We start from the raw sequence: 144179 nt of genomic DNA, 5'->3' as shown, positions 1-144179 counted from the left end.
AATTTATTTATTTTTTAACATGAAATTTATTGTCAAATTGGTTTCCATAAAACACACAGTGCTCCTCCTAACAGGTGCCCTCTTCAATACCCATCACCCACTCTTCCCTCCCTCCACTCCCCATCAACCCTCAGTTTATTCTCAGTTTTTAAGAGTCTCTTACGGTTTGGCTCTCTCCCTAACTTTTTTTTCCTTCCCCTCTCCCATGGTCTTCTGGTAAGTTTCTGAGGATCCACATAAGAGTGAAAATGGTATCTATACCATAGATATGGTATATATGGTATCTATCTTTCTCTGTATAACTTATTTCACTTAGCATAACACTTTCCAGTTCCATCCACGTTGCTACAAATGGCCATTATTTCATTCTTTCTCATTGCCAGGTAGTATTCCATTGTGTATATAAACCACAATTTCTTTATCCATTCATCAGTTGATGGACATTTAGGCTCTTTCCATAATTTGGCTATTGCTGAAAGTGCTGCTATAAACACTGAGGTACAAGTGCCCCTATGCATCAGTACTCCTGTATCCCTTGGGTAAATTCCTAGCAGTGCTATTGCTGGGTCATAGGGTAGATCTATTTTTAATTTTTTGAGGAACCTCCACACTGTTTTCCAGAGTGGCTGCACCAGTTTGCATTCCCACCAACAGTGCAAGAGGGTTCCCGTTTCTCCACATCCTCTCCAGCATCTATAGTCTCCTGATTTGTTCATTTTATCCACTATGACCGGCGTGAGGTGATATCTGAGTGTGGTTTTGATTTGTATTTCCCTGATGAGGAGCGACGTTGAGCATCTTTTCATGTGCCTGTTGGCCATCTGGATGTCTTCTTCAGAGAAGTGTCTATTCATGTTTTCTGCCAATTTCTTCACTGGATTCTTTGTTTTTCAGGTGTGGAGTTTGGTGAGTTCTTTATAGATCTTGGATACTAGACCTTTGTCCGATATGTCATTTGCAAATATCTTTTCCCATTCCGTTGGTTGCCTTTTAGTTTTGTTGATTGTTTCCTCTGCAGTGCAGAAGCTTTGTATCTTCACGAAGTCCCAGTAGTTCATTTTTGCTTTTAATTCCCTTGCCTTTAGAGACGTGTCAAGTAAGAAATTGCTGCGGCTGAGGTCAGAGAGGTTTTTTCCTGCTTTCTCCTCTAGGGTTTTGATAATTTCCTGTGTCACATTCAGGTCCTTTATCCATTTTGGGTTTATTTTTGTGAATGGTGTAAGAAAGTGGTCTAGTTTCATTGTTCTGCATGTTGCTGTCTAGTTCTCCCAGCACCATTTGTTAAAGAGACTGTCTTTTTTCCATTGGATATTCTTTCCTGCTTTGTCAAAGATTAGTTGGCCATAGTTTTGTGGGTCTCTATTCTATTCCATTCTGGAGTCTCTATTCTATTCCATTGGTCTATGTGTCTGTTTCTGTGCCAATACCATGCTGTCTTGACGATTACAGCTTTGTAGTAGAGGCTAAAGTCTGGGATTGTGATGCCTCCCACTTTGGTCTTCTTCAAAATTACTTTGGCTATTCGGGGTCTATTGTGGTTCCATATGAATTTTAGGATTGCTTGTTCTAGTTTTGAGAAGAATGCTGGTGCAATTTTGACTGGGATTGCATTGAATGTGTAGATAGCTTTGGGTAGTATTGACATTTTAACAAATTTATTCTTCCAATCCATGAGCACGGAATGTTTTTCCATTTCTTTGTATCTTCTTCAATATCCTTCCTAAGCTTTCTATAGTTTTCAGCATACAGATGTTTTACATCTTTGGTTAGGTTATTCCTAGGTAATTCATTTTCTTCTTTTGATAAGGGGTCTCCTTTAAGAATATTGATCCCTTTCTACAAAAGTTTCTATTTACCTTTTTTTTTTGCCAGTTTGTCATTTTTTTAAAAAAAAGATTGTTAATGTTTATTTATTTTTGAGGCGGGGGGAGGGGTAGAGAGAGAGGGAGACAAAGAATCCGAAGCAGGCTCCAGGGCTGAGCTGTCAGCATAGAGCCCAACGTGGGGCTCAAACTCACAGACTATGAGATCATGACCTGAGCCGAAGTTGGATGCTTTATTGACTGAGTCATCCAGGCGCCCCACCAGTTTGTCATTTTTTTTAATTTTTGTCTTTGGTAAACCTGGTTTTTAAAAACAAATTTAAAAATATATAATTACTACTTGAAAGAACTACACAATTACTGTAAAATATTCACATTTTTGTGCATATATATTTTTTTCTTAGTGCAAAAGCCGAGTTTTATTTTCAGGATATAATTTCTTGGAAGCACAAGACTAGGGATGAGATATTCACACAATCCCTGGAGACTTGTGTGAGGCTGCACAAGGTTGCTCATTTTACCTCAAATGAAACCATCCAAAGTTTGCCTCTTCTCTTTTCTCAGTGTTTGGGTGACACACCTCTCCAGATATTTCATACAATCTTTTTTGAATTTGGAATTTGAATATCAATATTTCTTTAGTTCATATGACTCTATTCTAAATAAGGCAAATAACAATATTACATGTTTTCATACTCATTATGGTTTGCAAAACACTTTTACAGGCATCATTCATTTATTCAAATTCATTCCAGACCTAGTTTTGAGGACCTATCATATGGTTAAAATTAAACTTCAGAGCAGTTAGTAACTCCATGAACAGAACACCTTTAGGTTGAATACTTGAGCCACAACCGCAGGTTGATGACTCATTTTTTTTCCCTAATTAGCATTCTTATATTTATTTTTGAAGAATAAATATAGCTACAAAACTCAAAAGTATGTGTAAAGAAAAGTAATTGTCCCTCTCTCCCTTGTTTCCCAGCTACCCAGATTCCTACCCTGGAGGGATCGACTGGTACCAATCCCTTGTGTACCCACCTACATGTTTTTACAAACACATCTATACCTACTAATTTTCCTTTTCATACAATTAATACTCTGTATACACACTGGCTTGCATTTTGCATTTGTCACTTAAAAATATAGCCTGGAGGGGAGCCTGGGTGGCTCAGTCAGTTAAGCTTGATTTCAGCTCAGCTCATGATCTCACGGTTTGTGAGTTTGAGCCCCCATATCGGGCTCTGTACTGACAGTGTGGAGCCTGCTTGGGATTCTCTCCCTCTCTCCCTCTCTCTCTTCCCCTTCCCTGTTTGCACACACTCTCTCTCTCAAAAATAAATAAACTTAAATATATATATATATAATTATATATATATAAATATATATATAAATATAAAATATATATATATATATATATATATATATATATATATATAACCTGGAACTATTTCTGTATTAATATGTAGAGAGCCACCATGTCTTTTTACAACAGTTTCATAAATTCCATTTGCATAGATAGGACAAAATTATTTAGCCATTCTTCCTTGAGGAACATTTCTGTTTTTTCCCAAAGCCACAATGATTATCTCCTCATACATAGTTTCACAGTATGAAATTATATTTGTGAGATAAATACCTGAGAGCAAAATCTCTGGGTCATAATTATATCTGCATTTATAATTTGGACAAGATAATATTGCCAAATTACTTTTCATAGAGGTTCTACCAATTTATGCTCCCCAAAACAATATGTCAGGGATTGCCTGCACACATCCTCAACACAGAGTTGTATAAACCTTTTTTCATCTTTGCTATCTTAAGAGGTGGGAAATGATAACTTCCTATTGTTTCAGTTTGCATTTTTTCTTATGAGAAAGGTTGGGGATCTTTTCAGATCCTTAAAATGTGCTTCATTTCTGTGAACTCCTTGTACGCAGTCTTCATCCATTTTTATAACGAGCTATTATTCTGTTCTTATTAATTTAGGAATTCTTAATATAATAATAAAATAAGCTGTTTTCTGTAGAATAAGATGCAAATATTTGCATCAGTTTTTTGTTTTTCATTTCTTTTGCATCAGTCTTTTGTCTTTCATTTCATTTTTTTCATTTCTTCACTTCTTTTTCTTTTCATTTCTTTTCATTTCTTTTGAAGCATTTACTATTTTGTTAAAGTGAATTCACCAATTCTTTCTGTAATGGCTATTGTGTTTTTACATTACTTTAGAAAAAAAGTTCTATTGTAAAATTAAAAAAATTCTACCTGTTTTCTTCTAGTAACATTTCTTTTTCTTTGTGATTTGTATTTTATATTTTAAATATTTTATTCATCTAATATGTATATTGGGTTAAGCTGTGAAGTAGCGATTTGAATTCATCTTTATTCCCATTGCTTTCCAGTTTTCCCAATGACACTTATTAATTAATATTTCCTCCCACCTTTTTGAGATGCTATTTATAATTCTCATACATAATTATGTCTATTTCTGGATATTACATTTTATTCCACTGTGCTATGTATTTTACCAAAACCACACCATTTTAATTATTCTAATTTTATAAGGTAATTTAATGTTTAATGGGGTTAGTCTGAGTAGATATTACTGTGTCCTGTGTATATTGTCCCAGATAACTTGACTCACATTATCTAATTTCAGAATTCTTATTTTTATTTTCATTGGAATTGCAGTAAATTTATAAGTTAACTTAAAAAGAACTGCTATCTTGGATGCCTGGGTGGTTCAGTCAGTTAGGTATCCAACTCTTGACTTCAGCTCAGGTCATGAGCTCATGGCTCATTTGTGACTTCGAGGCTCATATCGGGCTCTGTGCACTGACAGTCAAGAACCTGCTTGGCATTCTCTTTCTCCCTCTCTCTCTGTCCCTTCCCAACTCACATGCGCATGCTTTCTCTCTATCTCAAATAAATAAAACTTTAAAAAACAAAAAAAAAGATTATTGTCAATGATTGTCGGCATATCTAAAATGGTTAGTGGGAATATTCATGTAGTTCCATCTACACATGATGTATGAAGAAAAGAAGGAAAATATTTCTTAGCCCATATTAAATCTTCTCTAGTAGTCAGAATTAAACCTTTTCTGAGAGCACGAACCATCACTGATGTATATAACCTCTGAGGTCACTAAAGTATGGCTACAAAAGAGATTGTACACCTTTTTATAAAGTGTTCTATACAGAGTGCATTTCCACTCTTTGATAATGCATGTATCCACCTCACCCAAAACATTAACATGGTTTAGGAGAAAGGACATAATAGCTTTGGTGCCAGGCTGATTTAGGTTTGAATTCCATGATTGTAAGACCTAGGTAGCTCTGTGGCATTATGCAAATTCCTCATAAATGAACCAGAGAAAATACCCATCTAACAAGGTCATTAGGTAGAACAGAAACACTTTCTATGCCTACCACAGTGCCTAGGCTAAATAAATATTAGTAATATTATCATCTCTCCCTATATATACTGCAATTTTAAAATGATAAACCATGAATCAGTGGTTAAAAGTAAAACCTCATTGAAATCTTACAGGAAGAAGGGCACCTGGGTGGCTGAGTCAGTTAAGTGTCTGACTTTGGCTCAGGTCATGATCTCACAGTTGTTGAGTTCGAGTCCCACGTCGGGCTCTGTGCTGATAGCTCGGACCCTGGAGCCTGCTTTGGATTGTGTGTCTCCCTCTCTCTCTGCCCCTCCCTCACTCATGCTCTGTCTCTGTCTCTCAAAAACAAATAAATGTTTACAAAAATAAAAACAAATAAAAAAATAAAATCTTAAGGGAAGAATATTTGCTGCTTATGTTGTATTTCATTTTCCTATGTTTGTGGCTTTAATCTAAAATCTAGATCTGCAGTAAAATAGGAAGACAGAATAATAGAGTTGTTAATTTTGTGGCTCCATAATGAGAGAGGCCTGGGTTCAAATCTCATCTCTTTTACTTACTAACTTGTGTTTTGGGCAAGTTAATTAACCTCTGGAAAGCTTGGTTTCTGCATCATAAATTAACAGAACTAAAAATGATTATCCTATAAGGGCATTTTATGGGAAAAAAATGAAACACTGCCTTTTAATCATTAAGCACATTTCCTGGTACACGTTAAGCGTATAATACATTCTAACCATTATTATTAATGATTTTTATCAACTTCCTTACAAATTGATTTTGCATACCTAATGTTCTTAAGAAAGGAGAACAAATTTGGTGACTTCATAATAGATAAAGTTTTGTATTACACATACAGAACCTTTTCTTCTTAATGATATTTATTTCTAGAGTTTTAAACAAGAGAACTATACTCATTGCAAAAGTAGAACTGCACTACTCTCTACCAACAGATGGCGATATATATCGCACACAGCCATTCAGTTCCTACCAACATAAAGCTCCTAAGTCCATGCAGTGGATGCAGAATGTGGGCATTGTTCTTAAGCAGTAATGAAAATTATTAAATCCATCAGGCTTGTTCAATTCCAATATACTGAGAGTGTTGTAATATTTGAAACCAAAGTAGAAATGATAAAAGAGATGAAACTGTGAGAAAATAAGGAATATGGCAAATTCATAAAAGAGTAACCATCTGATAGTAGAAATGATTCTTTAGGACTGAGCAGGATCATGTGATGGTTAAAAGTGCTGAGCTTAGGTAATACCGAGCAAGATATGAGGAAATATTACTTTAAAAAACAAAAAGAGAATATGCTTTAGTAGGAACCAAAGGATTTTCTTCATCCAGAACTTAAAAATAAAGCAAGAGAAAGCTAGGTATTCATTTAAGAAGGCAAAATCTGAGCACAGTGACAGATTTTGATGAAATATTCCTGGAAGCCTAGGAATGGTTCAATAACGAAAGGTCCTTTAATTCAATATCAACAAGTGAGTTAAGTAGCATGCATACCAATCTACATATAAGATTTTTGTTGTAGACATTCTTTTAGAATGTATATCAGCAGGGGAAGGAGCTTAAGAAACAACTTATTTAGTGGCAATTCATTCTAGGTATGGTGAAGTATTATGGAATAAATAACATAAACTTACAAAAAAAGCCTTTTGAAAACTCATGTTCACCAACTCATGTTCCGTGTTTCATACTTCAGGGAGCCAAAGGCTAAAAATATGGTAAGGCAGTTAGTGGCCCTAAACTTAATCTGGGAATATGATGAAATACATATAATAATGTGTAAAATGTATTCTCTTTTGATGTTGTTATTGTTGAAAGATAGAAGATGAAGGGTATGGCTATTTTTTTAAAAGGCGTTAGTTAAATGTATGATAGCATTTCTTACTCTCACCATTCTGAGACACATTTTTCAAAATTCTACAATACATATCAACAGACTTAGAATAGTGGATAAAATTCCAGATTAGATAGCAGCCACAGAGTAACAAGTGAATTGGAAGAAAATAATTCCTATCCTTCCTCAAATTTAAATTCCAATAGATATCCGACCAGGATTCTCAGATAAGGGGAGTGTTGAGGCAAAAAGAGTCTAAAACAATTCAATGGTAAAGGTACTTAATTTTTATTTACAGGCTTTACTACTTTTCTTGTTCTAATTAATGCATGGAACTGTTTGTAAGCAAAAAAGATGTTCATATATCATATTTTCATGACAATGTAAACCACACTCAGTGACCTTGAATTTCCATAAATAGTCTCCATTTTTTTATGTGCTGGTAGCTACACAAGGGGAAAGGTACTGCCTACGGGATTTAACCACCACAAGAGCTCTCTGATGGAACAAAAGATATTTGTGGTATAAATTCTAACCTTCAAACATCAGTTCTCAGTGGCAAACTTCTAAAAACACTTTTAGCAAAACTGATTGAAAAATTAGTGTCCTCATAAGAATTAAGGGATAGATGAAAGGAGAGTTTTAAACTTGTTTTATTAAAATGAATCTAAGATTCTAAAACAAAGAAGTCATTGATTTACTAAACACTTAAGAAAATAAGACAGTCTTTCTTTTTCATTCATTAGTCATGTGCTTACTCACTCAAGTATTATTTAATACTCACTTTGTGTAAAACATTGTTCTAGTTTAATCAGAGGAGATTAAACTGCAGCAAGACAGAATTCTCGCTCTACTTAATCATATCATCTAATGCCTCAGATTGGAATATAAATAGTTCCTGAATCTATTAACTATATAGCAAGGAATCAGAATTCCTAGACTACATAGGAAGGGATGAAACCCAAATATTTTTTCAATAATAGGATTGGTCAAAAGGATAAATAAACCCAATCAGACAGCAAGAAAATATTATATTCTTTCCATATCAGCAATCTCCCTAAGTTGCTGGCATACTCTTCCAATAATTAAAGGATTTTAATCATAGAATACAAGAAAAAAAAAAAGAAAGGAAGAGTAAATATTTCTTACTCTGAATATTTACCTTACTTTCAGTAAGGACTGAGTAAGGATATTTGAGCTAAACACACACACAACAACAACAACAACAACAACAATAACAACAAAAAATAAAGCAGACCTCTGGGAAAGAAGGATGAAGGGGATGAAGAGAAGTTGGAGACTCTTAGACTCCATAACATCTACAGGAATTGAAAAAAAAAAAATGAATCCAATGGATCACAGACCTAAACGTAAGAGCTAAAACTATAACACTATAATAAGAAAACATAGGAGAAAATCTTTAAAACATTGGATTTGGCAACATTTTCTTGGATATGGCACCAAAAGCACAGGCAACAACAACAACAAAAAACAGATACAATGGATTTCATCAAAATTGAAATCGTGCATATCAAAGGATACTATCAGATAGTGAAAAGGTAACTCTGAGAATGGATAAAATATTTGCGAATCATATATCTGATAAGAAATTAATAACCACAAGATATAAAGGACTCCTAAAACTTAACAACAAAAGCAAACAAAAAATCAGCAAAGAACTTGAATAGACATTTCTTTAAAGAAAATGTACAAGTGGTCAATAAGCACACAAAAAGATATTCAAACTTCAGTAATCATGATAGAAATGGAAATAAAAACCACAATGAGATATCACTTCACATTCATTAGAATGGCTATTATTTAAAAAGAGGAATAATAAATGAAACCTTGTGCATGGCTGGTGGGAATGTAAAATAGTGAAGCTGATGTGAAAATGGTATGTTAGTTCTTCAAAATATTACACATAGAATTATTACATGATTCAACAACTCCACTTGGGGAGTTAACTCCCCAAATTAAAAAGCAGGTAAGCAATCAGATAGTTATCCATCAATGTTCACAACATTATTATTCATAATAACCAAAATGTAAAAGCAACCCAAATGTCCACCAACTGATGAATGGATCAACAAAATGTGATATACACACACAATGAAATACTATGTAGCCTTCAAAAGGAAGGACATTCTGACATATGCTCAATATCTATGAGCCTTAAAAATATTGTTCTAGGTGAAATGAGCCAGACCCAAAAGGACAAATATTAAAGATTCCACTTATATGAGTTACCTAGAACAATCAAATTCACAGATAAAGAGAGTAGAATGGTGATTATCAGGGGCAGGGGAGGGAGGAGGCAAGTAATGAGTTATTGTTTAATGGGTACAGAGTTTCAGATTGGGAAGATGAACAAGTTCTGGAGATGGATGGTGGTGATGGATACACAACAATGGGAATGTACTTAATGCTCTTGAATTGTACACCTAATAATGATTAAAGTGGTAATTTTTATGTTATGTATATTTTATCACAATTTTAAAAAACTTAAATTCACAAGAATTTGCTGAAAACTTAGAGAAGAGAGAGTCAGTAGAATCCCAAAGTCACAGCAGTGAGCAGTGGGTCAGGCATGACAGGACACAAATATGCTTCCCTGCTGTCTATGTTGCCAGATGGTACTCCTTGATGTCTATGCAGTGCCACTATTTCATAAGAAGAAACTGTACAACAGATACAAGAATTAAACAAAATATGAATGCACTCTCACCCTGTTTTAGTTTCCTGCATTTAAACATTTAGAGATACTCTCAGTTGTAACCTCTGTCACGTTAGCTCTTTTATCCTCCATTGCAGATAGGGAGATAATATAAAACATTTACACATAAATCTCAAAAAAAAGATCAAAAAGATTTCATAGTATATGGCAATTAGGAGCTTCTCAAACATTTACTTGGATTGTGGGGTACCTATGTTCAGAATGGGATCCATTTAAAAAAAAAGGCAGAATTCACCTTCTTCCAAAGTTTGCCCCATGCTGGTCACCGCAGCATTGGCCCCTCATACAGACTTCTAGGCAGATGTAGTAATCTTTCCCAAGTTAGGAAGAGGCACACATCTTCTACTACTTTCTACCTTCTCTCTGCACTTAGTCGCACTGACTTCCTTGCTGTTCCATGAACACCTCAAATATGCCTTCAGGCTGGTGCAATTGCTACTCCTCGTGACTGGAATGATTTTCCTGTTGCTTCCCCGGCTCTCTCACTTCCCTACCTCCCTCAGGTCTCTGCTCAAATATCACCTCTAAAAGGCTTTCTAACCACGCTTACTTATTAAATAATGCCTCCTGCCCTCCATTCTCTCTGTCCTGCTATATGTTTCCCCACAGCATACACGTAGTGGTTTGTTTATTTACTCGTTATCTGCCTCCAAACTAGCATGAGACCCCCATGTTTTATTCACTGCTATTACCGCACCACAATCATGTCTGAGTAGCTACTCGATCAGTACTTGCTGAAGGAAGAGAGTGAATAAAGGAAGAAGGAAGGAAGAAGGAAGGAAGGAAGGAAGGAAGGAAGGAAGGAAGGAAGGAAGGAATTACTATTCAACTGCAGAAACATAAATGCTGAGAACAGTGATGCTGAGTTTTAAGAGCTGACCTGAATCTGTTCAGCCTCCCTTTACCGCTACCCTTAGGATCTCTGCCAGGCTCTCCCTCCCCACAACCTCAATGGCACTGATACCAATTTGGATGCCAACTCCTGATCTACACATTTTGGAGGGCCACCAGATAGGGCTTAATGACTGATCACCAGTTCAAGACAAATGGGTTTGGAAATTTTAGTTTTAACATTATTATTATCATTATTTTTTAATGTTTGACTGCAGACCACCTCTTAAGCAAATCCTCTGACAGATAACTCTTTTAGGAAAGGATCTGGGCATCAGTCTTTGTAATGCATCAAACTGAGTACATGTTAAGATATTTTGGCTCTTTTATGTTAATAAGACTAAATACTGTCGTCTAGAATTGATGAACCCAAACTGTGGCAAAAAAAAAAACAAAACAAGCAGGAGTGTTGTTCCTTTCCTGAGTCAGAATAAGAAATAGGACTGTTTCGTCGGGACTTTGTAATGATGAAAAGTTGGGTTTAAGAAGTCTCAATTACTAACCTCTTCTTATTTCTCCCACATACTTAGAAAGTAAGTTTCAGTGAAAAGGAACTATTGTAAATGAGTTAAGTATATGCCTGTAATAAATATGATTCATTTCTTCAGCAAATCTGTACTAAGAATGACTGCATACAAGGCACCGTGCAGGGCCACCAATATGAACAAACTACAGTCTCTGCCCTTAAAACCTTAACAGTCTAGTGGACAAGCTGCCAATAGACACCCATTAGAACTCAGACACATCATAGAATTCAAGAATTTTCAGGTTTCTATACCCCACTCAAACAGTATCTAAGTAGATACCAGAAATTTAAAGAAAATAATCTGCACTAGGAAATTATAGATATAATGCAAAATAAACTAATGTCCAAAAATGTTTTAAAACCCTTAAGAGTGAACACCTTGAATCATTAATGTTACATACTTTAATTGACACAAATAAGTCTCTTTGCGATAATAAATTCTAAAATTCAGGTTACGTTGAGTATATGAACTTGGGACACTAAAAATATTTGTACTCCTCTCATTAAAAATGTCTATAAGGGCGACTGGGCGGCTCAGTCTGTTGAGCTTCCAACTTCTGCTCAGGTCATGATCTCACAATCCGTGAGTTTGAGCCCCAAGTCGGGCTCTGTGTTGACAGCTCAGAGCCTGGAGCCTGCTTCAGATTCTGTGTCTCCCTCTCTCTCTGCCCCTCTCCTGCTTATGCTGTGTCTCTTTCGCTCTCAAAATAAATAAATATTTAAAAATTTTTTTGAATGTCTGTATTCTTTTTTTTTTTTTTTTTTCTTAAGCGAGAGAGCACGAGCAGGGGAGAGGAGCAGAGGGAGAAATAGAAAGAGAATCCCAAGCAGGCTCCACACTCAGCATCGGGCCCAATGTGGGACTCAATCCCAAAACCCTGGGATCATGACCTGAACTGAACTCAAGAGTCATAGGCTCAACCGACTGAGCCACCCAGGTGCCCCCAAAATGTCTGTATTTGTAATTTCTAGGACACAAGAACTTTACACGGATGCTGTCTTCTTCTTTCCTTACCCTGTACAAGGTCACTTTGCTTCCTCTACTTTTCCGTCCCCCTAACACCCAGAATCTCATGCCTGGCTTCATTCCCTCTTTTCATCACTGAGTGGAATGAACTTCACCCAGACATTTCACACACACACTCCTTTTAATGTTACCATTCCTTTTCTTTCAAACTCTTGTCTATATTGGGAAAGTTCCTTTGATTTCCTTAAAATAAAACAAGCAAAATATTCTAATTGTGGCCAAATCAAGTCAAAGTAATACAATGACACCCCTAGACCAGGAACACAAAGTCACTCAACCTTTAAAACAACCTCAAAAGCACTTTTAAAGTATTGATACATTTCACAACATCATAATATCTCCAAATGTCCATCTAAATCTCAACTTCAGTTTGACACAAATACACCGCCACCCAAGAATCAGTATCCAAGAAGAACATTTAAACAATCTTCAATCTTTCTTTCTCTTATTCTCTGGTATTGTAATTTGATAGTTCGCTTTGTTTAATTGCAAATGTAGTTTATTTCGGCTCCATTCTGGGTGTTTGGAAATGACTTTTATAGAATCCTTGGTAACCTAACCACTAGGCATATTTGGGTGGAATATGTACAAGTGCATTCACAGGATAAATACAATCTTCTTTCCTCTAAAAAGAATTTGTACATTACTCAGGTTAGTGATCACTGCAAGTATTTTGGAAGGTTAGCAAACTTCTGAGTTTAGCATGCTCACCTCAAAAGGTGGCTGTAGGGATTTAAAAGGAGTATTTGAAGATCCCTTAATGAACTGCTTGACAAAAATGAGACCTCCACATTTGAGTCTGTTAAATTAATGCTATTACCAGTAATCTTAACAATATATGTAAATGGTGCTGTGATCCATATTTTCCCTTATGGCAGTATACCTGTTCATATATTCATTTTCTGTCCTCATCATGTTGCCCTAACCCACCTCTTGGAACACATAGTCTGTTATTCTCTGTAACTGAGGAAGAATTGTGGATTGCTAAAGAAGATAAATAAAAACAATTCAGTTGTTACCCTTAATTTGATGATTTCCTTTACAAGATTCTGGTTTTGTTAACGATCACGAGTGAAATAAAGTAAGTGAATGGACATATTGGCAAATATTTCTCTCAGGCTCAGACATCTAATTTGCTGATTTAAAAATTCAGAGTTACGTTCCTGATGACTGAAGTACTAGAGTAAGTTTGATTTCACACATAAGTGAAAAATTTTATGATACGTGCTTACAAAAATCTTATCAAAGTAGATAGTTTTGAGATGCATTATTAGGAGATCTGGCAGGTCACCTCTACTGAATTGCTCTCTATTAATGAAAAATTCTGATGGACCAGGTTCAAAAACAGAAAGACAATTTATCTGGATAGTTAACAAACTATTGATTTTTAGATACCTCTCCCATATTTTCCTACTTATAAATTTTTAGATACTTCACATAAACAATTTGTAATAGCCTATACCTGACAACTTTACTAATAGAGAGTTCAAAATGGGATGATCCTACATTGGAGATGTACAATTATAACTGTCCTTAAAAATAGGATTAAGAGTAAACGCAACAACAGAGTACTTTAAATGCTGTACCATTTGTATTCAAAACAGAATACATTTTGATTATATACACTAAGCTACCAAATGTCTATCCACCATTATTGAACGCCTCCTTATCATGTGTGAGACACTAAAATGCCTTTTTAAAATATATGTATTTAACCTAATTTGTACAGAAACCCTTAGAAGGGTTAGTGACCAACTCTACAAATAATGAAGCTGCATTTGAAAAAAAGTGTTTGACTAAGATCACATGTTGAGCAAGAGAAATATCTAGGAAAACACATTTTCACTACATTGATGTGAATACAAATTTATCCCTCTATGTTTTTAACCCTTTATAAAAATATTTTGTAAATATTCTGAAATATAGTACAAATGTAATATGAATTTCCAAAAGAGCATCTCTGCATAACAATTCTGCAAACATTCATTCCTGAAAGTATGTCAGATGATCTCATGATATTATAAGAACATTGTTCCCACTTGACCCTTGATGATGCCATTTCTCTTTTCCCTACATGAATTACCATGAGCCAGTTTGTCCAGGGTAACAAGAATATGTATCATGTTAAGAGGGACAAAACACCATTTAAACTTGGAAATTTTATTCCATGAAAGGATCATCTAAAAAGATTAGTCTCATAATATTTATCTATATTGAATATTAATTTTATATCATTACCCAGAAAAAGTGATGGCATAATTTACCAATAAAATATCTTATTCAAAATGTACATACAGTTAATAAGCTATCCTTTCTCTAAACCTTAAAAGAAGCGTTGTCCATTAGACTTGAAACAATAATCATGTAGTGGAGTTATATCAATAAATAAGGGGACACATCCTTACCATATAACAATTCTTTCATTTCCCCCGTTTTATTTTTCTGTATGGATTTTAATATCTACATTTACTTCTTTTTTTAATTTCTAATTATGGGTTCTCAGGAAAATGACATATTTTTAAATAATTACTTAGATTCTAAGATACACGGTTTATGAGCAACTAGTATAGTTGACAGTTACTACATCTAGTGAAATCACCCCTATTTCTTAAAAACAATCAAATGACAGAGGATGTCTAGTTTGGCATACAACACATAGAAAATTTCATTAAAAATCTTTACCAAGGGGCGCCTGGGTGGCTCAGTTGGTAAAGCATCTGACTTCAGCTCAGGTCATGATCTCACAGCTTGTGAGTTCAAGCCCCATGTCGGGCTCTGTGTGGACAGCTCAGAATCAGCCTGCTTCTGATTCTGTATTCCTCTCTCACTCTGTCCCTCCCCTGCTCGTGCTCGTGCTCTTTTAATGAAACATTAAAAAAAAAATCTTTACACAAACGTTTCTGTGCTTATATTTTAATGCATCTGTCTAATCTTATTAATTCTTTAGGAGCTTGATTTTCCAATTATTAGTATTAATAATTTTGCCCAAAATGGAGCAAAACTTGTAGTCCTGGCATATCAAATGTTCAGAAGATGATATGTACAGAAGAAGAGAAAAAAGGAAAGAAAAAAGACATACATTGCAGGGCAGAGATGGTAGGTCAATGACATTGTAAATGTACTTACTCCCTCCAAATTTCCAAGTGAACAACATAGGTGCAATCAGTTTTATTGTATTTTGATAAATGATTTAGAAAGCTTTGTAAAAAGTCCAAGGAGCCATTTTAAAGAAATTTATAATCAATAATAGCAGTCTCTCAAACACCTGACACAACAAAAGGAAATCATAAAATGAATAGCAATAAAATTACAATTAAAGAAATGGTATATTTTAATAATAATATATGGCATTTTTGACTCCCTGTTATATCACTTTAAAAATCCAAAGGTAATCCATTTCCTCTATAAATGAAGCAATAACAGCATGTTTTCACTTAAAATATAGTTGTTATTTTAAAGAAAAAAGAAGAAAGAACTCTTCTCAGTGTGGCTAAAAAGATATCAAATGATTTCACTGTATATATATTGCCAACTCAAATTTGTCTGTGGCAAATAATGTTTACTGGCACTGTTCAAGGCATTCCCTCCTCCTGTCCCTCTTGATCTTGGTCTGGCATTTATCCGCACCACCCAGAAGAGTTTTGTTTCCCCAAAGTTTACTCTACCTTTAGCTGCCAAGGGCTGATGGCTTTCCTTGTTGCCTAAAGCCATTTCCTTCCAGCTATGGGGGGGGGGGGGGGGAGGGGGGAGGGGGAAGAGTCAGTTAAACCTTCAAAGAAGAAATTTCATTTTGCAGGATGGCATGAAACCAAAACCGTTCTCTTATAGTCTACAAAAGTAGTCTACCCACATTCTGTGAATGCTCTTTCATAAATCTTCAAATGAAAATTATTTTCATACTATCTTACAATATCCATTTTATTATGACCTGGCCATCTTTTTTAAAATTTTATTTTCTGATGTTTATTTATTTTTTGAGAGAGAGAGACAGAGCATGAGCTGGGGAGGAACAGAGAGAGTGGGAGACACAGAATCCAAAGCGGGCTCCCAGGCTCCAAGCTGTCAGCACAGAGCCTAACGCGGGGCTCGAACCCACAAACCATGAAATCATGACCTGAGCCGAAGTTGGACGCTTACCCAACTGAGCGGCCCAGGTGCCCCTATGACCTTGCTATCTTAAGTGGTATTCTAACTTGTATGCTCTGAAGAAGAAAGCTCTAATACCTCTGTATAAGAATAATTAGCTAATTTGTGACATATAAAACAGAGAGCCATCTGCAATTAGTACAGAGGCACTCCAACACATTACCACCACGATGTGCCACCTCGGTAGCAATTTTAACGAAATCCCTGGTGACAATTCATGAAATAGGTTAGTCCTTCAAGAAAAAACATGATTGCCAAATTCTTTACAAGAACAAAACAAGACAAAACAACACAACAGTATGGCTGGTCACTTGCTAGATAAAAGATATTAACCAAAACTGGTTGCCTAACAATAAGCTAGCTTTTCATCCTCATGTTAATAACAAAAGTGCTTACTATTTTTAAATACATTCTGAAAAAAAATTATGGGTGGATTTATTGCCATACAAAGTGTATATATGTATACATTCTAGTAAAAATATGACACTGTCATTAACCAGCATGAATTTTGAAACCCCCTCGCCCCTGAACCCAATAACAGTGATAAATCTTCACTCTTTAGCCCATAGTGTCTCTGAACCTTCCTGAGTGAACACTTTGGATTTGTAAGATAATCTGCCCCTTTAACCTGGAGCAAACACCAACTTGAGTCATGTTGGCATTGGATCTATGGCCTCAGCCTCATTTGATAATACTTGCATCAACTGAGTTCATTCAAGTATCTGTATTTATTATAAAACAATAGTTTAAATTAAATGATTAGTGAGAGACCCTCAAATTCTTGGCAAAAGATACAGATTTAAACCTAATAAGGGCATCATTGTATGTTAGGAGTCACGCATACTAAAGTCATACTGGCTTATGCGCTCCAATTTTCCTTCAAAATATATTTTAATCTAGTTGTGGTCACTGCTTTCCTAAGAATATGCTAGAATCTACTTACCTTTGAACACACTATTGCTTACATGCTACAAGATGGGAATACATCTCAGGATATTTTAATTTTACCTCCTTAAAATCATAGTATAGGGTTGTAAATGTACCAGATGCTCAACAAATAAAAAAGAAATTGAATCATAAAATGTATGAATTGACTGGCTTGATGTGCTCTGTGGTGAAATAAGTCATATCTTTGTACTTTATCATTTACATAAATATTTAGGAACCCCCCCCCCCACTACTTCATGCCAGGCACTGTGCTCTTTTGGGCCAACAAGAGATTTGGTCTCTGTTTCTTTGGAGCATTCAACATTCAAATCCACAAAGTATCTGCATGCCATAATAAGCACTGTGAAGGAAACAAACAAGGTACCAAGACAGAGATTAACAGAGGACAGGGTACTTTTGACAGGTGATGAAGAATGATCACCTGAGGAAGAGACTTTTCAGCTGAGATTTAAAGTTTGGGAAGGAGCTAGCCATTCAAAGAGTGAAAGGAATAGTCCAGGCACTGGGAACAGCATTTTAAAAGGTCGTAGGGAGTGAAATCAGTCCATGTGTTCCAGGTACTAAAAGACCAATGTGACTGGAGCATATAAAATGAGGGGGATAGGTTCAGTGAGGTTTTACAACCAGATCAGAGTGAGCTGTATGCTAACGGAAACCATTTGTTGTTGACTGGTATCTATGTTTCTGCATTTATTCCTTTTTTCTATGCAGTCAGCTATCCAGTTTTTAAGGAGAGGCATGATGGTATTGCTTTGTATACAATGCAAAGGCTGTAGCAGGAGTCCAGGTAAATTATGATGGGGGCTTGAACTAATTTAGTAGCAGGGTAGATGTAGAAAACAAAGTGAAAGAGGCATATCTGAGAAGTATAATTGAATAGAGAGATGTTTGGAAGATAAAACGGATAGATCTAAATACGGACTAGTTATGGATGAAATGCTGTCAAGGGGAAGAGAGAGAGTAATCAACACTTGGATGGTGAAGGCATTTATTCAGAAGTTAAAGATGGGGGGAAAGGATCTGGGACAGTTTTAGCGAAAATCATAATCATACCATTATGACATTTCGAATGATCCATTTACATTAATAAACTTTAAGCTCCTCCACAAGGTCTTGCCTTGGATTAGAAAAATACCAAATAAATCTTTCCAGCATATCACATTCTTTCATATATTTACTAGGAATAGAAATGAGATAAAAGTTAAGTTTCTATTATTCATACAAAATGCAAGAGTTTTATTTTTTTTTTCTTGTCATAGAGAAAGTGGTTTGGTCATACTGAATAAAGTGAATAGCCTTCCAATGACTCCACCTCTGAATTTCTTACTTTTTCTTTGCTGCCAAAACTCACCTCAGCAACAGGTAGCAAAAACACAGAAGCACTATCACAGGAGGGCTCCCATGATCATTTCCAGGTCCTAGGGGACACAGTGAGGCATAAGGATGCTCTTGGCAAAGAGCCAGACCTGACTCATCTTTCTTCTGTAGATTCTTCAAGGTACCCAGTTAGCCCTGCCCTGAACCATAGGAATCATGGCATATTGTATACTGAGCCTCTGTAAAAATACATCACTGTGTCCCATGATTGCACAATGGTTCACTTCCAAAAGGGAATTTCCAATAGACTGGCATTTTAAATATACACACAGTGCAAAAACTTATCTTAGGTAAAACTATTACCAGTAGCCTAAATAGAGGGCAGTGTTCATTACATCAAATGTCATATTTTGTCTGACATTTTATTGTGAATAAGCTATTTTAATAATCATAACTCTATACATAAGGATCAGAGAAGTCTAGCTTTAAAATAATAAAATATTTTTAAATTCTATTCACCATAGTTTCTAAGAAAGTGAATTCTAGTTTAATTATTTTTTAAATAATGGTAAAAGAATTTGAAAACTTCAATAAAATGGACTATTTAATAATTTTGTTTGGTTTACAGATGATATATAGTTAGATTTTATTGATGTTAAAGCAAAAATCATGAAAATATATTTTAAATTATCAAAAGAGAGAAAGAAAAGCAATGTCTTTCTCCTGCCCACAGGGAAGGAGGGCAAACAGAAAAGAACATTAATTGTGTTTCTGAAAAGAAATGAACCTGCCAACATTGACACATAGAAACTGAAAATCCACCATTCTTTGAAAACCTTATGTTGATTTGGTTTTAATCTTATTGAAAGGAGTTTTTAAAAAAAACTCCTCTAAGCTTCTCATGTAAAAAAAATTGCTCTTAGCTGAAGAGGAAATAAAAATTACTAAGAAGGTTGCAACTATAATATAAAAAGAAAATAAAATAAGGAATAAAATGTTATAATCACAAAAGTTGGCATGACATTGTTTAGTTTGGTAATATTGTTTTGATCTTTTGTCTTTAATACAAGTGAGGAAAATACCTATTTGTTTTTCCTTGAAAGTAAATGACCGTTTCGGTTGAGGGCGATAAAAAGTTAAAATGACACCGAATCTTTTCTGCATTTCACTCTCAAATGCTTATTCGTTTAAAAAAACGAAAGTGTGTCGAGAACCGGGGCTAAGCAGGCTGGTCAATCAGTCCTGTTTGTGAGCTGGGAAGGGGTGCGGCGCTGCCGGGCTATCCCTACAGGTAGGATCCGCTGTGCTGCTTCCGCACGCTCACCTCTGCAGATGGGGACTAGAACACAGGCTATTTGTTCTACCTGCCCCTGGAACTGAAACCCATCCAACAATTCTGCTAGCGTAAAGAAATTACGGACGTAAACCATCAGGTATAGATAGCTGCCTTTCCTTTCCACGATTTCGGAACCTGCTAGCAAACCCACACGGTCACAATCCGCAAAGGGTCGGCCTTGCAATGGCAAGGTGCCTCTCCAGCTCCTCTTTATCCAGTTGCTTGGACTTCTCCGTTCAGTGTCTCCCCTCTCTACCTCCCAGGTGGCATAACACCAAGTAGCCAAAACCCAGAGATGGGAAAATGGATACAGGTGGGTGTGGCGGTTGAGGCTAGCACTGGAGACAGACCGAGGGCTTCCCGGCCCGCCACACGAGAGGAGCAACAGAAAAGGCACTTACTTGCAACCTTGCCCGCCGAGGATGCCCATCCAGTGCACCCGCACAGTCTGGCCTGTGAGGAGGGCGCGGGCTTCAGGGACCCCTTCCTCGCTCCTGCTCTCTCCCCGCGGCGTTCTCTCTGCTGCCGCTTCTCCCTCTTTCTTTGGGCTCCTGTTGCTCAGCAGGCGCCTGCCACAAGCCGCTGGCACCCAGGCTAGTCCAGCCCCAGCCCGGCGAAAGGATGGAATTGGAAACCAGACACCCGCCACCAGATCGCTGGCGAGGGCCAGCGCCGAGACTGCGCCCCTCCTTCCGGGGCGCGCCCTGCCAGCGGCAGCCCCGCCCCCACGCCCCCTGGGGCAGCAGCGCGGCCGGTTCACCTCACTCCTCCCTCCCCGCCCTTTCCCCGGCCCGCGCCGCCGGCTCTCCACGCGCGCACCCAGTGCAGGGCAGGACCCGCTGCGAGTACCGCGGCGCCGGGCTGCACCTTCTCCGCATGTGCTGTGGGAGAAGGCACAGGAGGGGTCGCGACCTCACATCCACCGCCACTCCTTCGGGTGGGGCGCGCGGACGTGCGCGCTCGTGTGTGTGTGTGTGTGTGTGTGTGTGTGTGTGTGTGTGAGTGCGCGCGCGCGCGCGTGTTTGTGTGTGTGTGTATGGTGGGGAGGTCCGTCCAGCATTCTCCAGAGTCCTTCCCTTCCCTCACCCCCGCCCCCTCACCCGTTCCTCCCTCCTGCTCAGCAGAATCTGCTAACGTTTCCGAGAAGTCACTAAGTGTGGTTTGGTGGGAGCCGGAGGAGAACTCCGTGGGGACCAATGGCCAGTCTCCTGCGTCCTGGGCTTTGAGGATTCGGGACTGGGAATCGGTTCCTTCTCTGCGGTTTTGCGCGGGGAGACCCGAGCAGTGTCGTGCAAGACCTTTCTCTAGGCTGCGATTTTTCTTTTCTTTCTTATAACAGATCGATCGGGTTGCCTAATCTAAGGCAGGCAAAGAAAGCGTTTTCTTTCGAAGGTGGAGTGAGGGGTAAAAGGTTGTGTGGGTGGAGAGGGAGACGTAGGGTAGGTGCTGCTTTCCCAGACCTGGCCCCGCTCATCTGGATACATCATCAGTCATACAGGTTCTGGGTTTAGAGCTGAGTAGGAAAGGCTATGAAAATAAAAGGATGAAAAGGATTTATAAAAATCCTTTTGTGTAGGGTGTGTGTGTGTGTGTGTGTGTGTGTGTGTGTGTGTGTGTGTTCTACAGCCGCCGGCTGGGAGGAACAGTAATGAAAACAGGATTGAATTATTTTTCTCAAAGAGAAACAGGAAATTTCCATCGGGAGAAAAAAATGAGGGATTATGTTGGGGAAGGGTGGATTTCTGGATTCAGGCCTTACAAGAGGACAGATCACTTTGCAGTATAAGCATAAGCATAAGTAGTGGGCATTTGCAGCTATAGTGTTATTCGCTTCCACACCTTCCACTGTGGAAATGGTACTTAGTGCTAAATACACAGGATTGTTAGGTCCCGGGGTTTACCTATCTGCTGCTTACTGAGTTTGCCCTGGGGCTTTGGACCTTATATTCTTGACTTGCAAAATGTGCTATTGAAAGAAGGAAGCTTTCAGTTTCACAGGTGCTCCACTGAAGGATGAACTTGGTCGCCTGGGGATAATTCTCAATGCCACATCACAGCCAAGTCATTGTCTCTTCCTTGATAAGTCGCAGACATTGGAAGAAGAGTTGAATGTACTGCAAGTGATAACCTTTTTTATTAGATTTAATCGATGCCATTTTCTTTTTTTTTTTTTGCCATTTTCAAGTCCCCCCTCAACTAAATTGTCCCATGCACAGTCACAGAGTGTAAAATGAGCTCCATCAATCCCCTTAGAACTCTCTGACATCTGATCTCATTTCTATCAGGGAATAATCCATATGACATTAGGAATAATTCAAAATCACAAGATCTCAAATCATGTGTTTTTTTTCCTTAAGAGGATAAATTAGAACACAAACACCTTAGCTGAATGAGACAACTGAAAAAATGATCAATGTTTCTAACAATGATAAAATTTATTAATATAATTAACACAGATTTGATCAGCAAATTTCAAAATACTCAAAGCTTTAGAGAAGCAAATCAAGAACAAACGAAAGTACTGTAATATAAAATATAGTGAGCTTTTTGGAATTCGTTATTCCCAGAGATGGTGCAAAATGAAGATAAAAATAGTTTCAAGATGAATTGATAAATAATGGTACCATATGGAACAAATTATTTTAAAAAATTAAAGTCACCCTTGGTGGTTGTCATGTAGCACTACCCAGAAAATATAATGTGGGATGTTGATGGAATACTAGGCTGGGTGATCCATTGGTTTAATGAAGTGCAGCAATTTTTGATAGTGGACAAAAAAGTACTTTCCATCTGTGAGGTAGGAAAGACATTTAGTGTTCCTGTCTCCCTGCCACTAAGAAAATAACAAATAACACACACCATGCTTTGTCAATGACTACACACACACACACACACACACACACACATATATATAGTTGACCTTGACATCACAGGTTCAAACTACATAAGTCTACTCATATTCAAATATATATATATATATATATATATATATATATATATATATAAAATTTTTTTGGAGACTTGCAACAATTTGAAAAAAACTTTCAGGTGAACTACATAGCCTAGAAATATTGAATGTTAATATTTCAATGCTGTATTATGAATATGGTGATAATACTGTATGCCATAAAAGTTTTATAATGATTGATTCATTAACATATAGACTAGGCTACCATTAAGTAGTCATACCAATTACACTAGACTACCATAAAGCAATCATATTGCTGCTCCTTTGTTATCAATGCATGAATCGTTACACCTGTAACTAAAAATGCAATTACTTTTCACAGTATCTTTTTGTTTTTGATGTCTAGTGTTAGTAATACATAATCTATTTTAAGAGTTCATTTACAAGTACATATTATTCTCAATATACCTAGGTTCTTGTTAGGGATCGTCAAAAATAAAACCTCCTTGGTCTGTCTGAAGGATCCTTGGAAAGATTTTGCCTATGAGCTCATTGGAAAAGTGTGGTGTGTGTTGTTCATCATCCTCCCAATTCTCTTTTATCTTTCAACCATTTACCCCGTATCTATTTATTTTATATATTTATATATATATATATTTATATATATATATATTTATATATATATTTATATATATATATTTATATATATTTATATATATTTATATATTTTCAGTGTCCCAAGCATTTTGTAATCTGTTGCTTTTAGTCTATGCTGTGTGTTTACTGTTTTTTTGTTTTTGTTTTTGTTTTGTTTTGTTTTGTTTTGTTTTGTTTTGTTTGCAGCTCTGGGATTTTTGCCTCTGTTTAAATCCAGAAAAGAACTATCTGAAACTCTTATTAAATATTTTACTAAACATACCTACAGTTCATCAAACATTAAGTGATAATGTCACCTGTGCCTTTTAGAAGGTTAGAGGGTAGGCTTGAACTATGGGAGGCAGAGAAGATAATCTGATTGAATTAGCTAACAACCAATAGATTCCTAAGGCTATTCACAAATGATGTTCTATAATTTAAGTACACAAAGTAGGGATGTTAATATGTTGAAATTAACCAATATTATATTTCAAAACCAAAACAGAAATAAATAATTTATTTTACTTGGTGGTACCATGGAAATCCACACTTTTATCTTGTCCACAATTACCATTCCAATTTTTAAACCTTCAGTAAAGTTTCTGAAGGAGAGAGAAATAGACAGTTAAATGAAGACAGTAAATTAAACAATACAGTGCTGGCGGAGTTTGTTTTTTCTCATTAAATAAGATTAGAAATCCATATGTATCTTATAATATCTGCTACGTGGCAATATTCTAATTTGAGTAAAATAATCATGCTGTTGTGAAAATGGAAGCATAAAATGACAAATCTTTTTGTGAGTACATAGCTAAAAAGCAGATTTCAAAAGTCTGGTTTCAAAGTAGGATTAAAAAGCAGTAGAACTATAATTAAAACAGTGCAATATACAAGGAAGATTATCAGTCATAGGTTGGAATAATAAGAAAGAGGGGCAAATGAAACAATGAAAAAGTGGTTTCCTAAATGTATCAGCCTCAGAGTACTTGCTTTTCGAATTTGACATGGTGTGAGATTTTGTGCCAGTAAACTCATGTGAAGAAAAATAAACGTGTTTTGTCTTGCACATAGTAGAATTCTGAGTAGTATATTGATTGGTCAGTTATTCAAGAAGCATTCCCACTAAGTCAAACAGTCCACCAATGAGTCCTTTACCAGAACAATGCTTTTGCTGATCAGATGCTATTTGTGGAATGCCTTTTGATCAAAACCACTCTTCGCAAAGTTCTCTTCTTGAAGAAGGCTTAAAGCAGACGAGGTTACCCAAATATGAAACATTTATTTTTAGACATTGGGCAACATGATGCACAAGACTGTGATCCCTGAGAGAACGAACATAGACAAGGAGAGTCCTATGATGGTCTCAACTTAATACATGAAATTAGTTTCCAGGCTGTAGCACAGGAAGGGGGAAATACAAAAAGAGCCCCACAATCTCCCTGAATTGAGAAGATGGAAACTGGAGTTTTGGAGGCTGAAGCAGCTAGAATTTGTGGGACAGAGAACCATTAATATATTTCAATACATTTGCCTAACATATTATATTTATGCTATATTAAGTTCATCCTCAAGGATCAGAAATTTTCTTCCATTGAAGATATACAAAACAGATCCTGAAGGTAGTTCCAAAAGAGAAGTTTAGAAATATTTCAGCAATACTGTTAGTGAAATCAAGATGTAACTTCCCGACCTGTTACTTTAAATGGAATAACAGCTATTTAAATGTATTAATTTCAGTATCTTTACTAAATTGAAACTTCTGTTATGTGACATGAAATGTAATTTGGAAATATAGGTGTCTTTTTTAGTTATTTTGATTGCTGTCAGGTGTAGAGTGTTAACTAATTTCCATGTATAGCCTAGTCTGAGTTTTGTCAGAGTAGCAGATGTGAAAACAAAGATGTGGATGGAACATTTGAGAAAGAATAAAGTTAGAGAGAGAGAAAAAATAGGTCCTAAATGGAGTCACTTGTGATAAGTCACAGGTCAGCAAACCAAGACTTTATACCTAACTTAATTGCAGTTTCAAGTTCTCCCAGAAATATAAGATTAAATTAGTAAATCTGGAATTTCCCGGTTTCCACCTGACTGACCCAAAAATAGACGAAGTAATCATCTCTTTCCTTGTCCTTCCCTTTTCAGCCTATAACAGTTTTCCATTTTGTTTAGCGTTGCGCTTAACCAACAAGCTATATGATGTCTATGAGGAAGCAGCTATTCTATGTCTCACAAAATACACCTTTAGAAAATATTGGCCGGTCTACATTACAATTATGCATTAAAAATTAAATTTGGTAAATGTAGATGAACAATATAAGGTAAGTAAAATTCTCAGTAGTTCATTTATTCACAATTAAACCTGTTGACTGAAATCAAGCATGTTAGAGAAATTAAACCACTTCATAGTATAGTAAAAAGAGGACAGAAGCCATTTCCTAATCTATCAATTACAACAGTGTCTTTCCATGGGCATGTCTCCTAATCTCTGTGTGTTCTAGTCTTCTCCTCCATAAATGAGAAGGTTTGTACTAAATTATTTTTAAGTCAGTTTCTTCTGTAAGCTTTTAGATTTCTTTTACATGAATAGGTACAATTTTCTAAGTCAAATTTAAATTGAAAACTCTTTCATTGAAACATATGGCCAGGAAAACTGTTATTTGTGAGCAACATGTATTTATATTTTTTCTGACTCCCACTTCTGGAAGGTGTTGCCGAAATGACTAATTAATGTATTTTTAATACAAGTTAAGAGAAATAATCAAATGAGACTTAACTGAATAGAAGCCATAGGCTCAAATATGAAGGTATCTTTATAGCATTGGATTATGACTTTCCTTCAGAGGTACCCCAATACAAATTCTAGCACAAGCATACAGTGGACGCTCTGTACATATTATTAATGTGCATACACAAAGTTCAAAATCATTTTCCTCCTTCCTCATTCATTTTTGATAAATGTTACATCTACTGCCACCTGGCGTCCATAATGTCAAATATTTTAGAAAGTCATCTGAAAACTTTTTACACTCTTTTTTTTTCTTTCTTTTCTTTTCTTTTTTTTTTAAAGAGCAGTTTCAGATTTACAACAAAATGGAGAGGGAAGTACAGAAATTTCTCCTATACCCCCTGACCCCACTCATGTATAGCCTTTCCCGTTATCAGCATGACTCACCAGAGTGGTACTTTTTTTTTTTTTTTTTTTTACCAAAAGATGAACCTACATTGTCACATTACAGTCACCAGAAATCCATAGTTTACCTTAGAGTTCACTCTTGGTGCTGTACATTCTGTGAGTTTGGACAAATGTGTAATGACATATATCCACCATTATAATATCATACAGAATATTTTCACTGCCCTAAAACCATATGCTCTGCTTATTTATCTCTTCCCTCTTCCCCTCTACCCCTGGTAACCATTGACCTTTTTAATGTCTCCATTAAAAAGTGTCTAGATGCACCATTGTTGATTTATCCATTCACTGAAGAACATCTTGGTCGTTTCTAAGTTTTAGCAATATGAATAAAGGTACTATAAATATCTATGTGCAGGTTTTGTGTGGACATAAGGTATCAACTTCTTTGGGTAAATACCAAGAAGTGTGATTGCTGGATCACATGCTAAGAATGTGTTTAGTTTTGTAAGAAACTACCAAACTATCTTCCAAAGTGACTGTACCATTTTGCGTTCCCACCAGCAATGAATGATTTCCTGTTGCTTCACATACTCGTTAGCATTTGGTGTTGTAAATATTCCACATTTTAGCCATTCTAATAGGTGTGTAGGCATATCTCATTGTTTTTATTTGCATTTCACTGATAACATCTTTTCATACCCTTATTTGCTATCTGTATATCTTCTTTGGTGAGGTGTCTGTTAAGGTCTTTGTCTCATTGTTTTTAACAAGGTTGTTTGTTTTCTTATTGTTGAGTTTCAAGAGTTCTTTGTATATTTTGGATAGCAGTCTGTTATCAGGTGTATCAATTGCAAATATTTTCTCCCAGTCCATGGCTCATATTCTAATTCTCTTGATGCTGCCTTTTACAGACTTTTAAAAAAAAAATTAATGAAGTTTAGCTTATCAATTCTTTCTTTTACAGATTAGGTCTTTGGTGTTGTATCTAAAAAGTCATCACCACATTCAAAGTCATCTAGGTTTGCTCTTATGTTATCTTCTAGGAGTTTTATAGTTTTACATTGTACAACTAGGTCTTGATCAATTCAGAATAAATATTTGTGAAGGGTTTGAGATTTGTCTAGATTCATATTTTTGCATGTGGATGTCCAGTTGTTCTAGCAGCATGTTGAAGAGACTACTTTTTTTTCCCCATTGTATTACTTTTGTTCCTATGTCAAAGACTAGTTGACTATATTTATGAGGGTCTATTTCTGCGCTCTCTATTCTATTCCATTAATCTATTTGTGTTTCCTTTTACCAATGTCCCACTATCTTGATTACTGTAGGTTTTTAGTAAATTTTGAAGTCAAGTAATATCAGTCCTCCAACTTTGTTCTCCTTCAATATTGTGTTGGCTATTCTGGGTTTTTTGCCTTTCCACATCAACTTTAGAATCAGTTTGTTAATATCCATAGAATAACTAGATAGGATTTTGATGGGAGTGCATTCAATCTATGGATCAAGTTGGGAAGAACTGACATTTTGACAATATTGAATCTTCCTATCCATGAATAGGAAATATCTCTCCATTGATATAGTTCTTTGATTTTATTCATCAGTTTGGTAGTTTTTCTATTTATCTTTTTATAATTTTCTTTTTAATGAGAAGCAAAAGGAAAAGTATGTTTTGTTGATGTTTAAATTTAAGGTCCATCTCTAGATGAGCTGAACAGGGAACAACTTCTGAGTATTTGTAAAAGTGATTTGCGAAGAGGTCATTTCAGCTAGTAAATATGACAGGTTTATTTTAGATTTATTTTCTTTTTTGAGATATATTTTTAACAGTTTGTAATTGTTTTATGCAAAAACTTTTCTTTCTGTACTTGTGATTTTATCACAAACATTCATTTAACTTATTTTCAAGAGGATCACACCTGATACAGAAAAGCCTTCCTTGAATCACATAATCTTGTATTACATTCTCTGGATTTATGACAAAGCAAAACAAAACAAAAAGCTCTCAATAAAACAAAAGAGAGGGACAGTATAAATAGGTTATTTAGGAAGTTAGGGTATTTAAATTTTTTTGAAAATTTAAATGTAATTAACATTTCATAAAGCACAATTTACTTTTAAAGTATATCTGAAATAAAATTTGTTTAAATTTATGAACAAGGTGTTTTTACTTCTTCCATTACAATAAAATAGGGTGGAGGAAATTCAAGGTATGGTGGTTAGAGGTACCAGGTAGAATCACTGTCTAGACAGGAAACCAAGGAGAGAAACAGGGAAATCTCTATAAAATAAGAGCGCTGTTTAAATAGCATTCAGTGAAGAAGCTAAGTGATAGTATCCATGAGCCACACATACTTTTTAAAAGAGATGTACATATAGCTCTTCAGGAAAGTCTATTTAATTCCAGGGTCTTGGTTGTCTTCTAAGACCTGACCCATCTTAAAAGTAGGTTACTTCTGGGTGTGGCAAGGCTTTGAATATTTACCAAAACCGTTCCAAACAGATACCAAGCTTGAACATTGCCCCCAATTTCTCCTCTCACTTTTCCTCCTTGCACTAGTCTATGCTCTTGAAGGAGAGCAGAAAAGAAAAATGGCAAATAAAGTCATATGTGGGGAAGCATCTGATGATGATCTTTGTCCTTTTTGATGAAGGCAAAAACATTAATAACCAAAGTACTATTTTAGAACTTTGTGTCTTTGCTTCTGGGTCGGCCTTGAATGGCTTTTGTTCACAAATAAATGATCAAAGAAGTCCTAGTACATGTTGACAAAAGGAGAGGTCAATGGCAGATGTTGGAGCATTGGTGGTCTCTAGAAAAATAGAGGCTTTTTGTTTTATCTAAGCAAAAGAGAGAGGAAAGAAGCATAGAGCAAGTGTTTTTCTTTTTTCCCCTGAGATTTCTTTCTTTCTTGCTTTCTTTCTAGCTTTCTTTCTTGCTTTTCTTCCTTCCTTCTTCCTTTTTCCTCTCTTTTTTGGAAAAATTTACACCAAAATCTCTCAAAGTTATTAATTTCCATCACTATTCCCACTATCCTAGCTTGACTGGCATGAACTTTTATTTGAGTTACAGAAACAGTCTCCATACCTGCTCGGTCACCCTTCAGCATTACCAACTGTAACCAGTTCTCCATGCTCCCTTTTTAATGGGTGGCCTTCAGGATGAAGGTCAAACTCTTTAATGTATGCACTGTTATCTCTAGCAGGAAGACTTTGCTTTCCTTTTCTGGAGCACCGTGCCCCAACACCTGTACTTAATCCACTTCTACCATCCTGCAGATCTTAGATATCACATTCTCTAAACCCTGTTTGATGAGCTAAGTATGGGTTAAATTCTACTTCTCTATGCTTTCATTACATCCTGAACTTACCCTTATCAAAACTTTACCACATTTTATTATAATTTTTTGTGTGGGTGCCAGAAAATCCCCACAAGGTAATGTTACAGCTGGACCTGGGTGGTTGTTCATGACTTAGTCAGGTGGGTGAGGTTGGAGGAAGAAGACACTCTAGGCAGAGGGAATATCATATGCAAAAATAGGAATCTTTGCACACTGCAGCTAATTTCAGTTTTTACATAGATGAAGTTTAGGAGGCACTTGAGAGAATGAGAGAAGATTAGCCAAGAGAAAAGGAGACATGAAAAGTCTTGAATACATCCTGCTACATTGTCTGGCATTAATCTGAAAGGGAGACATTCTAAAAGTTTTGTAAATATGAATTGTCATCATTGTATTTGACTTTTAGAAGCATTATTCTTCTTTAAAAAATATGTATTTCTTCAACAACACTAGGAAGGATGATTTGAAAAATAATACAGGAGAGAAAAAAATAAACACCTAGGGAAACTAGTGAAGTAAAAATGGAACAGAATGGCCAAAACTGATAGTTTTGTTTTAAGTAAATTGAGAGGAAGTAAGTATTTATTGGATTCAGGTAGGAAGATAGATGGAAGTATGTAGGATAAATCAAAAGGTTTTGGCATGGGTAACAACAAATGACAATGATGATTTTATTAACCATCGTCTTCCCCCTCAAAAAGTAGCATTGTAAGAAAAATAGATTTGATGGTAGAAGATGATGAATAAAGTTATGCGCATATTGAGTTTGAGATGCTGTGAGACATGCAAGTGAAAGTTTTTAGTAAGAAAGTTTGATATGTGGACATCAACAGTGTTGTCATTAAAAAAATTCCAAATATGATACTTAAAATCTATAATATTTGTATTTTAATTACATTTTAACACTGAAGGAGTGCACACAATATAATCTAAGAATAACATAGTAGCTTTAAGAGGAAAAAAAACTTTTGTCAAGCTGTATATCTATATAGATACATAATTTTATATATATTGCTAATTTTCTAAATTAAAAAGTTACAACTTAATATTATTTACAAATCACATTGCATGTCATTATTTTCTTGACTTATGCTTGTTACTTTAGAGATTCATATTTGGTAGCAAAACACAGAGAACAGAACAGCGTATCACAGTTAGTAACGTGTAGCAGACGCTGTGGTCTGTTACCCATCCCCCTTCAGGAAAAATTGATTCATTCTTTAGGTTAGAGGAAGTTGGGGCAGGACTGCTGATGGCTTATAGCTGTGATCCTATACAGAAATTATCCTTGACTAAGAGGACTAACCTCATTCAAGGTATGGCCTTTCCCCAGAGGCAGCCTGCATCCAATGACTGGTTAATGTGAGGAAATATATTTCCAAATATTTCCAAATATTTTCCCTTTATTTGGATATGGGTTAAGCTTCCATAAGTTGACTGAGGCTGTTTTGTAATTGTACTGCAGTTCAATGTCTTCTGCCCAACTCTGCTTCCCTTGCTTCTGCTCAGCTGTAATTCCAGGGAGGACTTCCCACAGAGCTTCCATACAAATCTTCAACTCTGATTCCTCTATCTAAGAAGAAAGTCCATATTGCATAGGAATATTGAAGAAAGTGGAGTCCGTTGCTCTATGTTATATTGTTCTGGGGAAACTATAGGAATTTGAAGCAGTATTTCTGACTTTGCCTTGCAAGTTTGAGAATAAAAGGGTTAGAGGCCAGGGAATAATTGGGCTACATGTTAGAGCTGTGAGGACTATGGAAAGTACAGAGCCCTCCAGGCCAGCTAGAGTGCTGTTTGCAGTGAGGCTATGGGCTGGCTGCATTGATTCCAGACAAAGGAACATCAGCGGTCAAGGACAGGTGAAAACTCCTCTTGGACTTGTACCAAACATGGCCAGCAGTGACCGCCTCTTGTCTGAAGATAGTCTGTAGTATGATAAAAACCTGGAGTGCACCCCAGCTCAAGTGAAGCACAAAAGACCTGGATTTAATAAGCCCAGATAACTTGCACTATAGGTTCTTATAAGAGAATGTACTACATTCTTTGCTTCAATACCATTGTTGAATAAAAGGAGATATTGTCTGAAGATTCAGTCATCCGTGGGTATTTCTGATTTAGGGACACCCCCAAAAATATACATACCTGAACCAGGGCACCAGTGAACTGTAAACTGGCACCCAAGTGATGCAAGTTTTTTCCTGACGTCTTAGGCCATTAACCCACATTAAGTGATATTATCATAAGCATCAGCCTCATGGGACCTGGGGAAGGAAGAGGATGGCGACAGAAGGCTGAAATGATGGCCACTGGCTAATTGTAGCTTTTAATGATCTACCCCACAGGTTTTTGGAAGTCTTCCATATTACATATATTTGGAAAATGATCTATATCATCAAGCTGGGTTGGCAAGGACATTGTAGTTCTCAGGAATTAAAAACATAATGACTCCATTTGACTGATTTATTTATTTCTTTTAACTTTCTTCTATCAATCACTTTGCTTTCCATCTTTTCCCCTAGGGATTTAACTTTGTGGTATCACAAGTAATGAGCTGTAGAAAAATGCAATCTTGTTTCTCTCTTACATAGAAGTTCAAAATTTCTCCATAGAAACAAAGCTAAACAAATACATTTAATGTCATTATTAAAGAACATCTTTCCATTTTTAAAAAGAAGATGAAACAACTATGAAAGGATGAACCATGCTATTGTGTCTAAAAGGCTGGGCTTTCAAGGCAGGGGAACCTTGTTAATGTGTTGAACGTTCTAGGTTCTGGTTATTTCATCATCAGGAGGACAATCACGCCTGCTTTGTATGAGTCTGTGAGGATTACATAAGACAGAATCTATAAAAATACCTTAAGGCTGGGCTTGGCCCATAAGACCCACGGTTAATGCTCAATGGTAAACACACAAATAGAGTGATAGATAGTTAAGGTTTTTGAGTGTTCATGACATCCCAGGGATTGGCACACAATCACATTATATTCTCATCACAAACCAGGGGTTAGGCATATTTACTACTCCTATTTAACAGACAAGGACACTGGAGATTATCTTAAATAAATAACTTTATACACAAATGATAAATGAAGCTACATCACTTCTGAGTAGAAACAAAAATCAACGACTGAAGAATGGGGGGAAGAGAAAGAGGGAAGCAATGAGGGAGGTGGAGAAGACACAGAGAGAGAAGGAGGCAGAGACAGCAACGAGAGACACAGAGAGAAGAGAACAGAATCTGAAGCAGGCTGCAGGCTCTTAGCTGTCAGCACAGAGCCCGAGGTGGGGCTGGAACCCATGAACCGTAAGATGGTGACCTGAGCCGAAGTTGGACGCTTAACCGACTGAGCCACCCTAGCGCCCCTATATCTCAGTTTTAAAGCCAATTTTCAACACCTAAGACTGAGTCACGTTCTCCTTGACATGCTTTGAAATTTTCTTTCCTCATGCTTGACACAATCATAATTGTCTATTTTTTAGCCTAAAAGGGGGACTATAAAGCTCTGTAAAAGGGGGACTATATCTACTTTACTTATTACCATATCTTAATGCTAAAGGATGCCTGGTAAAGAGAAGAAGCTCAATTATTAAATGAAAGAATGAAATAATAAAGAAGAAGACAAGTGAATGTGGAACACATGGTGGTGATACATTCCACCAAACAGCGTGTGCAGATATGGAAGTGAGAAATACAACAAATACATTAAAGAATTATAATCTAGGGGCGCCTGGGTGGCGCAGTCGGTTAAGCGTCCGACTTCAGCCAGGTCACGATCTCGCGGTCCGTGAGTTCGAGCCCCGCGTCGGGCTCTGGGCTGATGGCTCAGAGCCTGGAGCCTGTTTCCGATTCTGTCTCTCCCTCTCTCTCTGCCCCTCCCCCGTTCATGCTCTGTCTCTCTCTGTCCCAAAAATAAATAAACGTTGAAAAAAAAATTAAAAAAAAAAGAATTATAATCTATTGGATGACTTTTACATGTGAGGCAGGGAGTGAATGAAAATGAAATTGAAGAGATAAACAAAAACAAGTCGTAGAGGGACTTGTATGACAAACCAAGGAGCTTAGACTTTATCTTGTCAGTGATTGGGTAATAGTTAGCTGTTAACTTACGAGCGCTTTGATTCATGTGCTTCTCTCTGAACAGGATGATAAAGGATTCATAATCTAATTCTAACAAGCACAAGGGAACCCATGACATCAATACTTGCCTACTTAAATTTATTCCTGATTTCATTATATCTTTCCTTCCCTTTTTTATTTTTAATTCTTAAAAAAGTTTATTTATTTTGAGAGGGGTAAGGGGCAAAGAGGGGAAGAGAGGAAGTCCCAAGCAGGCTCTGCACCTGCAGCATAGAGCCCCACACAAAGGCTCAAACTCAAGAACCACGAGATCATGACTTGAGCTGAAATCAAGTGCCGGTTGCTCAGCCGACTGAGCTGCTCAAGGGCCCCATGCCCTTCCCCTATTTTCTTTTAGCTTCATTTCCTTCTTTTCTCATTTTCAAAACCAAACCATAGCCTATTCCCCTGAATAATGTGGCCTCTGCCTTTCTCTTCCCCTTCGTCTTTTGCTCTCCCACTCACTCGCCTTACTCAAGCTCACAAGTCTTCTTCCAGATCTTAGAACCCACTAAGTCTATTCTGAGCTGTATTCTTTTCTAGGGCTGCTGAAACAAAGTAGCACAAATCGGTCACCTTAAAACAACAGAAATTTATTCTCACATTTCTGGAGGCCAGAAGCCTAAAATCAAGGTGCTAAGCAGGATAGACTGAGAGGATTCTGGAGGTTCTTGAGGGAGAATCCTGTTGGTCCAAGCCTTTCTCTTGGCTTCTGGGGGTTGCTAACAACTGCTGGTGTTCCTTGGCCAGTAAATGTGTCACCAAGTCTCTGTCTTCATGTGGCATTCTCCCTGCATGTGTGTCTATATCTCTGTGTGGTGTGCAAATTTCTCTCTTCTTATAAGGGCACCTCCTGGTATATGCCCACCCTAATCCATCATCTCATCATCTCAACTTGATGGCATCTACAAAGACCCTATTCCTGATCAAACCCCATTTCTCATTCACAGATAGTAGGATTTGAACATGTCTTTTTTGTAGAATACAATTCAACCAACAACACCAGCCTAGAGTTTTCCTTAGCCCTTCAAATCCTAGCATGGCTGTCTCCTTGTTTGTCGAGTACCAGCCCAAAGGTCACCTTCGTAGGTCGAAAATGACACTACACTGAAATGTCACCTTTCCCTAACCCCACACTTCATGCCTCACATCTTCTATTTACCAGTTGGTCTTGATTATACCATCCAGCTTGATTTTCTTCATGCAGTTTTTACTATCTGAAAGTATGTAAAAATATATTTATTTTTTTGTCTGTGTCTCCCTGTAGAATTTAATCTCTGCAAAGAGCAGAGACCACACCTCCCTTGATTGCTACTATAGCCTAGAACAGTGTCTGGAGTAGAGTGAGCTGTTAAAGTCTTGCTAAATGAAACTTATTCTATATTTTTTCAGTTGTTTATGGCCATGACAGTAATGTATAACACACAGTCAAAAATCTCACTGTCATACAACAATCAGCATTCGTTGTCACAGGCAGGAATTTACTGGGGGTTGTATAGATGGCTCTGCTTTCTGAGCTGGGCTTATATGTCTGGAGGTTGGCTGGCTGTTACTAATCTAGATCAATCTGAACTGGCCTCAGTTGGGGCACTTGGGACAGCTCAGTTCTACTGGACAGATCTTTCACCATCCAGCACCCAGCTAATCTAGACATATTTTCACAAGAAGACAGCAAGTGGAAACATACAAGATCTCTTGTGACTTAGGCCCAGACTAGTTTGGAGAACATTTGTCACCTTCTAATGAGCAAAGCGAGTCACATGGCCAAGCTCAGATTCAAGGGTGAAGAAATAAACTTGTCTCGCTCTTTAATGAGATAAACTATAAAACCACATAGCAAAGGGAAGAGCAAAGAATTAGGACCATACATATAATCTACTATAAGTATATTTTTGAATGTTACCTTAACCCCATTCTAGAACACGATGGGGTAAAAATAAGTATGTATACAAATAAAAGTGTTTTTCTGATTTAAGAAAACCAAATAGATTGACACTCCCAAAGTTTTTACTCAGAAGTACTAAAGTATAATAGTCTGAGGACATAAACTTGATTCTTATCTCTACCACATACTAGCCTAAGAGTTATCTATAAAATGGAGACAATAATAATACCCATCCAATGGATTTTTTTATAAGGCGGTAATGCTATATATAGTGCTTGGGTTATGTTAAGCATTCAATAAACAATAACCACTATTATTAGGTACTATCACTCATTACCATTAAGTGCAGGAGTAGAAGATATAAAATGACTTTTATAAATGCTTCATTACTTTCAGCTCTAACAATGTTCAGTATGGATTTATTTAAAACACTTTTTTTCTTAAAATTTGCATGTAACTGATTTGATTATAAAAATTTCCCCCAAGGGGCAGGTGCCTGGGTGGCTCATTCAGCTAAGCATCTGACTCCGGCTCAGGTCTTGATCTAGTGGTTCATGAGTTGGAGCCTCGCATCCAGCGGGCTCCGTGCAGACAGCTCAGAGCCTGGAGCCTGCTTCGGATTCTGTGTCTCCCTCTCTCTGCTCTTCCCCCACTCATGCTCTGTCTCTGTCTCTCTCTCTTAAAAATAAATAAATGTTAAAAAAAAAAAAGCTTTAAAATGTTCCCCCAAGAATCAGTTGCCCCTGGTATATCTATCATTTACACTGTAGACTACACAAAAGAAAGCCATAATCATAATGAAGAATAAGACTACACATACTAACGTGCTCTAATAAAGTGAGATATCCTGTGATTTATTAAAATTATATATAAATTATTAATCTATAATAATCCTGTGATTGGTACTCTGATTCATGAAATCACTAATTCTACTAGAGTCCAACTTGGCACCCACCTTGTTATTTGAAAAGCATTATTAGTTCAAAGGCATGCCTTCATTTGGATATATTTGGCTCAGGAAAAGAATATTGACTACTTCTGAAGAGAAAGCGTTCCTGAAATTATAATGTAAGTCAGTGGGAATGGTGAGAAGTCACTAGTCAGAACATTGTATTCCAATACTTTGGCTGAAGTTGCTCTTTTCCATTATGGGATTACGTTACATAAGTAAGTAGAAAGGGCAGAAAGGAAGAAGGGAGGAAGAAACAAGGAGAGAAGGAGGAATTGAAGGAAGCTAGAAATGAAAGAAAGTAGGAAAGGAAGGAAGGAAGGAAGGAAGGAAGGAAGGAGCAAGGGAGGAAGGAAGGAAGGAGGGAAGGGAGGAGGGAAGGGAGGGAGGAAGGAGGGAAGGAAGGAAGGGAGGAAGGAAGGAAGGGAGGAAGGAAGACAGAAGGAGGGAGAAAGGAAGGGAGGAAGAAAATTGTGCTACTTTTTATATCTGGAAATGGGCTTGTCCCTTTTATGTATGTATGTATGTATGTATGTATGTAGGTAGGTATATATGTACGTATATATATATTATTCATAATTATATTTGCTGTGTTTGGACAATTCCTCTTCCATGTGAATTTTAGGATCATCAGCTTGCCTGGTACCAACAATAGCAACTATATTAAAAAAAATTATTTGGAATTAATTTCAGGAGAATGTATATCTTTTTGATTTTGAGGCTTTTCATCAGCATGCCTATCCGTTTATTACTTTTCAAAAAACAACTCAATAGCTACTAGCCATTTCTCCAAAATGATCTTGTTCATTTTTAAAATAAACAATTTTAATTTTGTAAAGGTTTATGTGCTTTTGGAAAAATTGTATATTCTTTTTTTTGTGGTGTGCAGGTTAGACCAAACTCATTAATAGTGTTCTTCAAGTGTTCTAAATCTTACTAATTTTTTTGCATAATGTTTCTCAAAGAATTATATTTAAATATTACTTTCTATGATTATATAATTTTTGTTAAAATTTCATTGCTTTTTGCACCACCTATTTTATTTCATTTTTCTTTGCTTTAATTTACTTTTATTTTACTTTTTAATTTAATTTAATTTAATTTAATTTAATTTAATTTGAGTGCAAGCAGGGAAAAGGGGCAGAGAGAGCATCTCAAGCAGGCTTCACGCTCAGCACAGCTGAACCCAATGTGGGGTTTGATCCCACAATCCTGGGATTATGACCTGAGCAGAAATCAAGAGTCAGATGTTATACCAGCTGAGTCACCCGGATGTCCCTGCACCACCTATTTTAATGCCGCCTTACTAGGTTATGTTTTTTCTTTTATTATTAGGTACCGTCATTCTTCACCCTGTTTAATACTTTTATTGTATATTTTATACGTGTGATGTTAACATTGTTTGACTCCATTTTTAAATTATGTTTGTTATTGTTTCTGTTTCTCTACTGTCAATTTTACTCCATGATTTCCTTTTATGTGTATATCCTTTGAGGAATACATATCTGGTAATTGTTTCATTTATTTATGTAGTGTTAAAACTGTACTTTTTCTTAAAGTTCATTTTGTTTTTGAGAGAGAAAGAAAGAGGCAGAGAGAGAAGGAGAGAAAGAATTCCAAGCAGGCTCTACACTGTCAGTGCAGAGCTCCACACAGGGCTCGAACTCATGAACTGTGAGATGACTAAGCCACCAAGGTACCCCAAAACTGTATTTTAAGAACAAATTTTATGGAATTATTTTTGTTCTTGTGTATACTTTTGTGATTGTATATCTATTTTTTAAAGATTTGTCTTTATTTTGTTATTTAATTTTTGCCTTTTGAACTAAATACAAAACACACTAATTTGTCATATATACACCTGGAAGTATGTATATAGAATTATAATACATTTTTCAATTAAAACTTTTTTGAACAGTTTTAGATTTACAGAAAAAAAATAAGACAGTACAGAATCCTATATATGCCATATCCAGTTTCCCCCATTATTAACATCTTAATTTAATATGGTACATTTGTTATAATTAAAATGAACTAATATTTATATATAATTACTAACTAAATCCATGGTTTATTCAGATTTCCTTAGCTTTTACCTCATGTTCTGTTTCTGTGCCAAAAGTCCACATAGGATAGTATGCAACATTTACCTGTCCTGTTTCCTTAGGCTCCTCTTGCCTGTGACAGCTTCTCAGGCTTTCCTTGTTTTGGATGACCTTGACAATTTTGAAGAGTGCTAATTAGCATTCTACAGAATGCTCCTCTTTTGGAATTTATCTGATAGCCACCCTTGCTCCCGCCCCACCCTGTGATTAGATTGATATGGAATTTTTGGAGGAAGATCACAGAGATAAAATACTTTTTTGTTACATCATATCAAGGCTATGTACTATCAATATGATTAATGACTGTAGATCTTGACCATATTCTGACTGATAGAGCTGGTCATGTTTCTCCACTATGATGTCATCCTTTCTCTCCCTTTCCACACTAGGCAAAACTATATTCTAATAGGTGTTTGTATTTAATTTACTTATGTATTTGAATTTATTTCTGGCATCTTATTTTTTTCTGTTTATTCTCTTGATTTTCTTGTTTTTATTCTATTCTTGCTTTCTATTATTGATATCTTCTATTTCCTTTACTTTCTTGTGATAATTATTATTTTTTTTAAATTTTTTTTTCAACGTTTATTTTTGGGACAGAGAGAGACAGAGCATGAATGGGGGAGGGGCAGAGAGAGAGGGAGACACAGAATCGGAAACAGGCTCCAGGCTCTGAGCCATCAGCCTAGAGCCCGACGCGGGACTCGAACTCACGGACCGCGAGATGGTGACCTGGCTGAAGTCGGACGCTTAACCGACTGCGCCACCCAGGCGCCCCGATATAGCTGAATTTAAATCTACCATCTTGCTATCTTACTATTTGTCTTAACGGTTCTTTTTTGTTTTTGTTTCTTAAGTTTACCTCCTTTTTAAAAATTATTTTAGTAATTTTTAAGATTCTATTATATCCCCTGTATTAGCTTATTAGCCTTCTTTTTGTGATATATATATATAAATATATATATATTTGTGTGCATGTATTTGTGATATATATTTTTAATTGCAATATTGTTAAATATATTATAATATTAATTTCAGGTATACCACGTAATTATTTGACATTTATATCCATTATGAAATGCTCACCATGGTAAGTTAATTACCATCTTTTCTCCATACAAAGCTACTGCAATATTGTTAACTATATCCCTGTGCTATACTTTACATACATGTGACTTACTTATTTTATATCTAGAAGTTTGTACCTCTTGCTTTCCATCATCTATTTTGCTCATCCCCCCACCTCTCTCTCCTCTGTCAACAACCAGTTTGTTCTCTGTATTTATAAGTTTCTGTTTTGTTTTTCTTTGTTTGCTTGTTTTGTTTTTTAGTCTCCACATACAAGTGAAATCATGTTATTTGTCTTTGTTTATTTCACTTGGTATAATACTTTCTAGGTCTATGTTGTCACAAATGATAAGATTTCATTTTTTATGGCCAAGTAATATTGCATTGTATATCTTCTTGTTGGGAATGTAGGTTGGTGCAACCATTATGGAAAACATAAGGAGGTTCCTCAAAAAATTAAAAATAGCATATGATCCAGTAGTTCTACTTCTGGGTATTTGCCTGAATAAAACAAAAATAGTAATTCAAAAAGATATTTGCATTCCTATATTTATGGCAACATAATTCACAATAGCCAAAATATAGAAGCAACCTAAGTGTCCATTGATAAATGTTTTATATTTTTAATGGTTATTTTATTATTTAGAATGTGCTTCTTTAACTTATTACAGTCTAACTTCAAATAATATTAGACCACTTCATGTGCATTGCACAGAACTTTATTTCAATATACTACCATTTCCTTGATCTCTTCCTTTGTGCAGTGTTCTTAGGAATTTTCCATTTTATATATATATATATATATATATATATATATACATACACACACACATATATATACATATATATACATATATATAGATATATACATATACATATACATATACATATATACATATACATATATATACATATATACATATACATATATATATACATATATACATATACATATATATATTTAACACATTATAGACAATACACATTATTATCCTTGTCTTATGCTGTCAGTTTTTAAAAAGATATTAAAATGAGAAAATATGTATATTTGTCCACATGTTTACAATTTCTAGTGTTCTTTATTCTAAGGTTTAAATCCACTTTTCAATTTGATATCATTTACTTTCTACCTGAAGAACTTCCTTTGACCTTTTCTATAGTGCAGTAGTACTGTTCATAAGTTTTCTTATCCTTTGTTTGTCTTGAAAAGTACTTATCCTAATTCTGGAAAGATTGCACATATGTAAAATAGGTAGACATTCATCACCAAGGTTCTGGTTTTTGTTTTTTGTGTGTTTTTCCTCAGTTTTTCTCTCTCTCTGTTAAATTTGGATAGTTTTTATTCCTACATATTCCAGTTCACAAATCTCTTCTGCAGTTTCTAATTTTCAGTTAAACCCATCCAGTTTGTTCTTCATTTCAGATGTTTTTATTTTAAACTCTAGAATTCTACTTTCATTAGAATATTGCTTATATTTTCAAATTTTCTTCTAATTAACTCATGTTCCTTTACATTCTTGTTTATAGCTATAGTATTTAAAATGGCTGTTTTGGGGTGCCTAGGTGGCTTATGGGTTAAGTGTTGGACTCTTGATTTCTGCTCAGGTCATGATCTCACAGTTAGTAAAATCAAGCCCCACATCGGGCTCTGCACTGACAGTGCGGAGCCTTCCTGGGATTCTCTCTCTCTCTCCGCCTCTCTCCCTGCCCCCCCCCCCCCGCTCTCGCTCTCTCTGTCTCAAAATAAACTTTAAGAAAAAATAAAGTAGCTATTTTAATATTACAGTCTGCTTATTTCATAATTTATATCATAACTGAAACTGTTTTTTTTATTTCTTCTTGAGAGTCATATTTTCCTGCTTCTTTCTTTATCTGACAGTTTTGATTGGAGACTGAAAATTGTGGATTTTACATTATTGATTGCTGCATTTTATTATATTCCTTAAATATGGCACACACTTAAATTACTTTCAAATTAGTTTAGAAATTTGAGGCTTGTACTGAAGTGTATTTAAATCAGGTCTGAAGCAGCCTTTAATATAGGGCAGGATCCTGGAACTTAGTTGCCTTAGGACCCCTTCTGTCAGATTTCACAGTCCCGTGCTGCCTATTGCCAACTGTCTAAAAATATTTCCCTCATTAATTTCATCAAGTTTTCTTGTTGTTTACAGTGAGATGACAATTCCCACAGTAGTTAATCTTTCATAAATGAAAGCAGAAGATCCTGACTTTAAATAACCTAAGTAAATCCCTCTCCCCAATGCTTGCACCTCACACTAATGACGGCTTGAAATTTCATTTTTTTCTCTTCCACATTTACATACTTAATTTTCATGCACTAAAGAAACAAAGACAAGTAGGAATAACTAAGATATGGAGAACATAGCCATAACAGAGTAATGATATAAATAAAGCTTTCTACAGACAATCAGCAACACAGAATCTCCAGAGGACCTAAATAAATAGCTCTACTTTATAATCCAGAAAGAAAAAGTTACTCAGATACAGTTAGTATTTTGTAGGACCTATTTATAACATAATGGCCACTGAGGTAAAACAATATAAAATGAAACAAAAATCAGAAATCAATGTAATGCTGTCTTACAAATGCCCATAAATGCTTACTGTCATAATAATTAATCCTACAGATAGGATAGTGTAGCACATTTCAATCTTCTTGTTAAAGAAGATTGGTGTAAGTCAAGAGGCTTGTGTCTGTCATATATAACTTGGCCATGAGGTCGATCCACCTACCCCTTCCCCCAAAGAGCAAAAATTAACTTTAGCTGATTGTGTTGATAATTCTGGCTAACTGATGTGGAATGCCCCCCAAACTCCTATATTGTAGGTTTAACACACAGTCTGTGATGGGGTGGGGGGTGCGGGAAGTGCCACTATTTCTTTTTTTTTTTAATCTAAAAGAATAAAAAAGTGATGCGATCATACTGGAGATTAATGGTGGCTGTTCCAGGAAGGTGCTTGGAGCCTCCTGACATTTCTTGTCACTGGTATTAAGAAAATGGACTAGAGTGGATTCATACTTTATAATCTGTTCCTTTGGTAGCACATCAGCACTTGACACTGCCTCACAAGCACTTAACCTAATCATAAGGTGGCCTCGTGATAAGCTGCTTCTGTTTCTTACCTTCTCTGCAGTAGAAGAATGGCTCTGGAGTTTCATACTTGTGGCTTTAAAATATTTTATATTTCTGTGGAGCATTACAATTCTGGTCACTGCTATGATGTATGTCGGTTTTCAGGAGAAAATTAATGCAAGTCAGTGCAAGCTAATGCACATGCAATCGATGCCTTGCAAAGCTTTTAATCACACTTTCTTCCTGTACTGATCAATTGCTAATGAAGGTATCCAATTACTTTCCTCAGAGTGTGTTTGGGAATAGCATTAAGTGAAGAGATCTTGATATGGCCACCTGTTTATAACTGTGCATTATTCATGAGACCTTTCCTGTGCGCCTCAAATGCTGCAGCATCAGAGATCCCCCTTAAAGTGTGTCTGGGTTGGCATGGGTCACACTGAAGAAGAGAATCTGTGTGTGCAATGGAAGAATGCAGTGTCTTCTGCAAAAGGCAATGTGAGGACATAGAAATATATTTAATAATTTAAGATCCAGGAGAAAAGCAGACATTTAGAGATAATTCTTAGTAACTTTCGGTGTAGATGAAAGAAAAGAAATCAACACATCTACTTTCATCAAGCTATTGCAAGAGTCTAGCTTGACATAAATGTGTCAGTGCTTCACCTTGATCTAACGAAGTTTCAGTCAGTTGAGAAAACAAATACTTTTGTTCACCAGAACTACTTAGCATGATTGATGGGGCTATTAAAAAGAAATATGTATTTAGCAAACAAAGATAGCTCTTCCAAATACCGAAAGATCATGATACACCCATTGATCAAAACGGCACTCTTACTTCACAGTGCACTATTTTATGAGTTTATAGTAGTTTCCTTCCAAATCAATTGTTGTTTAGGATTCAGGAGAGATTTGTACTGAGCAAAAGTGCAAGTTAATGCAGAGTTGGAAACTACTGCCCATAATATCCCTATGGCTAACAAAGAGTCAATGATGCCATTATAATGGGATATTATATTAGACTGCTCTTCCCTTGATTGCACCGCTGTATAACAATACTTCCAGGTCTAAATGCTAGAGAATGTGATCTTGCTATAATGACATGGATATTTTATTTTTTATTTTTTTAAGATATGGACCACTGCATAGGAATGTAGGGAAGAAGTTTGGGACATCACTTCAGTGTAACACAAAGGTTCTTATTTTTCTTAGTTAAAGAAGACAAAATATGATCTGACTAATCCTTACTACTTTATGACTATCTGAACCAGCCTCTTCTATCTTGTTGCTTATCATTCATTGATTATTGGCCTTACTTGTTTTGTTACAGATGGCCCATCTCCTTCTTCACCCGTGTTCCAATTGATGGAAAGAAGTTAAAAAGAATAGAATTTAGTTACATGACCAGCCTTCACTGGAAAAAGAGGTTGTAGATGTAATATTTATTTGAGAAGTCCATGTGTTTAGCTAAGAACAGGAAGGCTATAACCATCGAAGAAGGGGAGATAAATGTTGGGGAGCTAACAGTCACTTTTTACATACTTAGAGTCCTCTTAACAATGAGAAAAGAAAGCTTTATCTCATCTAAAGCTTACACTTTGCAGTAATTTTATGCATAGTTATCATTGCCATGCCTTGAGCTGTCTCCAGTTTTGGTCCGCAGAATGACAGTGCAGGGACGATTCAGAAGGGAGGCTCTTCCTCGGGCTGGGCTGTGCCAGCAAAAAACGAATTTTCTGAACAGAGGATTCAAACAATTAGGAGTTGAAGCAAGAGGGAGGAACTGGGCTGAAACTAGTGAAAATGTTGTTTCCTAATCACATGCATACTGTTAGTGTGAGGTCAAAGGCCAGGTCCTATGATTGTATCACATTATCACCTGTCGTAACATTACGTCTAATAATCTGAGTTACAGTATACACTAACTCTAATTATTTTATGTCTTTTTTCATGATCTGTTGAGCTAGATGATAACTTTTAGAGGTCAAACAGTCTGTATTTTACTTTGTATCTAAGTATTTTTTTGTACCGAATTACACAACCTGGTAACCTGGCTTTTGGCATGTATAAGACAAGCTATGCTGTAAGAAATTTAACACAAAGAGAAGATTAGACTCTATTTTGCATATTTTAAGGTATTATTTGCTATTAATTCAAGTATTTTTTGCCCTGAATTGTGCCCTTTTCCTCATCTTACCTCTGACTTTCCATTCAGGTAGAAAACTGATTTCTTCTTTCATTTTGTGAAAAAGTATGATTTATTGGTTGTTATTTTTTTATTTATTTATTTACTTACTTACTTTTATTTAAGTATAGTAAACATACAGTGTTATATTGGTTTCAGGTGTAAAATATAATGATTCAACAATTCTATACTTCTCTCTGATTTCTTTCTAAATTCAAGAAAATTATGTGTCAACACCAAAAAGAGAAATGGTTTCTAAATAATCTAGATTTTTTTTCAAAATCTTAAATCCTTTGGAAAACTTATAGGTTTTAGGTAAAGTTTCAAGATATAAACACAATTATCTTGAAAAAGCAGGAGAGGGTGGTGACTTTTCTTCCTTCAGATTAGAAAAAAATAATCTTTGTACGCCAAAGGGAAAGTTTGTTTTGTGGCAGGGCCAAGAGAGATGGAAAAACTTGAAAAGTTCATTTCAAAATCTCCACCATATATGCCACTTCTCTCTAAACTTTTCTTAACTGCCCTTCTATATCCAAGCTTTCCTCCCTATTTCCCGTGTCCTCAGAGCTGTATGTTCTCTGTTGTTCTAAGCCATCAGTCCAACTGTGGTTCCAAGCTTGTGTAACACACTCAGCAAAACACAAGTATCATAGCATGTATTCTATAATAAGCAATTTATTTTTCCTTTCCTTTTCTTTTCTTTCCTTTTCTTTTCTTTCCTTTTCTTTCCTTTTCTTTTCTTTCCTTTTCTTTCCTTTTCTTTTCTTTTCTTCTTTCTCTCTTCTCTCTCTCTCTCTCTCTCTCTCTTTCTCGGTTTGAAGAGAAATGAGATGTAAGCTTTCTCTGGAAGAAATTATTACAGGAGCTAGGATTTGAATTCTTTCAGTTTCAAAAACTATACAAGGCCAAAAGTTTAGTTGGCATGTGGATCAGGGATAAGCTCTTATTATGGAAAAATGTCATAGTACAAAGGGATAATTTGTAGAGAGTTTAGCAAATAGGCTTATAACAGGTGTGGGCAAGGTTTAAGGAGAAATCTAGGAATTCTGCTTCTAGGTCTGAAGTGGGTGGTGGAGGCAGCATACTTAGTGGAAATTTCTAGAAATTTTTTATAAGGAAAGGTCCTTTATGGAAGTTGTGGTTATAGGTAAAGAATGAAAAGTAAACCCAGTAATCTTTCAGGGAGAAAGCACTTATTCCAGTGCTTCTTACTGGCCAAGCCTAAGCAGAAGCCAGAGGACAAGAGAATACACTGAAACAGCTGTTGTGAGTGAGCCTCTAGGAGCAGAGCAAGGACAAGGATGGAGAGTGGTTTTGGCAGGGCACAGGGAAGATATCCAGGACAGCTCACAAATGATGGTTATAAATACATTAATTTCTGATAAATTTCATGTAGAGTCACCTGGAGGGCTTATTAGAACACAGATGTCTGAGCCCCACCCCATAACTTCTGACTCCGTGGTTAGGTCATTGAATTTGTATTTCTGAGAAGTTTCCATGTGATCCTGATACTTCTATTCTGAGGAATACATCTTGAGATCAGGATTTATCCATGTAAAAAATTGATTATAATTTTTGATGGCCTAATTAAATTTTTATTACTATTTCTTATTCTTTGTGTTAATTTGTGATGCTTTACTAATAATGATAATTTTAAGCAGCCTGATTAGTTGCAACATAATTTTATGCTACTTATAATATTTAGTATGTAGTGCTAATTTCATAGTATTTTAGTAATTCTTAGTATTTTTTTGAATACAATATTTACATAATTGTCCAATCAAAGTGATGCCTCCTTTATGTGATACTGGAAAATGAGATCTTTTACATTAACTAAAGTTTCCTTTAGCAATTTTAACAGAGTTTAAAAAATATATTATGAGACTTTTGGTTGAAACCTGATGTAATAGACGATATTTTCCCTGTTCTTTTCTGCTAAATAAAACTGGAAATGGCACAAAACACAACCAAACAAGGATCCTGAGGATGGTAAGAAGAAGGTAAGCTGGTTTGAGACCCAGAACTGGACACACAGCACAGTGAAAGGCATCTTGCATTCCCAACACGCAACAGCAGAAAGCCACCCAATCTTTTTATTAAGTTTTTTAAAAGTTTATTTATTTATTTTGAGATAGAGAGTGAGCAAGCAGCGTAGGGGCAGAGAGAGAGAGAGACAGAGAGAGAGAGACTTCCAAGCAGGCTCCACACTGACCTAGCACAAAGCTAGATGCGGGACTTGAACTCACGAACCATGAGGTCATGACCTGAGCCAAAATCAAGAGCTGGACACTTAACCAACTAAGCCACCCAGGCACCCTAAATCCACTCTTGATCTAAAAACAGATGATAGTCAGGGCACCTGAGTGGCTCAGTTGGTTAAGTGTCTGACTTTGTCTCAGGTCATGATCTTGCAGTTTGTGAGCTTGAGTCCCATGTCAGGCTCTGCACTGACAGCTCGGAGCCTGGAGCCTGCTTTGGATTCTGTGTCTCCCTCTGTCTCTGTCCCTCCCTCCTCATGCTCTCTCTCTTTCAAAAACAGTCATTAAAAACAGAAGATAGTCCAGATTGGCTTATTCATCCCCTGAATCTAAAGGGAGCCCTTCTGCCAACATTAGACAAGCTTGCATTACTGACAAGAGTTTATTGAGGGCCCTACCAAAAATAAGGTGACTGGGGAAGAACCCTGCTTTTCTGCTGGACCTGAAATGTCCCTTTTCTGGTGAAGCAGGTGAATGGAACTGGCTGAGAGAGACCAAGCTGAAGCAGGTGTCCTGATCCAGAAATACTTTTTGATCCAGAAAGTCTCTCTTGGATCCACAGGCCTGCCTGAGACTTTCCTTCCCCCTCCAGAAACACTGGAGGGGTGGGTGGAGCCATTAAAGAGGAAGTAGCCACAGGTAGCCAAGTTCAGAGAGCATCTTTGTTCTCAGGAGCTATAATACCCTCCTCAAAAAAAAATACCCCCCCCCAAAAAAAAACAGACAAATAAACAGATTGCCTGACCTGTGGATATCACCCAGTCCTTCATGCAATACCAACAGAAACCAGTGGGAGTCCAAGCCACAGCAGATAAAGCAAGAAGGTCAAAATAACACTACAACGCCTCTGAAAAACTAAGCTACCGGGGAACCAGAGCTCACGAAACTAGAACAAGACCTCTGTGCTAAACCTAAACAGTGTGACTACCTGCCAAAATAAAAGATTTAAATGGGATCCAGTATTTCCTACCATAGTAGACAAAATTCCCTGAGTATAATGAAAAATAATCACTTAGCATACTAAGAACTAAGAAAATCACACCTTGAAAGAGAAAAGACAATTAGTTGACACAATACTGAGATGAATCAGATGGTGGAATTATCGGAGAAATACTTTAAAGCATTCACTACAACAATGCTTCAGCAATCAATTAAAAATTATCCTGAAGCAAATTAAAAAAATAGAAAATCTCTGAAGAAATAGGTTTTAGAAGAAAAAAATTAAATGGATCACAGAACTGGAAAATACAAGAACAGAAATAAAAAACTCAGTCGATGGGCTCAATAGAGTAGAGTGAAGATAACAGGAGAAAATTCATGAACTGGAGTATAGAACAATAGAATTCACCCAATCTGAACAACAGAGAGGGGGGGAAAATTGACTGGAAAAAGTATGAACAGCGCCTCAGAGACTTATGAGACAACAACAAAAGAACCACCATTCACATCAGCACAGTCCCAGGAGGAAAGTAAAAAAAAGAGAGGGGCTGAAAAGTTGTTGGAAGAAGTATTGGCTGAAAATGTCCTAAATTTGATAAAATGCACAAGGCTATAATTTCAAGTAGCTGAGCAAATTCCAAACAGGATAAACACAAAGAAATCCATGTCAAAGACACACCAGTTAAAATTTTGAAAAATAAACACAAAGAAAAAAATCTAGAGGGAAATTAGTGTTACCTGCAGGGGAATACCAATTCAACTGATCATGGATTTCTAATCTGAAGTCATAGAAACCAGAAGAGAGTGGTACCATATTTCTCAAGTGCTGAAATGAAAGAACTGTCAGCCACAAATTCTGTATTCTATGAATCCAAACTTGATGAATGAAAGAGAAATAAAAAGATGCTCAGAAAAAGAAAAGCTAAAAGAATTTACTACTAGTAGGCATATTCTTTTTTTAAAATTTAATAATAACGGTAGCTGGTTGGCTCAGTTGGTTAAGCCTCCAATTCTTAGTTTAGGTTTAGGTCATGACCTCACAGTTGGTGGGTTCAAGACCCATGTTGGGCTCTGTGCTGACAGAGTGGAGCTTGCTTGGGATTCTCTCTCTCCCTCACTCTCTATCTGCCCCTCCCCACTCACTCTTCCACTCTCTCTCTCTCTAAAAAGAAATAAGCATTTCTAATGAAATAAAAAAGTGTTATTTCAACATATGAAAACTATAGAAATATTAAAGTGAAATAAAATATCTTATTCTTAAAGATTGGCTGAACAAAATTCTTCAAACGGAGGAATGGATAAAAGAAAGAATGCTAGAGTATTAGGAAGGAAGAAGGAATAATGCAAAGAGCAGAAATATGGGTACATTCAAAGAATCATTCATTTCCTGGGTTTTAAAACCATATTTGATGGAACATCAATCCAGTTTTTGTTTGGAACAAAAATGATCTGATTCCCATGACAATGATACTTAAAAATGAGGAGACAAAGAGATATAAATGAGAGTGAGGTTTCTACACTTCCCTCAAAGTGGTAAAATGTTGATGCTAGCGAATGGTATAATTCATATATACATAGATATAGTAATATTCAGAATGACTACTACCAAAAACATACAAGAGATACACTCAAAAACACTCTACGTAAATCATGATGGAATCCTAAAATGTGTTGAAGTTTTGTGCAGGAAGGCCAGAGAGAAGAAACAGAGAAATGACACCAGACGAAACAAATGGAAAACAAATGATAAATGGAATATAAGTGCTAACATATCAATAATTACCTTGAATGTAAATGTTGTAAATACATCAATAAAAAGCAAATTAAAAAATGTGACCCAGCTATATACTGCTTACAAGAAAGTTGCTTCAAATCCAATGACATCGGTTTGTTAAAAGTAAAAGGATGAAAAAAAGGACTAGCCTCACCAATGTAGTTAAGCACCATCTAATTCATTAGGGGACTGAATGGAACAAAAAGATGGAACAAGGGTGAATTCTCTCTCTCTGTCCTTGAGCTAGGACATTTATCTTTTCCTGCCCTTAGACATTGAAGTTTCTGGTTCTTGGGTCTTAAGATTGATTCCAGGTCTTAAACACCAGTGCTCTCTCCACATTCTTTGGCCTTGGCCTTGGACCAAGAGCTACACCATGCTCCCTTGGTTCTCAAGCCTTAGGATTTGGACTGACTTTCCTGATCCTTCTGTTTGCACATGGTATAGTGTCACATCCTCAGCTTCTTGTAATCATGTGAACCATTTCTCATAATAATAAATCTCCTCCTATAAATCTATATACAGGTATCCCTCACTTTTCGAAAGTTTGATGTGCATCACTTTGCTTTTACAAAAGACCTACATTAGTACATGTGTTTGCCAACCAAAAGAAATCCAAATGGGATTTTCACTTTTATTAAAAAAGAAAAGAAAAAAATTAACATAAAAGTGAAAATAGCATTTGTCATCCAGGCAGTGAGAGCGGCCCCACTGAGCTCCTTCCCCAGAACTACATTCAGCATCTCAGCATCAAACCATCAAACCACCATACCTTTCTTTTTATTTTTTTTAAATTTTTTTTCAACGTTTATTTATTTTTTGGGACACAGAGAGACAGAGCATGAACGGGGGAGGGGCAGAGAGAGAGAGAGACACAGAATCGGAAACAGGCTCCAGGCTCTGAGCCATCAGCCCAGAGCCTGACGCGGGGCTCGAACTCACGACTGCAAGATCGTGACCTGGCTGAAGTCGGACGCTTAACCGACTGCGCCACCCAGGCGCCCCCCACCATACCTTTCAACCGTGTTTGTGAGTATGCATACTTTCTTTGTCTTGATATATTTTATGTATCCATTAGCCAGTTGTGTCCTAAGGTGTCATAAAAGCCTAAGAGGTTATTTTTTAGTTTTGGGAATCATAATTTTTTTTCATAAAAATTAGTGGTAGTTGTTTCTTTAGTTCATGTAAGCTTATAAAAGGTTTCATAGGAACACTCTACTTTTGGATAGTGGGTGATACCTGTGCATGCTGTTAGTTTTGTTTTTCTGGAAAGCTCTGATTATTATTCTTTTAAGGATAAAGAGAATCTTGTTTATTTCTAAATTGTTGTGTCCAATACCTAGGGGTGCTCAGCAGAATGTTCTGAAAGGAAAATGGGAGGGAGAAAAGATGGAGAGAATGATGAAATTTTGCATGATTGGGGAGTCTGAACTCCTGGATCATTTGAAGAAGTTAATCTCATGTGATCCAGACTAGAATCCAGGACTTAGGGGTATTGTGCCACCGGGGTGGTTAATAAACTAGCTGGAATTGAAAGAAAATCCTTTAAGCTCATATGTGATTTTGGAGTCTATGAAGATAAGAGGTTCACTTACAGACGAGGAGATGAGTAAGTGTCCCACCCTGACAGTATTAGATTCTCTAACATGAAAGATGAAAATCCCCACCTCGAGAGTAAAGACTCAGTCATTCACTGGAGCTCTTCATTGACTGCTAGAATTGAGAATGTGGACCTGGAGTCTATGGAAAGAACAGTTGAGGAGAGAGTTCAAGAACCAAAGGACAAGGGGCACTTGGGTGGCTCATAGGTTAAGTGTCCGACTTCAGCTCAGGTCATGATCTCATGGTTTGTGGGTTTGGGCCCAGCGTCTGGCTCTGTGCTGACAGCTCAGAGCCTGGAGCTTGTGTCTCCCTCTCTCTCGACCCCTCCCCAGCTCATGCTCTGTCTCTCTCTGTCTCTCTTTCTCTCTCAAAAGTAAATAAACATTAACACAAAAATTAAAGCAAACAAACAAACAAAAAAGAACCAAAGGACAAAATAAAGCCTGTCTGGCAAGGGATCAGGATGCCCAGATAATTCTCTTCCAATGTTCTATCCAGATTCAGATTTTGAATCAGCACAGAGCCTGAAGTGGGGCTTGAACTCATAGACCGCGAGATCATGACCTGAGCTGAAGTCTGACACTCAACTGACTGAGCCACCCAGGCTCCCCAATGGACTCCTTTTCTTAAAGATGTCTGTGCTGATTACAGTTACCTTCTTCTCTAATTGATAAAATCTTTCTTTTTCATTAGGGGCCCACTTTACCAACTCATCTTTACTAAGTAAGAACCCACCATTATTTCCTGAATACATATTGCAATTTACAATAGTATAAAAATTACCATATATTATAATTAGCTGTGTAGTTATGCTTTCCCCTTCTAGTAAGTTCTCTAGTCTCATATTTGTCTTTGTATGTATGTACGTACATATGAGTATCTATCTAGACTCTGGGCTTACCTCTAATATCTAGCATATAATAAATGTTAAATGAAAACACTTCTATAGTAGTTTTATCTCTTGTGTCTTTCATTTTTCCAGAGGTTGTCCCTTTACCACAGAAGAGAGAGAAGGTGAGAGAAAGAGAGAGACAGATGGCAAGAGAGAGGGAGAGAGAGAGTGAACTTATCTCTCTACAACAACTTAATTCATCTTAAACTTCTGTCTATAGCTAGGTCATTTATTATAAGACAGTTATTAACCATAGTGTTTACATATTAATGCTCAGAAACTAGACCTGGTTTGGGGTTCTGGCCTTGTCATTTACAAGTTCTGTGCCATACAGAAGCTCTTACAACCCTTCTAAGTCTATTTTGTTTATCTATAAAAATAAAATTATTACTTAATGAGTTATTGTGAATGCTCAGTTCATGCATGATAAATACTTAGCACAAGCTGGGCATGAAATAGTCTGCTCAATAAATGGTAGTAGCTATTTCCAGTATCTTTAAAATCATGTTAAAGTGCATTATATTTATTAAGGAAGCAGAAAGAAAAGTTTAAAGAAGCACACATTGATAAATCATAGCACACTAAGCAATTTAATTTCAGCATTATCCTCCATAAAGAAAATTCTAGTTAATACTGAGATATATCTGACTTATTTTATGACTTTGACAGAAGGAATGTCAATGTGTAAAGGTCTCTGCTAAGCTTACTAAAATTTATTTTACAAATTTTTGTGAATCCAAAAGAAGCACAAGTTCTGCCAGTTTTAAATTTTGAACCTAAATGAATAAGCTTTAATGTTAGGCTCATTTTAAAAGTTGGTGTTATACACACTAGACAACCTGACTTACCAGAGGAAAAAAAACAAAGTTTAGTGTGGTTAACATGTTGTATTTATTATTTTGTATATTACCTAAAAAGTAGAATATATTGTAAGACTTATTTAAAAAATAATTCTTTACACAATTTTTGGAAGGTTAGTAGCAAACATGGTTTACAAGTAAAAGATCTAATTTTCAAACCAAAATCAATTAATGGTCTTGCATTTACAGAAGCAAATTAAGATTCAGCTTAAATATCTGAAGCAGTTTTTACATAAAGCATTTCCAAGAAATAGAAAACTAAGAAATTTAGATAAAGCACCAGCTGTCACCATGTCACCAAGTTAATGCTAATTCCTCACTAGTCACCATCCGATGATGAAGAGCAGAGGACAAAGGGAAGGAACACTTCTAGAAAGAAAGAGAACCCTGAAATTACATTTACTTAGGGGTTCCTCCAAAGGCATCTTGGTCAAGTTAATACATTTCTGAGGAGCAGAAATAGATTATAAAGTTAAGGCTCAAGATCATGCATTCATAATAAAATACAATTACTGATATTTAAGTGATATTGAATGTCATACAACATATTTAAAGTTTGTCACTTACATCAACAGTATGCATATTTTCTTTCTGAATCCTTTGGGATTTTGTGGGTACACTGTAATCAATCTTAATACAAATGGAACAAATATCAGAATCTTGAACTACATGGATATGAGTGGCTGCATTTTTATGATTATGTCAAAGACCAACTATTTGTGTCTATCTTTTAAAGATAATTTCAACTGTGAAAATTAATACTTAGGATTTTCAAGCTTTTCAAATATAAAAACATTTTACAGAATGTGTGATAAGATTAAAAACAGCAAAAAAAAAAAACTTGGAAAGATAAATGACAAAGTAAAAACTAATCTGCGTACGCTAATGTTATACAACACCACCAACAACAAACTTACACTTTAATCTATTCAGAGTCCTCACAGTTTCAGTGATTGCTGTCTTTCTCTAAGTTATAGAGAACCATAAAGTCAGTGAAAAGTATTTCAAAGTGGTCACAGTTTCCCAATTAAAGATCAAGACACTGAAAAAATCCTTACACATAATGGTAACCCCGACTCTTCGAATTCATATTATGACTTTCATTTGCCAGCTCTTACTACTCAATGTTGCATTATAGCTAAATGGTAAAAATACATCAGTGTTATGATAGATATGAATCTACTAACAGTTTCTATATCGTATCGTTTTAGTAAATGTATACTTTTTAAAAAAGCATAAATGAGAAAAAAATGAGAAAAATGTAGGCCGTAACTATAGTTCCCTTTGCACTTCTTATTCTATGAATCCATTCTGTTGAAGAACTAGAGCTTAGGTAGAAGTAGCCAAAAAGATGAAAAACCAGGAATCCAAAAACAAGCAATATTAATTCCTAGTACCGAAAGAAAGAAAGAAAGAAAGAAAGAAAGAAAGAAAGAAAGAAAGAAAGGAAACAACAAAAACAAAAACAAAAACAAAAACAAAAACAAAAACCAAGGCTCCAGTTAACCAAAGTGGCTTGAATCAGCCCAAGACTATCTGTGGTTGATCTCAAAGGCACTTTCTAAGACCTGTCCTTTCTCTTCCCCAGTAGACATCTGTCTGACAAGTTTATGATTTAACAGCTTGCAGCACTGTGTTTTTATTAACACTACCCGACATTAAGAAAGTAATTGTTTATTTGTAACTAAGTCCTCTTAATGATGATTTGAATCCCATCAAGTTAAAGTAGACATAAAGTATACAAGAAAGCTACTCATCTCTACCATCACCTCTTCAGTCCTCTAGATGAAACACACACCACAAAAGCCAGATAGAGAAAACAAGCATTGGATTATCAAATGGCAAATTTAACCCATTTAACTCACTAAAGTGATTCTAAGGGCTTATCTTGGTTAGACTCAGTATACAAAGGTGAAAGTCAACTTGACATGGAGTCTTGTGAGCACAAGCTTAACTTCCATGGGTTGTAAACAATTGATTATTAAGTAAATCTTTACTTCTCTGATCTTCATTTTTATTTCTGATTCAAACTTCTAACATTTTTAGAATATGTGAAAAAGGTGAAAAAAGGTGGCAAGTGGGATTAGATTTGGCTTTGAATAGTTAACTTTTCTTCAGCTTTGTCAAAATAAGCATTTTCTGTGGTAGCTTGAACTTCCTTGTCATCATCTATCATATGAATGTCTGATGTATTTTTGTCATTTCGCCTTAAGCGGTAATTTTTATAAGCACGCTGAATTATGGTTGCTGAGACTGCCTCTTGTTTTCGTTTCAGAGTAGTTGTAATTGGTTCATACATGATCTTAAAAGGGTTGGCTAATGCAAACCCTGATTCCATCTCTGAAATAACTTTCTCCATCCTCACATCTGTACCCATAACTCGTTTAGTTAAAGCAAGTAAGATGTCAAGGCAATGAATTCTGTCCCCAGCAGCCATGGGAAGATCCATGGCAACGAGCTGGCCCTTGTTTGGTTTTGCCATAAAAAGAGGAGGGTCAAGAGCAGCTGCAAGATCTGAAAGCTTGCTAGAGTCTATGTACTGGGTCCTATCAGGGTCAAACCTCTTCCATACCTGAAAGAATTTCTTAAAATCATCTTCACTTAATGTCTTGGCTTTTTTCTTAGAAGCAATATTTAAAAATTCCATGACAGCAATAATGTACATGTTTACAATGATCATCCATGATATGAAGATGTAACTGACAAAATAAATAATCCCAACAAAGGGATTACCACAATCTCCTCTAACCTGAGTCCCGGGGTTAATTTTATCAGGATCACAGTCTGACCATTTACTGTTGAAAATTGCATTGAGCATCCCATCCCAGCCAGCAAATATTGTAACTTGGAAAAGACAGAGCATACTGCTGCCAAAGGTTTCAAAGTTGGCCACATCATTAATTCCAAATTCCTTTTTAACATAGGCAAAATTGTACATTCCAAAGATGGCGTAGACGAACATGACCAGAAAGATGAGAAGACTGATGTTCAACAATGCTGGGAAAGACAGCATCAAAGGAAGCAGCAGGTCACGGAACACCTTTGGTCCTTTCCCAGGACGTAGGATGTGGATGATCCGTGAGAGTAGTATCAGTTGCACAACAGAAGGAGGCACAAGGTAGTATCCTACCATCAGAGGCAGAAATAGTCCTTGGTGTGGGAGAAGATAAAACAGGTAATAAAACTATTTAAATATGATTGTATTTAGAGGAATATAAATTATTTTATATTCCATTTTTTTCTATATGTTAAGATCATTTTATTAATCCTTCCCATATAACAGAATATATTGAAAGTGGGGATTAGCCAAATACTCATTGTGGCAATTTTCAGGGTATCTAGCAAAATTTGGAAGATAATTATTTGAATCATCATCTTATTATGCCATTATAGATCAACTAATTCTGGAATCACAGATGGCATGTTTCCATAATACAAAATAGTAGTCATATTCTTTTTTTTCTGATTGCAGTTGGATAAATAAATTTAGCTAAATCCAGCCTTTATTGGACATCCAGTATAAAGGTGTCAATGCAAAATGCAAAGATGAATGACCTGACTTCTGTCCTCAAAGGCCTTATATTCTAGAGAGTAGAGGTAGACATTTAAAGTAATTATAATGTAAGGCAGAAAGACCTAGTTGATAAATATAATTACAAAAATGTCTGGCATTCAGTGATTCACAGATTATAATTTATTTATTTCATAAATAGTCTTTGGGTTCTTAGCAGCTTTAAATTGAATTAAATAAATGAGTCTTGGCCTAGAACTATTTTGTAGCAGTTGTGGGTAGATGAGGGAGTGAGAGCTAGAACTATAAAATTACAATTACCATAAAAGTATAGGGGATGTCCTCTGCAAGTACTGGAGAGACTGTGGTTCATTTTTTTTTTTTTAAGGTTTCAACGTTTTTTATTTATTTTTGGGACAGAGAGAGACAGAGGATGAATGGGTGAGGGGCAGAGAGAGAGGGAGACACAGAATCGGAAACAGGCTCCAGGCTCCGAGCCATCAGCCCAGAGCCCGACGCGGGGCTCGAACTCACAGACCGCGAGATCGTGACCTGGCTGAAGTCGGACGTTCAACCGACTGCGCCACCCAGGCGCCCCAAGTGGTTCATTTTGAGTTGAGAAGATGGGGAGGGGAGAATTCCATGAAGTTTCTAAATGATATGGTATATTTGTTGAATCTGGAATGATCATGTCTCATATTTCCGTTCAACTTGATCACTGTCCATAACCTTCTCTCTGACATTCTACCTTATCTATACCTTCATTTCCACAGTGTATTAGTGAATCTTCTGCTCTGACTCAGATTTTCATTTTTCCCTACAATCTTCCAAATTCCTCCATTTTGCCAGAGGTATCCCCATTTAATTGTAGATAATTTTTTCTACATCCTCATCTTAGATTTTGTTCACCTCCTTTCTTATCTAAAATCTGACTCTATCTTGAAGACAGTATCTCCCTTGGAATGTTCTCAAGTGTAAAGAGCTCTTTCTTCCCCACTCCATATTTCTCAGAGTAGAAAAATGGAATGACCAAGCATCTTTCATTTTTTTCCAATGCGATTTCCAGATGCTTCAAGTCAATTTTATAAAGAAAAAAAAAAAATTTCTGTCCTGACACATTGTGGATCATGCCAATGAACTATGATACTATTTGCCGACCATTTCTTGGTTCTATGATATTCCTCCCCCCTTATTCATATTCAATGGAGACTTTAGTACTTGGCTCACTGTCACCCTTTCCACCCCAACACTTACCATCCACAATTCATTGAAAGGCCAGTCTCTCGGTCTTTGACTTTCTTAACTGTAATCTCCATCACTTTACTTTAGTCACATGCAGCTATAGCTACATTCTGGACCCAGGATATTTCGCCTTCTGAGATTTCATATTCAAACAGCTTTCTCTCTGACTGTGATTTCCTCTCCTTTGAGATAGCTGATTCAGTAGCTCTGACTTTAATCCCAAAGGCCCCTTCTTTCCTTTCTTTCAAGCTTCTTGTACCTGTCTATCAATAGTTGAACTGCTTCTATTGCCAAATGAATAAGCTGAATTTTCTGGAATCACAATTGAGCAAATAGTTTGTCTACCTTTTCACTAGTGACTGTATAGAATAGTGCTTGACACAATAAATATCTAAATATTGTCTCTCATGGAGCTTATATTCCAGTACGTATCTTATGGGGAGGCAGACAAGAAACAAACTTTTCCCTGCTTAAAACATTTTTATCCTAGAATCTTTACTTGTCTACCCCTATTCAATATGTCTCTATTTAGATTTTGCTTCATCCAGGAAGTTTGACCTCTGACCTCTACTTATTGATAGGTACTCCCCTTTCTTGTGCTGCTGTAACACCACGTGCTTCTTTCCTTATCATAACCTTAATAGCACAACATTAAATATGTACTGCTTAATCACCTGAATCCCTTACTACATTGTAAACCGTGTGCCTACAGGGATTATGCCTTCCTTATTTACTACTGAATTCTTTGGGTATAGCATAATATCTATTCAAATATAATTGTTAAATAAAAGACTGAGATACCCAAAGTAAGAGAAAACTGGTGACAAATTCATTAAAGCCTAACACTCTAGTATTGTGAAAGTTGTAAACAGTTTTGGAGATTAAAAAAAAAATAGGGAACTTGAAAGGTTATTAAGACATAAAGCTCCTTCTAGACACATCCTAGAAAAATAATGTATGTGATATACTGAAGGGGTAATTAAGCATTTACCTGGTAACCTCTTAAGTGAAGTCTATGTATTAATTCACCAAGTATTTTTTAGTATCTTATAGCTGTCATGTGTACATGTATGAATGTAAAAATACAAGCCATTGCTATTGGAATAAAAAGGGTCTCTATCTGTTTTGCCTACTAAAAGACTATATCTTGGGACATATTTAGTATAAGAACTTGCCTGAATTAATATTACTATAAAAGAAAATCTAACTAAACAAACTCTTACCTGTAATAGAGAAAATAACCACCATAAAATCAAAAATGTTCCATCCCATGGTGAAATAGTTACAACGAAAAGAGATGAGCTTCAGTACACATTCTCCCGTGTATACCATAACAAGAAATAAGGTAATCCAGTACAGAGCAGTGTCCATTTCTGAACTCTGTTCATCACTTTGTATCATAATGGTCATTGCTTGGAAACAGATAAGAACCATAATGAAGACATTAAAAACTTGGCTTGTTACCAAGTCAAACATGAATCTTTGGAACTTGTTCTGTGTGTAAAAAAAAAAAAAAAAAAAGGTGGGTGTAATAGCCTTATTAGTAGGATATATACATACACATATAGTCTTTACGTTTATAATTTACCTCCCGGCATAAACAGGAAAATAAGTGAGTACCTAAGTTTTTGTCAAACTAGAATTCTAATGTATAGTCAAAACAAACAAAGAGATCATCAAAACGTTGTTAAAGAACATATTTTTAAATTTTGTCAAAAGCATTTGTGGAGAATTTAACATTTTTTTAAATGTGTATTTATTTTTGAAAGAGAAAGAGAGAGAGAGAGAGAGAGAGAGAGAGAGACAGAGCATCAGCGGGGGAGGGGCAGGGAGAGAAACAGAAATGGAAGCAGGCACAGAGCTCCACCTGGGGCTTGAACCCATGAACCACAAGATCATGACCTGAACCAAAGTCAGACACTTAACCGACTGAGCCACCCAGGCACCCTGCATTTGTGAAGAATTTTAAAAACACATATTCATTTTAAAAAGAGAATGTATGAAATAAACTTTTTACGAAGCTTCGAAAACAAATCTAGATGTTTTCTTACTCTTGGGCGACGTATTATTTTTTGAGAGTCCTCATGCAACAGCCCCCTCAGTGCATGGTATTGTCTCTTCTGTTTCACTGTTATAAAGATATTTGAGCCTCCCTGGTAAAGAAATGAAAGAAAAAGATATTAAAATCACATGAATCTAAATTTCACCTTTTGTCAATATACATTTTGGAAAGCTTGGTAATTACTGATTTAACCTTTTATAAAGGTCTTAAAGGCAATGAACTAAATCACATTTAACCATGTCTGATTTCTGCACACAAATCCATACCGAGCACATGTAGAATATATGGTAATGACCGATATCAATGATCTTTTGGTGCACTTTCCTGTGGGTAGTCTACTCTTTTTTAACTTCTCAGTCTACTGAGGCCTACCTCATGTTAAGCAGAGACAAAGGAGAAAAAGTGGGGGATAAATGGAAAGGTTTATCAAGAAAAACTGAACTCAAAAGCTAAGGAAAAATTGGTTTGTATCTTCTAATAACAGGAAAAAATATAATTGGGCATTTCTGTGTTTTTATAAGTTCATATATTAATTTACTAAATAATACTTTCAAAAGATATTTTTTATACTATTAATCCAACAGCACTTTGTGCTTACTTCTTCATAGTACCTTTTAGAGCTTTTCATCTTTGTGTTCCTAGTACTAAGTATCTTATACAAAATATATAAAGTGAATAAGAGGTAAATGGTTAGTGTGTTAGTCTAGAAATTAGGAATTGTTACTGCCCTAAGTCAGGACTTAGTTACTTAAATTTGATAGGGGTCACCGGTTTGAAGCCCAGGAGCAAATCCTGGAATGTTATCCCACTGGATTGATCCCAAGAAGCTGAAGCTTCCAGTCAAATGGATATTTGATCACTGATCTTCTAATCCCATTTGATTAGTGGAGGCTGAGAGCAGTTTATCAGATGCTGCACATGACTAAACTTTGATGACATGGCTGAAAACAGAATTTCAAAACTAGACTATTCTTTTGATTTTTTAGAAGGCTTTCCTATACCTCTAGAAAGTAGGTCTCTGTGGTTAAAATAAGCAGATTTAAATGACTTTTGAGGCCTTGCATTTGCAGAAGCCTTGAAGGCCTTTGTGTGGAGGTGGGATCAAATGGGTTTTTCAATTCTGTCTCTGAATTGTCCCTTACTGATTTCAAGCACTGCTATTTAGGACATGGGGTTAGGATTTAGGATACCCCCTACTTCTAGCAGAAAAAGCTACTGCACTGACAAAGATGTCTATGCTAGATATGACTCTGAAGGCTTTGAACATATCAGAGAGTAAAAAAGTGTAGCTTATTTTTCTTGAACTTCTTCACCTATTTGTGCAGATGTACCACAATATTACTTGTTGGTCAGCATGTCATTATTTACAAACATATATATATATAGAAACACCTGCAATTTTTAACCTTTTAACTTGTTTGTTTATATTTCAATATATAAAACAATGTAAAGATGAACATTTTAGCAATATTTATCAATATGCAGGAACATCAAATTTTTTTAATAGATAAGCACCAAATAAAAATTACATTAAGCTGAATCCAAAACCAATTATTTGAAGCAGGACATTCTTATAAATGTGTTTTCTCAGGTATTAATGAACAAAGAATATTTATACTTATCTTTATTTTATGCTTGTTGAAATTAGCAATAATAACACCGATCAGCATACTCAAAGGAAGAAATAATCCAATAACAATAAAGCTGATAAAGTAACAAGACATGTAGATGTTGTCTTCAAAATTAGGTTGCTTATTTACCTAAAAGTTAAGTTAAAAAAATAATCAAAATAAGACAGGGCATAGTGGATTTTTAGGGCAGTGAAAATATTCTGTATGATATTGTAATCATAGTTACATGTCAGTCATTACACAATTGTTCAAACCCATATAATGTACAACACCAAGTGAATCCTCAAATAAACTCTGGACTTTGGGAGAGTATGATCTGTCAATGTAGGTTCATCCTGGGTAAAAATGTACCATTCTGGTAAGTGATATCAATAATAGGCTATGCATGTGTGGGGTCAAGTGGGTATAGGGGAAATCTCTATGCTTTCCTCTCAATTTTGTTGTAAACCTAAAACTGCTCTAAAAAGTAAAGTCTTTAAAAATAAAAATAAATTAAAAAGTGAAAAATAAGCAAAATATTGATACTAACGCTTTAAAACATAAGATTTATAAAACAACTTACAACAGGAAAATCCAACAATTCTACAGAAGTAATATTTTCTCTTTGCTCGTTAGTGAAAGGATATCATTGCTTTGTTTATTTGGATTTTAAAATTTATTGCATTGTTTTAACCATTGTTATGAAGTCTGATAATCCTTCAAATGGGCTTATTGGGGTTCAACCACTGTACATAATCCTGGAAGGATTTCGTTTTCTGTGAAATGTTCAATATGAAATGTATTTAATTTCTGTCTACTATAAGCATTCACTTTGATCATGTTATCTATTCTATTATTGTTGGTACCCTCTTCTTGAATTGTAAAAATAACTTTTCTTGAATTTTAACAATGGCTGTAAGATTATATTATACTTACACCAGTAGAATCAACTGCTGAATTCATAATGGTGATCCATCCATTAAATGTTGCCTGTAAAAATGGCATGTATTTAATTCTTATGGAAATCTTAAGCTTTGTTTCAAATAAAAAGTGAAACTCAATTTGTTATTAATACAGTAAAACATTTGATTACTAAGGCTGACCACATTTCAATATACCCTGTAATTGAGACCTTTATCATTTTCATTGTTGCATTTCTATTATCTGTTAACAACTATTTAACAACTATTTATTTTTACTTAGCTTAATTGTAGTAGTTTTACTGTAGTTGATAACAAAATGTTGTAAGATAGTATAAATAGAAAGAGAGAGAGAGAGAGAGAGGTAGATAGATAAATGATAAATAAATACACATTGCCCAAGTGTCATTGTTAGTGGTAACTGCTATTTATGTGCTTTTCTATCAGGGTGGTAAGACAAGAATGAATGATTTATCTCCTCACTTCTGTTAGATGGTGGGTGACTGAGTAGCCATTCCTCATAGCACTGAGTAGAAACAAAACAGTAGTAACTTTAGTTGTACCAAAAATTGTGACCCTATTACCTTATCAGTGATGGTGGAAATAGGTTTGGCCAGTACCTGCCATCTCCCCCGTCAGTCCTACCTTCATCTTCACTTCCTTCTCCCAGGAAAGCAGGGTCTGCATTTCACTTTCATCTTTCCAAATGAGCCTAGTGTAGTATGTTGCATAACATGTATTTTAAATAATTGCTAAAATATGTTATAACCAACTCTAGTAATCATTCACATTTTGTCTATTCACATTTGTCCACATTATGTCCACCTATACTATGCACGGACATCTAAAAACACTGATAAAAAGTAAAAAACATCAAAAGTGAACTTACTACTTGAAGCAGTGAAAGGAAACCATTTCCAACATTGTCAAAGTTCAGTTTTGCATTCTCCCATTGCATGGATTCATTAAACACAAGGCTTTCACACTGACTCTTATTCATGACTTCAGATATAGGAAACCTTTCTCCACTTGTTGGGTCAATGCATTCATAGAACGTGCCAGCAAATAAGTAGACTCCTATGATGCTAAAAGCCAGCCAGATCATTAAGCAGACCAGAAACACATTCAAAGCAGGTAAAGTTGTTTTTATCAAAGCTCTCACAACCACCTGGCATATAAAAAACAAACAGGTAAACTTTAGGTAAGAAATGTGAAATCACTTTAGTTGAACTGGAAATACTAAATGTAATGTCATATTGAAATAACAAAAACAGGTCATCTCTAAAGATTCAATAGGCCAGCATGCCAGTATTTGAATTACCTAAATTATAAATTTCAATTAAAAATATACATTAAAAATCCAGATAGTCTCAAAATAGTTGTACTAAAAAAATCATGAAAAAGCAACTGCGTTGATTAGTAAAATAATTATTTCACTGATTTAACACATTTATCACCTTCCTGTATTGGGCCAGAAATGGGCAAGACAACTGAACCTGTGGGTATGTATGTGTACATATTATCTAGAAAGCATATAAAATGAGAAAGAAAGGCCTAGATCTAAGTCTGGGTGATTCTAACTTTAGGGAGGATTAACCTACAAAGCAGACACTGAAGTGGCAGGGGAAATACGAGGAGGACCAAGAGACTGTAGATCAATGAAATAAAGGCAAGAAACTATTTCAAGAAACACTGAATGGGCCTCTGCACCCTGCAGAGTCACAAACCTCCTCACTGCACCACTCTATGTCACTGGTGAGCCACTCCAGAGCAGGAAGTTTGGGAAATAAATCAAGCACTTGAATTTGATTAATAGTAATAGTCTGGAATCACCATCTCCATTTCCTCAACTCCCTTCTCTCTTGAATATTATAATCAGATTTTATTCTTATCACTCCACTATAGCTGTTATGGCAAATGTAAAGCATTTCCTATAACCAACAGAAATATTCATTCTTGGTACATATCTTTCCTTTAGCATTTACACTTTTGATTCGTTTCTACCAACCTCATTTCTCTCTCTCTCTCTCTCTCTCTCTCCCTCTCCCCCTCTCTCTTTTTGTGAAGACCACTGATTCTCTTTTCTACCATTCTAACCTTCCCTTCCCTTAGCCATTACTGGATACATACCCTTTTTGTTGTACTTTTTTGCTGATATCCCTCAGTTTTCTGGACTTGAATAAATATTTTAACTTTTAATTGTGCTTTCAGTAACACTTTATTCCTAAAACTAAGTCACAGATCCTTTGTTAGCACTTTGGATATTTTGAGAAGTCCACTGATGACTCTAATGAAAAAAATGCTATCCCCATCAGAAAATACACTTATGTAAGAATAAAAGTAGTAGATACTGTTGATACAAATATTTCAGTAGTAAGAGTACCCAGCCCCTGGAGTTTATTAAATGCATAAAACATTAATTTTGTAATCATGTGGTTTCCTTATATATTCAATGGTATGTTTTCAGAACTCATTCAACTACAGAACTTCCAGAGGCTGAGATGAAGCTTAAAGATCTGGATCTGCAATAGAGCAGAATAGAGTCCAGAAATAAACCCATGATGACATGGTCAATTAATCTACAACAAAGGAAGAAAGAATATATGGTGGGAAAAGACAGTCTTCAATAAATGGTGCTGGGAAAACTGAGCAGCCACATGCAGAAGAATGAATTTGGACCACGTTTTTATACCATGCACAAAAATAAACTCACAATGGATTAAAGACCTGATTATGAGTCCTGAAGCCATAAAAATCCTAGAAAAAACTATAGGTAGTAATCTCTTTGTTGTTAGCCTTAACAACATTTTCTCTTCATTTTCTGTCTCTTCAGACAAAGAAAACAAAGGCAAAAATAAACTATTACTGGATTACACAAAAAATAAAAAACTTTTGCACAGTGAAGGAAACCATCAGCAAAATCAACAGGCAGCCTCCTGAATATGAGAGAATATTTGCAAATGATATATCTGATAAAGGGTTAGTTAATATACAAAATATATAAAGAACTTATACATCTTAACATAAAAAAAACCCATAAGCAATCCAATTAAAAAATTGGACCTCAATAGCCAAAGACATTCAGAAGGCTAACATATGAAAAGAGATTCAACATCACTAATCATTGGGGTAATGCAAACGGAAACCACAATGAGATACCACCTTACACCTGGCAGAATGGCTAGTATCAAAATGATAAGAAATAACAAGTGCTGGTGAAGATGTGGGGTGGGGAAACCCTTATTCACTGTTGGTGGGAATGTAAATTTGTGTAGCAACTATAGAAAATTGTATGGAGGTTCCTCAAAAAATTAAAAATACAAATAGCACATAATTCAATAATTCTACTTCTGGATATTTACCCAAAGAAAATGAAAACACTAATATGAAAGTATATATGCATTTCTATGCTTACTGCAGCATTGTTTACAATAGCCAAGATATGGAAGCAACCTAAGTATCTATGAACAGATGAATGGATAAAGAAGATGCTGTATATATAAACAATGGGCTATTACTCAGCCATAAAAATGAATGAGATCTTGCTATTAGCAACCACATGGATGGGCTTTGAGAGTATTGTGCTAAAAGCAATAAGTCAGACAGAGAAAGACAGATACCATATGGTTTCACCTATATGTGGAATTTAAAAATAAAACAAGTGAACAAACAAAACAAAACAGAACAGACTCATCTATACAGGAAACAAACTAGTGGTTGTCAGAGTGAAGAGGGGTTGGCAGTGGGTGGAGGGGATTAAGAGGTACAAACTTCCAGTTATAGTAAGAATATTTCTTCCCCAACACCAGCAATGCATTTCGGGAATAGGTCGATCAGGACTAATTCCTGTTATAACGAGTTGATCACAGATTCATATGAATTATAAAAATACTACTATCAGTCATGTACTTACATATATATTAAAGTATAATTAATGTACTTAATACATGTGTTGATGTATGCACATGTGTATATATAAATATCATATAAAGATTATGCTATTAAAATTTCTGAAACATATTTTTTGGTTTAAAATACTTTAAATTACTTATATTTCTATTTGTTTATAATAATCATCTATAATTATCTAAATTTTGAGATTAAAACATGTACCCATGTTTTGGCCAAGTGAAAAGATCTTAAGTGTTATGGTTTATTAATATATGGCAGTTTTAATGTAATATATAATATATGAACTATAAGAAAAATACACACCAAACATAAATAATTTTCTTACTGGATCCTACCTACACTGAATATGTGATATTCTGTAATATTATTCAAGTAGGCAAATTAATGATAATCTATATAAATAAAAAATTCAAGAAAACAGATGTATGGTTATGAAATAAAAGATAAAACTAGACTTTTTTTCCCATTTCTGCACATGCTGATGACTGTATTTTACATAATTATACTATTTGTGGTGGCCATAAACTGTTTGCTCCATTAGGTCGAGCCATTTGGGGTGGGTTTCCATTGTAGGCACAAAAGATTGAACACTGGTTGTTTTATGTGGCTTTACCTGTTAGCTTCCCTCACATTGTTCAAAAGAGGTTTAACGTGACAGCGAGGGAGAGATGACAAGAATTCATAATTTGTGATGCGTGACTTGAAAACATTAATTTATTTTAAAATTCAAACTTTTATTCAGTATAATTACTTAGCGTGTACGATATTCCTATAATTTTAAGCATCTAGGTGATCAAAGTTTCATTTTGTCAGTTATATTTTTAACATTGAGATAATTGTATTAATACTCATAGACACCCAAGTGGGCTACAATAGTACTAGTTTTTAAAATTTTATATTATTTCTCTCAACTATTAGGGTTTTTTTTCTTATCTTTATGATTTTTCATATCTTATGAGCAGGAAAGTCCTAAAATCTTAATAAGCATAACTCATATACCTTTCTTCTATATTTGTAAATTGTGGAATATAAGGTTTTTGCATTAGTATTGTTAAAGATGCAAATGAGAAGACTATAAAGTTTTTAATTTATAGAAATTTATTAATCCTAAATAAAAACCTACATATTAGTTTAGACACTTTTTTCTTACCTTCATTCTTTCAAATTGAGATAGAACTCTGAGTGCCCGGAGGAATTTAACAGAAATTAGTGGTTTGAATTCTTCCCGAGATTTGCCTATTAAGCTAAGACAAAACACCTAAATATATTTAAGAAAAAAAAGAGTGAATAGGGTTTATTTTAACTTTGATCAAAACAATCTGCAAAATAAACTTTGCACTTATTTAAAAATGATAAACAGTCAAAGCTTCCCAAGAAATATGCAAAGATGTAAAATATATTTCAATATATCTTAACAATGACTTAAAGAAAAGTATAAGAAAATAACCTTGTGTTAAAGTTACTTTAAAAAAGATAAAGATAAAACAAAAACATTTTCTGGTAGTAGAAATATATATATTATTGAAATAAAAAAATTTGTATATTTGACATTCTTTATGATCAAGGGTTAATATTTACATCCATTTTTTGTTTGAAAATAGATTAATAATCAGTTTCATGATTATTTTCCATACAGTAATAGTATATCATGTATTCATAAAAACAAAATTTGAAATATATTTACATGTGAATTCATATATAAATATGGTTAACACAATATACAAAATAGTATTTCAGAGAAGAGGCATCAAAGAGTATATGAACATTGTTAAGTTTAAGTACAAATTATAGAAATGTATACAAAGATACCAAGGTGATTTCTTAAAGCAAACATATGCATAAAGATCATTCAGGGTTAATAAATGTTAACAGAGATTGAGCAAGGCGATGGAGTTACAACTAACTTTTATAGTACCTTCATATTTTATGTATTTTCAAGCAACATAAGTGAAAATTTGTTCTTTTTTATCCTATACTAAGAGATGGCCTTAACGTGAACTTTGGAGTAAACATATGATTTATGTAAGTGTCACGGGTTGTGTACACCTAAGAACAATGACTAGGAAACAGGAAGGTGGGTTGCAGATATAGTGTGATTTTTGTTGGAGGAGAAGGTTAATTTGCAATAATTTATTTAGAAGACAGAGATCAGATACTGTAAGTCATTATTCATACAGTGAGAAGCTTCAGTCAATCATTGCTTATAGAATAGGAACCATTTGTTCATTCAACAAAAATTACTGAGTACCTACTATGATACATGAGTTGTTCTAAGCATTAGGGATAAGAAGAGAACCACATTGGGAAAGCATTTCTTCCCCAAAGGAGCTAACCTTTCAATGGGGAAGACAAACAATCACAATGAATAAACAATGAATATCAATTAATATATAATATTAATAGGTGCTATAGAGATAAAGAGTGCAGAGAAAGGAAAAAGGAGCATTGTAGTAGTTGCAGTTTTAAATACGGTGGCGGGGAAAGACCCAATTTCTGCATTCTTATTTGAGTAGACATAAATGAGGTGAGCCAGCAAAAGTTCCAGGTGGAAGGAAAAATAACTGCAAAGGCACTAAGATGGAAGGAATCTCGGCATATGGGAGATCTTCAGGAAGGTCAGTGCAGGTGGAGCAGTCTATAAATTGGGATAATGGAAACGGAAAGTAATAGGAGACAAGACCGATCATGGAGAAACTTGTAGGCTTTGATGGCAGAGAATGAAGCTTTTTATTCGGAGCAACATGAGATGCTTATTGGAGAGTTTCAAGAAGAAAAGAGACCTGGACTGACTTCTGTTTTACAGCAGTAAAATGTATGTGGCTGCTATGTGGAGCTTAGAAGGAAGGTGTGCAGTGGCAGGGGCAGGGATCTGCACTGGAAATCCAACTGAGAATCTTCAGCAGCTTGGATCACAGTGGTAATGGTGAAGGTTATGGTAAGTCGTCTGTTTTGAATATATGATTTAAACATCAAGCCAACAGAATTTAAATATTTCAGGATGTCTATCCCATTAGTAGTGGGTTCATACGTGGTCATTAGAATAATCTAGAGGTGAAATGTTGAACTTTAAAATTTTTAGGTTGAGAGGAAAAGGACAAATGTTAAGTATTACAAATGAAGAAATAGGGGATTTTGGTGACTAAAAATGTACAAAGAGAGGAAAAAGGTATATATAAGTAAAGAGTTAAGTGAGAGTAAGAGTAAAGAAGAAAAAAATTGAATAATAGTCTTTAAAATTTTTCTTTGAAATACGTACAATGACAACCATGAAGTCTAGCTTATACCAGCTATCAGTGAAATAGGCTTTAAAACCATATGCCATCCACTTTAGAAGCATTTCCAGAATGAAGATGTAAGTGAAGATCATGTCAGCATATTCTAATAAGATTTTAATAGTCTTTCTCTGATCGATATATATATCTTCAAAAGCCTGTGGGTAAAACATTTGAGGATTAGTGTACATGTAATTTTTTAAAAAATCTTTTGGCATAGAGTGGAATGAAATGCTATCTCTAGCAAACAGATCGTGAGCAAAGTCATAGGTTGTAGTTTCACGGGCTGGTTCACTTGCTTTGGATTTATTCACATAATCCATAAGTAACATTTTCTGATCCTATGTCTATAGCAGACATCAGTAATTGGTCCCAGAATTTCTTATAGAGACTGAATTTGGCACCACAGTGATCCAGAATTCTTCTCATGAATCAGTTAATCAAACTTAATATAAGAGGCAAAACCTTTGCTCACATCTAACTGGTTCTTATCTGTAATTCCATGTAGCCAATTTGCAGATATGTGGCACTTACTAAGAGAGTAGAAATTCTTTTAAATATGTCTTCAGGAAAAATAAGGTAAAAACAGAGATGGAGGCAAAGCATAAGAGACTCTTAAATATGGAGAACTGAGGGTTGCTGGAGGGGAGGTGGGGAGGATGGGCTAAATGGGTGATGGGCATTAAGGAGGGCACTTGCTGGGATGAGCACTGGTGTTATATGTAAGTGATGAGTCACTGGGTTCTACTCTTAAAACCAATACTACACTGTATGCTAATTAACTTGAATGTAAATAAATATATTTTTTTTAAAATTATAAAATTGCTATAGAACATAAAAACACACCAAATAATGTAAAGATATGCCATTTTGCCTAGATGGAAGACTCAATATTATAAAAATATTATGTCTGTATAAATTAATGTGTAATTTCATTGTGGCCCCAATAAAACATCTAATAGGTAATAAAATATCTAATAAATTGCTCTGCTGCAGAAATAATCAGCAAACCAGTGGAAACACATGAATATGAAATAAAATTATAATCATTTCTCCAAAGCTTCTCAGATTAATAGGTCAACCTTTACTTTACTGTAGAGGATACAAAGTCTCATAATGTCACTGAAAGCAATTTCATAGTGTTTTTATCTCAGCACTGAAAAAGGCAATAAAGTACCAACAAAGTCAGGAAGGCTTGTATTAAAGTGCATTCAAGGTCAAAAAGTAAACAAAGATCGGGGCACCTGGGTCGTTCAGTCAGTTAAGCATCAGACTTCACCTCATGTCATGATCTCACGGTTTGTGAGAAAATGTTACTTTTATTTAACATTAGATTTATAAGAATCACACCATTATTAACATAGGATTACTTTAATCCTTGTTTACTTTTTTTAATGTTTATTTATTTTTCAGAGAGAGAGAGAGAACAGAATGGGAAAGGGGGAGGGGCAGAAAGAGAGGGAAACACAGAATCTGAAGCAGATTCTAGGCTCCGAGCTGTCAATACAGAGCCTGACACAGGGCTCGAACTCATGAACTGTGAGATCATGGCCTGAGCGGAAGTCGGGCACTTAACTGACTGAGCCACCCAGGTGAAAATTCTTTAAGTTAGACACTTATAATTTCTAGGTTTGTGGTAAATGTGTGGTAAATGTCAATATAAAATTTACTTTAAAAATTGTATGCAGTACAAAGTCTGGTTCCCAGCCATGAATCCATTCTTTTTGCTCTGTGTATCTCACAATTAACTATTTCTTGTGCATCCTTCTCTGATCCTCTTTAATCAAACACTGGAAAATAATATAATATAAATTCTATTTTTCTTTATTTCCTAAGTAAAATGTCATATGCCTCATTCAATATCAAATAAATAAAACAATTTCAAAATTTATGAATGACAGGGGAAACATGAATATTAATAGATACCTAATAGATACACTTTATTCTAGATCTTTCTCTGTTTTTGCACATTGCTATAACTTGCAATATTAGCATGCATACAGCTTTTGAATTTTCAAAATAGCTGCACGGTGTCCCATTGGATGTTTATATCAGAGCATATTTAAACAGTTACCTATTGTAGACTATTTTTACTTTTTAATCTTTTTCTATACAAAGAATTCTTCACTGAAGACCCTTGTAAATGCATTTCATACTTGCTCAGATATTTGTAGGATAATTTCCTAGAATTAAGGTTGTTGTGTCAATGGGTAAATATATTTTTGGTTCAGGGCACCTGGGTGGCTCAGTCAGTTAAGAGTCCGACTTGAGCTCAAGTCATGATCTCACGGTCTGTGAGTTCAAGTTCCACATCAGGCTCTCTGCTCTCAGTGCAGAGCCTGCTTCAGATCCTCTCCCCCCGCCCCTCTCTTGCCCCTCCCCAGCGCATTTACTCTCTTTCTCTCAAAATGCTTCATAAATGCAGGATTGGGTGGCTCAGTTGGTTAAGTGTCTGATTTTGGCTCAGGTCATGATCTCATGGTTCGTGGGCTCAAGCCTGAGTCGGGCTCTGGGCTGACAGCTCAGAGCCTGGAGCCTGCTTCAGATTCTATGTCTCCCTCTCTCTTTTCCCCTCCCCCATTCATGCTCTGTTTCTCTCACTCTCAAAAATGAATAAATATTAAAATATATGTATTTTTGATTCAAAGGTTATTAAAAGTATATAGTACTTCTCTTTCCTGATTGAATAGGCACCAAAGTACTAGCACAGCACAAAAGTATGTATATGCATATTCTTAAACTTTGTCTCATACATGAAACTTTATTAAAATAAGAATTAGGTATCTCACATTCACGTTTCCCACTGTCATTCTTATATTTCAAAATTGTTTGATTTATTTAATACTGAATGAGGCATATACAGATTTTAAGAAACTGTAATGTATGTTTCCCAAAAGTAAAATCACAGAATATGAACTTTACTGCTATACTAAGTATCTGGGGAAAACTAATTTGGCATGGTGGCTTCAAGTAACAGACTTCAGATACATTTTTCCCCATAAAAGTCTCATGTACTTACCAGAGCACCTGTGCTGAGCAGAGTGACAAGGCCAATGAAACACTTAAAACAACCATTTTCCACTATCTTGCGGCAGGTTTTCCTTATGTTCTGCCAAATTCTTCCTTTCTTGGATTCACCACTAATTTGGCCAGGTGAAGATCTTCGTCTATAACCTGTCAAGAATGAAACTGCTAAGAAGAAAAATCTTGAAAATTCATGAAAAAGTAGACATCCTGAACTTTCCACCATAGTCCTTGGTGATTATTTATGGAAATTAACACATGTGCTCTCTGACTTATGAACATTTGATTTTCACCCCTGATGCTGTGACCATTGCAGTCATTGAGGGGAAACAAAAAAAGTTAACGTGGGAGAACACTAGAGGAAGAAATTGCGAAAGGCAGAGATGACTTAGAACATCCCCTAGCCTGGTGGAACAGAGTCTGAGAATAGAATTATCCCCATCCTTCAAATCGCTCCTCTCCCCCACATACAATATCTTCTAAATATCACATTTTGGCATAAAGCCTGAAGATTCACATGGTATAATAAGCATTCTCATTTAAGTACATAGGTATTCAGGAACTGATAAGAAGTATAATATTAGTTACGTCAGTTAAATTGATGTCAGGTCTCAGGTGGTAGGAGAATGGTGATTTTGATTTAGACTTATTGAAGGAGCCCCCTGGATTACAGAGTGCTTTGTGGGTAGGGGGCATATGCATGGATTGGACTCTACATTCCTGTCAAGAGAGCTAGCATAAAGAAATCCCAAGATAGAGAAGACTCTGCTTAACAGGGGAGAACATGAAGAAATAGAGGTGGGTGGAATTTAAAGTCAACACATTTCATTTTAGAATTTTACCTACTGTCAATTCATACATCTTTGGTCAAAAAGTATAGGAAATTTTTCCTCCTTTGTCTTGAATGATACAAGTTCTAGAAGTTGAGCTGCTGACAGCAGGTTCTTATTTTGAATACAGGAATTTGAGCATTTAGCAGCTACCATGTTGATAGTTTCCAGTGATTTCAAATGCAGAGAACCTATAAATATTTGTCAATCTTTCTAGGAAATTAATTTGAATTACAAGTCATCAACAAATGTATGTTACATATCTAGTGAGTCAATCAGCTGACTAAAGCCTTATACATTTCTTAAGATTCATGTGGAATATAAAAATAAATCACCATTGCATGATATGTTTTCCTATGAAAGATATAGGATGTTTTCATGTGAGTATTTTGAATATTGACTTTATTCCAAGAGGCATAAAAATATATACACACACACACACACATGCACACAACCATGCATGGACACACATGCATCTACACTAATTTAATCTTTTTACCAATCCTGTGAGGTAAGTTTCATTATTATCCTCATTTTACATATTAAGAAATGAGCCTGAAAGAGGGTAAGTAAAGGTAGTAAATGGTCACGTGACCTGGGATTTGAACTCAGGCCTGTATGATTCCAGACCCAGTGCTCTTAACTACTGCATTAAACTTCTAGGAAATAGACCCTGCCCCTCTTTTCCAAATGTTGACTTTTCTATTGACTTTCCCTATAAGTTTCTGAGAGGATTCCTTTGGGCACATGTGCATGTGTTTGTACACACATATTTGTATGTGTGTGTTCCTTAGTTAAGTTAATAAACTCTCTAAAATTAAAATATATCTAATGGCATTAGTTATGTTAAGAGAAATTTAGTCTATTTTCAATACAATGATCAAAGGAACTTATTTTTCTCTTACCATTTTTAAGCTGCTTTGGCTTTTCATGTTCACAGACGGTTTCTTCTTCAGAGATAGCAATATCCACTGTGCTGCATTCAGACGAGCTAGATTGCTTTACCTTCTGAAAAGTAAAGTCCCACCAAAAAAGCTGTGATTAAACTTTCTCACTGTGGTTCAGGCTTGTTTTATTTTCAGAAATAAGAAAAACTGTATATAAAAAGAACTTTACCAGGTTTAAAATACTGTTTAAGCTAATTTCATGATTTTCATTAAAAGGATACATGTCTCTGTGAGTTGAAGTTTTAAAAGATTAATTAAAAATTCATTTAAGCTAAAATAACTTTTAGATTAAAATTAACATTTAATTCATAACACTATTCTCCTAAAAGGTGTATAGGTTATCTCCAGTATCCAAAAGGGTTTGAGTTCCAAAGCCCTCTTGAAGTTGTTCACAAGATTCCATATAAGCCATTTCAGCTAGATGAGCAGCATCAGAAGTAATTACTCCTTGATGCTAAAGATGGGTAGACAAGAGTGCATTTAGTTGGTATTGTAAAATCGACTCCAGACATTCTTGTGTATGCCATCATAGGATGGGAATGATGTGAGGTTATCTTGAAGTGAAATGAAGAAATGGCACAAGGAATAAGAGTCACGAATAGACCTGGCAAAGTGGTACCAGCCCTATGCAGACAGGCTATTTGCAAGGATTGACATTGCTTCTCACTCTGCTCTTGACTGAAGGTCAAGACTGGATACGATAAGGTAGCCATGGCTTTGTATATGTGGTAATGACGCATGTGTGACATGCATGGCTTTTATTTGAAATGATTTTCTCATAATGCTTTATTTTACTTTATTTCAAAATAAATATGCAACACATCATCCTTTAAAATGACCAATATTCTAAGTTAATAGTATACACAATTGTTTTCTAATTAAAAAAATAAGATAAATGTATTAAAACATTTGGGAAAAAACAGTCTTATTTCTTAAAAAATAAGGAAATGTCTAAGTAAAGTATATCAAAAGGAAAACTGTAAATATTTTGTCCTACCTCTTGGTCTTATGCACAATAAATGTCAACGAAATATCATTAGGAAGCCTTATTTGCTTTAGATCTTACATAGTCAGTTGTCAGTAAGACATTTGGTGCTCAACTAAAAATATATATCCATCAGGATATTACTCTTAAACAAATCACTTTTATTATTTCAGTTCTCATATTTTCATTATTTCTGATGAAATAAAGGCTATAGCAATATGAGAGTAAATAACAAATAAGTTAATATATAATGCTTAGGCATTCAATAATTGAAAATTATATACCTTATATTTATATGTTATTTTAGAATTTTTACATAAACTATTTGATGTGATTTTTCCAAACCTCTTTTAGTATTATTCTAATTTTATAAATAAATCAATTGGGATTCAAAAGTAGAAATCATTTTATTAGAAGATGACTTAATGGCATGAGAAAGTGACCCTGATACATTGCTACATTATGAAAAAAGTTATAAAACTTGATATAAAGTTTGACATTATTTTTCTAAAATTTATATAGTTATGTTGTAATAAACAATGGCTGAAAGTTTAAATACAAAAGAAAGAAAAGAATGTATCTCAGAATTATCAAATCATGTGATTTTTATATTTTATTCTTTGGCTTTTGGTAGATCAGCATCTTAAAGTACTCATGAGTTGCATAATCTGGAAAGTGTCTAAAATATGTAACAAATGTACAGATAAGTGAATAAATCTATGAGTAGCTAATCAATCAGTAGGACCAAGTAAGTAGGCAGCATACATTACAACTTCTGAAGCCTCAACATTTACAATCATATTTAGTGTCATCTTTCCTATACATTTTCATATCCCAGACTTTCCAATTAGATTGGCAAGAAGTTTCCTGGAGCATTTCAACACAATGTGCTGTGATAAATAGCACTTTTACCCAGAAATAGATGGTAGTCAAAGTTATAAGTGAAGATATACAAGTGTAGCTGGAGAACAGTTTTCCCTGTTTTCTAGAAATGGTATTAATTAAAGGAAAACGAACCTCAAAATATTGGGCATGCTAAGGAGTGAAAATGTTTCTTTAACACAAAGAAAAAGGCCTTCAGTAGGAGCCGGAAGGATTTTGAGTAATTACAATTCAACTCCTATTAGGCCAATATGAGAAGTTACTGCAGAGCAGTTGCCAAGCTGGAAGAGGTCTGGGAGACAAGATGATGCCAGAGTCATTTCTGGGGATCTGGAAAGAGACATTCTCTGCCCCTCCCCAGTGCCTGTGAGTGATCTGAGATGATTCCCTACTGAGGTACAATGCAAGAAGCCTGCAGAACAGATGTGATCTCTGTAGATGTAGCTTTCTATTAAATCATACCTCCTACCAAGACATGGTGCTTGCAAATGAAGACAGTAAGAATGTTTCCAGTAGGGTGTACATTTTAGAAGCTAAGTTAACAGCAATATCTACCCTTCTTTAAATGTGTTGGGTTATTTTGTTGTTTTTGCTGTTGCTTTTTTGTTTTGTTTTCTTTGTCCATGAGTTGATAAAGCTACACACTGTTCACAGTTCAAACTGGTGGGTTTTCTTTATTCTTTTAGTCCAACTTAATTATATACGTTATAGTATATGCTGCACAAATAAAGTGATGAGAATCCTAGAATTTAGCCAATAAGAAAGTATTTTAGCCATCCTGTAGTCCAATTTAACGTTTTAAAGATGATAACACCCAGGAGAGTTTAATGATTTCTCTAATAATACACATCGATTTTGAAAACTTAAGTTTCTTTGGTATGTTTTCATCACCCCACACTGCCTGCTTATAAATTTATAGACTTTTAAAATTATATTTTCTAATGTTTACTAAGTGTTTACTATAGCCTGGGCACTGTTCTGTGCACCTTTGAGCTATTTTTCTTAGTCCTATCCTCCCTAAGAAATAGATACAATTTTATCTGCATTTATAGACAAGGAAACTGAAGCTTACAATGGTTAATTAACTTCATCAGAAGCATAAAATCAGGAGCAAGGAGTGTAGAGCTAGGATCAAATGTGTACTCTAACTCTCCGCAACTTCAACACCCACTCACTTTCTTACCAAAATGCCATAAATCAACAGTAAGTAATCAGGATATTAAAACATCTTACCTCTTTGCTGCTCCCATCACCTGACTTGCTCTGAATCTCCTTATTATCCAGATTTTCTATATCAGATTCTCCTGAAGCAATTGGTACAGTTTCTGAGACACTAGGACTGGGTATAAGTGATTGACTCTCATTTTCAGTCATTGTGTTTTTCTCTGTGCCACTGCTTTTTTCCTTATCCTTGAAGAAATCTTGGGTATTGCTTAAATCAGAAAGGGTAGGGTCAGAAATATTCTCTCTAACATACACATTGTTTACATTGTCCATTGTCTCCTTTGAAATGTTTTGTTTTTTGCATGATATTTTAGGAAACACGTAGTTTATTCCTTTCTTAATCCTTGCCATTGCACGCTGGAGATTTTGTTCTTCACCATTCTCTTCAGTTGTTGGAGCCTTGTATGAACTAAAGGAGCTCACCAATGCCAGAAACAGGTAAATTATCTAAATGAGGAAACAAATGAGGTTAAGTTTATGTTACTTTTTGTTTCCTTTTAAACAATAAAAAAAAATCTTGAAAAAAAAAAGCTGACCTGAGATTTGAAAACAATTAGGAACCACAATGCCATTTAGGCTATTCAGTTCTTACTCCTATACAGTGGGTCAGATGCTGTGCTAAGGGTTTGTACAGTATAGCCAGAACTCTTCTTAAGGTCACAACATTCTATGAAATATCATTTGATTTTCTTTTAGACATGAAAAAGGCAAGGCTTACAGATGTCAGATATCCAAGGTCACACAGATTGAACTTAAGTTAGTTTTATTCCAAAGCTTTTTTTCCTTCACTGAGCCAGGCTGTCTCTCCCAAGGTAAGAAAATGAATCACTACTTCAGGTGGCTGACCTCACTTCAGCACTATCCCTGAAAGAGGTATAAAGACATCTTCATGGGTTCTGCAAACCCACAAGGAATCTTGGGGAGAGAGTCCCAGTCCCGGTTCTGAAGCCTGTACCTAGTTTTCTTTGTGATATGCTAGTAGCAGGGTTTGGGTAGGTTAATTGATTCTCTGTGGTAATAAATTTGGTCAAATAAGAAAGAGATGAGTGATGGAGAATAATTCCTAATACTGAAGTTATTTGAACTCAAGGACAGTGTATATTTTGACCTTTACTATCACTGAGAAATATGATCAAGCTACGTTTAGTTTCCAGAGAATCATATTTTTATCTTGTTTGTAATTGTAGGGTATAGATAATATTTTTGGGTTTTAGTGTTAGGGAGTCAATACTGATCATCTCTTAAACTAATAATTTGAGCATTTTGTTTGCTTATTATTGGAAGTCTTCCCCTCTCTTCAGATATTTGAACTTTTAAAGACTTAATTTACTTTATGTTTTACATATTATTTTTAAAGGGCAAAGTTTAAATGACATGAATTATGTTTAAAAAATATAAAAGTATATAATATGAAAATAAAAAAATATATAAATATATTTATATATATATAAAGCTTTATATATATATATATAAATATATTTACATATAAATAAAGCTTACTTACAGATAGTATGAACAGGGGCTTTATGGCCCTTATAGGAACTACACTACTAGCATTTCTATCATTCTTTTTTTTTTTTTTTTTCAACGTTTATTTATTTTTGGGACAGAGAGAGACAGAGCATGAACGGGGGAGGGGCAGAGAGAGAGGGAGACACAGAATCGGAAACAGGCTCCAGGCTCTGAGCCATCAGCCCAGAGCCCGACGCGGGGCTCGAACTCACGGACCGCGAGATCGTGACCTGGCTGAAGTCGGACGCTCAACCGACTGCGCCACCCAGGCGCCCCTCTATCATTCTTAAAAGACAATGAGTTCAGGATATAAGAAGGCAACACCAAATATAATTTAAGGTAGTTGGTTGTTTCTTTTCCTTCATTTAGTTATTGGCACAGTGTGAAATAAGGAACAGGTGTTAGGTAAAAATTTCATGACTACAAGCTTCATATGAGTAGGAACCAAGTTTCTCTCAAGTAGACAACTAGCACAACACTAGGCACAAAATAAGTGATTAATATTTGTTGAAAAAATTAATTATAGAATGAGTAAAAAATAGATTTTGTGCCAGGATTTGGACAAGGAAAAATTTACTAAGAGCTTACAATCTAAGATTTCTTATATCTTAAACATATCCCCCCATGCACCAAATGCAGATATACATATACAGTGAAAATGTTAAAAGGCTTGGGGTACCTGGGTGGCTCAGTTGGTTAAGCGTCTGACTTTGGCTCAAGTCATGATCTCACTATTCCTGAGTTCAAGCCCTGCATTAAGCTCTGTGCTCAGGCCAGGCCTGGAGACTGCTTCAGATTCTGTGTCTCCCTCTCTCTCTGCCCCTCCCCTGCTAACACTCTGTCTTTGCCAAAAATAAATAAAGATTGAAAAACATTTGTTTTTTATTGTTAAAAGGCTGAAAATGAAGTTCAAAATTCTCTGGAATTACGGTATAAAGAAAAATTTTATATAAACTTAGTGTGACTTTGTTCTAGTCACAGTATTTTATAAAGAGATTCAAAACACATATTTCTTATTTTTGTGTTAAAAGATAAAATGTGAAATAATGTATATAGAACAAAACATTCAAATGTCTCCCCTGAAATTTGCCCTCTCATTTACCTCAATGATGTCTATCTATTGGGTGAGAATTGAAAAACTCATCAAAATAAAGTAATATGGAATAGAAAGGAAATTCAAGATTTACTTATGTAATTATTTTTCAAGTACTTTTCAAGTATTTTCCAAGAATTTTTCAAGTATGAATAATTATTTCATTACTAATTTAAGAAATTCAACATGTATGAAGTTTCTATTTTAATACTATTCAAATTGTATCTTAACATATTTAATTGGGGAATATGTAAACATACATGGAATGACATAGATATTTATCATCAATGTCTTATTTTTAAAAAGCAACTGAATTTTCTATTTTCTATTTCTTTTCTTTTTATGTTTCTATATCCCTCATTGTTTGGTTTACGTAACCTTAGCTAGATCCCACAGTTCACTTAGTGGCAATTACTTAAATTGCAAGTGAAACATGTAGAATGTTTGCCTAACTGAAACTTCTAAATAATGTTTAATTAGCACAATTCTAAAGATGTGGGAGGTACTATTTTCTAGAGCTTAAAGAAAGTAAAACAAACATTTATAAATATTTATAGAGTGCTAGCTGTTTTTATTTAACTTACAATAACTCTATATGGCATGTATTATTATGTTCATTCTTCTATTAAAATATACGAGGTTTAAAGAGGCATTTAATTAGTAAATAATAAAACTGGAGTTTGAGCCCATGTTTGCTTGGATCTGAACTCTATTTTTTCTATAACTCAGCATTGCATGTAACTATTTAAAAGCCATTTAAATACTTGCTTTTGTTTATGATCATGTTTTACGGTTCCACTGCAGGCTGAATCACCACTGGAATGTTTATTAGGCAAACAAGACAAAATTAAGTTTTTAAAATGGGGAGTACCTTCTTTTTATACAAATGCTGAGTTTTGGTGTGAAATTACAATGCTGTAATGTAATGAGTTGAAAGTAGGGGGGAGATCTACAGCCTTACAGATTCTCTCCTTACATTTTTCCCCTTGTATTTAGTCTAGAGTTGTTATCATGGCGCTTCACACATGATGACTGTTGAGGAAAATGAAGCTTAAAAGATTCAGCAAACCAAGCAATATTATGACCAATCAATTGGAAATGGAGGTTCATGTAGTTCCATTTCATTCTGAAATCCCTCTGCCCTTTCACATCAAGTTTCTGATCAGTAGGAATAAGAAAAATAAGAAACAAAGTGGAATTCAAAAACAAAGAAGCAGAAATGCAATTATACAATTGCCTCAGCATTTCTCCTTCTTTGCTTTTGAACTCTGTGTGTGTGTGTGTGTGTGTGTGTGTGTGTTTGTTGTTTATCTCAATAGCCATCAACCATAGCCTCTCCTATTCCCTTTTGGGGATAGAAACTTAATATTTCACGGGAAATCACCCTTATCTTATTATTAGTTGTATGATTTGTGTTTGGAATGATGCCGACTCCAGCTCCAAAAGAGGATTCTGAGTAGCTTATCATAATATATGTTAATATATTCCACACTCTGCACAATAAATAATAAATATATTTCACACTCTGGGCAATAGAGATTGGTTCACAAATGGACATGTGACTCAGAGCTAATGAGATAATCGGAGAGATTTGTTGTGACTTCTAGAAAAGAAACAGGAATTTCTCTTCTATTAGACTTGATGTGATATGAACACATGAAGCTTTAGACTGCAGCAGCCATCTTGATAAAATAGAGGCTACTACCAGCAAGGGCCACACAGAAGACAGATCTGAGTTACACACAAGTCTGTCTCTAATGACCTTTTTTTTGAATGTATGTGTCACACCACAACTGAAGTGAAATCTATCTCTGACATTTTGAGTTATGCATGCTGATATATATGTTGATTTTTGTTTTAGCCAGTTAAAATAGTGTTATGTCACTGAGAGTTGAAAGTGTACTAATTAGCTACAAAGGCCGAGGTCATTGAAATATTTTTACATGTTAGACCCTGTTCTAGGCTTTGATGATATAGAGAAAAGTCATGATCCTTCCTTTGTGGAGCTTACAGTTTAATAAGGAAGGTAGACAAGTACATCAACAATTAAACAGAATGCCAGCAGTGATAAGTGGATGACAGAGGTTATGCCCAAGGTGAAACAGAAGCAGTGAGGAAGGTTATTGATAGATAAAATGGTATCTGACCAGTGATTTTTTTTCAGTCTTTTGGAAAATGTATTTGATTTCTATGGCTTATAAATAAAGCAAATACTGAGTCCTTTTTTTCCTTGTAAGAACAATTTTCTTTTATAATCCATTCCCTTTGCTTAGAAGAAGTAAAAGCTACTTACTCAATTCATGTAACACCACTTCAATTACTGGGAATTTAAAAGTGATAGCTATCCCTCTTCACTAATGTACCATAGTTTTATAGGTCAGCGATTTTCAAACTTTACTGCATAATTTAATCAAATGAAAAATTGTAAAAGATCCTGATGACTGGGCTATGTCCACATACCAATAAAATCGGTATCTCTGGTAACGTATCCAAGACATTACTATATTTTTATTAGTTCCCCAGGTAATTCCAATGTGCAACCTAGTTTGACAACCAGTGTTACATTTAAGTGCTTCTTAAAATTTAATGTGCATACAAATCACCTGGGGATATTGTTAAACTGTAGATTCCCCATAGGTCTGAGATGGTATCCAACTATCTCCCACATGATGCCAATGCTACTTGAGTAGCAAGGTTATAAACCAGTGCTCTCCAACAGAAATATGATGCATGTCTATGCAACTTTCTAGTGGCCACATCAAAAGCACAAACAAAAACAGAAACTAATTTTACTAACATTTTATTTAACTAAATATATCAAAAATATTATCATTTTAAAATACATTCAGTATAAAAATTATTAATAAAATAACACGTTATTTTAGGGGGGTGAGACTTCAAAGCCAGTGGGTATTTTACCCTTGTAGCACATCTCTAATTGGGCCAGTTGTATTGCAACTGATCAACAGCCACATGTGGCTAGAGGCTACCATATTGGACAACACAGTTATAGACCACTGGATCCCATAAATTCACATCATGGAAATACTAAACTACATTACACAAGTTGTTCAAGGAAAATTTAAAAGCATGGATTACTTACCAATAAGTTTCCAATTAAAATGACCATCATGTAAAAAGGAAGGCAACCGAATTGGCCTGCAACCTTAAGGCAATCCCATAAAGTCTCTATCCACTCTCCACAGAGAATTCGGAGCACATTCAGGAAGGAGTGGAAGAAGTCATGCATGTGCCAGTGTGGGAGTTGACAGTCTTTGTCTATGTTGCAGACACATTCTTTGTAACTCCTACCGAACAGTTTCAGGCCAACCACAGCAGAAAAGAACATGAATGTGAACAACAACAGCACCAAGCCTTTCAGGGCCACCAATGAGTTACTCAGAATCAACATCAGAATCCTAAATGTCGGCCAGTATTTTCCCAGCTTGAAAATTCTCAACTAATACAGTAATGCAAGAAACAACAAAAATAAAAAACAAACAAAAAGAAAACCCTGGTCACTATTTATTATGATGTACATTTTATCAGCATCATACACATACACATATATAGACTTTAATGTAATATTCAGTTTTGAGCACTATTAATACTAGCCATTGTTACACAATTCTTAATATGTGACACATATTCTGTATTTTTTACACTAAACCAATACATATCTCCTTCTATTGGTCTGCCAATTTCCATTCAATACTATGCTGTTATAATTACTCTAGTTTTATGTTTTAATATCTGGTAGGATAACTGCCCATTCTTTGTTTTGCTTTTCACAGTACACTGGAAATTCTCCCACATTCTGACATATAGATGATATTGAAAAAGTCTGTCAGGTCCCATTGAATTCCATTGAAGTTTCTCTTATGTATTTTATTTTAAAGTAACATATCAAAAACCAAACACAGCATTCTAGGTTTAGTCTGAATAGTTCTCTTCTTTTCACTAGATTTTTTGTTTCTGTTGAAATGGACAAGATTACCTTAACAGTTTTGGCCACCATATTACGGTGAGCTTAGTCATCTAAAACTCAAATATCACTGGGGCACCTGGGTGGCTTGGTAGGTTAAGCCTCCAACTTTGGCTCAGGTCACGATCTCAAGGTTCATGGGTTTGAGCCCTGCATCGGGCTCTGTGCTGACAGCTCAGAGCCTGGAGCCTGCTTCAGATTCTGTGTCTCCCTGCCTCTCTCCCATTTGTACTCTCTCTTTCTCTCAAAAATAAATAAACATTAAAAAAATTTAAACCCAAATATCATTTTTATATATGCTATACCTTCCCCAACTTTTTCCAGTACATAGTTAACTTCATGGACTCAAGAGTAGGACTTCACATTTATCTATGTAAGACTGAATCATTTATCCAGCCCATGTTAGACTTTCAGATACTTTGATACTATCTTTTATCATATTTTTTATTTCCCAGTCTTGTTTTATCCATAAATTTGAGAGCTACATCTTTTGTATGTTTCTCTTACTCATTAGAAAAGTCTATGGATGAGGACTTAAGACAGGGTTCTGAAGAATTATTTGGATAAGATCAAGTCTATTTAGTTGTTCTTTATTCCTGCTACATCTCTTCAACTTCTTACTAGAATGTGACAATATATTACTTATCAAGTACTTAACGTTTCCATACATACTCTTCTAATAACATTTTCCTTGCCTAGTTTTCTGATTCTTACTACCACCATACATTACAGGCATACATATACCGATTCTGACTTAATTTTTGTAATAACATTCTGCTGGCTTGACTGGTCTTTTATAAAGTTTTCTACTCTACATTTAGAAATACTCACCTGATTGCAGTTCCTTAGTCATACATTGGCATTCATCTCCTGGGACTCCACATTATCCTGCTCCTCACAACTGACCAGTAACCCTGGCCCTGATTCCTAAAACTATACCTCAAATTTGCTACCAAACAGCTTACTTACTTTGATGCTTCAGTGAAATAACAGCATTGGAAACTTCTTACTCTTCCTGGGGCACTTCCTAAGCTCTTTATATATGAATCAATTCATTTATTACTACAAATGTCCCCATAGGATAGGTATTACTATTCTTCCCATGTTGTGTCTGAGGAGACTGAGAGAAATTTTCATAAAATAAAATTTAGATATTGGATTCTACTTACCACTCTGAATATTTTTAAAAAAGCCATTCCAGAAACATAGGCTAGGTAAAGTTCTGCTAAACCATGGAACACAATCAGGCTATCAAAAATGTTCCAACCTACTTGAAAATACCCATATGGATGCATTGCAATTATTTTCAAAATCATTTCTGCTGTGAAAATTCCAATAAAAATCTAAACAAAAACAAAACACATGGATGAGGATATGATTCAAATAACACCATCAGAACCCACATATACAGAAACTGTAAGTTTCCACTGCCATAGTCTTCACAGTTGTTCTATCAAGATCTGATTAGTATTGGAGTCTGTATTTTAAAGACAGACTCTGGGGCACCTGGGTGGCTGTGTCAGTTAAGCATCTGACTCCCGGTTTTGGCTCAGGTCATGATCTCATGGCTCACGGGAGCAAGCTCCACATTGGGCTTTGCACTGACAGTGCAGAGCCTGCTTGAGATTCTCTCTCTCTCTTTCTCTGCCCCTCCCCTGCTTGGGCTCTCTCTCTCTTCCAAATAAATAAACTTAAAAAAAAAAATAAGGATAGACTCCAACATTTCACTTAACAGTCTAATGTCAAACATTGCCTACAAAATCTTCAATTATTTAATAAAAGCTATCCTGAAAGACAAAAGAGAATATTTAAAGATGAAAATATTTTTATTTTGAACAGTTTCTTTTGGGATATGGAGTACATATTAAGATATTTAACTTTTTGAACCATAAAAGTGTCTAAATGAAAAAAAAATAGTAAACCTCTGAAAACTGTCTCTTGAAAACTATACTAGCAGAAATAACTAAATTTCTATAGTGTTCGTACCAAGTAAATGTATAATTAAAAGTGGGTAGCAGTCTGGCCATTTATACTAGTACTAAGCAACAAACAACAACCATAAAAGAAAAGAAAATTAAACACTACATATTTCCTTGAATGTGACTTGTTTTTAAACTCACAGAAATCTGTTTTGCTTTATGCATTGTATGAGGGAAAAAAAAGGACAAGTGACTCTCAACATTACCTTACCAAAAGAATAAGTTCCCATCTGAGGCAAAGGCAGGTAGCTAAAGCAGACAAGGCAGGTACAGTTGTAGTCAGGATTCAGAATTTAGGTGTCAGTGAGGAATCTGTATTTATTATTGCACCTTTGTCCTGCTCCGAGCTGTGGAGCTATGGTACCAAGGGAGGATATATTTGGGATGGGAGAGGAAATAAATAATTTCCATTTAACCTGACTGCCAAGTAACTGACTTGAATCTCAAACTTAAATAGCAGAATTTTAAACCTTAGCTATAAACCTTTCAATGATAATAACACTTACAAATCAGGGCTAGAGGTGGTGGGTTGTGGATGAAGGTCATACTTCATCTAGTATGCATATAATGCATTTGCAACATATTGGAGTTACAAAATAAAATAATGAGGATTATGATGACTAAAGAAAAGTTGAAACTGCAAATGAAAATAATATACAAGAGCATTACCAGGTTTCCAATGCTGAGAACACTGGTGGTTTCTTCACTCATTGGATAACATTCCAAGGCCAAAAAACACACATTTAGAATTATGCATATGGTAAGGACAAGATCAGTAAATGGGTCCATTATAATCATGTGGATAAACTCTTTCAATTTTAACCAACAGGGAGAACAATTCCAGATCAATAAAGTTTTAGCAAATCTATACAAACACAATGGGCGTCTCTTCCTGGATTTTTTAAGTTCTGAAATAAAGAATAAAAAAGTTAAACTTTAGCAAATTGTTGTTTTAGTTCTGGCTAATAAAATATTTTGACTTTCGTATGCAAAGAGATGTTTAAAATTAGACCTTTGATTTGGAATTAGCAAATAGAAATATTTTGTACTAATATAAATCAGAGCAAAGTCAATTGCCACTATTTTGTTAATGCTTGCTGAGTTAGACAAATGAAAACGAGACACACTGTGTATTAGAAGCAAAACCTAGGGGCGCCTGGGTGGCGCAGTCGGTTAAGCGTCTGACTTCAGCCAGGTCACGATCTCGCGGTCCGTGAGTTCGAGCCCCGCGTCGGGCTCTGGGCTGATGGCTCAGAGCCTGGAGCCTGCTTCTGATTCTGTGTCTCCCTCTCTCTCTGCCCCTCCCCTGTTCATGCTCTGTCTCTCTCTGTCCCAAAAATAAATAAACGTTGAAAAAAAAATAAAAAAAAAAAAGAAGCAAAACCTAGGAGTTTCTCTCAAGAAAAAAAACATGGAATACAATTGAGAGTATTATGATTTATAATTTCTGGATTTATAATGCTTTATAAAATACCATGTTTAAAATACCATGCTTACGGAATTGCTCACTTTAATATTCTTATGTGATTCCTTAACTTTTTCTTATCCTAAAATTCTGAAGAAATTGCAGGATTTACTTAAAGTGAATCTTATGAATATACCTTTCAGAGTAACTAAGTATTTTTTACTTTACCTTCTTCATGTCTCACAGTAGCAGTAGAATCATCCAACATATTAAAAGAAGTGATCATAGAAGTTGGTGATCTTTTCTTCATTTCTATTTGTGTGGTCTTGGTCTAAAAAGAAATTAGATGAGTCTAATGCTGGCTTCTCCCTGTTGTAGATACAAGGCTATAACTATAAGAAGGTTTATAACCTTCTTTAAAACATTGATTCTTACCTCCAGAAATCTTTTTGGGTTCCATTATTTGCTACTCTTCACACTACAGGCAGTATTAAACTGGCTTAGGATTATTTGGATAACAAATGTATATAACTTGCAACTCAACAAAATCATTTTATACTATAAAGTCAACTATAAAAGGAGGAAATCAGATTATATTACTTGTATTACCCATATTTGACAAACCATTAAGCATGTACTTTATAGGGTTATTGCAAAATATCTGGTTGGCAAACATGCTGAGACAGTATTTCTCTAACACCTTACATTTTTCTTTAAGGGTATTTTAAAACTTTATAAACTCTCTTGATAAAATCAAAATTATTTGGTTTTGTGATAATGAAATAATCTTGAGTAGTAGCATGTAAAATAGTTGTTTTGGCCAGATCATACATGATGATTCCATAAAGGAATCACTTCTTTCTGTCTCTCATGTCTCTTGAGTAATGGCTTTAAGATACTCTGTTTTGCTGATGTGGTTATGCAGCGTTCAAAAGAAGCCTTGCATTGGAAATACACTCCTGGGCAGGGGCGGGGGAGGGGGTGGGGTGGGGCTGGGAGGTTCAGTCAGTAAAGCATCCAGCTTCGGTTCAGATCATGAACTCACAGCTTGTGAGTTTAAGCCCTGCCCTGGGCTCTGTGCTGACAGCTCAGAGCCTGGAGACAGCTTTGAATTGGCTCCCTCTCTCTCTGCCCCTCCCCCACTTGCAGTTGCTAGGGCATGCGCTCTCTCTCTTACTCTCTCTGTCTCTCTCTCAAAAATAAACATTAGAATTTTTTTTTAAAACTGAAAAAAAGGAAATACACTCCTAGGGCTTGATGTAGATGTTACAAGTTCATAGTTATCACAAATAGAACCCCAGATGTTTCTAATGACCGTGTATAAAATTTATATTTAATTTAAACTCTAAGAAACTGACAATAGGTAGGTAATATTACACTACAGAGTTCCCAACAGTTTTTACATTTAGCAACATAAGAATGATAATATTGTATGTTTGTTAACTTGGTGAATAGGTGTGGCTAAATAGGTGAAATACATAGTAAATAAATTTGAACAGGCAAGCACGCTCTGGCACAGAGGTAACTGGCATGGGGCTGCAGCTGTTACTAACACTGCAGGAAACAGTGTTCAAGTTCTGCTGTGGTCTATATGAATCGGCATCACAGATATCAAGGGAATCATCATATTCATCTCATTCAGTATCAGTCAAGATCCCTCTAATTTCATAAATACTAGAATCAGAGGAGGTGAAAACCAACTCGACTTCATACTGATTCCATCAGGAAAATGACAGATTCTGCAGGTCTACAGATCCATGTGACCTCACTATTTGTTTTAATTGAAAAAAGTAAGTTAAAAGCCCAGAATGTGATGTTAATTTATTTACTTAAACTATACTTACTCCAGAAAGTATTTTTTAACCCACTTACAGGATTCTATAAAATATAAGTTGTAACATAGGCAATTTCAAATTTTCATGAGTCAAAAAACCAGTAGAGGCATAATTGTTCTGTTATTATGGTCTAAGAGGGATCTCCCAGGTATATCTTCATAAAGATGATATTTTGTAATATAGTGAATAATACCTTCCACTGTTATTAATATAGAGGAATTGCTTCTCGTAAAGATGTTTCTGATAATGACAATGTCTGATGGAATCACCCCAAGAAGTAATTCAGTAAAGATAATCATCTGTGTGGGGTGGATAGAGTGAGTACAGTAATAATGTTACTGCGATATAGTCAATGTTAAATTTTCTACTTATTTGGCTTGGACTGTGGATATATTTAAAATTTTAAAAAATTGTTTTAAGTTTATTTCTTTATTTTGGGAGAGACAGAGAGAGCACATGCAGGGGAGGGGCAAAGAAAGAGAGGGAGAGAGAGAATTCCAAGTAGACTCCATGCTGCTGACAGAGCCAGACACGGGGCTCAAACTCACGAAACTGAGATCATGACCTGAGCCAAAATGAAGAGTCAGACGCTCAAACAAATGAACAACCCAGGCACTCCTAACTGTGGATATATTTTAGAATATAAAACAAATAAACCACACCAGTCTAGTAATTTAGTTCAATGGAACTTCTTAAAAAATATTGAATGAATGCCAACAACTAAGGATATGGCCATTTTATAATGCAAAGTGAGAAGATCATGACTCAGTAATCTCCTTTTTGGAAGTTTAAGAGCTAATAAAGACAGATCCAAAGTTAAAATTAGACTGCAAAAAGGGGCTAGAATTCTTCTTGTCACAGCTGGTTTAAATTTCCTCTGGAGAGTAGGTATGAATAAGGAAGAATCCAGTCATATTTCTAGCATTTAGCAATGAATAGCTGCAGTATTCATCTTGGGATCACACTTGCTCTCTCTACTGTAGCCACACTGACGTTTTTAATCTTGACTTAGTCTGTTCCCTCCCCCATGTAGCATGGACTCATTCTTCAGATCTCAGTTCAAATGTTGGTTTCCCACTAGAAACCTTTCCTCTGGGTGCCTGGGTGGCTCAGTCCATTAAGCATCCAACTTCAGCTCAGGTCATGATCTCAAGGTTCGTGGGTTCAAGTCCCACTTTGGGCTCTGTGCTGACAGCTCAGAGCCTGGAGCCTGCTTCGGATTCTGTGTTTCCCCCTCTCTCTGCCCCTCCCCAGCTCGTGCTCTCTCTCTCTCTCAAAATAAATAAACATTAAAAAAAAAAAAAGAAACATTTTCTTACCAGGGAAATCCTTTATTATAGGCTCTCAAAGCATCACATTTCTCACTTTTAAAGCACTCTCCACAGTTTAATTTATTTTTATTTTATTTTTTTAGTAGTGAATAATACCAGGTAGTGAATCGCCAGGTACCCAATATCCAGGCTTAACAATTAATATCATTATATTCCTCACTTCTCACGTATTACTTACCCTGCTTTATTTAAATATTTCAGGAAAAATATGTCAGACATCATATAATTCTAAGAATAACCTTTTTAAAAAACATAATTGTAATATTAGGATCGCAATCAGAAAATTAGTAATTCCCTTAATATTATCCAATACCCAGACCATGCTCAATTTTCTTTCATTGCTCAGAAACATTCTATTGTACTTGATTTGTTCCAATCAAAATACAAAAAGATTTACATACTGTATTTAGTTCACAGGTTTATTGATTATCTCATGCCTTTATTTTTTCTAATCTGATTTATTTGTTGACAATAATGGATCACTTATAACTGTAGAATTTCCACATTCTTGATTTGGCAGAATGTGTCCTTTCAGTGTAATTTAATGTGTTCTTCTCTCTCCTCTAGTCTCTAGAAGATGGTTAGATCTAGATGCTTACTAGACTTAGCTCAGGTTATGGCAAGAATATATTTTATGTGGTGTTTTATGTCTCCTGTTTCATAACATCAGGAAACACATAATGTCTAGTGGTGCTAGAGGTACAATTCTGTGTTTAGGATAATTTTACAGTCTATCTCCCCATTAGACCATTAGCTTCATGAAGATAGACACTATATTTGTATTTATTAACATTTAAAATATCCAATGTTTAGTACAATGCTTAGCATATAGTAGATTGTCAATAATGTTTTATTTAATTAGAAGAGTTATAAGGATGCCATTTTAGATGGGCAAATATATTTGAAAATATTTATATTCCTACAGTTGTATATATCTGATTCTCTTCTGGAGAAGAGATTGCCAGTGACTGTCAATTCTTAAGAAAGTTTCAGCTGCAAACTGGGTAATTGTTGGAATAATGTAGTTTCAGCATTGAGCCCCCAGAAAAATAAAGTGGTGAAGAAAGAAGTCAAGTTTGGAGAAATCAGGTACAAATAAATACAGGTCAAATTTTATAACTGGAACTCCTCAATAAAGATCACATTTGAGGATTCATGAAGATGTTTATCACATGTGTGGAACACAGTTGACACTCCACAACATTATATACTATTATTATTATCACCATCATCATCATTATTATTTTAATTATCCCTAAAAGGGGGTATAGTCAAAGACTTAAGAATTTTATGTTGGTGGAGTATTCTACGGTGGAGTATTCTATTCTGCTGTATCTTCTTGTGTTTGTCTTCTTGTATTTTTCCCCCAATTACTTAGTATATTCTAAGCCATGCCAAGTGTTTTACAAAAATTTATTTCATTTGAATCTCACAATAACCTATGAGACAGATACTGAAATTATAAAAATCTTACAGATGAAGTTCAGAAAGGTTAAGAGACTTGGCAAACATCATACATCTATTAGGTGGCTAAAATAGACTGAAATCTATATCTATTTGACTGAAAAACTGTGCTCTCAGCTAAGATGATCTACTGCTTTCCCATAATGTGAGAATATGAAGCATTTAGGTAATCTCTCAGTAATCCCAACATTGGAATTAGAGTCTGATTAGTCCTAAATCATATCAGTCACCTAATGGGTCTTCAATATGTTCCATTTTAAATTCTTCTCTTTCTAGTATTTTCTTGTGTATACACAAAAAAAGAAAAAGAAAGTACATCTTGTAAAAATGACCTTTGCTCTTACTTCCCAAAAAAGTTTTTCATAACAAAATGTTCTAGCACTCTTCCAGGAAAAGATATCCTTTACAATTGAAAGATTTTAATTAAAACCAGAAAGGCTTTATTTGATCCAAAACAGCCAAATGAATGGAGATATTAAGAAACTGGGAAATAATTCAAGTTCTTCCAGAGTTAATAGGGCATCTCATCTTGGGATAAGAGAATATTGTGCTCTTGAATACATTTGTGGGTAGCCCTTGACATTTGAAATATCACTTTGAAACAAATTATACATTCAACATATCATTCAGACCATCATCATTCAATCAGAAGGACCCCACACTCATTTCTGAAGACAGAAATCTTTTGTAATTTTTCTCTGGCTTCCTCATGGGTGATATAATGGCTACACTCAATAGCCTCTCTTTATACATGTTTTCTTCATACTGTTTATAATTGCTTCTTGTTTCAATGGTATGCATGTTATGAACCATGCAAATATAGTATTTATCAATAACTTTTAATTTGGTATGATCCTACATTATGTTATTCAGATTCCATATTTTTAGTAGAATGACTTTTCTAGAGCTTCTTCATTGATGATGAGTAAATAAAGAGTTACATATGTAGGGAAGTTAACATTTTACCCTTTTGACCCAGAAGTTACCTTTGGTATTAACGAACCTCTTACGCAGCCTTACTGCACACTCCACTTAGTGCCAGAATGTATCTTGGCTCTTTGCTTTTCCCCACCTCTTTTTATCTTCTTTGTATGATAGAGTCTCAGTATAAGTCCTTTCTATCTTTTGTCTGCTCCCTCAATCTGTCCTTTTACCATTGAGGTTCTTTTTCCAGTGTAGACAATATTTACTAGCAGGTGTTAAGAGTGCAAAATAGTGGGGCGCCTGGGTGGCGCAGTCGGTTAAGCATCCGACTTCAGCCAGGTCACGATCTCGCGGTCCGTGAGTTCGAGCCCCGCGTCAGGCTCTGGGCTGATGGCTCAGAGCCTGGAGCCTGTTTCTGATTCTGTGTCTCCCTCTCTCTCTGCCCCTCCCCCGTTCATGCTCTGTCTCTCTCTGTCCCAAAAATAAATAAAAAAACGTTGAAAGAAATTTTTTTAAAAAAAAGAGTGCAAAATAGTAACAAATCTAAAGGAATGGAAAAGGAGGCAGGGCATGGCTGTCCTCTCCCAAGTGAGGCCTTATAACAAGCCATTCTGGTCAAGGAGCACTCTACTGTGACCAGTTTGGGTCCAGCACCCTCCAAAGACCAAGCTCCCAGGCAAGAGGGTTCTGCACAACACAGGGGAAGGGGTCAACACCTGGAAGAGGCATGGATTGTACCCTACCCCAGACCCCTGGATCCTGCCCACCATACACCTCAACAGCTTTGATATGGGTGTTAGGACACTGGGCTAAACCTCACCCTCTCCAACTGAGAAAGAGGTGTGAAATTGCCAGGTCCTACTGAATATAAGAGAGGTACTTCTGATTGCTTTCCTGGGTCCTGTTCCTTCTGGTACATTTACGGCACGATTTAGATTTTTAGGGATAATTTATATAACTTTGTTAGTGCTACTTCTGTCAATACTTTCAGATTCATAGATTGAATCTTTTGCTATGAGGCTAAAGACCTGAAATATACTTAAACACAACACTAAAATAATTGAAAATTGGAGTAAAACCTTATTAAGTTTTACTAATCATGGATTTAATTATTCCATGGAGAAAATAACTCCATATATCAAGATGCATAGTGCATTTCCTCTTGAAAGAGCTAGAAAGCCAGTCAAGTGCATGTTTTTCTCTTTCTACAACTTCAAGACTGTACTTTTAGTCCATGCTTTTAGTACTTCATGATTTCTAAATTATGGAAGGCATTATCGCTATTGAGTTCAGCACTGAAATTTTCCAGTTAATTCTGATGTGTTGTCTGAGCAAGCTTAAATCAATAACCTAAACCTGCATTAAGAGAAGTCAAGTTTGAAAAATCATATATCCATACTTTTCAGTAGCAGTTATACACATTCTGGAACAAAAAAATTTCAGTCTTAAAGAAATATTTATAGATGTTGGTCACTCTGTCCACAATACACTCAGGAAATAATGTTATGTAGCAAAAGTGAGAGCCCACTTATGAAGATTATTTTTGATCTTTTTATCACATACAATGCACAGACACTGAGCACCTAGTAGAAAGCAATATACTCCAAGATCTCGAGAAGATAACTCAAACTCTGTGATTCTATGAAGCAGTATGAGAAATTTATACCTCAGCTGCTTTGTCTCCTTCTTGAAGTTCTTTTAAAGTCTGCTGAAATTGTGGCTCAGTCTTCTCAGCTTTTTCAGCAGCTTTCTGCTTTTCTTCTTCACAGGACATAGCAAGTATGCCCAAGAATAAACTTGCTATGTAAAAAGCAAACCAAAAGCTTATCACAACAAAAAATATCATGTAGACCTTCCCAGAAGCATACAGGATCTAAGGACAGTTGGAAAACAAGAAAAAAGAGAAAACTGTTATTTGTCTTCCTATAATCTCCTATTTTAAAATGGAAAATGAAATTTTGTTATGAAAATAATTTAGTTGTGAGTGGAATGTAATCACAAGACAGTTTTACTGGCTTTACCTGGAGAAATAAGAGAAAAGCTCTTTATCTTTAGATATATATGTAAGGTACAGAATACATGGTAAAAAACCAAAGAGAGAATTTAGTAATTTAATTAAGTTAGGGTGAGCATCCGGTGTTTAGATCTTCACTAACAGAGAAAAGATATTGAAAGGAAAAAATTGTCATCTCTCAATAAAGAAAGCTGGAAAGCCTGAATTTGAAAGACTATTTCCTTTACAGTAGAATCCTTAAATATATGGAGCTGAATATAGTCAGAGAATGAATGTTTAGAGATTAATTTCTTCTGATCATAACTTTATGGAAACATCATAACAAGGTACAAACTTAGGTCTATTCAAATAGGTGGGGAACAGGAATATTTCTCTATCTGTTAGAAAAACTTTGGTGAAGAACATTTACACAAATCACATGGGGAAATCATATAATTCACTTATTTGAAGTCACTTATGGATAGGAAAACCAAGATTTTAGATTTCAAAAGTGAGCATTGACTAGCTTTTATTTCATAATAATTACATAAGATAGATAAGCTATATAAGCAATATATAAGCAATATACCCTATATAAGCAATACAGGCTACTGATTTATCATCATTGAGTAAAAGTATATAAACAAAATCTAAAAAAGGAAAAAACCCAGATGAGAATAGTCTTAATTTTTAAGCATCCACTTGAATCAATAGATAAGTATTATTTAGAGAAAATATTATGTTGTTATGACAGAGTTAAAAATGTTTACAGATTAATATGTTCCAACATTCAATCAAAGAGAATTCTGTATTAATCTATAGTACATTTATCTTTAAAAGTTTTTTTTAATAAACTTTTTCCCCAGTGAGTCACCTATTTAGGATTTGGTTAAATATTTTTCTCACTGAACTAGCTATCATTTACATTCAGGCGTCAGTAATAGATATTGTGGGATATACTGCAGGCCATACACATTAATAAATACTTTATTATCTCATTAATTGTATGCAACACACTTACGTGGTATTTACTATTATTTCCAATATGCATAAGAAAGATGAAAATGAGGCAAAATGATTTGTCAAAGATCTCACAGCTATGGAGGAATGCCTGAACCCAAAGTTTTTGCTCTTTCCACTATTTGAAACCGGTGGAGGATAAAAGTATAAATATAAACTCTTATTATGATGGAAAAGTATATGTATTCTAGTTTTACTATATTTTAGTTTGAAGTTGGGGCTAATTATAGCCCCTAAAGCATAGATTTGTTATGAAAATCAAATGAAATAGTGCATGTGAAGATGTACATAGCCTATGGAGAGAACGCATTGTTAAACATAACGTTATGTTTATGTCTATAAGGACTCACATTTGTTTTGTTCAGTTCTGTACCCATGGTATATCAAAGAGTGCTTGGATCAAATAAATATCTGATGAATGGAGAATTGTATTCTCCAAAATATGAGATGTTTTCTTTGGGGATAGTAGCTGAATTTCCCTAGCCATGTCAATTCGGTTTGGGGCAATGCTGAGAGCGAATACCCAGTCCAAATCAAAGTGAACCTTATCTATGCTACTCAATAGAGTGCAATATTGATGAAAGTCCTATGTGTACTCCACTAGGGTACTCCCAGACTAATTTTTCATTTCACTGGTAGTGGGAAAGCATTTCCTTTAGAACAATGCTAACCAGAACATTTGAAAACATAGTTTGAGGGCTATAACCAAAAAAGACAAAACATTTATTATTATATAAATTGATACAATCCATAAGTATTCACTTTTATTTATTTATTTAAATTTCATCAAGCATTTCTATGTGATGCTGAGACATAAAAATTAAAATAAGACAAAATACTTCTTTTTAGGTAGTATATCTCCTAATGGAAGAAATTGCTGAACAAGTAATTAAAATAACCACAATTAGAGGGAATTATAGGGTGCCATGGAATTCTGGTGTAGGATTTCCTTGGCTCAGAAAGGAGGGCTTGGGGAAAAGCTCAAGATTTCTTTTGGCTTTGAGGTATGAATTTAAGGCATGAGACTGAATATAGAAAGAAATTTGAATTTAGGCTGAGGGTACAACATACACTGAAACAAGAAATTATGGGGAAAAGCTCACTTAGGAAACAGCAAGCCTTTTTTATACTCAAACAAAGCAGAGTACATATTGAGATATTGTTAGGAAATAAATCTGCAGAAGAATGCAGAAACAAGATCTTGAAGGTCACCACAGACCTTGCATTTGGACTTTGAACTTCATCTCATAGGAATGTGGAAACCTCTGATTAGAAGTAGGATAACATGATAAGATTATTTCAGAAATAAGTTCTTAGTGTTGTGGAGGAGGCATTGATACGTGTCAAAAAGTCTGGAAAGTAACAATATAAATAAATACCTTACAAAATTAGAAAAACATAATTTGCATTTTAAAAAGTCATTTTAATATTTTCATATATGTCTGTTACTAGAAATATAATTGTGCTGTATGTGTGTTTGTTTTTATTTGATTTTCATTTAATAACGTAACACAGTAATAACCTTTGTGCTAAAAGTCCTATCATTATTAATCACTTGTACACACACACAACATAATTTATCTATCCAGTCATAAAACGAGGGGATGTATGTGCATGTTTAAAAAAACAGTATTCTTCTTCAACTGTAAGTACTTTGGAAATTTGAAGTAATTTATTTGTTTTACCTAATAGGCTTTGATATTAACTATGCTGCTAAACTAACGTTGCGTATTCTACTGTGATGAAACTTCTCTTAAAAGAGACATTGAATCTCCATTCAAATGAGTATTATATCTTTCTGAGAAACTATGGCACACAAATCATCAGTTATGAAGAGAGACCCTCAAGAGTTTGGATTTCAAGTCTTACAACAGCAAGCTTTCTGTTATAATAAGAACATGATTAAATATTAAAAGGGAATGAGAAGAAATAGAAGAATTAGAGTAAAATAGTACATTGTAGGCATTGAGTAAAAACAGTTCTTAATACATGGTAACCTCATTGGTTTAAATTTTTTGACTGAAGAATTAGTACTTAGAAATGTTATTTACTTAGTTAATATCAAATGAATGATATCACAGAGCAGGACTGTGATTTCTGGAAGATACAAATTTTGTAAGTTTGGAGAAGTTACCCAACCACTCTGATCTTAGTGTCTTCATATAAAAGGCATATATATATTGGTCTTGCAAGATTGTTTCAATGATTAAATGTAATATGCATAAGGGCACAGACTTGGGTTCAGCATTAGCATATAGTTTGATATTCAGTAATTCTGATTCTCTTTTCTGTCTTCAAATTCTTTTCCTCATAAAAATTTAATAAACCGTGTTACATTAGACCATTATTTTAGAAGGGAGGGGCATGACACCATTTTTATGTGCAGTGCATATTCTCTCCATTCTTACCTGGTGGTAAAGTGCTTCAGGGTAATCTTGCGTCATTAACCGAAACAGGGCAAGTAATGCCCAACCAAAACTGTCAAAATTTGTGAAGCCATAATCAGGATTTGTGCCAGCTTTCACACACACATATCCTTCAGGACACTGACTAAAGAAGACAAAGAAAAGAAAAACTGCTTACTCTTAAGTGACTTACAGATTATGGCCAAATCATAAAATATAGAACATCCACCCATGAATAATAAAGGGCTCTTTCTTCCACAGGGAGTAGTCTTCTAAATAATTCCCAGTGAAAAACTCCAAAGATGTCGATATTAAGTTAACATAAGTGAACAGTGTTAATTAAGCTAAAAGGAAAAAGGGGCTCACAAATGGTCTTTTGTCCAACGTCTTGTTAAAAATTTCTTTCCTACCCAATATCAAAGTGATGGAAAATAACAGTGCTAAAAGCAAAATTGCAGTGGCTGAGGGTTTAATTTTCAAATACTCTAACCTCAAGCCCTCAGATACTATTATTTAAGGGTGAGAAAACACTTATCACATAGACAATTTATAAACAGTACTTGCATGTTGGTACAAAGATCAGATTAAAGATTTATCTCATCTCCTCTCCTGGAGTCTTCATACTTTTGTCTTTTGGGGGCTTGGGTATTGGGGACAGCTATTACAGTAGTGGCCTGATAAATCATGCTTCCCTCTATTGACACCCTTGTGTACTTTCCTCCAATGTCATTCTGGCATTGGCCATCATTGTTTTGGACTTTTGTTAATAGTTAACAAATATGATGCAAAGAGAGGTTTAAAATGTACTCGCGCACTGAGGCTTGCTAAACTGCTAACCCACGGAATCTGAACAAATAGATTTTTGTTCTTGTCTTAAGGCACTAACTTTTGGGATAGTTTACGATGCAGCAAGGTATGGTGGCTACAGGTGAAAACACTGCATGACTTTCTCCTCTGATCTTGAAATACATCAATGTGATTCTGATTGTTTATGACAAGCTATTTTCAACAAGCATTTCAGGTCATATCTGAGTTGGGATGTCCATGAAAAGGGTTATCTGGAGTGTGGTGTGGCAGACACTGTGAGATGGGCTCACAAAATGGACTTGAGAATAGAATTGAAGCCTGGCAGTAGCTGGGCAAAGAGTTGAACAAGCAACAAAATGTCTAAATCACCTGAGTATAGAAACTACATAACTCATGCCCCTCTACCCCCATATGATTTTTGTTAATTTGGGCCCCAGAGCCAAAGAAAGAGCTGAGCCTACAGAAGGGCATCTGATCATTTCCAGTTGAGGAAAGTAACATAAAGAATTATAGGAGTGCTAGTACTGCTGAGAAGCACTGCATTTCTACTTTCTTTTCTCTTCATTTGAAATTATAGGATAATAAGACTTGAGAGTCTTGTCATATCACTGAAGAGTCACTTATAAGTACTGTTTTTTTAGAGCAATAAACTTTTTATTAATGTAAGTTATAGTCATAAAAGATATATAAACCATAAAATAAATGAAATAATAGCGCATCTTTCATATTTCTTCTCTTCAAAGGCTTCTAGCCAAAGAAAAGATTATACCGTCTTTCTTGATAATTCCTACTAGCTCTGGGGCATACTGAAAACAGAAGATCAGACCTCAGCCCTGCCACTTACTAACTTCTTGACCTTGAATAAATCATTTAACTAGTCTGTTTATTGCTTTTTCCTGTAAAATCAGATAAATAGTATTCCATGTTGTATACTTCTCAGCATGGTTTTAGTGATAAAATGAGATAATGTTACTGGATGAGAAAAATAAGCCAAAGAAATAACCATTCAATAAATACTATGGATCAATGATACTGACTTGATACAAGAACATTAACACCACTTACCCAGCATCTGTTCTGTTGCCACAAAGAAGAGCATATATTTCTCCTTCCAAATAATAAAAATTTTCTGTTTCTGAAAAATAGGAAAGAAATTATATTCTGTATCTAATTTTGAACAAACAGCATATCTGATATCCGTCTATATCTGCATAGAAGAGGAACATTCCTTGCTATAGTGAAAAGGAAGGCCTTTTTAAAAAAAAAATCTGCAAAACCCTACGCATCCCTAGCATGTGATGCAGAGGCCAAGAGACCTCTGGAAATCCACATACGTCACTGCCCCGAAAGTAACAGCTCAGCATACAAAGAGGAGAATCCCTTTTAAAAATAGAGTTCTGGAAAAAGAATATAACCAGTCAGGTATGACAGGACCTGTGAAGGAAAAATTCCCAAGACTGAAGTGTTTGAAAGCTAAGGACCTTTTCTTACAGGGCTTATTCCTAAATGATCTTCCTTCACAAAAGACCATATTTCTGCCTTTGGGTTCAACTGCCATTCTCTTCCCACTCTGAAGCTTATTTTTCTACACTGAGTATCCAGTGCCAGTTACTTGCCTGATGTCACCAGTTCTAATCACAGTTTAAGTTAATCTGAATCTTAGCCCATACAAGTTATTCAGGTATCCTTAATGTGCTGTAATTCAAAATGTAAATTGTGTTTTTAGATATGAGCTACCAGGGATGGCAACATGCATGCTTAGGAGCATTGATTTTAGGTTCTGAATTTTAAATCACAGAGAAGAACACATGAGATCTGTCCTGATTGTATGAGTGTGTATGTAAAATTATATACATATACATATACGTGTATACATATACGTGTATACATATATACACACACACAATTGAATTACTCCAATCTCAAATAATGTCACTTTAACTTGTTGACTAAAATAATTTTAGAAGAATTTTTAAATCACAGTTAGGAACCATTGATCAAACCTTTTAAATGGCAGTCAAAAACCAAATGAAATTTGACGTTAGTAGAAGTGGGCAGTCCCAAATACTCTTCTAAGTGCAAGGACTATGACATGGCAATTAGATTAAATAACATTTTACACATATAATATTTTTAGCATTCCTAACATGTTTTTAGAGGAGATGGAATGACTATAATTGGACAAATTTTAAAGTGGTAATTTTTAAAAAGTGATTTCTTTATCATATACTATTATGCTAAGATAAGCCTGGATTTGTTTTCCTAGCAATAACCAGTAAAGTAGTAAATACTGTTTATTTTTATATAATTTGCATATTTTTGTTATAACTAAAGAAACCAAGGAGTATTTCAACGGGAATCTAAGATTTAATATCCATTTTCTGTTGTCTTACCACTAGAATCAAGACCATAGAATAGACACATATAATAAGGAAACATTTCACATATTCATATACCAATAATTTTATATGACTTGAATCATAATGATATTATGGGGTAAGCCAGAGAGTAAAATTTATTCAGATTTGTTTTGTGACTTAATATATCCAAATACAAATAAAAGTCATGCAGAGGAACTACAAAAAATTCAACATTTTATTTTTATTAGTTTAAAAATACACTTTTATTTTTTTCTAAATACTATCAAAAAGGACCCAATAATTTTAATATGAGCAAAAAATCCAATAGGAGAGTACAACCTGATGGAGAGGGCATGGATTTGAAAGCCAGATTGATCATGGTTAGAATCCTAGTTTTAATCAGTGAATGGTAATAATAGGCTGGAACGCTCACTGTATTTCTCTGAACTTCCATTTTTCTGTTTGTAACAGGGGCCATTCACTTCTCTGCAGGATTATGGCAAAGATATGTGATCAGGCATATGAATTACTTACATATAAAAGCCAAGCAATATTTATTTTGGCATTATTACTATTAACCTAAAATATGTTTAATATTTACCAAAGGATGACCCAAAGCATTTAAAATGATCAGCAGTAATTGAAATCAAGAATAGAAAGAATTTTTTAATTTATAATTAATTTTTAATTTATAAGGTCACTTATAAATTAATTTTTAATTTATAAGGTCACTTTAAAATTGCTAATGAGTAAACTTAAATTTACACTTTAAAAAACTTTATTAAATAAAGGTAGTATTGTGAGGATTCTACTTTGATGAAATTTAAAGTAAGACTTTGGTTATATTTATTTTTTAAAGGATAAAATTTGCAAAACTTAGCAATTCCAAACATAGGTTTCCCTTATTGAACTGTCTGAAGATTGGAACTTTGCAATTCTCATAAATGAAACTGATCCATATCAGTATAGGTTTCCCCCACTATCCAAAAGCAGAGCATTCCTAATAAAACTTTTTGTAAATGGAAATGGCATAAAGAAACAATTACCATTAGTTTATAGGGAAAAGTTTGTGAGCATGGCCAGGCATCCAAAATAACCTCTCTTAGGCTTGTCTGATACTTTAGGACACATCTTGCTAACAGATGCATGAAATAAACTGAAATAAGGCACAAGTGCTCACACACATAATTGAAAGCTATGGCAGCTTGATGTTGAGATGCTGAATGTGGCTCTAGGGGAGGGAGCTTTGGTGGGGCCAGACTCCTCTCCGTGCACTACCTCTAGGATGGCTTGCTGCAAAACAAATGCTGAATGCTATTTTTGCTTTTAGCCATTTTCATAAAAGTGAAAATCCTCTTCAGATTTCCTCTGTTAGCGAAAACAGGTACTCATGTAGGGCTTTCGTAAAAGCTAAGCGGCGAAACGTGAACTTTCAAAAAGCAGGGGATGCATGTACTTGAGCATAGTGACAACGTTTACAAGAAGTTTGTTCTGAAGTTGAGTGTCCAACATTTCTGTGAAGGCTGCTCGGCCTTTAAGAAAAGTTTTAATTTTTTTGATGTGGATGGCAAGTGATTCTTACCTCGAATATAATATGGATTTTCAGTTCTGTTGTGCAGGGTTACAGTTTCATTTTCTTGGGGCCATCGCAAACACTTATGTTTCAGATTGCCCATGAAGAGCCCCATGCCAATCAGAGAAAATACACTCAGAAAAAACAGAGTTAGGATAATGACACCAGTAAGTTTCTTCAAGCAGTGGGTCAGGATCCCTACAAAAGACTTCAGACCTAAAAAGAGAAAGGTTTGTTTTTGATAAAGTAAAATATCTTAGTAAAGCAGCATTAGCAAAATTCCTCCATGGCAAATGCCTATCCCATTAAAATCAGCAGCTTTGTATTTTATAATCTAAAATACATTATCTATATCTAATAAATAAAATGAATAAAAGTCCAAACTTTGAGGTTTCTATCTTATTGCTAATTTGTTACACCTGATAAAAAATTATTCAGACACAAATTTTAAAATTAGTTATTTGTTTCCCTATACTATAAAGAACAAGACTTTTTCTCTTGGTTACTGCTTTCTATACCAACCACCATTGTTTATAAGCATAAGTAAAAGTGTGAAGTTATAAATCAAAATAGATTACAAATGTTGTCAAAACAAACAGTTTGAAATAGCAGTATTCTATACTATTCTTTCATTAACTTTCTAAGAATTCAATTTTTAGAACTGATTAAGTAGGACATGAAGAAATTGAGAATGACAATAATATACAACGGTGATATATGCAGGCTGTATTTACATCAGAACACTTACTAATCGAGAATTCAGCCTTAAAGCTGACTTTATTTAAGGAACTCATTTTTCTATTTATTAAAGAAAACCTGCTCCAGAAATCTCATGCACTGTTGGTGGGAATGCAAATTGGAGTTTCCCCCCAAAAATTAAAACTAGAGCTAGAGTAAAATCCAGTAATTACACTGCTGGGTATTTATCCAAAGAAAACACTAATCCAAAAAGATACATGCACCCCTATGTTTATTGCAGCATTATTTACAATAGCCAAGATCGGGAAGCAACCTAAGTGTCCATTGATAGATGAATGGATAAAGAGATGTCATTTACATATGTGATAGAATGTAATTCAGCCATAAAAAAGAATGAGATCTTGCCATTTGCTACAACATGGATAGATCTAGAGGGTATTGTGTTAAGTGAAATAAGTCAGGCAGCAAAAGTCGAACACCATATGATTTCACATATATGTGGAATCTAAAAACTAAACCAAATGAACAAATTAACAAAAAGGATAAACAGACTCATAAATAAAGAGAACTGACTGGCGGTTGCAAGAGGGGAAGGGGTTGGGAGATGGACAAAATTAGTAAAGAGGAGTGGAAGGTACAGGCCTCCAGTTATGGAATGAATAAGTCATGGGGATGAAAGGTACAGCATGGGGAATATAGCCAATGGTATTGTAATAGGACTGTATATTGACAGATGGTAGCTACAGTTGTGGTGAGGATAGCATAACAGACTGAGAGAATCACTATGTTGTACACTAAAGTTGAAGTAACATTGTGCATCAACTACATTTCAATTAAAAAAATTTTTTTAAACAAAGCTCAATTCTGAAAACATAAAGAAACAAAAAACAAAAACACTGTAATTGTATTTCATAAATAATACTATGTATTTTCCTTCCTGCCTGTCTTCCTGCCTTCCTTCTTCTCTTTTTTCCCTTACTCTCTTCTTATTTGTTGTTGGTCTGTTTATATTTAGGATCCTAATAACTGTTCAGCTCAACAATGGAGAAGACTATACTAGTTCTGCGATGTTATCAATATTTCTGTTTCCGTTTTATTAGCTTTAAAATGGGGTTAATAATACCTGTTTCATATATTATTATGAGAATTGAAAATCTATTTTTTTATTTAGAAATTTTTTAATGTTTATTTTAGAGAGAGAGAGAGAGAGAGAGTGAGAACAGGGGAGGGGCAGATAAAGAGGGAGACACAGAATCCAAAGCAGGCTCCAGGCTCTGAGCTGTCAGCACAGACCTTGACCTGGGGCTAGACCTCACGAACCATGAGCCAAAGTCAGATGCTTAACCAACTGAGCCACCCAGGTGCTCCTGAAAATCTTTTTTAATGACCTTGTTGGATGATTGGGTTTCTTTAATGTCTTAGGATAGGGTTAAAAAAAAGTTATTCCTATGGTTTAAAAGAAATGAGATATCTAGATTAAATAAACACATTTTAATTTCTATCATCCAGAAATACTTATTTACAGCCTTTTTTGCCACTTGGAATTATACTATTAATTTTTTTTTTTTTTGCTATGTGCAAGTCTTATTTATTTATTTATTTATATTTTTATTAAAATTTTTTTATGTTGTTTTCAGAGAGAGAGAAAGCTGAGGACAGAGAGAGAGAGAGGGAGAGAGAGAGAGAGGGAGAGAGCTCCAGGTAGAGCCTTATGTGGGGCTCCAATCCATGAACCATGAGATCATGACCCAAGCAGAAGTCAGGAGCCTGATCTTTAACCAACTGAGCCACCCAGTGCCCTGATAACACCATATTCTAATGCTTCTATTACCATTAGATATTTATTCACCAAGGGTATTATAGTTTTTATCACTTTTTTTTGAAAGGGTATTATAGTTTTTATTACTTTTTTATTTGTCTATTTCATCATCTCATTTTCATCTTGCACTTGAGTCTAGGTTTTCTCCTTTTTTAATTTTTAATTTTAACTTATTCATTTAAATTCAAGTTAGTTAACATACAGTGTAGTACATAAGAAATCATCTTTCTTGTAGTGCTTCAGAAGAAAACCTAGAATCTTTGGAAAAGTATCTATCTATCTATTCATGTCTTCTGCCCAATTCTTCACTGGATTGTCTGGTTTTGGTGTGTTGAGTTTGATAAGTTTTTTATAGATTTTGGATACTAACCCTTTATCTGATATGTCATTTGCAAATATTTTCTCCCATTTCATCAGTTGCCTTTTAGTTTTGTTGATTGTTTCCTTCACTGTGCAAAAGATAAAAAGCTTCTCAACATCCAAAAAACAAATAATCCAGGGGAGAAATGGGCAGATGACATAAGTAGAGACTTTTCCAAAGAGTCTAGGTTTTCTTCTGAAGGCCTACAAAAAAAGATGATTTCTTATGCTAGCCCCTATTCCTTAGAGCATATTTTTTAAAGAAAAAAGAGGATTATTTTCATTCTCTTAAATAGTATATTTCTCGTTTTGTATTGCAAAATACTTTCATACACTGTATTGCTTATGCACCTGGATTATTTTCTCCCTTGAAAAAATGAGCAGTTTTTATCAGCCTATGTGTTTCTAACTCCAGTGAGTATGTTCTTCTTGTATTAGCTTGGATTCACCTGATTTGTTCTATAATCTTTAATCCTGAGCCTAAGATGAAGACTCAGGTGATGCAATTTTATGTTCTAGCAATTTGCGGAAAGTCATAAGGGAGCTTGAATTGTGGGAATTCCTACCAGGGCAACTCTCACTGCTACTTGTTTCCCGGGTTTGATGAATTTGCCATGCTCATAGGCCATTTTTCTTAAATAGCTTTATTGTGCTAGAATTCATAAATCATATAATTCAGCCATTTAATGTGCATAAATCAATGTTTTAATTTATCCACAGGGCTATACACCACCCATCACCACATTCTTCAATCTTCTTGCTGTTTTTCCCTGCCTGGACTCCAAGTATATTGTACACATATATCTGGCCTTATTGATGGTTTTGCAGTGGACAAAAATTATCTGTAGATATAATTTTTGGTATTATGATATTTGCCTCTGTGTTTATCGGTCCACCTGTTTCAGACTTCTGACTCAGTGGCCAACAACACTGAGTGGAGCTGTTCCTAGCTGATTGTTTTTATTCATTCTTAACACAAATTAGAAGGTGTAGGTGGACTTCTCTAGGAGATCTTTAGAAATGGGAGCTGTAAATTAGTCCTCAGCATCTTCCATCAACGTGGTCACAGCTCTACTTATTCAGCAGAACCTCCTTGAACTCTGTGGCATGTGGAATGCATCCTATCCAAGCACTCCGACCCAAATGGAATTTATCTTATTTTATATTACTTTGTTCATTTCAACTCATTTTTAGATGTAGTGCGGAAAAGAAAGCAGATTAGATATCTGTATAGATTTCTATCTCTCTCAGAAGTATAAAGACAGTTTTATAAGATGTAAGAATATTTAAGATGCAAGAATAAATAAGTAGAAAATAATATATTTCGATTAATGTCTATATTTTGTTATCATAAGTACTGAACCCAACTCAAATAAATGTGATTTTTTTTTTACCTTTCCTGGAGTGGCTGAAGTAAACTTCTAGATCAGATAATTCATGATTTTAAAGACAAAACACTGGTCAATTTAGTATTTCTCCAAGCAATGACAGGAGAGTACAAATTAATACAGGGGAGTACATAAATCAAAATAAAGACAAGGACTAAATGTCATTTCTTACCTTGGTTTAAAGGAATAATTTTCAAAATTCTCAAATTTCTTGTAATTCGAAATATTGGAATGAAGTTTAGAGGTAAGTACCTTGTTACATGCCTGTGGAATTAAGTTAGAGTTATTTAGAAGTCATGTTGAGTTTATATTGCTTATGTTTGGCTTTTTACTTTTTACTTTTACTATTTAAAAGTTATTTTTTAAAGCACATATGCAAACATTTTTCTTGCTCTCACTGTTTTATTTTGCAAATACTTATATTATTGATTGGAAGAAAAAGATTGCTACAGTGCGAGATAGCCAGGTAAATACTACGCCACAAACAAATTGTGACAGTTTATAAACCATTGACACTGTGAGTAGTCATAATTCCATACCAAATACTCTATATTATGTTCATAAATATTTTGTTATCTAGTCAGTGAAAGGTCGTTAAAAATAAGAAAAATCTATAGCTTTTTAAGTAATGAGATTTACTTTAAGCACTTAGGGTTTTGATGATCATGATGGTGATGACGATGGTGATAATGGTGTTGATGACAGCAGAAGGCAGGGAGGGTATATAGTGATTAAGGGCACAGACTGTCGCCAGAGTCCTTTGTGTAGAAATCCAGGCTCCCAACTTACTAGCTGTGTGACATGGAAAAATTACTGATTCTTTCTTGCTTCAGTTTCCTCAAAAGTAAAGTGGGGATAATAATACTTCCTAATTCGAAGACTTTTTGTGGGGATTAACTAGGCGAATGATGTGAAATGCATAGCACAGCACCTGGCACATGGGGCTAAGTATTAGCTACCAGCAATGGCAATAGCAGAAATAATAGCAGTAATAGAAGTAGTAGTGATAATAATTTCAGTGATATTAGCTACTATTTTTTTTATTGCTTACAACATGGCAAACATTGATTATATGCTTTTTGTTTCTTTAAAAAAGTCAACCCCAAATGTAAAAATAGAATATTAAAGTTATTTTTAATAGGAGTTTGATGCCAGTCATCATTTCCTTAGCCATAAAACAGAACACACTAAACAAAAGCATTGAAAAACAAGTATTCATGTCAACCATTAGAACTTAATGTAACACTCTTGGAAGTGTGTGTGTATGTGTGTTTAAAATACCTTATTCTGATATCTAGTATGTTTATTGGTCTCAAGCAATGTAGCTAAATAAAATGTAGGTTGGAGATAAAATCAAATTTGTTAGGATTGTCTCATAAGTCTCCAAGAGACTTATGCTCACTGAAAATAATCACTTAAAGTTCCAAAATTCAACCTCTGTTGTTTTTGCTTCAGATAGAAAACACAGATAATATCCCATTCCTTCCATTTTCATTGCATATTCTGAGGGCTAGTTCAGTTGGACCTGCCTGAGAGAATGCATTATGGTTATAATTTATGAAATATTTTTGTTCACAGAAATTTTACAAGCAGAAAACTTGGTCAATCGCAATGTTTCTTCATGAAAAGTACTTGCTTAGCAAGTTATTAAGATGTTTGCAATTTAAAGAAATACTCACTCAAACAAAGTTACACTGAAATCGAGCCAGTTCCATGGATCACCAAAGAAATAAAAAGGTTCTACCCAGATGCCTCTTGCAATGAGTTTTATAAGTATTTCAAATGTGTAAATTCCAAGCAAAGTATTCCTGCAGAAAAATTTTCAGATAGACATTGAAAGTGAGAATAATACATTGTCAGCTCCAATACTATGTCTGTGATAACTATTTGTCAACCAATCAACCAACCAACCAACCAATCTACCAACCAACCAGGTAACAAAAAAGCATAAGCCCATTGAACCATAGGGTAGGGCTTTAGTTAGGGCTTTTATGGTGGGCTATGTCTTACAGCATTAACCATGAAATTTGACTATCAATCTTTTCAACCAGCCCTAGCTAGGGTTATAGTCTTGATACATATTTTGGAAAATAATGAAAATAAAAAGTATCAAATTCATTCCATATTGGAAATCCCACAATAATTAACTGAATTATAATGGAGTATGAAATAACTAATTTTATTATGTGCATATATAAGAATTTCTGTGGTGAATCAGTTTTATATTTACTTTCCAAAATCAGTTAGTTTTAAGAATACAATTAAAGTTTGAGAGGTAGCACCAAGAAAGGCTTCTTCTCTAGAAATTTTAATGGGTCTTTCCATCACTGTAGTCCAACGAAAGCCACACTATTCACATCCCAAACTATTCTCATCACCAAAACATTAAAATTGTTTAATTGACATATGTGTTTTTACTAATTTGCTAATTGTGCTGTATGTACAAATATTATGTACAATGAATGTTATAATATTATATGTGAAATATAAATAGTAAATTATGAAATGTTAAATATATAGTATATAACATACTGTAATACAATATGTTAAATATAAAATATAATTGTATATGAGATAATGTATAATAAAATTATATGACTTACTGTAATGCTGGGCCCCATTTTGGCAACTCAGTCATGGGCATAAATATGCAGTCAATCAGGACACTAATTAATATGAACAGTCGGAAAAAGGTAGGTTACAGTCAAGGAATAATGGATAAAAAATAATATTGGAAATATACGTCTCTATAATTTGCTTATATGTATTTACATTAGATAAAATAGCTTCTTAAATGTCAAAAAGCATACTATTCATATTGAAAAACAGGAGGATTAAGATTTGTTAATATTCACTACTGTTGGGTGTGCTAGAAAATATATTTTAAATGTATTTTCAAATATGGAACACTTAGTGCAGTTACAATCAAGATTCCAATATGACCCAAAATGAGATATTAATTCATAAGAGAAAAGTACTGCAGTGATATTTGACTAGAATAGTTGCATCTGATATTAGTACAGTCTAAAGCCAATAGAAAAGGATATGGATGAACCAAAATCTTAATAGTTGTTCTTCTAGTTAAACTGAAAGGAGAAAATGTACACCAAGTGGCACTGAATCTGAAGATTGTTCTTTTTTTATTTAATACTATGAAAGTCTGTAAAACAAAAAAGAACATCAACTAGGAACTATAATCTCATCTATTACACAGCATATTGCTAATGATCCTTTCAGTCGTGAATTCTAACAGTTAACACTTTTCTTATGATATCCTTTTAGAGACTAAATCAAATGGAAAGGCTAATTTTTAAAAACATTTTCATTGATATTTAGGTTTATCTACCACTTTTTCTTTTGCCAGTGTTCTACTTAAGAAAGCCATTTGCCACACTCAAAACCTCAAGTTTTCCTGTCAAATGGTGTAAAAGGAAGAAATCAATATCCTGATGGCTCATGAGAATGCAATTAAAGAAATCAGAATTTAATGAATATAAAAAAGGTTAATTTTATTTCAGAGAAAATAAGGTATGGGATTACAACAGTAAAGATGACCCAATTCACTGAAATATTTTATTAATCCCTAGTAATTATCTATGGTATAAAAACCGCTTGTATGTTATCATTGACATAAACATCTCTTTGTAACAGAAAGTTACATTATGTGAGATAAATGTATTGGAATATAGAAACATTAAATCCAAAAATAATGAAAGATTACAAACATCCTAAAAATGAGTTATATATGTATACATGTGTACATATGTGTATCTATATTATATTATTATATATTATAGAGACACAGTGAAAGTATCTACCTACGTATGTATGTCTTTGCATGTATGTCTATATATACACACATACACATATACACTTTTATTATATATACATATTCATTTGGAAAATTCATTTATTATGGTGTGAGTAAAAATACATCATATATATTGAATATTATATAGATTATACTATAACAATATATAATATAGTATACAATGCAATATGAACAATATAATATACTACATGATATATATATATATAAAATACAGTCTATTATATACTATAGAATTGTATATGACATAATTATATATTAGAGGTATCTATGGTGACTGTATATTGGTATTTACACTTGTGTGTATATATAAATATACTAGTGAATATAAATATGTATATTCATTGATAGTTTATGAATACATGTTCTAAATGGAAACCAAACTGCTATTTCTCCTCAATAAAATACTTCCCTAATATACAATCTGTGGATGTCTGTATTGTAGTTATTTTCCCTCTTTCCATTTGAAATGCAAAGAGAAAAATAAAAGGGCCAAGAAAAATCTGATTATTTAAAATGTGCTTTCTGTTATTTATTAGAACAATCTCAAACTTCATACAAGAGGTAATATATGTGCCATCAACTAGTTTATGTTATTGTGAAGTAATGAGTAAATTCCAGATATAGCAATTATTCTCGATAAAGTTTAAGTGCTGAAGTTATTTAATTTTAGAATTATTTATTGGTATGCCCCCCTTAACAAAATAAACAATATAATTCACATTTAATGATTTTGCATCATCATTAATAATACTACTTTTTATACTAAACTACCTTACAATTTTTGGCTTGTTTTATTTTTAAAAACCCTTGGTTTTGTCTTCAATAACAAACTTAGATTTGCCTACCATATCTGTATACACTACAAAGAACTCAGAACTCTGCTATATTAGAGTCACTTCTAAGGTTATTATGTTTTATCAACTGTTAGGTCTTATGCATAGCAAAAGTAAAAGCAGAGATAATTGAGATGAGGACTTAAGATTTTCACTAAAATGTTCTGAGGATTTTACAGGTGTTTTATAGCTAATGCTGCATAACACCCATGGAAGCTACCAGAGATACTGGAATCTTTGTTAGTCTATACATTTACACTGTAAAATGCCAATACTCTTCTGTGGTGCCAAATACTTCAAAGAGTTATAGTTATGCAAAATCATCACTTTGCCTTTCATCTAGAGCCTTTGGTTCAATTCCATTTTGCCCATTTGGTAATTATCACTGAATGCTTTACAAGAAAATCAAATTACATTTGTCCACAATAGGGCTAATTCTCATATCTCCCAAACTTGGTCTTTTTAGAGTTGTTTCAATTTTGTTAGTAGCACCACCCTTATTCCAGGCTGGAAATCTTGGTATTATTAGTCTGTCTTCAAATCCTGATATTTCTTTTCAGGTTTGTTACCTTTTCCCCTCCTCTGAGACGCTCCTATAATCCAGGCCCTGTGACTGAAGGCCTGGATTACTCTCTTTTCTATATCACCTTTCTGAGCCTATCTCTTCCATGTAAATTTAGAAATATTCATATTAAGCTTACTTAAACATTGCATTCATCACATCAGCCTTTGGCCACCACATTAAATCCATGTTGACATCTTCATTACCTCATTTTATTCCCCACAACTTGCAACAAGGGTCTAGTTGTATTACCACCCTGCCTCTTCCCATTCCAATTAATATCAAGATTTTCCCTTTGCATTGTGAAAATTTGAAGTGTTCTCTAAGTTGTAACTCAAATTCCACTTTCTTGAGGAAGACTCTTCCAGCTTTGTCAGCTCACACTGCTTTCTGCCTTTACTAAGCATAATTACTCTTATTTTTATCATTTTTGTGCTTGGCCTTGGATTGTGCAATTATTTAGTAGATTCTTCAAGTCATTCTGGGGATAAGACAGGAATTCTTCATTCTTTTTTTATACTATCTCAATTACATTTTTTGCATATCTGAAAAAAATAATGAAAATGCAGTCATGATAACTTCAATTAATCCTTACATTTTTATTCTTGTAGTAGGGGTCCACATCTTCCAAAGGCTCCGACATCATTCCTTGAGGAAGATTCCCATAAACAAATGGAAGCTCTTTTCCAACTTCCAAGTCAGTGTTTGGCTTTAAATCTTCTCTTTGTTCCTCATTGTGTTTTTTAGCAATATGCTGTTTCATAAGTTCAAGAGACTCCCTGGTGAAGGGGACAAGGCCCTTCGGTTCTGGGGACGCCATTTCCAATTTTGTACCTGCAAGAAATGTATTTTCTGCAGTTCTATATAAAATTTGGGTATATAAAGAAAAATTTTAAATTGTAAAAGCTTAGGATATGAATAAAAGTGAACACCAAACTGAACATATGCCTTCAAGAAAAATTCCCAGGTTTTGTAGATATGAGTTGTTAGATTAGGTTTTGTTATACTTGATACTATATTTATTCGTAAGTTCATGCGTAACCAATTCTACTTCATAACCAATTCTACTTCATTTACACATCTACTGAATTCTCTTTGTTTTATTAAAATCTGCCTTTCAGTTTCTCCCTCAAATAAAAGAGTTCTAAAGTTCTAGAGACTTTTGAGGAGCCAAATCCAATTATTCCTCTCTTAGCTGTATTTAACCATTAATTAGACTTATCTTCTTTAAACTCATTTTTCACTGCCTTTGGGCCCCATTCTTCTGTGACTCCGCTAATAGCTCTATTACTTCCTTTAACTCAGTTCTTCATGACAATTTTTAACTTTGATACCCTTTAAAATTCTGCCTTTTCCGTATGTTATATCTGTTATTTGGTGAATACATAGGCAAACACTGAGTTTCAATTACTATACATGGATATTTACATGTACATTTCCCAAAACACTCTCTTCCCTGAATCATCTATGTGGCAATTCCACCAATAACAGCAATTTAACAAGTAAAAACAAGATTCATTGTTTTCCTGAATGACTAGAATTGCTCTTTTACCTTTTAGCCATTGAAAAACAAAACAAGGGGCACCTGGGTGGCTCAATAGGTTACACACGGGACTCTTGATTTTGTCTCAAGTCATGATCTCACAGTTCCTGAGATCAAGCCCCACAACAGGCTCTTCACTATCAGTGTGGAGCCTGCTTGGGATTCTCCCTCTCCCTCTCTCTTTGCCCTTCCTCCACTTACATGTGCATGCTCTCTCTCTCAAAATAAATAAATAAATGTTAAAAAAATTCCTCTGCACTGAGATTAAAAAAAAAAAGAAAAAGAAAACAAAACAAAAATAAAACCACACGCACAAATACACAAACTTAATACCTTGAAAATTACTCATGAAATTTTTGTTTGTCATTAATTCCTCTGAACAAAATATTTTTCCTACAATTATTTTCAATTATGTAGTTAAATATTATCCATTATTTACGTATCTATGTCATGGTAGTCATCTTTACAATTCTATATCTGGATTGCTCTAGTAGTCTCTACAGGTATCTCTCAGTTTTTTTGTTTCTTTGTTTTTTTACATTTATTTATTTCGGAGGGAGACAGAAAGAGAGAGAGACAGAGAGAGAGAGAGAGACTGGGGGAAGGGCAGAGAGAGAGGGAGACACAGCATCCAAAGCAGGCTCCAGGCTCTGAGCTGTCAGCACAGAGCCTGACACGGGGCTTGAATTCACGAACCCCGAGATCATGACCTGAGCTGAAGTCGTACACTCAACCGACTGAGCCACCCAGGCACCCTGGTATCTCTCAGTTAAAAAAAAAATTGGGGGCGCCTGGGTGGCTCAGTCGGTTGAGCGTCCGACTTCGGCTCAGGTCACGATCTCGAGGTTCGTGAGTTCAAGCCCCGCGGTGGGCTCTGTGCTGACAGCTCAGAGCCTGGAGCCTGTTTCGGATTCTGTGTCTCTCTCTCTCTGACCCTCCCCCATTCATGCTCTGTCTCTCTCTGTCTCAAAAATAAATAAACGTTAAAAAATTTTAAAATAAAAAAAATTAAATGTTTATTTATTTTTGAGAGAGAGAGAGAGACAGAGCATAAGCAGGGGAGAGACAAAGAGACAGGGAGGCACAGAATCCCAAGCAGGCTCCAGGCTCTGAGCTGTCAGGAGAGAGCCCCATGTGGGGTTTGAACTCACCAGACATGAGATCATGACCTGAACCAAGTCGGAGGCTCGACCAACTGAGCCACCCTGGAGTCCCCAGGTTTCTCTCAGTTCTAGGTCTTTGCCTATTTCAAGTCATCCTACAGGCCACTGAAGTTGGTTTTCATTAAATATCATTTCATGCACAAATTTCCCATTTACAAACTTTGTTCTATTTTCTCATGTAAAAATATGTTCTTTTGCTGATTTTCCCCATCCCAATTCCTGTTAAACACATTTCACATATCACAGTTTCTTGATGGGAGTCAAAATGCTTTGAATTAGTATAATTTATAAATACAATCTACAGATAATGAAGTTTGCCCTTACATATAAAATCTCCCTTTAAAATATCTAATAAGCTTTCAAAATTGTATTCCTTATATAGAATTCCTTGAATACGTATTAAACAGTTTCTTAATGACTCATGGTTATAGACTAGTATAAACAAAATCATAACCTTGGAATTAAATATACCTACATTAAAATACTAAATTCTGTTACTAATATTCTTAGCAGTCTCAGTAAAATTACTTGGTAATCTTGAATCTGTCAGTCACAAAACTGGGATTCCTTTTCAGGTTAAATAAGGATAAATAGAATTATATGGGTGAAAATGCCAAGTACAGTGGCTGGCACACAATAGGTGGGAAGTAAATATAAATTTTTATTTGTGATAAGATTTTATATCTTAGTAATGGACCAAATTTAATAGAATAATTCATAGGAGGAATACATGTAAGGTTTTGAAATTTGAATGAAAACAAACCATCAGTACAAGTGCAGTAGATGTGTTTTTGCAGCAGAGAAAACTGCCAAGGGGGTTTACTTAATAGTAATTGCAGTATAAATCAATACTGGTTTGTGTCTGCCCCAAAATGCTAATATAACCTTTGCCTGCTTTGAAGGAAGATGGAGGAGACAGTCTTTCTCTATTCTGCTGCATTCCATGACCACATCCAAAAGGCCTGTATGTAAACTGAAGGGTCTTCAGACGGGGTCAGAATGTTGATTAGACTCAAGTCACATCATCTACAGACCGGTTAAAAGAATGGAGAATATGTTAGTTGAAGCAGAAAAGACTCAAGTGTAACGTTATTGTTTCCAAGTATCTGAATGTTTCTCACATAGAAGAGAAAGTAGATTTAACTATTATTTGGAAAAAAAAAAAAAAAGAAAAAAGGTGAACTAGGATCACTGAGATGAAGCCAGAATAGATTTGATTCAAAATAATAAGGTACTTTCTAAATAGCTATAAAAAAATGGAATAGGGTGATTTGGACATTAATCTTCCCCGTAACCAGCCATATGAAATCATGGACTTGTTGACAGTTGAGTATGATCATTTAAATAGATCCAAATATTGCTTGGTTGCTGCCTTATAATTTTAGAACTATTCAATCTTAAAATCGTTGAATTGAATTTTTACATAACCTAAAAATATCACATGAACTAAAAGTCTGGGCTATTAGCTAAACTGAATCTATGCAGCACTGAATTAACAAAATCAAAATCTTTTTTTTTTTACATTTTTTTCAGATTATAATAAAAGTACTTCTAATATCTTATATTTTTAGGGATCCATCATAATTCCTAACAAATATTATTAAGCTTGCATATGTAAAGAATATTATTCTTAAAAGTAGACCTAAAGGGAGGTTCAAAATTATTGCAAAGATGCTATTGTTAATGAAAACATTTTTGGATGCCTTCCATTGAAACCTCAAAATTCAATTTGCAAGCCAGTCTTCTTATTACATAGCCTAAATATAATTTTCTTTTTTTTTCTGTTATCACCTCATACATAGCAAAATAATCTTTGATTCCTTATTCCGTCACCTACTAGCTGTGAGACTTTGATAACATAGCTTGGTATACTTTCCTCATATGCAAACTCTGTAATCCTTTAGGTACCTCACAAGGTCATAAATATTAAGCCAGACCATATACAGAAAGTCTGGACCGCAGTACTGATTTTGTCAGTGCTAATTCTCTCTTCTAACCCAGTAAGTTATCCCAGAATACATCTTTAGTAATAATTTGATGTTGAATGAAACTACTCTGGATTGTTGACTAGGTGAATGAATGGACAGTAGGCATTATCTTCTATGATATGACAAAGAAATGCAAGCACTTACCAGATGGAAGTGGCTTGCATCCTACTTTTAGATGGCTGAGTGAAGACTGTAAATTATTGATCATTAAATCATAATTCAATGAAAGCATTTCTGTGGGGAATTTATAAAATATGGTCCGGGTACTATGCTTCCCAGTGAGTGATCTTAATATAATGCTAAAGCCTGAAAAATACAAAGATTAATAATCTGTCCATTAGACTACTTTAAAAAAAAAACGAATAGCTAAAGTAAGCTTTTGGTAAGAATGTATAAAGTACACTCAGACTTGGACTCTAACAAGTTCCAGTTGTACTAATATTTTATACTTTTGATGAAAGTGCAAGCCAATTCTCTTGGACATCAGTTGAAAGAAGCAGAGCCAGCATCAGTATGGGGGAAAGAGGTATGTTCTTATAGAAAAAAGATTCTCCTTAAAACAAATTTTAAGCATTTGAGATAAGCCAAAATTTATCATAACAATTATGGCAAATATAATTATAGTTACAATTACTGAGTGACTACGATTTGAGAGGCATTCAACGTACATGTTTTTAATTCTATTGCCTCATATTCTCACATATTATCCTTGTGGTCACCATTTTACCAGTCAGGGGAATAGAAATTGATGAGTTTCATGATGTCTCCATCACTGTATAGCTAGTTATGTGGTGGAGGGAGATGTTAACTCAGGTATGTCTAAATCTAAATTTGAGTATCTTTATTTTTGTTGTTGTTGTTGTTTTTAATTTGAGTATCTTTAAATGATACCACAAAAGTGCTTATAAACTGTAAACTTTTAGATAAGTGTAAACAATTGATACCTCAGAATGGCTACCTTAGAGATATTCAAAAACCAATAGGCTTACTGGGGTAACTTGCTTTACTAAGTAACTGACAGATTGACGTCAGGTAGGATTGTCTGGAAATTTTCTTTATGTAAGTGTCGAAGTCAAATATTTCAGAAAATTTTGTAAAATTGAAGGTGAGCTAGCATAGAAGACATTAATTTGGAAGGGAGGAGGTGCTGTCTAGTAATGTAATCTACATAGATTGGAGAAATTTGTTGTTGTGTGAATCATGGTGGGACTCTTCCTGCAACAGAAGTGGAAAAGACCAGAAAATGTAGATAATGACTTTTCCAGGGTCTTATGGATCTAAGGAGTGACAATGTGATCTTGCCAGACAAAACAAATGCATCAGCTCAAGATTTCTAATTTAGATTTAATGACACAAAATAAGAAATGCTGTGGAGAATCCCTTTTTTTGCAATAGAGATAGAAGCTTCATCAGGAACTTCCATAAGTTTTGGGAGTAACAGTAGCAATGGAGCCAGTAGCAGTGACCAGTGCTTTATTTTTGGTGGTTTGAGCAGAGGTATTATGCCCACTGTACTGGTTCTGTCGTATGATTTTGGCTGTGATCTTGGCTATGACTTAACAGTGCTCTGCCTATGACTTCTTCCTGTATTTTCTTCTGTAGATACCCAAATTTAGGATCACTGGGAATTGAGTTTTAATCTATCATACAATTTTATTTTACACAGAGTGATTTTGTTATCATCATTAAGCATAATTTTTTAATGTTTATTTATTTTTGAGAGAGAGGGAGAGAATGAGCAGGAGAGGGGCAGAAAGAGGGAGAGACACAGAATCTGAAGCAGGCTCCAGGCTCTGAGCTGTCAGCACAGAGCCTGATGCAGGGCTCAAACCCGTGAGCCATGAGATCATGACCTGAGCTGAAGGTCAGACACTTAACCGGCAGCGCCACCCAGGCACCCCTCATTAAACATAATTTGAAACATTAGTATAATTAGAATCTACATAAAAACTGAATAGTTTGTTTCAAATAAGAATGGGAAAATATAGGTTATTACATAGCTGATACAAGGAAGTTCACAGAAAATGCTTTTTACCTCCATTATTTTCACAATTAGGGTGAATATTCTCTTTCTGTTAGTCATTTTAAATCAAATTTAGAACCCATATTCCATAAGGCCTTTGGAGCATGAAAAAGCATGCAAATGAATTTGGTTTCCTTTACAGGCATTTTGAAGTTCAGGCATTCTCTGCCTTCTAGTTATGCTGATGGTGTGGGTTTGTATAGTTCTATTTGTTTTTATTTTGTACTGTATTGTGTGGAGCATATATGTTGAGGTTCAGAATTGGGCAGTTTCCATTATCCTTGTCCATATACTTCTTACAGTCAAATAAGATTGAGTTGGTTCAATAATTTAAATGCAAAATAAAATTTAAAAAAATCTAAACAATGAAACTTATTTGAAAAAACTTAAGTCAACATATTCATACTAATTTAAAATGGAAGTCCTAATTTCATGATGCAAACTTCTGGCTAGGATTTGAGGAAATAAGCATTCTAATTAACTTTTTTTGGTAGTGTTAATGGTACAACTTTTCTAGAAGGAAGTCTGGCAGTAGTTATCTAAATTACTCAGATTGCTAGGGTAAAGTGCTCTGAGCATTATTTTAATAGTAAGAATAAAGCAGGTAACATGTATTTCAGGTGCAGCTGCTAAAATAAATAAATAAATAAATAAATAAGCAAGCACACAACACATACACACATATATACACATACATATATATCTGGATCATATGACTGATTGCAATACCACAAAAAGAATATGGAATATGGAAGAAGTACCAGTTTAGATTAGGGATGGGAGAGGTAATGTTCTGTATTTTTGGGGTTTGATGTGTATCTGAAATACCTAAAAGGAAAAATTTAGAGATTAATTAGAAACTTGAATCTGGAGCTTAATAAAGATAATTAGATTGTATATGTTTGTGCATATGTTTTGTATACATACATAAATGTATGTGTATATATTAGTACATATATACACATATAACTGTATATGTATATATACATATGTGTGTATATGTATGTGTATATATATACACATATATACCAAATATGGATATATAGTTATATAGATATATAAATACTTGAAGTCCAAAGAGCACAAAAGATTATGTGTACTTGTAAATGTGTGAAATTCTTTATGGAATGATATTAAGGACAGCTCATTGAAAAGCATCTACCTATCATTTAACATTTGAGATTTAAAAAAAATTTCAGAAAGTTATTTGACATATCATTACTAATAAGTGTTTTAAGCCACATGGGTAAAATATTAAAAGGAGATATCATAGTCAAAATATTGAAAACACTAAAAGAAAAGTGACATATATTAGGTAACAATAATAAGGATGATTACTGGCTTCTCATCATAAAAATATAGAAACCGGAAGAGTATAGCAATGTCTTTAAAGTGTTGCAAGGAAAGACAAAAAGGTAAAGCTAGAATTCTACAGAAAGCAAAAGTATTTTTCAAGAATAAAGACAAAGATATTTTTATTTATTTTTTAATTATTTATTTACTTATTATTTTGACAGAGAGAGACAGAGACAGAGAAAGAGAATTTACTTATTATTTTGACAGAGAGAACAGAGTTGGGGAGGGGCAGAGAGTGAGAGAAGGGGAGAGAGGATCCTATGCAGGCTCCACATTGTCAGCGCAGCACCCCAATGAGAACCGTGGGATCTCATGAACCGTGAGATCATGACCTGGGCCAAAGTCCAGAGTTGGATGCTTAACTGACTGAGCCACCCCAGTGCCCCAAAGATATTTTTAGATGTTTCAGATGGAAATTTAGATCTTCAAGAAGAAATGCAGAGAAAGAAAAATGATAAATATTTGGGAAAATATAAAATATATAAAGCTAATTACCAAAACCAGGAAATAGCCCAATTGTCCATGAAGTGAATAGACAGAAAAATAAAAACTGGCATATCATATAATAGAACACAGTCCGACAATAAATAATAAAAAAATGAACTACTGGTATGCATAAGGAGGACTAAGTCCAAAAATATTATGATGAGTGAAAGAAGCCTGCCAGAAAATACTACAAACTACATGATCCACTTTATATGAAGTGCCAGAACAAACAAAACTAATCTCTAGGGGCGGAATAGGAACTGACTGAGAGGGATGATGGAACTTTCTGGGGTGATAGCAATGTTCAACAGCCTATTAGGACTTCAGAGTACACAGGCATACACATTTGTGACTACTGATCAAATGACACCCTTAAAATTTGTGCATTTTACTTGGTTTTACCTTTAAAAAGCCCATAAACAAATACTGGGTTCTAGTTAAATATATGAATTATGAAGTGTTTACGTGTGAGGCCTGCTGGTATTTGCAAGTTATTTTGAAAGACAATATGAAAATGTGAAGAATTGATGGATAGTTTGAGGAATGCATAAATAGATAAATGATAAACTAAATATTATAAAATGGCAATTGAAGACTCTAGGTTCTAGGTGTGTGAATGTTCATTATACAGTTCTGTCAATTTTCCTATATGTTGGAAATATTTTATAATAAAAGTTTGGGAAAAAGTTTGGTTTTGGGGCTAGATTATCTGGATTCAAACCTGGGCTTTAGCATTTTCTGCGACCTTGAGCAAGGTACTTAACCCCTCCATTCCTCAGTTCCTCAACCATAAATGTAAACAGTAAGTGCTTACTTCATAGGGTAATGTGAGCATTGAAAGAGTTAATAAGTATAAAGTACATAGAACAGTGCCTGCCAGGTACTACACAATAAATACTAGGTATTACTATTTTCAGTCCTTTAAAGCATGGTATTTTTATGTTTAACCATCTTTTTTTTTTTAACATTTATTTATTTATTTATTTAGAGACAGAGAGAGAGAGAAACAGAGACAGAGAACAAGTGGGGGAGGGGTAGAGAGAAGAGTGCGACACAGAATCTGAAGCAGGCTCCAGCTTCTGAGTTGTCAGCACAGAGCCCGACCCGGGTCTCGAACCCAAGGCCAGTGAGATCCTGACTTGAGCCAAAGTTGAACACTTAACCGACTGAGCCACCCAGGTGCCCCTATGTTTAACCATCTTTTTAATTGAAATTATGGCCCTATTTCCTGGAATTTATGAAAAGAATATGCAGAATGTCACCTAATTTCTTACTGATAAATCAAAGTGATGATAATATTCAATTATAATAATTGCAGTACTATGTCATCCTTAAATAATTTTTCAAACATAAGGAGTTCCACTTTTTACATTTTCTTTTGCTTTATTTATTTAATCTCCTTTATCATCAGACTTCTAGATTTTATTCGTGCTGCTTACAAGTTATTTGCTTCTCTCTGCTTTCTCTTCTAACAATTGCCTCTAGCTTGTTAGGTATAAACACCATACTAATCGACTGTGAGGGGGCAGCCCAAGATCTCCAATGGAGAAAGAAAATCAACCTTACTTTAAGTGTTCTGGCACTTCACGGGGCGCCTGGGTGGCTCAGTCGGTTGAGTGTCCAACTTCGGCTCGGGTCATGATTTCGCGGTTTGCGGGTTCGAGCCCCGCGTCAGGTTCTGTGCTGGCGGCTCAGAGCCTGCAGCCTGCTTCGGATTCTGTGTCTCCCTCTGTCTCTGCCCCTCCCCCATTCACACTCTGTCTCTCTCTTCTTCAAAGGTAAATAAACATTAAATTAAAAAAATAAAATAAAATAAAATAAATGTTCTGGCACTTCATAAACCTTCTCCCTCCTCCCTATCCCTAAGCGTCATTGTTTTCTTATCCTGAGATATAGCTGGAAGGGTTGAAATTGATGAAGGTTGACTCCTGGATAAATAAGGCAGAACACACATCTTTTTAGATTCCCAGATTCCACGCAGCTTTAGAAGAAGCTGATGGTATTTCTCTTTACCATAAGTATAATCTAAAACATGTCACAATTGTTACCCAATGACTTAATGTCCCAAGGGTATAACTATTTCAATGTGGGAGGACTAATTGGAAGGCAGCTTGCTGGACAGACCTACCATGTGATGGAAAATAGCCATTTACTCCTGTAAGCATGCAAGCTCTAGTCTCCAAAATTGGCTCAGGCTTCACTCCATTTATTGCATAACTAATTTATATTCCTGGATTCTTCTTGTATTTATATCTCTTTACTCCAGTGTGATGATCACTTTCTTTATTTCAACTATTTTTCTTGCCCTGTTATTGTTTTACTCTTTCCTGACTTAAATGACTTCAGATTTATGGCTCTCATCTTTTTATTATCTGTGGTTGGGTTCTGCCCAGAGTTCAGCCAGTTTTGGCTAAGGCTCCTCAATATGTGTGTCTGATCCAGGGTTGACCTACTCTGGGTCCCCCTTCTGGGCTTTTGGTGGCTTCAGACTTCCTGATTGCTCACCTCCATCCTTCCTTAGTTCCCTTGCCCTCATCCCTCTCAGATCCCTGGAGTACATTATTGGAATATGTTCTCTTGCAGAAAGAACTATGTTATTGTTTTTATTTGTAGTTCTACATTTTAATATTTTAATTTCAGATATATGGAAAAAATGAACTTTAATTTTTTTTAAAAGGTTGTTCTTCATTTTTATATGTCATATAGGGCAGTACATTTAACCATGGTGTTTCTTTTTGACATAATTTATTTAGCAATCATTTGTGGAACATATGCTTATTAAGTGCCAACACTGGAACTACTGATAAAATACAGTCACTGAATTTAAGGACAATGAGAGACAGACTTTTAAACAAATAAGAAGCAAGTCATCTTGGTCATCTCTGAAAACTAAGCTTTAAGAGCAACAAGGACTAAAAATCATCTTCAACATGTCAAAGTTTCCAATAATCTCAGAACAATTAATGTCTCTCTTCTTGAGGGAGGATAAATCTAGGACATTAAGTTTCAGAATGATACAATCAATATACACAATAGAATTAGAAGTTCATAACAGTGTCAGATAATAAACTTTCCCTATTTGCATCTGAATTGCAGAGCTATGAAGAACAATGAACAGAAGGAAAACTTAGCGACAGTTGAAATACCAGGAAGGGATGCAGTTGACTAGGAATAGGATGCCACTATGCCAGTGATAAAGTCAATAGAAAGCGAGGTTGCCAGGAACACAAAAATGAAGTTGGTTTTGCTTCAAATATTCCCAACTGAGTCTTGCAGGACAAGAAAGGTTTTGGTTTCCTACCAGTGAGTCTGGGAAAGGGGTTTAACCCAACATTCTAAACCACTCTATGTCCCAGATGTCTCCAGATGTTCTCAAAACTTCTACTGCTTTGTGAAATTGGCTTCTAGACTTTCTGAATTATCCCTTGTTATTCCAACAAAATGAGAAAGTTGTAAAGGAGCCAGGATCTTCCTAGAATTGTATTTATAGTGAACCCAATCTGTCATATTCTTGACCAAAAATTTGTGACCAGAGCCCATTACAGCTCAACAATTGAGAGAAAAATATGCTTTGTTCCTTCCCAGAGGAATGCAAAGGGGCTCTGTTATGCAACCAGACTCTATAACTTGCCTTTAATACTGAAGTCCTTGATGCATCTGGCTCCCCCAATATGCAAGACCTGATTTCCTTCTGTTTAAAAAAAATCCAAAACTGGCACTCTCCTTGGAGCTCTTGGGAACGCTCACAACTAGCTGACCTCCATGAATATCCTCTTAGTCTGCATGAAACTGTTACATCCCCATGAACCTTCACTGTTGCCCACTTTTTGAGCAGTAGAACTAAGCTCGTAAATCCACAAACTAGCCCCAAATCTGTGACCAGATGGAAGAGTTCAAAACCAGTTGTTTTGTATGGCCCACCATAGTCTGCTCTGGGTTAGCTTGAGATAGGCACAAGACCTTCAACAATGTACCAGACCTCGGGCAGCTGACTAGATAAGGTAGTCAAATCTGCAGTTCACAAATACTGGGGCTTCTGAGAGGACAGAGATGGTGAGAGGATGGTGGTACTGAGAGTTGTAAGGAAAGAAAATCCTCTTAATGCAGTTGATTTGAATTATACCAGCCTTTCACTGCATATTAGAAATCTCCTGGTGCTAATATTGAAAATCTAGGAGGCAGCAACCCAACCCGAACAGATAATTTCAGAATACCTTGGGCGTGGGCCTCTTGAGATGAATCTAATGCAGCTTGCTAGACAAAAAGATTCTCTTTTGGCATATACCCAAGCTTCTTCCACCCACCTTTATAAAGCAAGCAGAGACATTACATTTTGGGGGATTGTTTTTTCTTGTCTGAATTCCTAACTACAAGAGGTGGAGAATATACTAGAATTGCTGAGGCAAATACCTGCTTTAGAACATAACTTCTCCAGAAGATCCACTATTTTTCACTTCTTTGGGCACCTTTTCCCCCCTCATCTCTAAAATAGTTCTCATTCTCTGGATGCCTATTTGGTAATGATCTTACCAGATGTTGTCATTTTGTCACAGAGGCCCTGGTGTAAAACAGCTCTGATGTTTGAAATCAAAGAAATGCAGCTGCGACATCCACCTTATCTTACTTCCATTTTCTTCCAAGATAATTTCCAATACATCTGATCTCATATTTAAGTAGGATGGCCATAAGTCACAGTTTGGGGTACAGTTTGGATTCATGTTTAGTGTTGAGAGCTAATTATTAATAGCACTCTCTTTCCTTTTCCAAAGCATCTTTAATTGCATGATGAATGACACAGCCATCCAAAAAGTGAGCCAATGCTCAGCCTCTTTATCTGAGTTCCTAGGGAAGAGGCTATATGGAGAATATTGTATATCGGCAACTGCAGCTGTGTCGTCTCAGAGACAATGAAGGACAGCCAAGAAAGGGGTGCCAGATGTTTTTCCTCTCTCCTTATCTCATTCCCTTTTGCTTCCCCATCCCTTAGTTTGATTCCCTGAGTGGAGCGTGACAGGCATGCAGTCAGGCTGGGCAGACAGATTCTGCACATGTAGGAGGGGAATTCCCAGGACAGCCACAGCTTTCTTACCTTTTTCCTACCTTAGGGAATGGAAAGTACAGCATCTAAATAATCAACCTCTATGCTTTCTGGGAAGCTGGAGCTGATCCTAGGGATGAGCTAGGTTAGCTTTGCCAAAGAGAATTATGAAATGTTCCACTCTATACTATATGATAGATATTTATTTACTCTCCTAATATATTTACTAAAAGATTTAGAGTAGCTTACAAGAATGTAGGCCATATAGCAAGATAATATAAATGAAGAAAAATGAGGCAAAAATAAAAACAGGACAGTAGATCCACAGAGTAAGGATAATATCCCAAATGCCAATTTTACTCTGACATGAAATAGGAAATAAAGGGTAAAAAGACTTCTCGCTTAGTTTCCAAAGTATTTTCAAACAATTATGCTCTCAATCAGACATAGACAATGCATCAAGCCTATTGTGCCAATGACATTCAGATAGCTCTAAAAAAAAAGTAACAAGAGTAATGACAAGACTGATAAACAAATTAACTTGAGACTGGAAGGTACTGCATGCATAAGTGAAGGAGACAGAGTTGATGTGATCATTAAACAGAATCTATATTGTTGACAACATAGGAAGCATACCTGCTTTGGTGACATGACCAATTTAGGTTGACATTTTTGTTCACTGAAACCACTTAAATGCACTTCATATATACATTATGGCTTATATTTCATCCTTCCCACATTCTATAATGACTCAGAGCTAAATTCTCTGGTGCCGAGCCTTTTCCCTTAGAGCTTTCTATGACCTTTCTTTTTCTCCAGAGTTTAGAACTCAAATGATATTACAGGCATTGATTTTTTTTTTCTTATGGAGAATACAAAAATAATATCATTGTCTTTTAGGAAGCCGAAAGCTATGAGGAAAGATGACTGAAGCTCATGAAATTCTGATATATATGGATAAAAATTAAAACAACCAATTATGTTTACAGTAAAGCTCTAGAAGACATCACTGAGACTCTTCTTAACAGATGCAACCTCGATATGGAAGCAATGTACACCCTCATACAGTTTACCTGAGAGTGTAAACAAGCATTTTTTTCTGTTTAGCAGTAGTTTCTAAAATAAAGTTGCATGTGCTCTTTGGCCCAGCAATTAAGTTGTCTTATGAATATTCTTGTTGAAGTTTGAGATGTCACATTTGCAAAGATATTAATCGCAACACCTTAGGGTGGACAATCAAATAGTCCACCCTAAGGAGCTAAAACCATGAATTTCAGTATGCTGCTATATAGAACACTATCTAGTAATAATGAAGAATGAGATATGTCTGTGCTCATATGAAAAGATTTCCAAAATAGATTACTAAAAAACTTAATGTTGAAAATGGCTTTCATTGTTCACCTTTGAATGAAGTATTTTATAAGAATTATATGCATACTGTTATATATGCTAGTGTGTGTATGTTTCCCCTCTGGAGAAAGTAAGCTGTTACATCTGTGGAAAGGGGTTGAAAAAATTTCAGGGGATTTTGTCATATTTCTATCCTACCTGAACATAGTTTACCACATATATGTATTACCAAAATCCAGAGATGGAGACTTTACACACTGAAGGCTCAGGAATAAAGGACAGATTGATCAGAGTGGCACCAAACCACCTGGAATTTTGTAGCTGTCTCTTCATCTTGACTTAAGCTTACTTGGTTTTCTGCTTTGGGATCATTTTTCCACTTGAGCTTCTTACTTCCTTAGTTGTGATTACCTAACTCCTACTCTTTTACCTCTCCCTAGCATACAGTTTATCTTGCCAGACTTAATTGACTTTTTCTCCTTTGTCCTTGGACCTGAAATCTTCCTGTAGCTCTGCTTTGCTCCCAGGTCAGCCTATTTTGGCTTCAATGTATCTACTTAATTCTGGACTCCACTCCTTCTGACAAATTCAGCCAACTATTCCTAGAACATATCATCTTGCAGAGGAAAATTGTAAATAAGTAACTTTCTCAAAAACATAAGTATTGCCATTTTGTTTTGGTAATATTCCTTAAGAATTTTATTCTTAAGGAATCCAGGCATTCTTCTGATTCAAAAGCTAGGAAAACCAGCTTTGTAAATAAATGAGCACCACCAAAAATCCCAGCAGACAGGTCCCATCTCTCCTTAAATAAAAATTTCTCTTTTGAGAACTGAATTCCCCCCAGATCTAGTAAACTTGGATTCTAGTAATGGTTCATTAAAATAACCAGGAGCTGGGGTCCTTGTAAGTGTCTTCCTTCCAGACAGGAGGAGTGCAGGGTGGTACAACTTAAACTGAAGAGAAGAAATCTGGAAAAAAAAAATGTCATGACAAAATCTGAGCATCTGGTCTCAAATTCACTTACCTGAATCAGCCCAAAGTAAGCTCAGTGGACATTTGAAAGCCCTGAGGAGATGCAGGACAGTAAGTCACTGTGTAAGATGGAGTTTCACCAGGCTGAGCCATTATGACTAGCAATGGAGAGGGGGAAGGCTTCCAGGAACATGAAGGAAAGCTGCCCTGGTTTTAAGTATGCTCACTTGAGCTTCTCTATGGCAACCTCATGGTTCACAAGCATGGTTCACTTATTTCTATGGATACAACAATAACTTCCAAGCTGTGCCTGTCCACCCCACCAAAACAAGCATGTTGGGGAAAGGCCAGAATCTTTACAAAACTAATTGTTCTTGTGACCCTAGTCAGTCAGACCCTTGACCAGAAGAAACTGGCCAGAGGCCATTTAAGAGCTCAGGAAGGAAGAATGAATTCTTGCCCTTGCTAGAGTAATACAAAGGAGAGATTGTTATGCATGTAACTTCTATAGTCATCAGCAATCCTGAGAACTTTTGGGCTATGGTTTTAGATGTGACCAGATCTGTGAAACGCAAAATTAAAAAAAAAAAAATTCCCCAACTGGTACATTCACTGGAACACTGGAGGCCTCTTAGAATTGGCCACTTGCCTCTGCTCCCGATCACTCTGCAAGAGTTGGTCTGCATTTCCAGGATCTACTCCCACCCCAAAACTATTCCAGCTTTTCAAATGTAGAATCTAGCACAAAGATACCCAATCCCTTTTCAAATTGGACAGCAACTTTGAAACATGTTAGGGTGAGACTAATATGGGCCAGAACCAAAGTTCTAGCCTGTAATCAGGTGCTTGGACCCTGCAACCTCCGGGAGAACTCCAAGAATCAGAGACTGGTGGATCAGGAGCCTCACTCTGGCATTTGAAGTAGAAGGGAAGAAATATTCTACTCAGTACTATATATTCAATCAGGAACTATGGCCCCCAAATCAGCATCTTCTGGTTCTAGTTTAAAACCAAATGCTCTGTCTTAATCTCAGACTTTTAAAAGTCATAATTTCTCTGGCCTGGGCAGTGGGGAGCAGTTAGGGGGTGAGGCGGAGATTTTGTTTAATGCTGATAGTCAGTCTGGCACCTAGCTGGCATACAATAAAAGCTGTCCACAGAGTGGTTATCCTCAGCTAGCAATAAGTTGAGTCAATTCAGTCAGAAATACTGCATATACAACAGGGATAACTGTTTGCCAGACAGAGGAGAAATCTCCCATCAGCATGGAGTACAACTAGAATAAGCCTGATTTATAAATAGAAATGAATGAACAAATAACATGGAAATCATGATCCCAGTTGGGTCAAGAGATACTGACCAGATGGAAAACATCCCTACAAGCCCTCACATGAAAACGTTCTCTTTAGCCTTAAAGGTTTCCTCTTGCAGCATTGTGGAGGTGAGGGCTTACTTGCCTGGCCTTGGTTAGCCGACACTAATAGAAGAGAAAGGGACCAACTCCAGGAAAAATGAGATTTGTCTGTATAAGTTCATATGATGAGTGACTGCATTGCTGATAGTTAGTCAGCATGGGTGGAGCTTACAGATGTCCTCTCACAACTGACCAAATGATGTTGGTTATTGAAAATGGTAGGACCAGACTCCCAGAAATCAAGAAGGTCCTTTTTATACTAATGCCTCCACCATAAGCTTTCAAGACAGAGTCTTGGTAGATATAGGGATGTCAGTCAGTCTCTGAGTACTCTGGTTGTGGTGTAGATCCTGTCATAATGAGATCTAGGGCTGAGGCATATTAGGATACTTCCTCCCTAAGTAAGGTTGTTTTCATTTCCAGAGTGCTTCATCCTACCTGGGCAAAATTAGTGGGAGTGTATATCAACTACCCTACAGACCCTTTCCCACAGGAGGTTGTAAGACAGAATGCCCAGTTCCTAGGTGCTTGTTTGGTTCTACCTTCTGATCTCTAGTGGAGACTTATGGACAGCAGCAGGTTCTGGGGCCTGCCTATATCATCTGGGGTCTATAGGTCCCTTTTCCTGAGCCTATACCCAATTTCAGGTTTTATAATTTTCAAACACATCGATGGGAAAGAAGGGGCTCACAGTACCTCTTACCTGAGTCCAGGATTATAATGAACCCCAGCAGTTAAGAATAGAATATTGTACCTAAACTTTCACTTCTCCTATATTAATTATTGGACCAAATAAATTCAGCAATATCCAATATACTTACATCCCAAGGAAGTAAGACCACATACCTAACATAAAATTTAAAACTAAAAAGAGGAGGGTAACACATATTTTGAGAATATTTGAAAGTATTTAAATATGAATTGTTAACCATGGCACACAATTTTTTGAGGATAGAGTCTCATGTTTTAGAATATACTTTAAACTGTAGAAGTGAGAGATCAGGACCTGGAGAGATCAAGATCTGGATTTGAATTTCTTTTCCTTTAGTGCATTGTAGTGAGGCTGTCAAAGATCCTTTTATGTTTATATTGAACTAGACATAAAATGAGAGCTAGAATAGTGAAGTGGATAAAAACACAAAAATGATCCCTTATACAAGCAACAGTTACACATGATATTATATTCACAAAACCTTAATGTAATTTGTGTCATTTAGTCCTTAACAGGATATGCAAGTTTTTGATGTGTCATTTACAAATAAGAAGAATAAAGCTTAATCAAAAGTTAAATAACTCTTTTCATTTTTGAAAATGAAAATTCATCTTTATCATTCTAAATCTCAAAGTCTTCTTCATTGGACCTTTAGCTCATTTTTGATTAGCCAAGTAACCTCAACAAATTACCTATGGGTCTTATCTTTATTTGTAAAACTAGCAGCTGGACTGTAGAAACTTTAATTAGGGCTGGAAAACGGCAGGTGCATAGGACTCTATTTATTATAGGGCGCGGATTCCTTTTTTTTTTTTTTTTCCTTCTGCCATAAGCTATTCTCCTGAACAAGAGCCAGGAAGAAAAGTATCCACAAAAAGTACCACCCAGCCTTTTCATTTCAAGACAGTTTTCTGACCAATATCCAAATTTGACTCCATCATTTCCATTAATAAAGGGAGCATATTCATATGTTTTTATTGTTTTTCCTGCTTTCACCAATATCCTAAGTATTCGAGGCAACATACAACCAGAGTCACAATGAATACATCATCACTTCTAGAAGAAAACCTCCAGAAAGTATGTATTTTATAGACCTAAACAAGGCAACAACAACAATGATGACAACAACAAACCTGTTGATACAAACAATACCAAAATGTCAAGCCATTTAAACTGGGCACACCATTTCCCATTTTCTATTTTTCTTTATTTTTAATTTTTTTATCGATGCCTCTAATTTTATACTGTTGATTCATACGTGAAAAGCACCAATCTTAAAATCACTAAGTTACTTAAAATAAGAGACAAGATTCCTTCGAAGTATACTCCATCCTGTGTAAGCTTTTATTCCTTCTATTCCATCATTGTGTCATGTAACCTAAAAGTCATTGCCATTATGACTAAAATTTTACACTAACAGAGCATCTGGGCTTCCGAAGCTTACCTGGTGGATGAAAAAAACTGACCACATACACAATGCAGAGTAAACATCCGCAGACCACTGCTGCTCTTGAAGTAGCTTGCTTAATTCAGGTCCAGAATCTAAATTTACTGCTGAAGACCCTAAGGGTGTGTATGGGGTGGGGCGGGCTGGGGGCGGGTGGGGGTGGGTGGTAAAGGCTGGCAGCAGATGGCCGCAATCACCATCCCGGGGGTTGGGCACAGAGCAAGAAAAGGGACTTACTTGCTACCATGTGTCTGGTCTCCAACAGCACCTGAGGGAACCCTGAGAAGCAGAACTGGCTGGCTGGATCTCTTTTCTCCTTCTGGGCTTCTTTTTCATCCAGGATCACTCTGGCTTCCTGAGTTCTGGTTGCTCAGGAGGTGCTGCTAAGCTGGTGTTTGCCCTCACCGGCTGATGCTACTCAAGCCACGACGGCTCCTTGGTAAATGGGCCCCACTGACTTGCCAGCTAGAAACTGCGTCTCTGGGGCGGCTGCTCAGCCACAGATCCAGAGACCCCTCCTGGCCAGATGCGCAGTGGAGCAGCGCCTGCCGCCTTGAAGCTGTTTTTGTGTCCTTCCCACTCCTCCCTCCCCTCTCCGAGCCAAGCCACCCTCTCCCCCGCCCTCATTCCCAGGCCGGTGCGAGACTTCCTCCGGAGCGGACGTGGGCGGGGTGATGGAGACAGAGACCAGCAGCCGCCACTGCTGAGGCCAGAACAGCAGGCAGCTGCTGAACTTCTCCTCCGCAGCTGCCAGGGAACGGAGGGGGCGAGACGAGGGAATCGCTGAGGAGGGGGAGGAGAGAGAGTTCTGCGAGGGCAGGAAGGATGGAGAGAAGAGGCAGGGCGGGATGCAGCTTTGACTGTGGAGCGGTGGGAATAGGAGGGAGGAGAGGGCCGGGGAAGAGAGGAAGGGGAACAACTCAAGTTTTAGCCTTTGGGTTCTTTCTCTCTCGCCTTGCCCAGGAGAGCTTGCCAGGGGCAATTATCAGCCTGCATTCAAATCTGAACTTTGCTTAGGTGTGGAGGTGGACGGGGGGGGGGGGGGGGGGGGAGTAGCTGTTTAGGAAAGCGTGGCTTGGAGCTAACCACAACCTCACTCTAGATTTCTTTCCCACTCTGGTGATGTGAGATACGAAGGGCAGAGGAAAACATTATGCATACCTGGAAAAACTGGTGTGCAACAGTGAAGTCTGGGGGTGAAGGGAAAAGGTGTTGGACCTTCTTTCCCAAGTGGGCTTTGGAAACTTTGCTATGCCATAGAACGTTCATTTTATAACCCTGTCTTGTTTGAAAATGGTGAAGTTTCCTTAAAAAGAAAGAAAGAAAGAAAGAAAGAAAGAAAGAAAGAAAGAAAGAAAGATAGATTTCTACAACACACCAAGAAAAGACAACAAAAATGAGGAAAAGGGAAAAGAAATCATGTATGCTTCTAAGAGGCTCCAAGTTTATATTCCAACGTGTGGGACAGAGGGGCAAAGTGGAACTAAACTAACATTGGTTCTGTGCAAATCATGTCAGAAACTGCATGTTTCATCCATGATTCACAGAAGAGGCCTTGTGACATGTACTTTCCTGGTTTAAATTTTACACGTTATAAAAAATTTCAAACATAAACAAAAATACAAGGAATATATAATAAACTCCTATGTACTCATCACTCTGCCTCAATCACTCTGCCTCAACTATTGTCAACATGTAGCCAATCTTGTTTTATCTATACTTGCCCTCCAACCTTGGTTTAGCTTCAAAGTAGTCCAGACATCATATCATTTTGTCCAAAATTATATCAACATAAGCTTCTAAATAAAAACTTTTAAAATACAACCCACCCTCAAATACAATCCAATACTATTATCATACCTAAAAATTAACAATTACTTCATAGTGTCAAACATCCACTTGATTTCTTTTTAGTAGACAATGTACAGATTACCGTCTTCTCTTTCCCACACTTTGTGATGACAGTACAAGTGAATTTTCTAATGCATAGACGTTTCCTGTGGGGTAACCCAACTTATGTATTCCTTTCACCCAGGAAAATCTAGGCATATTTCAGTACATTCAAACATAAGAAACATTTAACAAATTTAATAATAAATATTTTAAAGCTTAAAGATACTTGACATAAACTGCTTTGTATAATGCATAGTGAACAGGCAACTAATCTCATGATGTTGTACAAACCAATAGGAGAAACAAGAGACAAATAGAAGGGAAACTAACAATGTTGGATTTATCTTCTGAGTTGGACAATCATTTTTTGTTGTTGTACTGGAGCAAATCTGTTGCAACCATTGTTAGATAATATTGCTAAGTTGAGTTGACATATTTTGGCAATTATTATGCTCCTAATAATGAGTTGATGAGATTCTTTTGAATTGTTTAGCAAGGGGAAGCTGTTTGTTTTCCACACTTCTTCCTTAAGAACCTTATAATCATGTTTTCTAAGCTGTGTTTCCTAAGTATGTATTTAGAAGGTGGAAGCTCCAGACCTGCATATCCTGCCTTATCAAGAAAAACCTGCTTTATCACACTACACTTGAACCTGATCGGCCCCTAGGGGAATTATTTTCCTTGGAGCTACTTAAGTGGGGGCTGTTTTTTCTAACCTCAAAGATGTCAGTGTCAGGAGTGTGGATGAGACTCTTTTTATTCTGATTCCACATCACCACATCCAGGGTTGGTAAAACCTTAAGCAATTCTTCCAAAATGCAAACAAATCAAAATTCCTCTCTTGAACATATGTTCTCTACGTGTGCCATCTTTTTCTTCTTCTCGTCTAGCATTCATCTTTTAACTTTATGGGAATTCTTATTTATTACGGATTTACTTTCTGGTTGACAGTCTCTCTTTTATCCAGACTCTTAGTATTCTTAATAACTTTCCCATCCATTTGGATGCCAACAACATTTGGATGAAACTTCTAATAGTCTAGCTTCTGATTTCTTCCCTAACAGATGATCTTTTTCTCCACTCCATCTCAGCTATAATTTCCACGTTTTGCATCTTCTCATAGCTAGCAACTGGTTTGTTTTTCTCCATAACACTTATCTAGCACGCTAAATATCAATTGCTTATTTGTTTATTTTCTGTTTTATTCTATCAGAATGAATGCTGCATGTCAATTCTTGCTTGTCCCCTGCTATGAGGTAGCACTTAGAACACACGCTGTAATATAGAATGTAGCCAGTAAATTTGCTAAAGGAATGAGCAGCAAGCATGCCTCTAATTCACTATGTGCTTCTCAAAACAATGTAGTGATTCATCATAGAAATAGATCATAGAGCACACATAATATGAATAACATGACAATTGTTTATTGATCTGCTTTCATTTTGCCTAAACTCTGGTACTTATATTCTTTAATGCTTTTGTCATCTATAGGTATGAAAATTTCCCCTGGCTGTAGAATCTTGATATAAATTACAGGCCTCCCTGAAAGGAAATAGTAAAAACAAGAAAGTCCAATTATATCTATGGGGAATACCAGGGCACTCAAAGAAATAAAACACTCAGCATCAAAGAGGTACTAGACATTGGTTTGGGATTGTTGTCAAAATCCAGGTTTAGAGATCTTTCAGGATGAATATAATGTAAATCATATTGTAGAAAATGTCTCCCTGAATCATTTGAATTTTAAAGATCTTAAGAAATTTTTTTTAGCAAATACTAGTTAGCTTTCTATGTGTCATGTGCAATATCATAGGCAAATACCTAGAATCATTTTTGTTTTAGTCAGTTAGGGACACTATAACATCCATCATGGCATTCAAACTTACAACCCCAAGATCAAGAGTCACATGCTCTGCCGACTGAGCCAGCCAGGTGCCCCCATCCTTTCTCTTTTTGTTATCTTCATATACCTACATAAAGACAGTGCTACAAAGCCAGCATCAGTTCCTTATTACTATTTTTATGTGTATAGCATTCTACTTATGATTCCATTTATATGCTCGAGTTCCTTAGATCTATTCTAAGAAAATCTTGCCACAGTCTTCCACTCTATCCCAGGTTCCAGAACTATAAGAATCTGGACAGTGAATAAAACTGTAAAGAGTTGTTTAACAGTGTCAGAGGAACACAATAAATGGCTTGCTTATTAGCAATTCTTAGAAATGAAATAATAGACCATAGATGGCTAAAGCTATTTGGGTTCCTCTACAAAAGAGTGGGCAAAAACACTTTTAGAGCATTAATTATCAGTTGATAAATTTCTAAACTGATTTCAATTTCTTAGCTCCTTGGATGTATGTACATACATACCTGGATTGCATTTATATTATGTTTATGCATATGTTTATGTATATGTGTATATATATATATATATATGTTATGTATGTATATATATATAATAACATATACAAGCATATTTCACATATATGCATGTAAATTACAATGGGATTTATAGATAAATGACAAGAAATTGCACATTTGTAATTATCTTTGTTTTCTATTTTATTTTTTCACTTGAAAATATTTTGGGCTTCTGCCAAGCTTCATTAGGAACTACTTGATACTTGATTATTGGATATAAAATTGAAAAATGGAATGCATTGTAATCCGTGTTTACAGAAACACATATATAAATATTGACAAAATGTTGGCTCAAACACTTTTATTACATCTTTTGCTTTCCCAAATTTTTCAAGACAAGGAGTACAGAAACCAGAAATTGCTAATGGGATTGTCAGTGAAACTATGTAACATTTTTTTTTTAATATGAAATTTTTTTTTCAACGTTTATTTATTTATTGCGACAGAGAGAGACAGAGCATGAACGGGGGAGGGGCAGAGAGAGAGGGAGACACAGAATCGGAAACAGGCTCCAGGCTCTGAGCCATCAGCCCAGAGCCCGACGCGGGGCTCGAACTCACGGACCGCGAGATCGTGACCTGGCTGAAGTCGGACGCTTAACCGACTGCGCCACCCAGGCGCCCCTGAAATTTATTGTCAAACTGGTTTCCATACAACACCCAGTGCTCATCCCAACAGGTGCTCTCCTCAATACCCATCATCCACCCTCCTCTCCCTCCCACCCCCCATCAACCCTCCATTTGTTCTCAGTTTTTAAGAGTCTCTTATGTTTTTGGCTTCCTCCCTAACATCTTTTTTTTTTCTTCCTCTCCCCCATGGTCTTCTGTTAAGAACTTATGTAACATTTGTAACATCAAAATGTTACATGAAGTGAAATGTAGATGAAAAACATTAAAATAAATGATTTAGGAAAGTGAAACAAAGAAGTCTGAACCTAATTGCCTATAGAGAGTGATACTGGTGAGAGAAACTAATCCTTTCTGCAGACAGCTAGAAAATCTCAGGTATTGAAGACACCTGGTTACCATACAACTGGGCAAAGTTGGGTGCTATAAAAAGGAAGCTATTTGAAAATCTTTAGGCCACAGGAGGCCCAACTCTAGCCCATTCTGCTAACTGTTCTCTTCCTCAACTCTTGGTGAAAGATATGTTCTCTAGAAAATTGGGATTGCAGAGGCTAGAAATCTGGAATACTAAACACAAAAGAGAATGAAGTAAGGTGCTGGACTGAAAAGAGGAACATTAGTAAAAACTTGTATTGTTAATGTTGAGACTCCCTTCTTCCCAGGTTCTTTGCCTTAAACAGTGCCCAGAATTCTAATAGTTACATTTTATATTTCAGAAGACAGATTCTAGCATCTTCCTCTAGAAAACATGATCTATCCCACAGGATAGGCCCATTGATTCTGGCAGTTTGGTGTCTTCAAGAAAAAAGCTGACTGATTACTGGATTATCCTAGAATAAAGCCTTCTATTCTACAGGATTTATTCCCTCAACCTTCAAACACATGCATAAATGTATGGAGTATCCAAGTGTTTAGTGATCACTAAACAAGAATCATTGAACATTTGAGGAATGTATTTAGCATGGCAGAGAGGAACTGAAACAAATCTATAAAAAGAAGTAACTGTGGACTTAGAGACAGAGCAAAGCATAAAAGAAAATTCAAAGACAATATAATTAACATGATAAATAAGAGTGATATATCCATTGAACAAGAATAAGATGCCCTATTTTAAAGGAACAGTATATGAAAGATCTCTTGAAATCTTTATCTATGATAGATGATGACAATGATGATGATGGTAATGAAAAAAGAGTTTGGATAATAAAATTGTGGAAACCACCAAGCATGTACAAAGAGTCGGATGGCAAGATATTAAAAATAAAATTCGAGAATAAATTCCAAAGTTTCAACCTTCAGCTGACAGGAATTCAAGAAAGAGAGAACAGAGAACAAGTGAGAGCCAATTGGTAAATAAATAATACACGATAATTTCTTAGAATTGAAGAGGCTGTGTCTTCCAAGTGAATGGACCCACAGAAAACCAATCAGTTTAAATGAAAATAGTTCCTCAACCAAAGAAAATCATCATGAAATATTAGAATTTTTGGATAAATGTTTTAAAAAACACCTAGATAGAAAAAAAAAGTGAGTTAAAGTGCAAGGGATGGTTAGTATACCTATTGCCCAAATCTTGAGTGCAATATCATTCTCCAATTAAAATTAACCAGGACTCTTTTGAGAAATGGCTGTTTCTAGGACCAGGCCTGGAAGTATACAGGGTAAATCTGGAGCATCTTGTAATGACAGAAAATAAGGGAATGCTAAAAAAAAGAAGAAGAAGTAAACACCAGCCCTCACATTAATGGGGGTGTGTCAAAGCAAAGGGACGTGAAAGCCAAGTGAAAGAACTACTAATGATCAAAGCTGGAACAATTTGAGCAACAAAATAAAGTAGTGTTGGATTGTAATTCAAAGTATAAAATATCCATGAGTCCATACCGATATAAATAAATGATTGAATAAATTAATAAATGTGGGAGGAGAAACAAATATCCCATGCAGAAGAATTCTAAATAATTTATGTGGATATACCACATTAAAGGAGAGGGAGAGTAACTCTTTACCCCTTAAGTGTGGGCTGGGCATAGCAACTTCCTTCCAAAGCGTAAAGTATGAAAATGCGGAAAAAGAGTAGCTTTGAAGTATAGAAAACTGAGAAACATTATTTCAGCTAGGTGATCAAGGTCAACATCAACAGTCACAAATCACGTTGATAGTATGAACTCTTGGTACGACTTGGTGAAAAGGGCATTTCACATCTGTCATCTTCTTCCCAAAATGCATGTCCCCAGACTAAGAAAAAAAATTAGGTAAATTCCAATAGAGGAACAATCTACAATATACTTAAAACTTTTAAGAAAAACAAAAGAAGGAAGTCTCAGAAACTGTTACATCCAAAAGAAGCTTAAGGATATGAGAGCTAAATGTAAATATGGTGAGCTGGATGGGATTCTGAAATAGAAAAATTACATTATGTTAAAAACAAATGATATTTGAATTAATTATGTACTTCACTTGATAATTATGCACCAATATTGGTTCATTAATTATAACAAATATACCATACTACTTTAAGATGCAAATAATAGGGGAAACTGTGTGTGGAGAATAGGAGCAGTGGTATATGGGAACTCTCTAGATTATCTTAAAAATTTTTCTTGGTGATAAAATGCACTGAGAAGGCATCAATACCACTTCTGGGGTATTTTGTCAAGTATGCATAAACTCACTTTAATGAGGAGAACACACAGGACAAAACCAAAGTGAGGGATATTCTACAAAATAACTAGTCAGTACTCTTCAAAGATGTCAAAGTCACTAAAGTCAAAGAAAGGCCCAGGAACTGTCATAGACTACAGATACTAAGGAGATACAACAAGTGGATATAATATGGAATTCTAGATTAGATCTTGAAGCAGGAAAATGACATTGGTGGGAAAACTAGTGAAGTTCTAATAGCTTCGATAGATTAAAAACAACAACAATGAGGCATTGGGCTATAAACAATAAAAGATTTATTAATAGCAGCTTTGGAATCCAGAAGGCTTTGAAATCCAGAAGTAGCAAATTCAAATTTCTAGAGTAAAATTATCTCAAATCTATATTAACCATCAGTTAATATATGAGAAGAATGTAAATGATTTTCAGACATTGGAGTTCGCAAAATTTATTTGCCATCTATAATGGAAATAATACTTTTTCATCTATGCATTCCTACTTAAGAAGTTATTGGACAATGTGATCTAAGAAGGAAACAATACAAAAATGCTCCTGGGATCCAATAAGCAGGGTTTCAAAATATTAGAAATGCAAAGAGGCATTTCCTAATGATGACAATGAATGTGCCAAAATGAGAGATGAACTATGGGTCCCAGGAGCAGCCAGTACAGATTTGAGGTAGGGGTACATTGAGGTATATGGAGGCATTTTACAGAGTTTTTGAAGGGTGTGAAAATACTTAGCCAATGGTTAACTTTTTTTTAATTTAAAAGTTATCCAAATATTAATTCTGCAAAAAACAAAAATGCATATATGTAAGGACTACAATTATAGTACTGCCCTTGACTTAGCAGAATCTTATCATGAAAGCAAAAAATGTGGGTTTATCAGTGCAATATACCCACATTGGCAGGATGTTTGCTTGGAGAGGGGGTGAAAGAGAGGGCAAATAGTAAGTTTTCCATAGTAGAAATGTGATAGGTAATATTTAATATTGATGAATCAATCACATCAGTATGTGTAAATTCAGTAACAGATTGTATATGAAAATATCAGCTAAAATGATTGAAAGGGTTGCCTACTGGGAAGAAAGTTAAGAAGATGAGAAGGTTTTGCTATAAGCCTTTTAGGACTGCTTAGCTTTTTAAACTATGCTTATGTTTTATCTTAATAAAACTTAAAATTGATTGAAAATAGAATTGACACAGAATTTCCTAGGAAGTTATCACACTAACAGGAAGATATAAACAACGTCTTTTCTCTCCCCCAACTGCTGTTTTATCTCTTTATCCTATCTGAGGTAAAAACAGACTTGAAGTGAGAGATTTCACAAAACAACTGTTCTTGAGATGACTCTCCAAAGAGATGGCATCTCTATCTTCTCAGCTGGGAAAATGGGAGGAACTTTCAGAAACCCACCAAATTTTAAATCGGTTCTTCTCTTATTAAGTGAATATTGCATTTATAACCATATCCTGAGAAATTCACCTATGTATCTTTTCCAAATTCCACGCCCACTTTCAGTGAAGCCTTTCTGCAGATTTTATGTTCCCTTTTCCAGAAGTAATTCCATCCCTTGAAGAAACAGAATGTGACTCTCTCACGACCTCTGCCTCCGCCACCCCACCCCCCATCACAGCTGATGGATAGAACAAATCTTGAATGAACCAAGAGTCAACTTGGAATGAAAAAATTTTAGGAGGATTCATATCCTGCCAACACTATCTCAATTTTTACAATAAACATCAGCTAAGGTAAATAGCGAATCATCTGATTCCAGCATTCCAAAATGTTTATAAATGGTGAAGAAACCAGCTTTTCCCCCTTTAGCATGTATTCAAAACAGAAAGAATTAACTATCATTTCATTCTGAGCTTCTGCTCCAACAGTATCTCAAACCATTTTGTCTCTTGTTTTATTTTCCCTTCAACTATTTATCCTTCATTTTTTAAATCCTTAAGGAACTCTTTGTTGTCACCTACCAGATAAAGATAGCTACCCCAGCTATGGGCTTTCATATTAATTTTTGTAATTAGGTTATTAGTTGTGTCACTATTTAATTTGTATCTTCTTCCCAGATGTATCTACATGTATATATTCACATGCTCAGAATATAACACCCAAGGATTCAGAGAACATATTGTGCTTACCACTATGGCTCAGCATGACTTTGGAGATTCCAGAATTGTTGCATGTGTTATCTTTATTTTTTTAAAAAGTTTATTTATTTATTTTGAGAGAGACAGAGACAGCACGAGCTGGAGAGGGGCAGAGAGAGAGGTAGAGTGAGAGAATCTCAAGCAGTTTCTGCACTGTCAACACAGACCGGGATTTGAGGCTCAAGCTCACGAACCTTGAGATCAGGACTTGAGCTGAAACCAAGAGTTGGATGCTTAACAGACTGAGCCACCCATGGGTCTCCATGTGTTATCATTAAAACAAGATAATAATATACCTATGTTTAAGGTCATTGGGATGATCAAACAATGCAATGAATATAAGGCTCTTAACATAGTAATTGCTTAATAAATGTTATATTCTCTTGTTATTAACTTTGAATTACAGGTTATTAAGGAATAATTAGAACAATAGCAGAACAACAATGCCATTTCCAGACATCTACTTTAGAATAAAATAAATATAGACAGGTTAAAGGGAATAGTGTAACATTGCAAAACAGACAGCCTTCTTAGTAATTGTGACTACTTAATGTAAAGCACAATGAGGACTTGGACATGTTAGGCAGAAAATAAATCATTCATGATGGGTATGAAAGAAAAGATTCCCAAATGTACTAAATATATTAAAATTATTTACCATTATCAATAAGATTTATACTATCTTTTCATGTTTTCATATTAATTAGCATTCCTTTACTTCCACTGAAAGAACTCCCTTTAGCATTTTTTGTAGAACGGGTCTGGGGTAATGAACTCTCAGCTTTTCTTTGGAAAAAATCTTTATCCCACCCTTGTTTCTGAAGGACAGCTTTGATGGCTATTGAAGTCTTTCTTTCAATATTTTGAATATGTCATCCTATTCTCTTCTGGCCTAAAAAGTTTCTGTTGAAAAATCTACAAGTAGGCTTATAGGGGTCCCTTGTATGTAACTTCTCTCTTTTCTCTTGCTGTTCTTAAAATTATTTCTTTATCTTGACTTTTGAAAATTTAATCAGAATATGTTTTGGTGTAGCCCTATTTGGGTTCAACCTATTTGGAGTCTTTTTTTTTTTTTTTTTTTTTTTAATTTTTTTTTTTTTTTTCAACGTTTATTTATTTTTGGGACAGAGAGAGACAGAGCATGAACGGGGGAGGGGCAGAGAGAGAGGGAGACACAGAATCGGAAACAGGCTCCAGGCTCTGAGCCATCAGCCCAGAGCCTGACGCGGGGCTCGAACTCCCGGACCGCGAGATCGTGACCTGGCTGAAGTCGGACGCTTAACCGACTGCGCCACCCAGGCGCCCCATGGAGTCTTTTGGGCCTAATGGATCTGGCTCTCCATTTCTCTCCCAGCTTCAGGAAGTACTTATCCATTGTTGCTTTAAATATGCTTTCTGCCCTCTCTTTCTATTCTCATTCTGGAATTCCTATAATGTGAATATTGTTTCTTTTCATTATATCCCATAATTCCTATACGCTTTCTTCACTCTTATTCTTTTTTCTTTTTGTTTCTTTGGTTGGATAAGTTCCAATGTCCTATATTATAGGTAATTGGTTATTTTGCGTGGTCAA

At 35.4% G+C, this 144179-nt stretch overlaps 1 protein-coding gene across 1 annotated transcript; it reads right to left on the bottom strand.

The window, feature by feature from the left end:
• Positions 1–55834: 55834 nt before the first annotated feature.
• On the bottom strand, positions 55835–114171 carry SCN7A (sodium voltage-gated channel alpha subunit 7). Its single transcript, XM_047085021.1, has 24 exons — positions 113947–114171; positions 111172–111284; positions 110728–110817; positions 109804–109932; positions 108297–108388; positions 103868–104074; positions 100991–101060; positions 99122–99263; positions 95367–95573; positions 88375–88477; positions 87411–87649; positions 85932–86105; positions 83881–84237; positions 78182–78619; positions 75040–75142; positions 73300–73454; positions 70265–70438; positions 68159–68266; positions 63986–64264; positions 63113–63166; positions 62189–62326; positions 60556–60660; positions 59728–59998; positions 55835–56901 (listed from the first exon to the last, which is right to left on the bottom strand). Exons 1-24 carry the CDS (start codon positions 114169–114171, stop codon positions 55835–55837), a joined length of 5040 nt encoding a protein of 1679 aa, XP_046940977.1.
• Between the last annotated feature and the right edge of the window lie 30008 nt (positions 114172–144179).

Source organism: Lynx rufus, unplaced genomic scaffold (assembly GCF_022079265.1).
Source record: "Lynx rufus isolate CCGP_SWC_20201006 ecotype Redwood Valley unplaced genomic scaffold, mLynRuf1.p SCAF_2, whole genome shotgun sequence".
Lineage (NCBI taxonomy): Eukaryota > Metazoa > Chordata > Mammalia > Carnivora > Felidae > Lynx > Lynx rufus.
This window is presented reverse-complemented; position numbering and strand designations above follow the sequence as displayed.

Bases quoted from the DNA above. Each gene is read 5' to 3' on its own strand.
- SCN7A (XM_047085021.1), bottom strand. From the start codon at position 114,171: ATGGCGTCCCCAGAACCGAAGGGCCTTGTCCCCTTCACCAGGGAGTCT. The intron at 86,106-87,410 runs GTAATGCTCTTG...GTTTTTGTTTAG, and splicing joins TTCTCAGCATTGGAAACCTG to ATTTTTATTGGAATTTTCAC. The intron at 84,238-85,931 runs GTAAGTAGAATC...TTACTGTATTAG, and splicing joins TTTTAAAAATATTCAGAGTG to TTGAGAATTTTCAAGCTGGG.